The sequence below is a fragment of the Muscardinus avellanarius genome, assembly GCF_963383645.1.
Source record: "Muscardinus avellanarius genome assembly, chromosome: 17".
NCBI classification, from domain to species: Eukaryota; Metazoa; Chordata; class Mammalia; order Rodentia; family Gliridae; genus Muscardinus; species Muscardinus avellanarius.
The window spans coordinates 64,337,698-64,458,100 of NC_137803.1; the positions used below are offsets into that span (position 1 = coordinate 64,337,698).

At 49.5% G+C, this 120,403-nt stretch overlaps 1 protein-coding gene across 2 annotated transcripts; it reads left to right on the forward strand.

Moving 5' to 3' along the window:
* Window positions 1-944: 944 nt before the first annotated feature.
* Window positions 945-114,934, forward strand: SPIRE1 (spire type actin nucleation factor 1; the record flags this gene model as incomplete). 2 transcript variants are annotated; one of them, XM_080714588.1, is made up of 17 exons in its annotated part: window positions 945-1,155; window positions 19,447-19,481; window positions 56,434-56,667; window positions 60,038-60,163; window positions 72,559-72,636; window positions 74,766-74,930; window positions 79,482-79,568; window positions 80,820-80,949; window positions 88,997-89,038; window positions 94,156-94,328; window positions 102,182-102,275; window positions 104,316-104,458; window positions 111,308-111,445; window positions 112,259-112,329; window positions 112,820-112,847; window positions 112,939-113,075; window positions 114,676-114,934. In XM_080714588.1, exons 3-17 carry the CDS (start codon window positions 56,539-56,541, stop codon window positions 114,932-114,934), a joined length of 1,800 nt encoding a protein of 599 aa, XP_080570714.1. In that variant the 5' UTR covers window positions 945-1,155; window positions 19,447-19,481; window positions 56,434-56,538. The 2 variants fall into 2 exon arrangements, with proteins under 2 accessions (XP_080570714.1, XP_080570715.1); XM_080714589.1 differs by lacking the exon at window positions 88,997-89,038.
* Window positions 114,935-120,403: the final 5,469 nt, after the last annotated feature.

Genomic DNA, 120,403 nt, shown 5'->3' on the forward strand with positions numbered 1-120,403 from the left:
GGGGGGGGTATCCAACAGGCCAGAAACCTACAAGCCGGCCCGAGGCGCCCGCGCAAGGCAGGCCCCGCGTCGCGCGGTCCAGGACTGCCCACCTCTTGGCGGGCTTCCTGACGAGACGGCCAGCCGGCCGCCCGGGCTCCCTCGCTGGCGGTGCCCAGGGCGCCAGGCCTCCCCGCGCGAGCCGGGGCTCGGGGCGGGCTCTCGTCCTGGTGGGCGGGGCGGGGCGGGGCCCGCGGCGGGCGGGGCTCCCTGTCGGTGGGCGTGGCGTGCGCGGCGGGCGTGCTTTGCGGCTTGGTGGGCGGGACGCGCTCCCGGGGTGAGCCTTGCGGCGCGGTGGGCGTGCGCAAGGATTGGTGGGCGAGCTCTCGTCCTGGTGGGCGGGGCGGGGCGTGCTTCCGAGCGGCGAGCGTGCGCGCGGCTCCGCAGGCGGGGCGGGGCGGGGCTCCGCGGAGGTGGGCGTGGCTCCGCGGTGGGCGTCGCGCGGCTCGGTGGGCGGGGTTGGGCTCCTAGCGGTGGGCGTGGCTGCGCGGCGAGCGTGCGCGCGGCTCCGCAGGCGGGGGAGGCTGGGCTGGGCGGGGCTCCGCGGAGGTGGGCGTGGCTGCGCGGTGGGCGTGCGCGCGGCTCGCGGGCGGGGCGGGGTCCCGGCGGTGGGCGTGGCTGCGCGGTGGGCGTGCGTGCGGCTCGCGGGCGGGGCGGGGTCCCGGCGGTGGGCGTGGCTGCGCGGTGGGCGTGCACGGGGTCGGTGGGCGGGGCGAGCGGACGCCATCGCGTCGCGGCGGCGGCGGCGCGGGGCAGGCAGCACGGCCGCCGTCCGCCGCGCTGGGCTGGCTGCCGCTGCTGCTGCTGCTGCCGCCGCGGTCGGTCCGTGGCGGCCCGGGATGGCGCGGCGGCGGCGGCGGGCGGAGGCCGGGGCCCGGCGCTGAGGAGGCGGCATGGCGGCGGCCGGCGGCCCGCGCGAGGCGCTGAGCCTGGAGGAGATCCTGCGGCTCTACAACCAGCCCATCAACGAGGAGCAGGCGTGGGCCGTGTGCTACCAGTGCTGCGCCGCGCTGCGCGCCGCCCGCCGCCCGCCCCGCGCGCGCTCGGCCGCGCAGCTCCGCGTGTGGAGCGACGGCGCCGTCACCCTGGCGCCCGCGGCCGGCGACGAGGGCGAGGGTGAGCGCGGAGGGCGCGGAGGGCGCGGGAGGAGCGCGCCGGGAGGACGCGGGGGGTGCGGGAGGAGCACGCCGGGAGGACGCGGGAGGACCGCGCCCGGAGGACGCGGAGGATGCGGAGGACCGCGCCGGGAGGACGCGGAGGGTGCGGAGGACCGCGCCGGGAGGATGCGGGAGGACCGCGCCGGGAGGACGCGGAGGATGCGGGAGGACCGCGCCGGGAGGACGCGGAGGGTGCGGAGGACCGCGCCGGGAGGACGCGGAGGGTGCGGAGGACCGCGCCGGGAGGATGCGGGAGGACCGCCCCGCGCCGCCGGGAGACCTGCCGGCCGCCGGCTCCGGCGACAGCGGCGGGCGCTCCCTCCCCTGGCCGGCTGCTGGCCAGGGCCCGCGCTGCGAGGGACCAGGCCAGGACGGGTTCCCCAGGGCTCCTGTCAAGGACCCTTCGTCCCCGGGTCAGGGAGATGGCACCTTTAGGGACGAGTGTCCGAGCTGTAGCCTTTTACGTTGGACAGTATTCCTTCGATAAAAAATATTAGCTCGGAGGAGAATTTTGCTATTTCGAGAGAAATAGAAAAGAATGGACCTAAGTAATAATTGCTTTTAGTTCTTGGACGTTAGAAAATACCCTTTTTATGTATTAAATTTTGTTGAGCCAGGCATGGTGGCGCACGCCTGTAATCCCAGTACTTGGGAGACTGAGACAGAAGGATCGCAGGTTTGAGGGCAGCCTCAGCAATTTAGTAAGGCTCTCCACAACTTAGCGAGATCCTGTTTCAAAATAAAAAACAAAATAGGGCTGGAAATTAGTTCAGAGGTAGAATGCTCCTGGGTTCATTCCCCAGCACTGCACACACACAAAATAATTGTGGTGAAAACAGGCTTGTGAAGGAAACTGGAGATGTTCAGATACAAGAGAAATGGGTTTTAGTTACCTGTTGTCTAACGTCAGTTGCTCAGGATTAATCGCATGGTGACATAGCTAGCAGTTTACCCGTGAAATTATTAGGAAGGTTCGTAGTAGGTTTCCCCTGCCAGTGCTTACCTAATTCAGTCTTTTGAGAGGCACGTCTATTAAAAACATAGAAAAACAATCCACCCTCACTTTTAGGAAGTTGATGGAGCTGTCAAAATGCTTAAGGTGAAAGATGTAATTCAGTATTACTAGGATGACATTTAATGAAAATCCTTTTCTACATTGAAAAACATTCAACATTATGTTCTTTCAGTTCTACCAAGTAGTCATATTTCTTTGCTTTTTTTTAGTGTCAGGCAAATGTATTTTTACTTCTTTAGAGCCAGCCTTCATTTTATTAAATTTCAACCCATACCTTCCAGACTGTATATATATACGGAGTATCATGTGTTATTGTGATATGTATGTATACATTGTGTGTGTTTGTGTGTGTTTGCTGGTCTGGAGATAAACCCAGGGGCATTCAACCTCCGAGCCCTATTTTTTATTCTTTTTTTTTTTTTTTTTTTTTTTTTTTTTGCGGGTCTGGGGATGGAACCCAGGGGCATTTGACCTCCAGGCTACACCCCCTGCCCTATTTTTTATTCTTTATTTTGAAACCGGGTCTCACTGAGTTGCAGAGGGCCTCACTAAGTAGCTGAGACTGTCCGCGAACTGCGATCCTCCAGGTCTCAGCCTCCCGAATGTTATTCTTTATTTTGAAACAGGGCCTCACTAAGTTGCAGAGGGCCTCACTAAGTAGCTGAGGCTATCTGTGAACTGTGATCCTCTGGTCTCAGCCTCCTGAATGCTGGGATTATAAGTAGGCGCCACCACGCCTGGCTTATTGTGTGGTATTTATTTTTATTTTTTGGTGGTACTGGGGGTAGAACCCAGGGGCTTTCTACCTCTGGGCTATACTCCCAGACCTATTTTATATTTTATTTGGAAACAGGGTCTCACTAACTTGCTGAGAGAATCACGAAGTAGCTGAGGCTGGCTTTGAACCTGTGCGATCCTCCTGTCTCAGCTTCCGTATCGTGGGGATTACAAGTGTGCACAACCATGCCCGGCTATTGTGGGGTATTTAAAGGGGTTCTTCTTTTTTTTTTTTTTTTTTTTGTCTGTTTGGAACCAGGGATTGAACCCAAAGTGCCACACCTGCAAAGCAGGCGTTTTACCACCGAGCTCTATCCCGGCCCCACTGCGTGGTATTTAAACAAAGTCAGCCTTTTTTTTTTTTTTTTTTTTTTTTTTTTTTTTTGGTGGTACTGGGGATGGAAGCCTCCTACCTCCGGGCTACACTCCCAGACCTAGTTTATATTTTTATTTGGAAACAGGGTCTCTTAAGCCAGCGAGGCTGGCTTCGAACCTGCACATCCTCCTGCTCTGCCTCTCAAGCACGGGGATAACAAGATTGTGCCACCATGCCTGGCAACAAAGTCAGCCTTTTGATGATGCTTTTGAAAATTTTTTATTTTAAATAGTTTTTTTTAGATTATTTGATTTTTTTGTATTTAGACTTAGACTTAGTAGTCGGGAGTACTTGCATTTATAATGTGTTTGGGGGAGGTTACTGGGGATTGAGCCCAGAGTCTTCACCTCTGAGCTACACCCCCAGCTCTTTTTATTTTTTGTTTTGAAGCTGAGTCTCACTACTTTCTCAGGATCTCTCTGAGTTGCTGAGGCTGGCCTGGAACCTGCAAGCCTCCTGCCTCAGCCTCCTGAATACTGGATTTCAGGTGTGGGCCACCATACCCAGCACAGTTGTATTTATGTAGTATTGTTAAGGTGGAAGGCAAGCTATGTGTAGTGGTGCAGGCCTGTAATCCTAGTATTTGGGAGGCTGAGGCAGGAGGATTGCATGTTCTAGGCCAGCTTACTAAGACCTTATTTAAAAATAAAGAATCAAAGTTGGGTGTAGTGGCGCATGCTTGTAATGCCAGCATTTGGGAGGCTGAGACCAGAGGATCGCAGTTCACGGACAGCCTCAGCTACTTAGCAAGGCCCTTCACAACTCAGACCCTGTTTCAAACATTTTTAAAAAGACTAAAAAAATAGGCCTTGGGGTGTAGCTTGGAGGTAGCAATGCCCCTGGGTTCCACCCCCAGTACCAAAAAAAAAAAAAAAAAAAAGAAAGAAAGAAAGAAAGAAAGAAAAGTAAACAGACTGAGGGTGTGGATTGGAGGCAGTATGTCCCTGGGTTTGGTACCCAGGACCACACACGCCAAAAAATAAAAATAAATTAAAGACGGAATTCCATGATACATTTTTAAAATACTACCAAGTCATATTTTATTATTTAGCTGTTTGAAAAGAAAAAATGGTGCAAAACCTGCTTTTAGAAGCAGCATCGGAAGCTGGGCGTGGTGGGCACGCTTGTCATCCCCGCGCTTGGGAGGCTGAGACAGGAGGATCACACAGGTTCGAAGCCAGCCTCAGCTACTTAGTGAGGCTCTCAGCAACTTAGTGAGACCCTGTTTCCAAATAAAGTATAACATGGGTCTGGGAGTACAGCCCGGAGGTAGGAAGCCCCTGGGTTCCACCCCCAGCACCACCAAAAAAAAAAAAAAAGCAGCAGCATTGGTCATGATGATTTTCAGAGAGAACAAACCCTCGTTTACATAGTTTGTCCTTGACATAATACCAGAAAGAGCCCAGTTGCTAAAGCCCAGTAGACTCTCTTTGTTGCGGTTGTTGGAACCTCATTTTCTTCTTTTGGCCTGACAACTCCTGTATCCTTAGAGTGAGTGGCGTCATGTCGTCCTCGGTGTAATGTCCTAGGAGGGGACATGAGTGAACAGACTTATTTTCCAGAAAAGATGGTGGAGTTAAATTCCATCCCTTTCCTCCTCAGTTCTGCCCATGACCTCTGCTGCTAGTTGTGGAGAGAACCCAGTGTTGTTGAGAAAGCGTTGGGCATTTCAGGGCTGCCGATTGGAAATACTTAGAAAGTTTTTAGTGAGATCTTGGTTAGCCTATTATCTCTTAGGATTTAAGAGTAATTCTATATAATCAGACGTGGTAGCGCACGCTTGTAATCCCAGCATTTGGGAGGCTGAGACAGGAGGATTGCGGTTCACAGACGGCCTCGGCTACTTAGGCCCTTTGCAATTCAGTGAGACCCTGTTTCAAAATAAAAAATAAAAAAATAGGACTGGAGTGTCGCCCAGAGGTAGAATGCTCCTGGGTTCCATCCCCAGTACCGCAAAAAAGGGGAAAAAAAAAAAAAGAGTAATTGTATGGTTCTGGAAGGCCATTGTCTTTGAACATTCAGTCTTGATTCTTTTTTTTTTTTTTTGGTATACTAGAGATTGAATCCCGGGGCATTCTACCTCTGAGTCATACTCCCCAGCCCTATTTATTTTTATGTTTGTTTATTATGTATTTGTTTATTTGGGTACTGGGGATGGAACCCAGGAGCATTCTACCTTGGAACTACACCCCCAGCCCTATTTTTTATTCTTTATTTTGAAACAAGGTTTCATTAAGTTGCAGAGGGCCTCATTAAGTAGTTGAAGTTGGCTGCAAACCTGATGCTCCTTTCTCAGCCTCCTGAATGCTGGGATTACAAGTGTGCACCACCACGTCTGCTGTCCAGACCTATTTTATTTTTTATTTTGAAGCAGGATCTCACTATGATGCTGAGGCTGACTGTGAACCTGAAAACCCTCTGTCTCAGTCTCCCAAGTACTGGAATGACAAGCATGCGCCACCACATCTGGCTAATCTGGATTCTTAAAAGTGATGAGTAATTTGGTAGTGCATACTTATATAAATAAAAAATGCAATTTTTTTGTTTTACTGGGGGTTGAACCTAAGAACATTCTACCTCTGAGCTATACCCTCAGTCCTACCTTTTTTTTTTTTTTTTTTGGTGGTACTGGGAGTGGAACTCAGAGGCTTCCTACCTCTGGGCTATACTTCCAGACCTATTTTATATTTTATTTGGAAACAGGGTCTCACTAAGTTGCTGAGAGCCTCACTAAGTAGCTGAGGCTGGCTTCAAACCTGTGCGATCCTCCTGTCTCAGCCTCCTCAGTGCGGGGATTACAAGCGTGCGCCACCACGCCCGACCACTTATTTTTTTGGGATGCTAGAAAGAGTTATTAATAGCATAGCATTAGAGATTACAGTCATGCATGGTTTTATCAGCCTTCTAAGACTTTAGACAGCATCTGACAAAAATCATTCAAGTTTTGGTTTCAAAATTTATGATGTACCTTTAGCTTTAGATTTGTAAAGAACACTTAAATGATGGCCACCTCTTGGTTTTAAATAATCCTAAGGCTGGCAGTAGGTTTTCCTGGGGGAGCCTGGAAAGCCTTGCGCATACTAATAGACGTCCCTTGCGAAGCTTCTGGGTATTGGGATGTTCAGGCTTTGTTTGGGAGTTGAAAAGAGGATATGATCAGCCAGCTTCTCAGCAAGGTTCGTGCTGATTCGGTGGGGAGGATGGTCTCGGCGTACGATCCCATTCGGTGGGGAGGATGGTCTCGGCGTACGATCCCATTCGGTGGGGAGGATGGTCTCGGCGTACGATCCCATTCGGTGGGGAGGATGGTCTCGGCGTACGATCCCATTCGGTGGGGAGGATGGTCTCGGCGTACGATCCCATTCGCCTTTCAGTGGAGGCGCATATTTGTGGAGAAGGCAGAAATAGTGAACACATGTCTAGAAGCAATTTGCTTCTGTCTGCTCTCGAGTGTTCACATCATGATCGCTAAATGAAGAGAAATAGGAAGTATGAGCCCGGGGTTTTGATAGTAAAATGCCTTGTCAGTACAGGGACGCACGCAAATGAGCCCTTTTCGTACAGGTTAATTCAGTATAACCAGTATGCATTGAGTGCCTACTGTGTGCAAGTAGTTTTCTAGTTTTCATGGGTGATTTAAAAATAAATAGCTGTAGTTATTAAAGAAGGAAAAACAAAACATAAATGCAGTGGTAAATTCACTGTGAAGCTGGTACAGCTTAGACATCAAGCCCATTCTTTATCAGGCTATTTGCCCATCCTTGCAAGGGCTTTAAACCTGTGTCCAAATGTTTATTTGCAAAAGTAAGTCATAATTGTTAAGATCTCTGTCGCTCCCAACTTTAGCTTCCAACATACTTCCACTTGGGTTCTATGGGAATGGCTATAGGCATCTTAAGGAGAAATTTTGAAATAATATGTTTTGTGCAGAGATATTTAGTCCTACTCAGACATCGATACTTAAGTAAGTTAAGACTGTTAGGAAACCACTGGCTTCCTAGGAATTTTGATTAAACTTTAGAAGAGTTGGGCATTGTGGCACACACCTGCAGTTTTACTACATGGGAGGCTGAGACAGAGGATCCCAGGTTTGCAGCCAGCCTCAGCTACTTAGGCCCTCCTCAACTTAGACTCTGTTTCAAAATAAAAGCCAGGTGTGATGGCACATGCTTGTAATCCCCGCATTAGGGAGGCTGAGACAGGATCACGGTTCAGCTTCAGCTACTACTTAGTGAGGCCTTTTGCAACTCCATGAGACCATGTTTCAAAATAAAGAATAAAAAATAAGCCGGGCGTGGTGGCGCACGCTTGTAATCCCCGCGTTTGGGAGACGGAGACAGGAGGATTGCGCAGGTTCAAAGCCAGCCTCACTGGCTTAAGAGATCCTGTTTCCAAATAAAAAGTATAAAATAGGTCTGGGAGTGTAGCCTGGAAGGGTTTTCAGGAACCCCAGTACCACACACAAAAAAAAAAAAGAAGAAGAAAAATAGGGTTGGGGGTGTCGCTCAGAGGTAGAATGCCCTGGGTTCCATCCTCAGTACTGAAAAAAAAAAAAAATAGATTCAGGGGTGAAGCTTGGTGGTAGAATGCACTTGGGTTGAACCCCGAGCACCAAAAAAAAGAAGAAAAACTTTAGAAGAAAGAAATCATTGCCGGGCGTGGTGGTGCACGCTTGTAATCCCAGCATTCGGGAGGCTGAGACCGGAGGATCGCAGTTTGCGGACAGCCTCAGCTACTTCGTGAGGCCCTCTGCAACTCACCGAGACCCTGCTTCAAAATAAAGAATAAAAAAATAGGATGGGGGTATAGCTCAGAGGTTGAATGCCTCTGGGTTCCATCCTCAGACCCGCAAAAAAACAAAAAGAAGAAGAAGAAAGAAATTGATCTACAAAGGTTTTGTGTTGATAAGAGACAAGCTGCTTGTTTTATTTGTTTTTGTTTTGCGGGTCTGGGGATGGAACCCACAGGCATTCGACCTCCAAGCTACACCCCCTGCCCTATATTTTATTCTTTATTTTGAAACCGGGTCTCACTGAGTTGCAGAGGGCCTCACTAAGTAGCTGAGACTGTCTGCGAATGGCGATCCTCCGGTCTCAGCCTCCCAGATGATGGGATGACAGCGTGCGCCACCACACCCGGCTCAATGGCCTCTTTCTAAATTGCAGAACCCTCCCCAGGACACCATCTTGTTTGGTCATCCTGTCTCTGGCCTCTTCTGCTCTGTGCCAGTTCCTTCTGAGATTGACAGCCTTGGGGAGTGCTGGCCAGGTGTTCTGCCTGATGTTTTCATAACTAGACTGGAGTTTCGGGTTGGGGAAGAGTACCAGTGGAGGTGAAGCTCTTCTTAGCACATGATTGCGGCACATGGTATCCACATGACAGCAGTTGTTATGTTCACCTTGACACTTGATTAAGAAAGCGTTTGTTAGTTTCTCCACTAAGAGTGACTGTTTTTACCTTTTTGGTACTCTTGTTTATGAATGAGTTGGTAAGCCGAGCCTGCGTTCAAGAAAGGGCCAAGTAGTTAAGCCAGCTCTTGGAGGCTGGAGTCTGTCTGATTTTATTTGGAATTGGTCTGTAAGCCGGGTCTGTCCCTCCCCATTTACTTGTTTATTCAGTTGTCTACTTTTGTGCCTCTGCTCCTGCTTATTTTATACTCCGGTGTCATCCACCTTCGTTCTTTGCCGCTCAGATCACTGCAGCCGTGGCTCCTCCAGGTTGCCGCTGTACCCAGACGGTCAGCCGTCCTTCTGTGTGGTGGGCTCATCCTTGCCTCTGGCGCTACGAGATGTTTCGTGTCTCCTCTTCTCCAAGGAGCTTCAGTTCCTGTGCTTAGAGAATGGTATTTAAAAACCCAAATCTTTGCCTTGGGTGTACGTGTTGCTTCTGCGGTTCTGTTATTTTTAATATGGAAGAACCTAAGTGTTAAAGCGTTTGGTTGTTCTTGGTGTTGAAGCCGTTCCATTTGGGAAGTATCTGTCACTGGCATTTTACTTCTCTGGGCATGGTCGCCACTGTCCTGTGTCCCACACAGCCAAGTTGAACAGGGAGGTAGCAGGACAGTCTGTGCAAACTCTGTGGGAAGGAAGGTCCTTTGTTGCCATGCCAACATGGATGTACCGGAGCTGAGAGAGGGTGGCTGCCACACAGCCTGGGGTCCGGGTTCATCGCATGACTCTGTGATGGCAAGCAAGGTTCAGGGCAAACCTTGAGATCTGGCAGGTCGCTCTGGGCTGCAGGTGTGTCTGTGGCAGGCAGAACTGTCCAGATCATGCAGCCAGCCACATCTGAATGGTTCCCCGTTAGGGAATGTGTATTGTCATTAGTGTTCTGAATCGCAACAGTGAGCTGCTGAGATGCTCATAAAGTATTTTGTATAAACAAGAGAGATTAAAACAAGAGAATGAGCTGCACCTCTTGCTCTATTTTATCTTTTGAAACAGTCTCACTAAGGACCTCTCTAAGTTGCTGAGGCTGGCCTTGAACTTGTGAGTGTCCTGTCTCAGCCTGCAGGTCTGAGATTACAGGTGTGCACCATCATGCCTGGCTAGGTGGTATTGCTTTCAAGAGAATGCATATACTTTAGAACTTTTTAATTCCATTTATCTCCGAGGTTTTTGTTTTTTTGTTTTGTTTTTTGTTTTTGTGGTACTGGGGTTCTTGGAAATCCTTCTACCTCCAGGCTACACTTCCAGACTTATTTTATATTTTTTATTTGGAAACAGGGTGTCTTAAGCCAGCGAGACTGGCTTTGAACCTGCGTGATCTCCTATCTCAGCCTCCTAAGCTCAGGGATTACAAGGGTGCGCCACCACGCCCGGCTGAACTGTTGTTTATGGCAAAAACTGCAGGTGAGCATGCAAGGTGTGAGGATGGCACGCGGGCAGACCTTCGGGGTGGCAGAGCCCCACCCAGGAGTGCGAGGCCCGCTGTCTGTGGCCCGCCAGAGGAGACGGAGTTTCGGACAGCTGAAGGGTGACGGTGAGGTAGGGCGAGGCTGCATGGGGCAGAAGCATGCGTGGAAAGATTAGACGTGGAAGTCTACTAGGTAGGATGACGTCCCGCACCCCCGGAGGGTGAGCGCCTTCTCAATCCAGAGCAGCCAGGGTGTTGTGCTGCTGAGTTTGGGAGCTCTCGACAGGACGCTGCAGGCAGCCACCAGCAATGACTGGACTTGGCTTACGAGGTTAAACCAGTTGGTCTTCTCCGTGGTGGGAGCGCTCTGCGCCTGGGGCACAGGATGTGTGGGGTGAGGCGGGCTGGGCCGGCCATGGAGGCTCCGTGCCACACTGGGTTTGTGTTACAGCCTGACTAGCAGTGGAGAGCCACATAAGGAAGTCAGGCGACACCAGCAGCCTTCTGTGTTTTGGTAACTGCGCGGGCTGTGTAGAAGGTGTATCGAATTGGGGAACCGACGGCAAAGACCCCGTTGGCATTGGTACTGTCTTTGGCTCTCAGTAGCCTTCGAGTTGCTGAACCAGTTAGGGGCACTGCGGCCTTCAGACAGAGGTGGAGGGCTGAGCCGGGGCAGCAGGAATGAGAGGAAGGAGCAGGGTGCGTGTTTGGGAACTACAACAGTGTGGGCGAGAGAGGAAAGGCTCTTGGAGGACCGTCCCCTCCGCCCCCAGGCCGGCCAGGGTGGCCAGGTGACGGAGCGGCCTCCTGGCGCTCAGCTGGCCTGGAGAAGACTGACCCTGTGGAGTCGTGCTCCCAGACGGCGGCAAGTGGGCTGAGGGTGTCCCAGGGTGATGGGAGGGCGGAGCTGGCCTGCAGTGCTCCTCTTTTTAATCTGTAAGATGGAGTAATACTTATTCAGCTCTTCCTAAAAAATTGTTTTGAAAATCATATAAGGAATATCTGTGTGGGAATTTTGTCAGCTCATCTATGCTACACACACACACACCCACACACACTCCCAGACCCCATTATAGTTTTTATTTGGAAACAGGGTCTCACTTTGTTCCTGAGAGCCTCACTAAGTAGCTGAGGCTGGCTTTTTTTTTAATTTTAGTTTTATTTTATTTTTATTTTTATTTTATTTTATTTTATTTTATTTTGTGGATCTGGGGGTGGAACCCAGGAGCATTCGACCTCCGAGCTACACCCCCTGCCCTATTTTTTATTCTTTATTTTGAAACCGGGTCTCACTGAGTTGCAGAGGGCCTCACTAAGTAGCTGAGGCTGTCCGTGAACCGTGATCCTCTGGTCTCAGCCTCCCGAATGCTGGGATTACAAGCGTGCGCCACCACGCCCGGCCCGAGGCTGGCTTTGAACCTGCCCAATGCTCAGCCTCCCATGTACTGGGATTACAAGTGTGTGCCACCACACCTGGCTTACAAATCTATTTTTATTGAGCTACTGTTTACCTTTGTGATAAAATGAGTATGCCAAGATTTTTTTGTGTGTGTGGTTCTAGGGGTGGAACCCAGGGGCTTTCTACCTCCGGGCTACACTCCCAGACCTATTTTATATTTTATTTGGAAAAAGGGTCTCACTAAGTTGCTGAGAGCCTCACTAAGTAGCTGAGGCTGGCTTTGAACCTGTGTGATCCTTTCTCAGTCTCCCAAGCGCGGGGATTACAAGTGTGCCCACCACGCCCGGCTATGCCAAGATTTTTTGATTCAAGGTTGATAAAGAACTTCTAAAACAATATCAAAGTACTAGGGAGGCTGAGACAGGAGGTTTAGAGCCGCATCAAAATCTGTTTAAGCCGGGCGTGGTGGCGCGCACGCTTGTAATCCCAGCATTCGGGAGGCTGAGACCAGAGGATCGCGGTTCGCGGACAGCCTCAGCTACTTAGTGAGGCCCTCTGCAACTCAGTGAGACCCGGTTTCAAAATAAAGAATAAAAAATAGGGCAGGGGGTATAGCCCGGAGGTCAAATGCCCCTGGGTTCCATCCCCAGACCCGCAAAAAAAAAAAAAAAAAAAAAAAAAAAAAATCTGTTTAAAAAATAAAATGGAGCTGGAAGTATAGCCCAGAGATAGAGTGCCCCTGGGTTTAATCCTCTGTACCACAAAAAGAAGAAAAAAATCAAATATAGATTTGCAAGTCCATAAAATTATTCTCGATATTGAAAAAAATCTGAATTATAGGTATTCATAGTTGTCTTAGTGCTGTGCCAGATTTTTAGAATAGATCTTAATGAACTCTATAGTGTTTCTTGCAGAATATCAGAGAAAGTTAATTAGTGTTGGGTACCATTTATAGTTTTATCTATGCCTCTATTCTTGAGTTGTTTTCTTTACTACTTTCTAATTTGTTAAGCATTTATTAATTTAATGTCTTTAAATTCTTTAGGGTGTGAAGGTGTGCTTATTTGGATTAATAATAAAATAATTATAAATACATTTCCCCTAAACTTCTGGGATGAGTTTCATGTGAAACCTGTAAGCTGAGACATGGCTTAGATGAACCGTGTGGACTAATGTGACTGGTGTGTCAAGTTGAATCCTGATGGGCGTCATCAGAGCTCTTCCTTGCTGCTTCCGAATGCTGGTCTCCTCTAGTTGTTGATCATAAAGATGCCTTATCCCGTAGAGGGCTCAGTGGTGGAGTGCCTGAACACAAGGCCCTGGCTAATCCCTAGGACGGAAGGAAGGAGGGAAGGAGAGGGGGGGGGGAGGGAGAGAAGAGAGAGGAGAGGGGAGAGGAGAGAGAGAGAAAACACCAAACCTTAGTATCGTACTCCCAAGTGTAAGTGACACATGCCTGTAATCCTAGTACTTGGGAGGCTGAGGCAGAAGAATTGCAGGTTCGAGGACAGCCTCACTGGACCCTGTTTCAAAATAAAATAAAAAGGGCTGGAGTGTAGCTCAGAGGTAGAATGCCCGTGGGTTCAATTCAATTCCCTAGTATCAAAAAGAGAGGGAGAGGGGGAGGGGGAGGGGGAGGGGGGAAGGGAGGAAGGAATGGGAGAGGAGAAAGAAAGGTTATCTCGGTAGAAATGTGTACCTATGCAGTTTTGTTTCCGTTTTTATTTTTGTGTGCTGGAATTGACAGGGTTTGCATGCTGGGCAAGTGCTCCGTCACTGAGCCACCTCCCCCAGGCCGACGAGGTCATTTTTTAGAGTTTAAGTCACATATAGCCAGATCTTGAGAGAGGGCAGCTCCGAGAGGTCGCTGGATGTGCCTGGAGAGAGAGAGGGCCGGGGGCACTGAGAGGTCGCTGGCAGTGTGCTTGGCTTGATGACTTCATACCTGATGAGATGCCACGGGTGGGGGGAGGAGGTTCCCAAGGGAATAGGGATGGGTGTGTGTGTGTGTGTGTGTGTGTAACACTTGAAACCTGGACTCCCCGCCCAGATGGATCTCGAATCTTAGATGGGTGTGGCTAGTAGACCTCCTTATGAATTGGCCTGGGGGCTCCCTCCAGAGTCTCCTTGTTGCTTTTTGTGGTACTGGGGATTGAACCTGGGGATATTGTACCTCCGAGCTACACCCCATCCCTGTTTTACTTTTATTTTTTATTTTGAAACAGGATCCCACTCAGTTGCTGTGGGTCTAAGTTCCTGAAGCTGGCCTTGAACCTGTGATCCTCCTGTCTCAGCCTCCCAAGTATTGGGATTAAAGCGTGTGCCACCATGCCTTGCTCTCCTTGTTCTTGAAAGAAGTGGCGATCTCAGTGTATTTGGAGATTTCGTGAAATTTCAGTAATAGTTGAATTGCCATCGCTGGAGAAAATTGAATCCAGTTCTGTATGATATACACAAAGTACCACTGAGCCCACTACATGGCCTCCAGGCAGAGGCGTGTCCTGAGCATGGCCCAAGGCTGCCCTGTGCCCCCACGGCTGCGAGCAAGCCTGCTTGGGTCATCTTCCACAGTGGCCTCTAGCTGGTGCCAGAGGGGCCGCCCGCTCAGTGTGCTGCCAGCGTTGCGACTGCTCGGGGTAGGCGAGGTCGTATCTGAGGGGCACAGAGCAGAGTGCTCGGGCTGCGTCTCGGCCTTCTGTGCGGCGGCATTCGGGCCGTGGAGTAGGGAGAGGAAAGTAGCTCTGACCCTCGGCGTGGGAGCTGGAGTGAGGCCCGGGGCCTGGACTGGGCAGGTGGGGCCTAACTGGAGGGCAGTGCAGCTGGGGCGCGTGCTCTGGGCAGCCAGCCAGGGTGCCCAGGGTGGCAGAGCAGAGGCAGAGTGGCCCTGGTTAGAGCCAGGCATCCGCTGGAGCCTTGACAGAGGTGACTTGGGGTCCAAGCCATCAAACCTGGCCCAGGCTGGGGTCTACAGGGGCCACATTCCATCCCAAGGAAGGAAGAGAAAGCTCTGGCGGGGCCGTCCTGTCTGCGAGGGGAGATGAGTGAAGGGTCCTCCATGAGCGCTGATACAGTTAGAGGTCATGTTCCTGGAAGCCACCTGTTACAGCAGCAGTATGTTGTACAGCCAGACAGAAAGCTGTAAACTCCTCCTGGGACTGATTAAAACAGTCAGATGGCTGGGCGTCCCCCCGCTTGGGAGGTGGAGACAAGAGGATCGCGCTGGCTTAAGAGACCGTTTCCAAATAAAAAGTATAAAATAGGTCTGGGAGTATAATCCGAAGGTAGAAGGGCTTCCAGAAACCCCAGTACCACCAAACAACAACAACAACAACAACAAAAAGTCAGATGGCCTCAGAACCCCAGGAAGTGTGGTTAGATACATTGTATACATTGATTATTCTAGGGAATCCTTGTCCTTTCAAGTGGGTGTTGGTCATGTCTAAGGGACAGTAAAACCAAGTACTCCTTAGCAAAATTTGTGGTCTGTGTTCCCAGACTGCCTTGCAGCCGTCCTGTGGCTCACTGTTGGGCCCTGTTGGCCCCGTCCTCCCTGGTGGTCAGGAGAGCAGCCTGGCTGGGCTCCGCAGGCCGTGGGCCTGAGACTCCTTGTGTGTGAGATTCCCCTGGGGTACCGAGGGCTTGGCGGTGTGCTCCTGCTCAGCTCCAGCGCTCCAGCATGCTCTGCTCTATAAAGCGGGCGTGGCTCCGTCGTCATGGTGATGCTCTGGTTGAGTTTCTGAGGATGGGAGGACCTCGCAAGGTGAGTTTGGATGGCATGTATCATCAGGAATGCCTGGGAATTTGTAGGGCTGCCTTTTGTTTTAGCACATACATTTCTGGCCAAGGTGTTCAGAGTGGTTGCACGCTCAAAGCATTTCCTGACGGTGGGATCCTTGTAATAGACTGGTCAGAGCGTGTAAAGGACATTTTCAACTAGAGCTGCTGGTGGAAGGAGACTGGAAAGTAATACTAACCTCAGTCACGCTTCAAGCTGTTAGGTGGGCAAGCTGCCATGACCACCGCACACCAGGACGAAGGCAGGGAAGGAGGCGCCCTGACCCCACCGGCGACCTCATCTTCAGAAGAGCCTAACACACGTGAAGCAGCAGTACTGTTCTGTCCCTGCATCACGCGGCCCGCACAGAGGCAGGAGTCTTGGGCTCTGGTAGGTGAGTGGTGGTCTTGGCACGCAAGGCCCAGGCAGGGGTGAGGGCTGCTAGATTACATGCATCTCTGAGGCCGCACAGTCTCACTTAGAGCTGCTTTGGAAGAGAAGCCTCAAAGATTTCAGTGGCAACAGAGGTGATGTTTATCCAGTGCTTACTAGGTGACAGGCGACAGAGTCGGCAGTTGATGTTGAACGTTACGCGCATCCTCACGGCAACCTCTGATGTAGATGCTGTCATTGCCCTCCACCCTACGGAGGGGCAGGGATGTGAGCCTGAGGATTAGGCCTCTGTGCACCTAGGATTTCCCCCGAGGGCGTGGTCCCGGAGAAGGCTCTGGTCGCCCTTCTCTTGGCTGTGTGGCAGTCGGCCTGTGGATGAGCTCCTGCTTGGGCCGTCGTGTGTGCCGTTTGCCTGACTGTGGCGTTTGGGATGTGAGGGGCCGATTGTTTTGACTTTTTGATAGATCACGACTGGCTTCAACAACATAGACCATCACCTCACAGCTTGGCAGTCAGAAGTCCAAGAGTAGGTCTCATGGGCCAAAATCTGGGTGTCTGCAGGGCAGGGTTCCTCTGGAGGCCCCAGGGGGACCCAGTCCTTGCTTCTCCTAGCTTCTAAAGGCCGCGTGTCCCCGCTCCCTGTCCTGCACCATAGCCCCTCTGCCCCTGATGCCCCTGCCTTCCCATGATGCACCTTGTGATGGTCCAGGCTCGCCTCCCACCTCAACATCGCAGCTCAGCCACGGCGCGCAGTCCCTCTCTGTGTGCTGTGCCATGCACAGGCCTGGAGATGAGGCTGTGGACATCAGTGGGGCTATTACTTGTGCCGCAGACTCTTATTAATGGATTGCTAACAGGCTGATTTTCAGGTCTTACTGCTTTAGTTTTTGAGTTATAACTGATGGAATCTCCTTTCTTACCATGGTTGAGCTCTGGGTGCTTGACCATGGATATCATTATCTCTGGCACCATCGCAAAGACAGAGTGTGTCAGGAGGCTTTGAGGAAGGTGTAAAGATTTTAGTGAACAAGAATAAAATGAGCCAGGCTTGGTGGCGCACGCTTATAATCCCAGCATTCGGGAGGCTGAGACAGGAGGATCGCAGTTCACAAGACAGCCTCAGCTACTACCTAAGCCCTTTGCAACTCAGTGAGATCCTGTTTCAAAATGATGAATAAAAATAGGGCTGGCATGTAGCTCAGAGGTAGAGGTAGTGTGCTTAGGCCAGTTCCATCCCCAGTACCGCACAAAAAAAGGAATAAAAATGAATTGAATGAATTGACTATCAAAACCTTCATATGATTTGACAACCTGTTGTATTTCAAAATCTATACGTCTTTACATGTTGAGTTCCTATAGAACTTTTTTTGTGTGTGTGGTACTGGGGATGGAACCCAGGGGCATTCTACCTCTGAGCTACACCCCAGCCCTATTTTTATTCTTTATTTTGAAACAGGGTCTCACTGAGTTGCAAAGGGCCTCACTAATTGGCTGAGGCTGTCATCGAACCACGAGCCACCTGTCTCAGCCTCTCAAATCCTAGGATTACAAGTGTGCGCTACCACACCAGGCTGGAACATTTTTTTATAAGAATTTTTTTTATTATTCAAAGAGCGTTTTTTTTGTTTGTTTGTTTTTTTGTTTTGTTTTGGACATTGAACTCAGGGCACTCTAGATCTGAGCTATACCTTCAGCCTGAAAAAAAAATATATATATATATATGGCCTGCACCACCACACCCGGCCATAATTATTAAAAAAAAACTGTGACCTAGGTAATGTATGGTGGCACACACTTGTAATCCCAGCATTCGGGAGGCTGAGACCGGAGGATTAAACAGCCTCAGCTATTTAATGAGACCCTTTGCAACCTCCTGAGACTCCTTTTCAAAAAATAAAAGGCCATGGTGGGTGTGGTGTCGCATACTTGTAATCCCCATGCTTGGGAGGTGGAGACAGGAGGATCGTTCAAGTTCGAAAAAAAAGTATAAAGGGTTTCCAGGAACCCCAGTACCACCAAAAAAAAAAAAAAGTATGAAATAGGTCTGGGATTGTAGCCCGGAGGTGGAAGGGTTTTCAGGAACCCCAGTACCACCAAAAAACTAACTAAATAAATAAAAGGCCAGGTGTGGTGGCACACACTTGTAATCCCTGCACTTGAAGCCCAGCCTCTCTGGCTTAAGAGACCCTGTTTCCAAATTTAGAAAAATATGTAAAATAGATCTGGGAGTGTAACCCAGACGTAGAAGGGTTTCCAGGAACCCCAGTACCACAAATAAATAAATAGTCAGGCTTGGTGGCGCACGCTTGTAATCCCTGAGCTTGGGAGGCTGAGACAGGAGGATCGCACAGTTTGAAGCCAGCCTCAGCTACTGAGTGAGGCTCTCAGCAACTTAGTGAGACCCTGTTTCCAAATAAAGTAGGAAATAGGTCTGGGAGTATAACCCAGAGGTAGAAAAGTTCCTGGGTTCCACCCCCAGTACCACCAAAAAATAAACAAACAAATAAATGACAAAAAATAGGGCTGGGATTGTAGCTCAGAGATACAATGCTCCTGGGTTCCATTCCCAGTACCCCCCCCAAAAAAAGAAGAATCAACACGTTGCTTTTCAGAGAGATGCTACACTTACTGCCCTTTATTTTGAATTTGCTCTCCAAATTCTCTTTTAAAGAGAATTTCAACATCTGTGCACACGTTTGAGAACATTTGTCTTTATTTTCTTGGAATGGCCCTAGGGCTGGGATGTAGGTCAGTCGGAGAGTTGCCCATTCCACCACTGAGCGAGGCCGAGTGCAGTCCAGAACTGGAGGGGGCTCTGGATTTGGCCATTCCCTCGGTGTTGAGCCTCGGGAGCGTCGTCTTGGGCCCACTTGCTGTTCCTGCGGCCCTCGGGTCACGCCTCTCAGCTGGGTGTGCTGGGCGAGAGCTGTCCAGGGTGCCTTCGTGCTCTGGCCTGGCGGGGATTGGTGGCAGCCCTTGCACGTGGGAAGCTGGTGTATTTTCATGGGTGCTCACGGGTTCGCTCTGGATCACCAGGGCTGCTGGTCTTGTTATGGAAAGCGCCGTCAGTTTTATAACAAAGGTCACTGGAAAGAATCCTACTTCACAGTCCTCAGAGAGCTCTCACATCACCTGTCATTCTGCAGAGTCCTTTCAGTATTTTGAAACGTCCCTATTTTGGACGTATTTTGGAGCCCCAGAGCCAGCCAGTCTCCCAAGGAGCCCCATTCCACTGAGAAGTAGTGTGCTTAGGCCTGTTGAAGCTTATCTCAGAGCAAGACCTGGAGTCTTAGTACCTTTTATTTCCATAGATATTTCTGTAGATATGATGAAGTCATGGACATAGTAGCTTAAACATTTGTCAATATTTTTAAAAACCTAAAATTCAGCTGGGCGTGGTGGTGCACACTTGTAATCCCAGTACTTGGGAGGCTGACAGGAGGATTGCACAGGTTCGAAGGCAGCCTCAGCTACTTAATGAGGCTCTCAGTCTCTCAGTAACTTAGTAAGACCCTGTTTCCAAACAAAATATAAAATAGTTCTGGGAGTGTAGCCTGGAGATAGAAGGCCCCTGGGTTCCATCCACAGTACCACAAAAAAAAAAAAAAAAAAAAAAATCCTACAATTCTTTGAAAGTAACTTTTTGTATTTTTATTACAGGTAAATTGGGAAATTCATGTTGTACAGAAACAGAGGTAAGAGAAATATTCAAATATTTCTAGTAAAGCAGCTTTGCAGTTCTGTTTTTATTAACTTGAGTGCTGAACTCTGCTCATTCTCAGTTTCTGAGAAGGCCATGTTAAGTATATACTTCTATATTTAGGAAGACTAAACTGTGAAGAAAAATTGTTCACCTTGTTTGCATGGTCATGACGTCAGGGTGTGTTGTGAAGAATGGCTTAATCTTAGTTTTAGATTGACTTATTAAGATCCAGGTCCCTCAGTGAGTTCGGATTATTTTTTATAGCTTAAACTAGTGAGCCCTAATAAAAACGTCACTTAACTGTGTTGAACTATATTGACTTGCTGTCATATAAGAAAACATAGGGACTTGGAAACAGTTTTGGTAAGATCAGTGGTGGATTAAATGTTTGACTTTACAAGGGCGTCCATTATTTTTAACAACTTAAAGAATTCTTTTGAAAGCCGTGGTGAAGTCTAAGGTGCCTGTGATTCCTGTGCTGTTGCGGCGCTCGAGAGGCGCGGGTGCGGGTAACGCGCCTGTGAGCTTCTCTCCAGGAGCAGAGCCCCGCCCGCCCGTTAGAGTTGGGGCAGTAGATACTTGTTAATGCCTGAAGAAAGGACTTAAGAAACTCTTTGTGTGTGTGTGTGTGTGGGTCTGGGGATGGAACCCAGGGGCATTTGACTTCCAAGCTACCCCTTGCCCTATTGTTTATTCTTTATTTTGAAACAGGGTCTCACTAAGTTGCAGAGGGCCTCACTAAGTAGCTGAGGCTGTCCGCGAACTGTGATCCTCCAGTCTCAGCCTCCCAAGCACTGGGATTACAAGCGTGCGCCACCACGCCCGGTTTTTTGGCTTTTTTTTTTTTTTTAAGAAATGGATGTGCCTGCTATGGTGGCTCACACCTGTAATAATACTCGGGTTCAAGGACAGCCTCACAAACGGCGTGAGACTCTCGGCAACTTAGACCCTGTTTCAAAAGAATTTAAAAAGGTCTGGGGGTGAAGGTAGAGTGCTCCTGGGTTTAGTCCCCTGTACCATAAACAACAGCAAAAAAGAAATGACTGTATGTAATTTACCATTTTAAAGTGTTGTGTAGAGCCGGGCGTGGTGGCGCAAACTTGTGATTCCAGCATTCAGGAGGCTGAGATGAGAGGATCGCGGTTCGCGGCCAGCCTCAGCTACTTAGTGAGGCCCTCTGCAACTCAGTGAGACCCTGTTTCAAAATAAACAATAAAAAAATAGGGCAGGAGATGTAGCTTGGAGGTCACATGCCCCTAGGTTCCACCCTCCAGACCCACAAAAAATAAAAAATAAATAAAGTGTTGTGTAACCATTTCCTCAGTCACCTTCAGAACATTTTATCTTCCTTTGTTTTTTTTTCTTTTTGGTGTTCTTAGACATTGAACCCAGGGGAATTCTGTGTTGGAGCTTCAACCGCAGCCTCTTTTATTTTTTAGTTTGAAATAAGATCTCACTAAATTGCTGAGGCTGTCCTTAACCCTCCATCCTCCTGTTTTAGCCTCCCAAGTACTGGGTTTAAGGCATGTGCCCCTGTACTCAACTAGAACATTTTACCTTCTGCAAAGAGAAACCCCAAATTCACTAGCAGTCATTTCCCTATCCTCTCTATCCATTCAGTCCTAGGAAACCATGTTTGAAGGTCTAATTTACCCTTTTTTTCTTTTTCTTTCTTTCCTTTTTCTTTTCGTGTGTGTGTGTGTGTGTGTGTGTGTGTGTGTGTGTGTGGTGCTGGGGGTGGAACCCAGAGGCTTTCTACCTCCAGGCTACACTCTCAGACCTGTTTTATACTTTATTTGGAAACAGGGTCTCACTAAGTTGCTGAGAGCCTCACTAAGTATCTGAGGCTGGCTTCGAACCTGTGCGATCCTCCTGTCTCATAATTTACCCTTTTAACAGTTCTTCCAGTACTGGCAAACACATTCTTAACCACCCTCAAAATCAAGTCCCACCATCCCCATCCCTCTGTAACCAGGCTCCCCTCATCTGGGTACTGGCAGCACTGAGCGCTGGCTGGCCTTGCGGCTTCGAAGAGGACGTGGGGTCCACAGCGTGCGACTCGGGCTTTGCCCTCCGAGTGGCTGGCATCGCAGGCCAGGGACCTCGGAACGCCTGTGGACTGACCTGTCCTTGGGCCATTGGCCACGGAAGTGGTTCTGATCCAGACTAGGGCAGCTCGCACCCCATGTTCGCACGGTTTTCCTTCTGCCTTCATTTGGTTGTGTGGATTACAGTTGTTGGAGGAAAGTTGCCAAGTATTTAAGACCGCGATCTACCTGAGGCGCTCTTGGGGAGCGTTCCCAATCTCCTCACCTCCTGTCTTCTCTTCCCCACCGGTACCTGTGCAGCATGCAGAGGCCCTTTCCCTTTAACAGGAAGAAGGTTAAATGCATAACTAGAGCAAGCCTGCTGTTCCCTGGGGGGAAGCTGCATTTTAAGTGGAATAGGTTAAAGTATTATGTAAAGTTAAATTAACTTTATCTTTACTTTAATCTTATGAGAGCTGATTTCAGCGAGCTCTTGATAGAGCTGACTTTAATCTGTACCATATAGAAAACTTTAAGCTTTGCTGAGGAAACTTGAGCAGTGGAAGATTCCTGCTTCCATTTTGAAAGCAGTCCATATATGCAGAGCCTAAGTAGCTTATTTTGTGTTTCACTTCCATGCATTTATTTTGGGGGGGGGTGCAGGGGTCATTGGGGATGGAACCCAGGGGCATTCTTCCTTCAAGCTACACCCCAGACCTATTTTTTATTCTTTATTTTGAAACTGGGTCTCGCTGAGTTGCAAAGGGCCTCACTAAGTGGCCGAGGCTGTCTGCCAACTGATCCTCCGATCTCAGCCTCCTGAATGCCGGGATCACGAGCGTGCACCACCACGCCTGGCTCTACACAACACTTCAGATCGGTGAACTACATACGGTCATTTCTGTTTTGCTGGGCATTCAGCTGGTGCCCATTTGGGACAGTCAAGCTACACAACACTTTAAATCTGTGAATTGCATACAGTCATTTCTCTTTTGCTGGGCATTCGGCTGGTGCCCATTTGGGACAGTCAAGCGATGAGTGTTCTGTAACTGCCGCGGACCTGGGACCACGTCGGTTCCAGGCTGTACGGAGCCAGGGACAAGAACTTGCTAGACAGAACTCAGTGAAAATTAAATATAGTCCACGAGCCTCCAGCTCCAAGGTTAGGTGAGCACGGGGTTAGTGCTGCAGAAATGTGCAAAGAAGTCTTAATTCTAAATGATTCTAAATTACCCCGGCTGAGATAGGAGGGCCGCAGGTAGAGGCCGTCTTCAGTAACTCAGACCCTCAGCATTAGCAAGATCCTGTTTCTGTGCGTGTGTGTGTGTGTCTGTGGTACTGAGGATTCAACCCAGGGCATTCTACTTCTAAGCTATACCCTCAGCCCTTTTTATTATTTGTTTATTTGTTTGTTTGTTTGTTTGTATGGTGCTGAGAATTGAACCCAGTGACACTCTACCTCCAAACCTTACTCCCAGACTGATTTTATTTCTTATTTGGAAACAGGATCTCACTAGGTTGCTGAGAGCCTCACCAAATTGCTGAGTCTGTCCTCAAACCTGTGATCCTCCTATCCTGTTTCAGCCTTCTAAGAACCAGGATTACAAGTGTGGACCACCACGCCCAGCTTTGTTTTGTTTTGTTTTGTTTTAACAGGGCCTCACTAGGTTGCTGAGAGAAAGTCTCTCTAAGTTTCTAAGGCCGGCTTCACACTGTAATCCTCCTGTCTTGGCCGCCCTAGTTCTGGGATTAGAGTCATGCGCAACCAAGCCTGGGAAGACCCTGTTTCGATAAAACAAACGGTTGGGTCAGGTGATTGCAGTGGTGCGTGCCTGTAACTCCATCTTTGGGAGGCTGAGACAGGAGAATTGCAAGTTTGAAGCCAGCTGAGAGCCTCCCTTAGCAGCATCTTGTTTTCATATAAAAAATGAAGTAGCTCTGGGTTGTAGCTCAGAGGCAGAATGCCCCGGGATTCAATCCCTGCACCCCCAAAAAAAGATGGTCCAAGAATTGTTCTGTATAGTCCCATCTCCTGAAAATGATTTGGCAGGAGCCCGGGCGTCCTGGGCAGGAGTGAGCGCACACGCTGCAGCAGGCCCTGGGCTGGCCTCACTCCGGGCTTGGAGTTTTGACCCAAACAGGATTAAGTGACCTTTTTTGTTCATGGTTTCTGAGCAGTCTAAAATAAACTGCTAAATGCTGAGACAGGAAGATCACAGGTTTGAGGATGGCTCCGACAATTTAATGAGACTCTCGGGAACCTAGAAAGATTCTGTTTTAAAATAAAAAAATTAAGCTGGACGTGGTGGTGCACACTTGTAATCCCAGCATTCGGAAGGCTGAGACCGGAGGATTATGGTTTGTGGACAGCCTCATCTACTTAGGCCCTCCGCAACTCAGTGAGACCCTGTTTCAAAATAAAGAAAAAAAATAGGGCTGGAGGTGTATCTCGAAGGTCAAATGCCCCTGGGTTCCATCCCCAGATCTGCAAATACATACATACATACATACATACATACATACATACATACATAGGCGTGGTGGCGCACGCTTGTAATCCCGGCATTTGGGAGGCTGAGACCCGAGGATCGCGGTTCATGGACAGCCTCAGCTACTTAGTGAGGCCCTCTGCAACTCAGTGAGACCCTGTTTCAAAATAAAAAATTAAAAAAAAAATAGGGCAGGGGGTGTAGCTCGGAGGTCGAACGCCCCTGGGCTCCATCCTGAGACCCGGGGGGGAAAAAACACTTAGAAAGGGCTGGGAGTGTAGCTGAGAGGTGGAACACTCCTGGCTTCTCAGTAACACACACAGTCAGTCTTGTCTGCAGGTGTTCGTGCCCGTCCCACTTCGGCTCGGCCTTGGCGCACGTGGTTTTGGATGCTCACTGACTCTTTTAGTCGACATTGGTAGTCCTTAGTTCATCTTAAAAGCAACTGAAAGATCTGGCCTGAAAGAAAATGTGTGTTTTAATAAAACTATTTACATATGTGCACGATTTTGGCTACATGAATGAGGAGGATCACAAGTTCTAGGCCAGCCTGGGCAGCTTAGTGATAGAGTTTCAAGTTTGTTTGTTTGTTTTTCTTTTTTTGTTTGTTTGTTTGTTTGTTTGCAGTACCGGGGATGGAACCCCGGGGCATTCTATCTCTGAGCTACACCCCCAGCTCTATTTTTTATTCTTTATTTTGAGTCAGGGTCTCACTGAGTTGCAGAGGGCCTCACTAAGTAGCTGAGGCTGTCCGCGAACCGCCATCCTCCTGTCTTCCGCCTCCTGAGTGCTGGGATTACAAAGGTGCGCCACACACCCGGCTTTTCCCCTATTTCAAATTTCTTTTTTTGTTTGTTTTTGGTGGTACTGGGAATGCAACCTAGGCCTTCTACCTCTGTACTACACTCCAAGACCTATTTTTTATATATATTTTATTTGGAAACAGGATATCTTAAGCCAGCTGAGGCTGGCTTCAAACCTGCTCAGTCCTCCTGTCTCAGCCTTCCAAGCGCGGGGATTACTAGCGAGCGCCACCACACCCAGCTCCTATTTCAAATTTCTGAAAAATAAAAATAAAGAGGCCGGGAAGTGTAGCTCAGTGGTAGAGCACCCTTGGGTTCAATCCCCATTACCACACATAAGAAATAAAATATGACTTGATGCCTCTGCTATCTGCTGTTGTAGCAGAGGCACGATCTTAACTGTGAGAGTTCACACGTGGGTTACAGTGCAGGAGCTGAATGATGCTGTACACTGTCCGAAGGGGTCAGAGCTGCACTGCCTGCCGCCAGCAGCCCAGGGGAGGGGAAGGGCTACAATGTACGGCCTTTGGTGGCGTTGACCTGCACCAGTGGAAATGGCTGTGTCCTCTGAGAAAAGGTGTGTGAATTGCTGCCTCTGCTGGTCAGTGTTCTCTGAGGTTGGCAGAGGGGTGTTGGTGTGTTTCCTCGACAGTGTCCACTTAGAATCCATGTATGGTGAGATGGAGGCAGGAGCCATGTGATAGTTACAGGGAACATCTGCAGTCCATCCTCTCCTCCCACCAGATGGCGTTTATTACTGAAATGGTCATTCTGGGGAATGGTATACTTAGGTGTCTATGTCAGGTTGTGACCTGATGGGCTGGCATCGTGGTGACTCCAAAGCCTAAAAAGCACAGCCAAGAGATAAAGAAGGAGCTGAGCTGGTGCACATGCCTGGAATTCTAGTACTGGGGAGGCCGGGGCAGGAGAATTTAGGTTTGAGGACGGCCTCAGCAAGCATTGAGCTTCTCATCAACCTAGGGAGGCCCTGTTTCAAAATAAAATTTAAATAGGGCTGGGGTGTAACTTGGCAGTAGCATGTCCTGGGGTTTAATTGTCTGTCTGTCTGTCTGTCTGTCTGTCTCTCTCTCTCACACACACACACACACACACACACTGCTGAGAGGGAGCGAGAGGTAAGAGCGCCGTCCCCGGTACACAGCACAGCATGACTGACACACGGGAGCGCAGTTCGCAGAGGATATGAAGTGCGATGGCGAGGCAGGAGGAGAACCGCGGCATTCTGGAGAGCAGACGCGTAGTGGACGTCACACATCGAGTGTGTGCTGGACCCAGCGAGTCAGAGCCTTCCCAGAGAGTCATCACGGAGATGTTCAGAAGTGCTCCAGGGAGAGAAATGTGTTCAGCCTTGGTTAGAAGAAAGGAAAGTTAGAATCTCCTTAAAGGTCTCTACTGTTGTGTAGCAGAAGACTGCATACCGAGCGGACTTGGGTGTGGGGGACATTTGTAGTCCCAGTACTTGGGAGGCTGAGGCAGGAGAATCACAAGCCCAAGCCTCAGCAAGCAGTGAGGCCCTGTTTCAAAAAAAAGAATCAAAATAAGGCTGGGGGTGTAGCCCGGAGGTGAATGTCCCTGAGCTCAATCCCCAGGACTGCGCGCGCGCGCACACACACACAAAACCAAAACAAACAAATGAAGAAAATAGAATTATTTAGGTAGAAAAATAGTCCATTATAGTATAAAAAAGTTACAATGTAGTATGTACTGAATGATCTAATTGTATAAAAGAATATGCAGAGAATGTAATCTGAAGAATAAATATAAGGATTGTCCTAACAATTAACAGTGATGACCTCTGAGATCATTTTAAAAATATTCTTTTAAACTGGGCGTGGTGGTGCACACTTGTAATCCCAGCATTTGGGAGGCTGAGACCAGAGGATTGTGGTTCGCGGACAGCCTCAGCTACTTAGGCCCTCTGCAACTCAGTGAGACCCTGTTTCAAAGTAAAGAATAAAAATAGGGCAGAGGGTGTAGCTCAGAGGTCAAATGCCCCTGGGTTCCATCCCCAGACCCGCAAAAAAAAAAAAAAAAAAAAAAAAAAAAAATTCTTTTAAGCTGATGATTGTGGTGAATGCTCGCAGTCACAGTTCTTGGGAGGCTGAGACAGGGGGCTCTCGGGTGCAAGACCATCTCAACAGTTTTTATTTTTTGGTGGTACTGGGGGTGGAACCCAGGGGCTTTCTACCTCCGGGCTGTACTCCCAGACCTATTTTATATTTTATTTGGAAACAGGGTCTCACTAAGTTGCTGAGAGCCTCACTAAGTAGCTGAGGCTGGCTTCGAACCCGTGCGATCCTCCTGTCTCAGCCTCCCGAGTGCTGGGATTACAAGTGTGCGCCACCACACCCGGCTCATCCTCAACAATTTAATGAGACTCTCCGCAACCCAGTGAGACCCTGTTTCAAAATAAAAAGGGATGGGGTGTAGCTCGGAGGTAAAATGCCCCTGGGGTCAACCTTCCGTCTAAAAAAATAATAGCGCCTGTTTTCCAGGATTGTGCTGTGGTTTCACAGTACTTCCAGGGAGTGTGCTTGCGTGTGCTGTGTGTCTTTGTGCATGCACACACGTGTGAGCAGTGTTATTTGATAAACTATAGATGGAAGCATGTGTTTAGCCTGCTTATGTTAGAGGCGAGGTGAGGGAGGAGGGAGGCCGCGCTGAGCTCCTTACCTTGGGCAAGTCAAGAACTGTGGTTGACTTGGTTCCCGTAACGTTGAGTCTCTGTAGAGAGCGCCATGGTTTTCAGCTGGGAGAGAAAATAAAAATGCTGAGATGTACAGCAACTCAAAAACATGAAAGATATAAGAGGAAGTTAGTAGTTCGTTCTAGAAAGACGAGCTCTTCATGAATATGTTGAGTGAGCACAGCCCACTTACAAGGAAGGAGACCTTGTGATTGTCACAAGTTACTCACACAATTAGAAACCAGGAATTTACTCTTGTGTAAAAGAATCATGAGTCAGCCGGGCGTGGTGGGCACGCTTGTACTCCCAGCGCTTGGGAGCCTGAGACAGGAGGATCGCACAGGTTCGAAGCCAGCCTCAGCTACTTAGTGAGGCTCTCAGCAACTTAGTGAGACCCTGTTTCCAAACAAAGTATAAAATAGGTCTGGGGGTATAGCCCGGAGGTAGAAAGCCCCTGGGTTCCAGCCCCAGTACCACAAAAAAAATAAATAAATAAATAAAATACTCATGAGTCACAGTTAAACAGGTACACTAATGAATGAAGCTGTCAGATTCAGTGTTGTTCTGTTTTTGTGTTATTTTAGGTTTTTCTTTACTGTTTTGTAATACAGGATATTGAACCCAGGGACGTTCTGCCTTTGTGCCACACCCCCAGCCCTGTTTTATTTTTTATTTTGAAATGGTTTCACTAAGTTTCAGAAGACCTTGCTAAGTTGCTGACTTGTCCTTGAGCCTGTGATCCTTCCGTCTCAGCCTCCCAAGTACTGACAAATGGAGCCAGGGTGGTGGCACACATTTGTAGTCCCAGTACTTGGGAGCTGAGAGGAGAGAGTCACAAGTTCAAGGACAGCCTCAGCAAGTAGTGAGATTCCCATTTACCTAGTGCGACCCCAATTCAAAAAAAAAAAAAAAAATAGAAATAAGAATAGGGCTGCGGTGCAGGAGTGTGCCACTTTGCCTGGCTAAGATTTAGTGTTTTATTGGATTATCTCCCCGATAACTGAAATAATTTTCTAAAATTTGTTGACCTTGAGCTAAGTAAAAAGCAGATTTCCTGTCTCACCAAAGTTATCTTCTGTTGTTTGGCAGGTATGAAAATAGCGCAGCTTTTAAGTTACATGCATACTGCTAGTAAAAGGGGGCATTTGCCTCGTGAATCACAAATCTTCGGTAGGTAAAAGGATCAGGTAGCTCAGTGGCTTTGGGAAGGCCAGCAGCCCAGGAAGCGAGCTGGATGGAGAGGAGGCCGTGGAGAGGAGGCCTACTGCTGGTTGGCGCCTTGCTCTGTTCCGGCTGCCTAGTGCCACAGATAGTTTTGTACCTAGTGCGCAATCTCTAAATAGAAGAGTAAATACAAAACAGTTAACATGAAGCGTTTGGAGTGATGACGGGGCCAGAAGCCCAAGCACAGCCTTTTGGGTGTGTGCCTCAGAATTATGAATCAGAGTGAGACGAAAGCGCAGTCTTTTCACTATGACTTTGTTCTCCAGTAGCGAGCGAGGGTTTTGTATCTGGCTCTGATGCTGCTGCCTGGGTCAGGCAGGTGCCAGAAACTCCGATTGCTGGATGCCCGGCACACAGCCAGCGCAGCCTCCGTGCTTTGCGTTTATGTGTGCGTGTCTGTGTCTGTGGGTTCTTACAGAAACGTCTGTGTTCACGAAGGCCCGGGCGTGGGGCAGCCCTGAGCCCAGAGCACACCTGGCCAGCAGACCTGGGGAGTGCGGCAGGACCACTGCAGCCAGTGAGGTCTCCTACTGCTGTGTGGCAGTTCTGTCAAATGGAAGCTTAAAGCAGTTACCTAGCCGGGCAGGGTGGTACACACTGGTGATCCTAGCACCTGGGAGGCTAAGGCAGGAGGAGAACAGGTTGGAGGCCAGCCTGGGTAACTTTGTGAGACCGTGGCTCAAAATAAAAATAGGCCGGGCCTGGTGGCACATGCTTTTCATCCCAGCATTTGGGAGACTGAGACGGGAGGATCGCTGTTCAAGGACAGCCTGCCTTGGCTACTACTTAGTGAGGCCCTTTGCAACCCAGTGAGATGCTGTTTGAAAATAAAGAATAAGGCCGGGCGTGGTGGCGCACGCTTGTAATCCCTGAGCTTGGGAGGCGGAGACAGGAGGATCGCGCTGGTTCGAAGCCAGCCTCGCTGGCTTAAGAGACTCTGTTTCCACATAAAAATGTTAAAAAATAGGTCTGGGAGTGTAGCCGTGGGAGTGTAGCCCGGAGGTAGAAGGGCTTCCAGGAACCCCAGTACCACCAAAAAAAAAAAAAAAAAAAGAAAAGAAAAGAAAGAATAAGCCGGGTGTGGTGGCGCACGCTTGTAATCCCAGCATTCAGGAGGCTGAGACTGGAGGATCTCGGTTCGCGGACAGCCTCAGCTACTTAGTGAGGCCCTCTGCAACTTAGCGAGACCCTGTTTCAAAATAAAGAATAAAAAATCGGGCAGGAGGTATAGCTCAGAGGTCGAATGCCCCTGGGTTCAATCCCCAGACCTGCAAAAAACAAAAAATAACAACAAAAAACCACACACACACACACACACACACACACACACACACACACAAAACAACAACAACAAAAAAGAAAGAATAAAAATTTGGGCTGGGGGTAGAATGCTCAGAGGTAGACTGCCCCTGGGTTCCATCCCCAGTACTGCAATAAATAAATAAATAAATAAATAAATAAATAAATAAATAAAATAAAAAGGACTGGAAGTATGGTTCAGTGGAGGGCACCCTGAGTTCAGTCCCTAGTAGGGAAGAGGAAAGAAGGAAGCGCATGCTTGCTGTCTACGGGTTCCGGTTCGCAGGCATCGGGAGCCTGGGCCTGGAGCCCAGCTGTCGGCGGGGCGGGGTCTTCGGGGCTCAGCTGGGGAGCCCCACAGCCTGCTCTGGCGCGTGCTGGCCGCACTCAGCTGCCGTGGCTGTGGCTTCATTGCCTAGCCCGCACTGGCTGGGACACCCCGCTGCTAGCGGCTGCCTAGGGCTCCGGTCGTGGCAGGGAGGGCGACCAGCATCCGACTTGCCAGAGGCACATCGTGGGCCTGCCCGCGATCAGGAGGGCCAGAGACAGGAGCCTGGCTGGACCTCAGTGTGCCCACCTCATGGGTCGGAGTTCCCGGCTGCCCACGTGCCTCCAGCGGGCTTGAAGGACGCTGCACCTCCCCGGGCACCCTGCCAACCCGCGTCACCCTGGAACAGGAGACAGCCATACCCGAGGGACAAGTGCCCGGCCTGCACTCTGAACAGTGTTGTCGTGCAGTACAAAGCCGGGGGACTGTTCCAGATGAGGGAGCCCAGAGAGGCACGCAGCAGGCGTGAGGGGTGACACCGGGCCAGGAAATGGCAGAGAGTGCATTGGGGACAGTGCTGACACGAGGTGTCGACAGCTTAGCTTGTATCGCCGAGACATTTCCCGATGTGACCGTCCACGGTGGCCGCCTGGGCACGGGGCTCTCCAGGCGCCGCAGGAGACCTGGGGTGAGGCGTTGAGTCTACTCTCGAGTGTTTAGGTAGTGAGGACGTTGGGTGCGACTGTGAAGTAAGTATGTGGGAGAGAATGATCGAGTGAACGCCAGCAGCGTGTTAACTGCTGGGGAAGTTGGGTAAAAGACATGTAGGAATTTGAGACTTTTATATGTTAATAAAAAGTCCCAAAGAGCTTAAATTGACTTAAATGACAAGCAAGAGCTCTGTCCCAAAGCCACCCGCTAGGCGCTGCCCAGTAACAGGGCAGCCTGCTTTCTTGTGAGCCATTATCCTTGAAAGTTTTATTTTGATATAATTTAAAACTTATAGGAGCCAGGCATGGTGGCACACACCTGTAATCTCCAGTACTTGGGAGGCTGAGACAGAAGGATTGCAAGTTTGAGGCCAGCCTCAGCAACTTAATGAGTCCCTATTTCAAAATAAAAAGGTCTGGGGGTGTAGCTCATCATTTGGTTCAGTCCTTGGTAACACACATAATCAATCTCTCTCTCTCTCTCTCTCTCTCTCTCTCTCTCTCTCTTTCTCTCTCTCTCTCTCTCTCTCTCCCTCCCTCCCTCCCTCCCTCCCTCCCCTTTTTCCCCCTCTCTCTCCTATCCTCTCTCCAGGAAAATCTCAAGAGTCCAGAGGCATTAAAATAAATGATAAGGTGGACATGGTGGCACATACCTGGAGCCCCAGTACTTAAAAATGACTGGGGGTGTAGCTTGGGAGTAGAGCACCCCTAGGTTCTTTTTTTGTTTTTTTAAGATTTAAAGAAGTTTATTAAAAAGATAGAAATAGAGAAGACAGTTATAGCCTCATGTACCCAAGGGTAACATGAGGGGGTGGTTCGAATGAATTCACCCCACCCCTGGGTTCAATACCCAGTACTACAGACAAACACAAAACATGGAAACATACACGTAAACCTTCCTGAACTGGTAGTTTATTTGGCTTGATGAAGTTTCACTGTTCACCTTAGTGATGCGTTGGGGCGGACACAGCCTGAACGCAGGTGGTGATCATGTGCACTGTCTTCTTTACCGTCCTTAAAATACATTTTGAGAGCCGGCGTGGTGGGCGCGCTCGTCATCCCCGCGCTCGGGAGGCGGAGACAGGAGGACCGCGCAGGTTGGAAGCCAGCCGCGCTGGTGTAAGAGACCCTGTTTCCAAATAAAAGATATAAAATAGGTCTGGGAGTGTAGCCCGGAGGTAGAAGGGCTTCCAGGATCCCCAGTACCACCAAAAAAAAAAAAAAAAATGCAGTTTGAGTATTATATGCTCTCCAAAGAAGGTCTCAGGCAGAATTAAAAATACTTTTAATAAAATACCAGGAACTCTGGTAATATTCTTAAAAGAATTATTGCTAAGCCAGGCGTGGTGGCGCGCTCTTGTAATCCCAGCGCTCAGGAGGCTGAGACGGGGATTGCACAGGAAAGCCAGCCTCAGCTACTTAGGCTCTCAGCAACTTAGTGGTGAGACCCTGTTCCCAAATGAAGTCTAAAATATAGGTCTGGGAGTATAGCCCGGAGGTAGAAAAGCCCGAGGATTCCACCCCCAGTCCTACACACACACACACACACACACACACACACATGAATTATTGCTTCCAACATAATTTGATGAATATTTCTAGTTTAGTTTGGAATATATATACTTAAATAACTATACAAAGTACAAGAAAGAAATGTTAGGAATAAATGATATAGATGTTTCTAATTTTCTAACAGGCATTGAAAATTTTGAAAAGTCCAAGCTTATATGCCCCTAAGTTTGGTGACTCAGCCTAGCCTGTGGTGTAAATATCCAAAGTACGTGCGCCCTGCCACTGCCCGGCACCGCCTGCGTCTCTTGCCCCCACTTCCGCAGGCCCCCTCGCCCAGCTCTGCACGTGGGCGTCTTGCTGGGGCTCTGGCCTGCATGTTTAACCACACCACCAAGAGGATCCATGGCCACTTCAGGCAGCAAGGCTGCCCGCTCGGAAGACGGTGCAGGCCAGGCCCACTGCGCTTCTGCGCTGAGTGCAGACGCCCGCTGTACGCGGGCCTCACACATTACCACCATGCTTATCACCCTCGGTGCAGTTTCCTATTCTTGCCAAGCATTCCCTTGAAGCAGTTGAATTATCTTGGGGCCCTGAGACAAAGCCATTCATTTGGCAAACCCCTAAAGCTCCAGGCACAGGAACGCAGAGCTCTGAGCGGGGCCCAGGCAAGCTGTCTGGCCAGGGCCTGTCTGGTGGGTCTTCACGAAAGGTGGCGGCGGGCAGATGAAGATGGAGCCCATGTCCGCCACAGCCCAGGACCCCACACAGGTCGTTTGAGGCCATTATCTCGGGGCAGGCGCAGTGGGCTTAGTGTGGCTGGGTAGTCAGCGGAGTTACTTGGGTTGTTAGAGCGCAGGTAAGAGGACTGGAATTTTCCCCAAGCAGAGGGATGCAGTAAGCAAGGGGCTTGTCAGGCACCTCTCAGGCAGGACGGGAAATTGGTAAGCAGGGGGTTGAGTGTATGTGAATAAGACGTGGGAACTTCTGCCCAGCAGAGACCTGCAAATGACACATTTTTAAAAGATGGGCCACTTTCACTTGAGACTAACACTTCAAGCAGTGCCCCACCATGGCACACCTTTCTCCCCTGCTGGGCATACTCAGCCTCTGGGGCTACCCCACTGCTCCTCCAGACCTGGAAGGAGGATGGACGCCACACAGGCTCTTTGAACTCTGGCTCTCTGAACAGTTTTAAGTAAGGCTGAGTGTGTGTGCAAAGACTAGACCGAGACCCAAAGTGAGACGAGGTGTGGAGAATAGGAATCAGGTGCTTAGGTCCGTGAAGGACAGGAGGCCGTGGTCCAGAGGGCCGCCGGAGGGAGGATGGGCTGCGGCGAGGAGCAGACTGTTGGGCAGTTGTGCATTAGGTGGAGGAAGAAACCGTGGTGAGGGGTGAACGTGGCCATGCACGGCCACGACTGCGCTGTGAGGGCCCCTATCTACAGGGACTGCTTGAGGGACCGGCAAGGGATTGTTCCACGGTAAGTTATAATGTCTACTACGGGTTTTGTGAGTACTTGAAGTAAAGTTAGAAATGTGTGAGCAAAACAGTATTTTAAACTTAGATCTAAGGAGCCAGGCATGATGGTGCACGCTTGTAATCCTAGCATTTGGGAGAGGATCCTGGTTCAGGGACAGCCTCAGCTACTTAGTGAGGCTCTTTGCAACTCAGTGAGACCCTGTTTCAAAATAAAGAATAAAAAATCTGGCTGGGAGTGTAGCTTGGTGGTAGAATGCCCCTGGGTTCCATCCCCGGTACCACCAAAAAAAAAAAAAAAAAAAAAAACCTAAGGAGTTGGCATGGTGGCAGATGCTTGTAAACCTAATACTTGGGAGGCTAAGACAAGAGGATCGCAGGTTTTTGGCCAGCCTCAGCTACTTAGTGAAGTCCTTTACAACTTTAGTGAGACCTTATTTTAAAATAAAAATAAGGCTGAGAGTGTAGCTCAGAGATACAATGCCCCTGGGTTCAATCCCCAGTACCCCCCAATAGACAAGACCTAATGCCGCAGTCATTGAAATATATGGAGTTTTATGTAAGCCAAAGATTTCTCCTACTAAGATTTCACTGGATATCTGCTGTAGGCAATAATTCAAATTATAATCACTTGTGTGGCCTATACTTATTTTCTGTTTTTAAACTTTCTAGGGAAAATTTTATAAGCTTCTGTATAAGAAAGATTATAATACTCAAAGTGAGCAGATATTATATATTTGATTATTCCTATTCTTTAAAAATAAAGAAGTGGTGTGGTAAAGAAGAAAAATGTCTATGCAATGAAAAGGTAAAATAATCTGGAAGATAAAGCAGGTGTTTCAGGAGTCGATGAAGAGTTGAGATGAACTCAGGAGCATTTGTGGTTTGGGTTTATTTGCCAGATGGAACAGGACCAGACCCTTGCGTCTTCCTGGGCCTTCATTTTTATTTTCTCTCAGTAAGCGTTGGGTCCTGTAGGGCTTCCCCTCTTCTAGCTCTTTGGCGTTACTTGAAACTTGGTATTCAGTCAGCCCCGATCGCACATCTGCCCTTGACAGCCCAGAGCACTGGGAGCAGGAGCAGACCGGCTGCCGGGGCCGCTGGGCTGGCCGTTGTGCCCTCGCACAAAGGGCCCCTTGTGGAGCCAGCCAGGCACAGCCCGGCGCTGTGAGCCGCCTCTGTACAGTTGGCGTAGTGTCTCCCACCACCCAGCCCCTTTTTTTCTGGTGGCAAATAGGTCAAGGTGATGTGGGATAGATGCGGCTGGCTGGGGTACGTTCGGCGGATGTTCAAAGGCAGCTTCTAGAATGCCCGAGGTCTGTCCCTCAAGCCCACAGCACTCGTGGATGACAGCTCTGCCCCCGCCCCGTCCTGCCTTCTGCCGCCTCCTGTGTTGGCTGCAGTGTGTGAGCCCTTGGAGGGGGAGAACTGTGCCTCGTTCATAGTCACATCCACACTGAAAGGTCCGTTGCATAATCACTTAACCAGACGCAGCCGGGCGAGGTGGGCATGCTTGTAGTCCCAGTGCTTGGGAGGCTGAGACGGGAGGATCTGGGCTCACAGCCTGCCTCAGTTCCTTAGTGAGGCCCTCTGCAACTTAGTGGGACCCTGTTTCAAAATAAAGAGTAAAAATAGGAGTGGGGGGGTAGCTCAGTGGTAGAAAGCCCCTGGGTTCCACCCCCAGTATCACACACACACAAAATCGCACACAACATTCGAAATCCACCATTTGCCAGACCCTGTATGCATTAGCCATGCATATGGTTGTCTTTAATACTGCTTGGCTCGCTGGGCGTGGTGGCGCACGCTTGTCATCCCCGTGTTTGCGAGGTGGAGACAGAAGGATCGCGCAGGTTCGAAGCCAGCCGCTCGCGCTGGCTTAGGAGACCCTGTTTCTAAATAAAAATATAAAATAGGTCTGGGAGTGTAGCCCGGAGGTAGAAGGGCTTCCAGGAACCCCAGTACCACCCCCCCCCAAAAAAAAAGAAAAAAGAACTGCTTGGCTCTGTGAAAAATTCTATCTACTTTGGGTTGTTCATACTAATTTTATAATAAGGCAAGGTTTAGAAAACAGATAGAGAAATCACCTCCAACCCCATTTCCTCAAATAGCTGCTAGCACTTTGTGATCTCATCTTTTTTGTGGGAGTGCGTAATGACAATCTCACGTGATCACGGATGGCTTTGTAACCTAAGCTTTCCCCTGCCTGGCTCATGCACTAGCAGGTGAGCAATAAATACTTACTTTAGAGAGCATGTCCAGGCATCAAGTTTTCAGTATATTTCAGCATCTTTTGTGGTTGCGTAATGCATCATTGCGTGGACGTAGGCTGTGTCACTCAGCCAGCTCCCCTTTCTTGGCAGGCCCGCTGTTTGTTCATTCACAGTCCCTGTGATGGGCTGGCCCCTCTGGTTTAGAGTCACTGATAAGGTTGGGCTCTCTGGTTTCATCTCTTTTCTTCCCTCCTATTGTTTACTTTGATAATATAGGTCATCTAAAAATTGACATCCCAAATGCTCTGAAACCCCAAACTCAAAGGATTGTGACACAATTCCAGTTGGATTCAGGGGTGTTTTTGTTTGTTTTTTGTGGGTCTGAGATGGAACCCAGGGGCATTCGACCTCTGACCTCCACCCCCAGCTCTATTTTTTTTTATTATTTTTATTTTGAAACAGGGTCTCACTAAGTTGAGGAGGGCTCACTCGTAGTTGAGGCTGTTTGCAAACCGCGATCCTCTGGTCTCAGCCTCCCGAATGCAGGGATCACAAGTGCGCGTCACTACGCCTGGCGACTTTCAGGTTTTGGATTAGGACTGCCTGGCCAGAAAACCTTTGCGCATATTCCAGAACTTGAAATAACTCTGAAAGGTGGAGCGAGTCTGATCCCGAGTGTCCTGGTCCAGGCCGTGTGTACGGAGCCACTGTTAGGATGTGATGTTCTGTCCACGCAGGCAGCCGCAGGCCAGCCCTCCCCGTGACACGCCTCTCACTCTGCCCAGCTGCTGTGTGTGTCTTCAAAGCCTGAGTTAGGAGTCTCCTGGACTGTGTGCTTTGTAGGCAGCGTCTCTGCTTGCTTCTGAGGAAACAGCCTGCTGTGTTTTAACTGAACGCGGTCTTCAGTATTTCTCCCAGCAGCTGAAGTCCTTCAGAAAGGGGACCGGGCCTATCTCCTGTGTCTCCCTGTCCAGTGAGGCGCTGGCCGTGTAGGATACACTTAGTCAGTGCGTGCTTTTGTGGTACGGGGCTTCTGGAAGCCCTTCTGCCTCCGGGCTACACTCCCACACCTATTTTATATTTTTATTTGGAAACAGGGTCTCTTAAGCCAGCGAGACCCGCGCAATCCTCCTGTCTTTGCCTCCCAAGCACAGGGATTACAAGCGTGCCCACCACGCCCAGCAGTCGGTGCTTCTTTTTGAATGAATGGTGGCTTCACAGAATGTGCTGCCATTCCAGTGTGGACTCTAACAGTGTCCTATTTCTTAATATATTAGTCTTGCTTGATAGCTAAGTGATAATGTTAGTATTCTCATGCCTGTGTAGTCTTAATTTTTTTTTTTTTTTTTTTTTGGTAGTGGTACTGGGGATGGAACCCAGGGGCATTTGACCTTGACCTCTGAGCTGCACCCCCAGCTCTATTTTTTTTTTTTTAATTCTTTATCTTGAAACAGTCTCACTAAGTTGCAGAGGGCCTCACTAAGTACCCGAGGCTGGCTGCGAACCTGCGATCCTCCTGTCTTAGCCTCTCAAGTACTGGGATTACAAGTGTGCTCTATCATGCCTAGCTAGTCTTAAATTTTTAAGTAGAGAATTTGCTTTCTAAGAAAATTACAGTTTATGTGTTATGATTTAGTTTGTATTCTAAGCCTGTCTTACATAATAATTAGGCATTAGCTCTGATGAGGATTTTATAACTGGCTTAAATTGATTTAAAATCACTTTAGAGGCTTTTAATTTATTTTTGTAAGCTAGTGACTCATAATAAGCCTTTGATACACAGGAGAATGACCTACAGCAAATACTTGGGGATGGGCAACTTTAGAAAAAAAAGCACTTGGTTAGGCTCCAAGGATCGTGGAAGTGAACTTGCGTAGCACTCTGTGCAGGCCCCCAGATTAGAGTTGTTTTCCTGGATTTTGAATTTATGATTGTACAAAAGAAACACAGTCATTAGAAGCCGTGCTCCAGATTTTGAGGCTGATTTTTTTTTTTTTTGTGGGTCTGGGGGTGGAACCCAAGGGCATTTGACCTCCAAGCTACACCCCTGCCCTATTTTTTATTCTTTATTTTGAAACCGAGTCTCACTGAGTTGCAGAGGGCCTCACTAAGTAGCTGAGGCTGTCCGTGAACCGCGATCCTCCAGGTCTCAGCCTCCCAAATGCTGGGATTACAAGCGTGCGCCACCATGCCCGGCTTGATCTTTTTTTTTTTTTTGGTGGTACTGGCGTTCCTGGAAGCCCTTCTACTTCCGGGCTACACTCCCAGACCTATTTTTATTTTTTTTACTTGGAAACAGGGTCTCTTAAGCCAGCGAGGTGGCTTCGAACCTGCACAACCCTCCTGTCTCCGCCTCCCAAGCGCGGGGATTACAAGCGTGCGCCACCACGCCTGGCTGATCTTTTGAGGTGGCATTGTGTGATGGGACCCTCTCGCGATGCTGGCTAGAGCAGTACGTCCTGAGCCGGCAGCGACATGGACCCTCTGCAGCGTGCGTTGTTGCTGACTGGGATGTTGGGCAAGTTAGGTGGGTCAGGGCACTTCTGACTTGGCGATGGGTCTAGCAGGTTGTAACCCATCATGGGTCAGGGAGCCTCCATGTGTCTTGGGTGTCCACTGCCTTTCTTCTCCCAAGTGCGGCAGGCCTCCAGGGTGAGGCGCGGCTGTGCAGAGGCTCCCGAGGAGCTCGGTCAGGCGGCCGGCCCCTCCCGTGCCCAGCGTGTGTTGCCATTCCTGGCGGTGTGGAGTGCCGATCAGTGCCTTGAGGCGGATGTGGGCAGGAGCTACAGCTTTGCAAGGAGATGAGCCGGGACTCCTGGCTCGGAAGCTGTGGCGGTGCTGCAGAAGGGTCGCTGGGCTCAGGGTCTGCAGTTCCTCACTGATGGATTGTGCGGATATTGCAGAATGTGATTCTACCATGTTGATTTAATAGGTTACTAGTGTGGCACATTTCAAAAGCCCTTCCAGTGACTTCAGCTAAGGGACGCCAAGTTGCTGACAGCTTGTCATTATCTCTGAAGAAGGGGAATCCCACTGAGTCCTTCTCTTTACTGAAGTGCTGGTCCAGGACAGTGATGTCTTCTGGGCTCGTTTGAGTGCTAACCATCCTGTGCTCATGGCTGGACGCCTGGTACCTGCAGCCGGTCATCGTTACGTCCCTCACATAGACTGCTGATGGACGGGCCATTCGCCTATCAGTGAATTCAAATTCAGCACATCGCACACTTGACACACCTACAGCGGAATCCTGATTTCCCTGTACTCCATCAAGACCAAGCCTTGGAGTCACTTTAATTCTTAACACCTACCCCCTGACCTGTGGGCTGATGCTCTTGGTCCTCCTGTCGGTGTTAACTGGAAACTACCTTGGCTGCTGCGCGTCTTCCCTGCCTCCTCCCCTGGCGTCCACTCTCGGCCATGGGCAGAGGCTTCCATCCGCAGCCCTGTCTTCATCTGCCCTCCAGTCACCCTCGCTGGCTCCCCTCCTCCCTAAGACCAAGGGCAAAGTCCTTTCTGCTGCCCCCGCGCTGTGCTGCGGCCGCTCCTCAGCTCACTGCTCAGCAAGCCACGCACGCCCTCTCAGGCGGGCCTGCGCACGGCTGCTCCTCCTGCCTCTCTTCCAGATGGCCAGCCTGCCGCTGCCCTTTGCCCTCCTCCAGATGCCCCCGGGCGGCCATCCGCTGCCTACACTGCACACGTCCTTCCTCGGGGGCCCCGGCGCCCTCCGACGCACGCGTAGGGCAACTTGCTCACCTCCCCTCTTCTGGAGTGGAGGCTCCTCCCAGGCTCGCCGCGACGCCACTGACTGTGGTGCTGGGAGAGTAACTGCATCTTCAGAGCCTCTTCACCTGCCAGGTCAAGAGGGCGAGAGGATACTAGATGGCAGTATGCTGTTCAGAGTTGCTACCTTGACTGACATTCCTGCCGTGAGTCTGTATTAAGGCCAAGGAAATCATGGCCCACGTGTGACCACCTCGCAAGCTCGGTACAGGGCCAGGAGCACATGGGAGGAGCCTGGCTCGGGAAAGGGCGCTGGGCCTGTGGCCCTACCCGAGCGAGCGCTGAGCCTCGGCCCCTCCTCTCTGTCTCTCTCTCCACTCTCTGTCTCTGTTTCTGTCTCTGTTCTCTGTCTCTCTGTCTCTCTCTGTCTCTGTCTCTTCTGCTCCTCACAGCTCCAGGGCTTGCGGTGGCCATGTCCTCCTCTCCACTCCAGGCTGGGGGTGGGGTGGGGAGGGTATGAAACACACACCACTGTGTTTTCCATTTGAATAGTGTTTATGGCCCAATACTGGGATATATTATAACTTCTTATGGGAAAAATAATGCCTAGTTTGCAGACTTTACTGAAAGAAAAGTGGAACATGGCTTACTCAGTAGTTAGAGGGCCTCTAGGATGACTTTCCAGTTACATACAGGAGAGCTACAGGAAGGAGGTGGAATTAAAGTGCTCCTGGATTCAGCTCCTCCTGAGTATACTTAGGATGTATCCAACCCTCTAAGAATGACAAGCTTTTTTTCTTCAGCAACAAGTTTGCCTCATGAAGACAAGTTGTACATGAACAAAAGATGGGCATGTTTGTGTTCAGGATTGTTGCATTCAGCTACTCTGTAGCCGGAGGTAACTTGATTCTGACCTGGATCCTGCTCCCTCTCTGATGCAGAAGGATCGGGGAGGTGATGGCTGCCACTCGGGGAAAGCCAGAAGGAGCTGGCAGCCGGGTGCCACAGCTGCCGGTGCCCTGCCTCTTCTTGGCCCAGGCTTGCTTGTTTGTCTTTTCAGTTCGGCACTGAAGCTTTATTGAGAGGTGTCAAACAGGAAAAGCATGTGGAATGGGCGAGTTGTACCTGAGAGCACAGGAGGCTGCGGGGCATACTTTACAGTCCTGTCAGTTCCTGCGCCCTAGGGGAAGGTCGCAGGAAGAGTAGCGCCACCTGTCCTGGACCCCGGCAGGCTGCCTGCGGCCCTCAGCTGGGGTGGCGTCCAAGGTCAGGAGCGCCTCCGGTGGCTCTCCTCCAGCTCAGCTCCCTGTGGCTGTGTGGAGCCCAGCCGTGCAGTGGGCAAGCGAGGAAGCAGGCCTGGGCCTGGGTTCAGGTCTGTTCCTACCTGCTCTAATGAGCTCAATCTCAGTCTCTATCTCTAGAGCCAAGGAGGGAGGACACAGTATGCATGATACTCATTCAGTAGCACTCAAGTATGATAATGCACAAAAATAGCAGAACACTGCCAGCTGTTATGAAAATCCAAGCTGTGTTTCTTTCACTTGATCTCTTTTTACATATGTGAGTTAACATGTAAATGACTGCCCATGATCTTCACCGGTGCTGACACTTGATCTCTTTTTACATATGTGAGTTAACATGTAAATGACTGCCCATGATCTTCACCGGTGCTGACACGACTGGTCACCTCGGGCCAGTGGGAGGGTGTTTGTGTCTTGAAACAGCAGCTTTTGTAATGAAGCCTAAATACATCTAAAGTGGTAAATGAAGTTTAAGGTTAAGCAGGGATAAAACTGCAATTGAAAGCTTAAGCTGGGCGTGGTGGTGCGTGCCTGTGATCCCAGTGCCTGAAAGGCTGACAGGAGGCTCGCAGGTTTGAAGATAGTCTCAGCAAGTAGTGAGACTCTCACCTACCTAGCAAGACCCTGTTTCAAAATAAGAAGAAAATCAGGCTGGGGGCGTAGCTCAGAGTGCCTCTGGGTTCATCCCTCCGCAACACTCTCACACACTCACACACACACACAACACACTCACACACAAAAGCTTACTGATAGAACTCAAATTGTAGGTTTCCAGAGTTTTGAGTCAATGTGCCTGAAAGAATGATTAGTAGGTCATCACTAGGAAAGGAGTAAAAGACGCGGAGCCGTGAAGCGGCGGGAGCAGCCCGTGGAGGTTTTTAAGTGAAACAAGAGAGTGCTTGTGAGGTGGAAAGTGGAGCCAGTGATTTTCCAGCTCAGAGCCACAGCCTCTGGTGGCAGGATCAGGATTTAACCACTGGCTTTGAAAGAAGCAGGATTTAGTTTAGGAAGCATAAACCCCAGCAGGTGCACGGGCACACGCCCCGACACTGGTGCTTGGGAGGCTGAGACAGGAGGCCTTTGCGTTGAGCTGGGCTCTCCCTAGCCCAACCCGGCAGCTGACGACTCCAGTACGTTGGTGAGGGCAGCAGGTCTCCAGAGGGTGCCCCGTGGTCCCTGCCTCCCCGTGGTCCCTGCCTCCCTGTGATCCCCGGCCTCCCCGTGTCCCTGGCCTTCCCGTGGTCCCCCAGCCTCCATGTGGTCCCCGGCCCTCCCCATGGTCCCTGCCTCCCCGTGATCCCCGGCCTCCCCGTGTTCCTGGCCTTCCCGTGGTCCCCCAGCCTCCCTGTGGTCCCCGGCCCTCCCCATGGTCCCTGCCTCCCTGTGATCCCTGCCTCCCCGTGTTCCTGGCCTCCCTGTGGTCCCCGGCCCTCCCCGTGGTCCCTGCCTCCCTGTGATCCCCTGGCCTCCCCGTGTTCCTGGCCTTCCTGTGGTCCCCGGCCCTCCCCATGGTCTCTGCCTCCCTCTGGTCACTGGCCTCCCTGTGGTCCCCTAGCCTCCGGCCTCCCTGAGGTGTTTTTTTTTTTTTTTTTTTTTTTTTTGGTACTGGGGGTGGAACCCAGGGGCTTTCTACCTCCGGGCTACACTCCCAGACCCATTTTTATACTTTATTTGGAAACAGGGTCTCACTAAGTTGCTGAGAGCCTCACTCTGGCTGAGGCTGGCTTCAGACCTGCGCGATCCTCCTGTCTCAGCCTCCCAAGTGCTGGGATTACAAGCGTGCGCCATCATACCCGGCCTTTTGTGGTTCTGATGAGTCCGAGGGAGGGAGGGCCTGTGTGCGGCTTGCGGAGCTCTCCGGGCTCACCAGCGTGCTCACGGCCATCCGATCAAACCTGGCCCCTTACCTTTGCTTTGGCTGGCTTTCAGCACTGTTACTTGTGTAGAATTTATTTAGCGTTTGGAACCACATTAGAACTCTGCAGGTCATGTCTTACTATAGACCAGGCAGCTGAAAGCAGGGTAAGCTTTGCGGCTTTTTGTTTTTTTCTTGAGAGTCGCAAAGCCTACTAAATGGAGAATTGGAATCCAGTACTCTGTCCACTTCGTCCATCTGTCCAGTGCTGCTTGTGCATACCCACTCCTCAGCCGCACAGCGTTAGGTGCTGCCTGCTCAGTCCTGGCTCTGCTGGCCGTGTGACCTTGAGCGTGTCCTTTCCTAATCAGAAGGAAGCGGGGCGAGAGCCATGTCCCTTGAAGGCAGGGCTCCTGATGTCGTCCCATGGAGCTTGGCGTACTTGCTGCATGCAGTGCCTGCTCAGTAAATGTTTACCGTCCCTGTAACACAGTTTTAGGCAATAATACTTTTGTGTGTGTGTGTGTGGAATTGGGGGTGGAACCCAGGGGCTTTTCTACCTCAGGGCTACACTCCCAGAGCTATTTTATAATTTATTTGGAAACTGGGTCTCACTAAGTTGCTGAGATCCTCACTAGTAGGTGAGGCTGGCTTCGAACCCGTGCGATCCTCCTGTCTCAGCCTCCCAAGCGCGGGGATTACAAGTATGTGCCACCACGCCCGGCTGCCAATAATACTTTAAGGGCCTAGAGTCATGAATTGTTTTTGTGTGTGTAGGTTTGTGGTACTGGAGTTGGAACCCAGGGAGATTTACCTTTGAGCTATACCCTAGCCCTATTTTACTCTTTTATTTTGAAACAGAATCTTACTAAATTGTAGAGGATGTCTGCAGACCTGTGATCCTCCTGTCTCTGCCTCTCAAATACTAGGATTACAAGTATGTACCAACACCCCCATCTCTGAAATAATTTTTGTGTGTGTGTGGTACTGAGGGTGGAACCCAGAGACTTCCTACCTCCAGGCTACACTCCCAGACCTATTTTCTATTTTATTTGGAAACAGGGTTTCACTAAGTTGCTGAGAGCCTCATGAAGTAGCTGAGGCTGGCTTCGAACCTGTGTGATCTTCCTGTCTTAGCCTCCTGCACGTGGGGATTACAAGCGTGTGCCACCACACCCGGCTCTGAAATAATTTTAAAGAGAGAGTTAAGATACAGTCTTTCTCAACATATCTACCTTGTAATTTTCCTGCCTGGACTCAGAAGGTAAACAGAGAGCAGTGATTATCAAATTTGTTCAGGAACCAGCCATGGTAACACACCTATAATCCCAGTAGTTGGGAGACTGAGACAAGAGAATTGTAGGTTAGAGGTCAGCCTCAGCAACTTATTGAGACCTTATTTCAAAATAAAAATAAAATAGAGCTGGGTGTGTAACTCAGAGGTACAATGCCCCTGGGTTTAATTCCTAGTATATACATACAAAAAAAAAATGATTCAGGGGACGGCGCTGCCATACTTGTTTTAGAATATACTGTAAACTGTCGTCTAAACTAGAAAGAGTGACAGTACTGACTCTCCGTGATACAAATCGCTGACAAGGTCCACATCGTAAAGGCGCTGCGGAGGTGACCCGGCCGCTCTAAGTCAGTTTTACTCTCAGGTCGCGGTTGTCACCGACCAGCGAAAGTGCAGCAGACGCCCAGCCGGCAGGAGACCTCGGCGGCTGGAGTCACCCCACCAGGGTGAGGGCACCACTGGGTGGAGAGCCCTGTTGCCTCAGAATAGCGCGTGGGCCTGTCGGCCGGGTTGCTCGTGGAGATAGATATACCAGGTGAGACTCGTGATAGCAAAACACCTGCCCTGTCACATTTGAAGTTAAAATTTGTGAAAGTAATATAGAAACAAACTCACACAGTGTAGAAACAAATGCTTGCCCAGTTCTTCCAATCTCACTGGCCAGCAGTAACTGCTAAAAATTCAATATTTTTCTAGAAAAATTTTTGGACATTTTATTTATTTATTTAGTGATACTGGGGGTGGAACCCAGGGGTTTTCTACCTCTGGGCTATACTCCCAGACCTATTTATTTGGAAACAGGGTCTAAGTTGCTGAGAGCCTAAGTAGCTGAGGCTGGCTTCGAACCTGTGCGATCCTCCTGGCTCAGCCTCCCAAGCGCTGGAATTACAAGCGTGCGCCACCGCACCTGGCAATGGACATTTTAAATTACTTTATTTATTTTGCTGTACTGGGGATGGAACCCAGGGGCATTCTACCTCTGAGCTCCACCCCCCTGCCCTGTTTTTTCTTTATTCAGCTCGCTTCCTGGGCTGCTGGCCTTCCCAAAGCCACTGAGCTACCTGATCCTTTTACCTACCGAAGATTTGTGACTCACGAGGCAAATGCCCCCTTTTACTAGCAGTATGCATGTAACTTAAAAGCTGCGCTATTTTCATACCTGCCGAACAACAGAAGATAACTTTGGTGAGACAGGAAATCTGCTTTTTACTTAGCTCAAGGTCAACAAATTTTAGAAAATTATTTCAGTTATCGGGGAGATAATCCAATAAAACACTAAATCTTAGCCAGGCAAAGTGGCACACTCCTGCACCGCAGCCCTATTCTTATTTCTATTTTTTTTTTTTTTTGAATTGGGGTCGCACTAGGTAAATGGGAATCTCACTACTTGCTGAGGCTGCCCTTGAACTTGTGACTCTCTCCTCTCAGCTCCCAAGTACTGGGACTACAAATGTGTGCCACCACCCTGGCTCCATTTGTCAGTACTTGGGAGGCTGAGACGGAAGGATCACAGGCTCAAGGACAAGTCAGCAACTTAGCAAGGTCTTCTGAAACTTAGTGAAACCATTTCAAAATAAAAAATAAAACAGGGCTGGGGGTGTGGCACAAAGGCAGAACGTCCCTGGGTTCAATATCCTGTATTACAAAACAGTAAAGAAAAACCTAAAACAACAACACAAAAACAGAACAACACTGAATCTGACAGCTTCATTCATTAGTGTACCTGTTTAACTGTGACTCGTGAGTATTTTATTTTATTTTTTTTTTTTTTGTGGTACTGGGGCTGGAACCCAGGGGCTTTCTACCTCCGGGCTATACCCCCAGACCTATTTTATACTTTGTTTGGAAACAGGGTCTCACTAAATTGCTGAGAGCCTCACTAAGTAGCCGAGGCTGGCTTCGAACCTGTGTGATCCTACTGTCTCTGCCTCCCAAGCGCGGGGATTACAAGCGTGCCCACCACGCCCGGCTGTCCCCATATTTTCTGATGGGCTTCAAATCTGCAGTCCTGCTGTCTTAGCCTCCCAAGTACTGGGATTGCAGGCATGAGCCTGGCAAGCCTTAGTTTTTTAGTTTAACTTTTGCTCTTTAAAATAAAATAATGCTTATTCTGTTAAGGGTTAAAATCCTCACACTCCAGTGTTGTGTGTGAGCAGGTGCATGTCTCTTCCATTGGCTGGTTCATCATAGCATTCAATCTTCATCTTTTTTTTAATCAGTTTTGGGGAAGATGTTTTGGGTTTTCCTCTTATGGCTGGGGACACGTCATTTTTGCCTGGTAAATTATTATTATTATTATTATTTTTTGGTGGTACTGGGGTTCCTGGAAGCCCTTCTACCTCCGGTCTACACTCCTAGACCTATTTTACATTTTTATTTGGAAACAGGGTCTCCTAAGCCAGCGCGCGCGGCTGGCTTCGAACCTGCGCGGTCCTCCTGTCTCTGCCTCCCAAGCGCGGGGATGACAGGCGTGCCCACCACGCCCGGCTAGCCTTGTAAATTAAATAGTATTAGTTTTAGCCAAAACTTTTGGTGTATTTTGAGATGATGTTTGGTGCTTATAAGTTTATAATCTTTTTTTCAGATGTTCCTTTTAGCCTTTCAAAATACTGTTTTCCTTAAATTCATTTTCCTTTTTGGGTAGCAAGCTGAGCTTTCTTTCCATTTGTATTTTCCATCTTTTTCTTTAAGCCTTTCTGGGCTTTGTTTTGGTGTCTTGTAGGAGATGGTATGTTGCTAGGCTCTCTCTCTCTTCCTACCATCTGATCTCAGAGCCTGTCTTTAATAGGCATGTTTCCTTTATTGCGATTTCTGATGTGTTTAGTTTTTACCATATTGTGCATTTTTCATGTTTTTCTTGGATCTCCTTTGCCTTGCCTTCCTAGAAAATCATTTTCAGCAATCCTGGGCTGGCATTCCCGCATGGAAACATTCCCCTGGAATGGTGAGGCTGCGTCCGCCGTGAGAAGCTGTGCTCCAGCTTGCCGGGGCCTCTGTGTGCTGTCGTTGAGTCTGACCCTGCCGCTGTGTGGTGAGGGAGGTCCGTCAGTGTCACCACTGCACCCTCAGGTCCAGGCACAGTGCCTGTGGGCACTGCAGTAACATTGCAGCGGGGAGGTGCTCGTGTGCATTTCAGTGAGTGAGTAGGTAGATGAAGGAATCGCCATCATTCAGGTAATCTAGACAGCTTAGGAAATACCGACACCTGGCCTCCATTCTTAGATGTTGACTTGATAGGTCTGATATGGAGTCTGGATTCATGTTGGTACACAAACAAAAATTTTCCTCCAATGATTTATCAAATAGATTTGGAAGAATCTGGTGTTTCATGGACTTTTCTCTCTTGAGACACATTTGTGACTTTTTGCATTGAGCACGGTGGTCTGTTTGTCTTCTTAATGCATGACTGCAGCGTCCCCAAAGCAGAGGAACACACCACAAGTTTAGCTTTTGGCCGTTATTGTTCAGTGCTGGAGGTTGAACCCAGGGGCGTCTGCCTCCAGGTTACATCCTCAGCCCTATTTTTATTTTATTTTGAAATAGGGTTTCACTAAATGTGGAGGGCCCCCCTAAGTTGCTGAGGCTGGCTGTGAACCTGTGATCCTCCTATCTCAGCCTCCCAAGTACTCACAGGGCGCACTACCACGCCTGCTGCTGTGGTTTTTAAGATGGTGGATAATTGGTCATCACCATTTGGGTAGCACCAAAGCAACCATGTTAATTTTTTTTCTCTTATTCTTTTTTTGCGGGTCTGGGGATGGAACCCAGGGGCATTCTACCTCCAAGCTACAATCCTTGCTCTGTTTTTTATTCTTTATTTTGAAACAGGGCCTCACTATGTAGCTGAGGCTGTGTGTGAACCATGATCCTCTGGTTTCAGCCTCTCGAATGCTGGGATTACAAGCATGAGCCACCATACCCGGCTTTTTCTCTTATTCTTTAAGCTTTTTTATATCTTTTTTTTTTTTTTTTTTTCAGTACTGGGGATTGAACCCAGGGGCATCTACCTCTGAGTTACACCCTCAGCCCTAGTTTTTTTTTTATCCTTTATTTACATACATTTATTTATTTGCCTGTTTGTTTGTTTGTTTGTTTATTTTTGCTGTCCTGGGGCTGGAACTCAGGAACATTCTACTTCTAAGCGACACCCTCAGCCTTCTTTTTATTTCTTTATTGGAACCAGGCTCTCAGTGAGTTGCAAAGGGCATAAGTAGCTGAGACTGTCCACGAACCACAATCCTCCTGTCTCAGCCTCCGAAACACTGGGATTATAAGCACGTGCCACCACGCCCGGCTCCTTTATTTTGAAATAGGGTCTTGCTGAGTTGTGGAGAGCCTCACTCAGTAGTTGAGGCTGGCCGGGAACCTCACCCTTCCCTTTTGGCCTCCTAAGTACTGAGATCACAAGCAGCCACCACGCCCAGCTCTCCATCTGTTCATCGCTGTGTCTGAGACGTTTTGCTGGACACACTCGGGCAAACAACAAAAAGTTGTCAGCAGTATTAGTCACTGGGAGTAGCCAGAGAGGATTGGAGCATGGGCTGAAGGTCTGGACAAGAGATCTTAAGCTTTTTTCCTTTTCCTAAAATACTGATTCTCTTAGTTGACCTTTATGGTGATTTTATAGGTTTTGAAATTGACTTACATGCAAAGAACTTAATTTTTACTTTGGTCCGCTCTGATGTTTTATTTGAGTTGAGTCATCTATGGAGTTAGCGCGCTGCAGGCCTTCAAGGACTAAGTAAGCACGACCCGTTCACAGTGGCAGACAGTTGTCAGTGAAACCTGTGGCGGAAGAAGTCGCCGGTCGAGCTCTTCGTCTGTGGTCTGAAACGAGGCGCTGAGCGTATCAGGTGTTCTCCCAGAGTGAACTTGTTTTGTAATACACTTGAGGAAAAATATTAGTGGCAATGATATTTTCACATTGATTATTTTAGTAAAAATAATGTGACTTTGCTTCTTGAATGTACATCTTTTCATCACTCTTACATTGGCTAACCTTCCAGTGCCTTGGCTCTCCTGTTTCCACATGGAAATTAGACTTTGCGTAGTGGAGCTCTAGTTAGTGGTTACTACTCACGTGCTTTAGGCAACTTAGATGAAGGTCACTTCAGTTCAGAGTACTGTAGCGATAATGTGTTGAATAAGTGGTCTCAGGACTTTCTGCGGAATAACTCGGGGTCACGCGTTTAAATGCCGACTGCTCTGCGCTCCGTGCTACAGGCCGCGCTCGGTGTTTTCCTGGGCATGCCCAGTCCCACCCGTGGGCTCTCAGGTCCTTTTACTTCTCAGTTGGCCTGGAAGCTCGGGCGGATGTGCTTGCCTTGGCTCAGCAGGTGTGCTCGCGAACCTGCCGCGTGTGTGCAGGGCTTCGAGCTGGGAACAGGAGGCGGGCGGGGTGTGTGCGGCCTCCGTGGGTAGAGGGCCGTCTGGAAGTAAGCGAGGTAAGTCTGCTCTCAGAAGAAGTTCCACTTTCCTTGCCTTCTACAGGTCTGCTGGTAGAGAATCACGTCACATGGGGCTGGTGGCGCAGCCTGTGAGGCTGAGACGGGAGGATCACGGGTCGCAGCTACCCTTGCCAACTCAGCGAGGCCTTCAGCAACTTAGCGAGACCCTGTTTCTAACTAATATACTCTATGTGTGTGTGTCTGTCTATATGTTTATAGACACGCACACATAACATAATGAAGTCAGGTCCATTCATTTCCTACAAATGGAAATTTGTGGTTTTTCTTTATTGCTGAGTAGAACTCCATTGTGAGTCTTCCCAGTCTTGTAATTCATTAGTCTGTTGATGGAGACCTAGGTTGATTCCGTACTGGCTGTTGGGAATTGTGCTGCCATGAACGTGGGCATGCGTGAATCACCGATGGTGTTCTGACTTGAGTCCCTTTGGAGAGACACCCAGGAGTGGCGGGTGTAGTGGGTCCATTCCCACTCTCCGAGGAATCTCCACACTGGTCTCCATAGCGACTTCACTCGTTGGCAGTTACCGATACTGTACAGACTTCCTATTTCCCACATCTTCGCCAGCATCCCTTGTGGTCTGAATTTTTGATGATGGCCCTTCTAGTGGGGGCTAGATGGGAATCTTAGTGTAGTTTTTATTTGCATCTCCCTGATTGCTGATGATGTTGAAGATCTTTTAATATATTTATTGGCCGCTTGTATTTCTTTTGTGAAGTGTTTAGTTCAGTTGCTTATTACTTGATTTACTTGTTTTTTTAGTGTGAGGTCTTTTAAGTTTCTTGTGTATTCTAATTATTAGTCCTCTATCAGAGGGGTAGCTGGCAGAGACCTTCCATTCTGCAGGCGGTCTCTTCATTGTCTAGGCTCTCTTTAGACTCTTTTATTTAATTTGGCTTTTCAAATCATTTTATTAACCCCACCATACAAAAGACTTCACGCCCCTGTCTCTGCCACCCACCTTGGTTTGAGAGTAGTGGTGAGGCCTGGAGAGCGAGTGGGCTCTCTGTAGACTCCTGGGGGTTCCTTTGCTGAGCAGAAGCTGTCATTGAATGCAGCCATTTTCTGGGGAGTCTTTTTGAGACTGGAGATTGAGCCCAGAGCACCACACCTGCAAAGCAAGTGCTCTGCCACTGAGTCGCTCCCTGGCCCCTGAATGCACCCATTTATCAGTTCTTGTTTTAGTCCTGAGCTTTGGGGTCTTGAGGGAGTTTACCAGTGCCTGTTGGAGTGTCGGTCCTGTGCCTTCCTCTAGTAACTTCAGAGTCTCTGATCTCATTCTGGGTATTTTGGTCCATCCTAAATTGGTGCTTTTGCAGGATGAGAGGTTGGGGCTTAATTCCACTTTTCTATAAATGGATAACCAGTTTTCCCAACACTGTTGAAAAGGCTGTCTTTTCTCCATTGTATGTTTTTGGCACCTTTGTCAAAAATCAACTGGCTCTAAGTGTGTGGCTTTGTTTCTGTATCTTTTGTTCCATTGGTGTACATGCCTGTTTTGTGACAATACCATGCTGTTTTTATTATGATATCTCAGTATAATTTGTTTTGGTGGTACTGGGGGTGGAACCCAGAGGCTTTCTACCTCCGAATTTTTTTTTTTTTTTTTTTTTTTTTTGAAACAGGGTCTCACTGCGTTGCTGAGAGCCTCACTGAGTAGCTGAGGCTGGCTTCGAACCTGCGCGATCCTCCTGTCTCAGCCTCCCAAGCGCGGGGATGACAAGCGTGCCACCACGCCCGGCTATAGATTGATTTTGTATCCTCTACGTTGCTGACTTTATCAGATCTAGAAGTCTTCTGGTTGAGGTTGTTGGCTTTTCTAAGTATGAGATCCTGTCATCTGCAAACAGATAGTTCCGGTTCTTTTTCTGTTTTATTCCCTTGATTGCCTTTTCTTGCATTATTGGTCTGGCTCAATATGGAAAAGGAGTGGTGAGGCCGGCATGGTGGCACCCGCTTGTGTGTAATCCCAGCATTCGGGAGGCTGAAGCAGGAGGAACGTGGTTCGCGGACAGCCTCATCTACTCAGCGAGGCCCTTCACAACTCAGACCCTGTTTCAAAAAAACGCCGGGCATGGTGGCGCACGCTTGTAATCCCAACATTTGGGAGGCTGAGACCGGAGGATCGCAGTTCGTGGACAGCCTCAGCTAATTAGTGCGGCCCTCTGCAACTCAGTGAGACCCAGTTTCAAATTAAAAGAATAAAAATTAGGGCAGGGGGTGTAGCTCGGAGGTTGAATACCCCTGGGTTCTGTCCCCAGACCTGCCCCCCAAGAAAAAAATTTAAAAAAGAGGCCAGGCGTGGTGGTGCACGCTTATAATCCCCGCGCTTGGGAGGCGGAGACAGGAGGATCACACAGTTTTGAAGCCAGCCTCCCTGTCTTAAGAGACCCTGTTTCCAAATAAAAATATAAAATAGGTCTGGGAGTATAGCCCGGAGGTAGAAGGGTTTCCAGGAACTCCAGTACCACCCCCAAAAAATAGGCTGGGGTGTAGCTTGGAGGTAGAATGCCCCTGGGTTCCACCCTCAGTACCAAAATAAATAAATAAATAAATAACAGAAAAGAAAAGAAAAATTAGACAAGTTGAGGGTATGGATAGGAGGCAGTATGTCCCTAGGATTGGTCCCCAGGACCACACACACCAGCACTCGGGAGGCCGAGACGGGAGGATCGCGGTTCGTGGCCAGCCTCAGTTGCTTAGGGAGGCCCTTTGCAACTCGGTGAGACCTTGCTTCAAAATAAAGAACAAAAAATAGGGCTGGGGGTGTAGCTTGGAGGTGGAATGCCCCTGGGTTCCATCCCCAGTACAGCAAAAAAGTAAACAAAATGCTAGTGATGTGTATTCAAAACCGGGGTGCAAGGCTGATTTTACAAATGAATACATGTACCTTATTACATAAATAGAATTAAGGACAAAAACCACACGATCATCTCGATAGATGCTGAAAAAGCTTGACAAATCCAATACCCAGTCATGTTAAAAACACTGCAGAATGCCGGCCGCGCTTGGGGGGTGAAGACAGGAGGATCGCGGAGGTTCTAAGCCAGCCTCGCTGGCTTAAGATACCCTTTTTCCAAATAAAAATATAAAAAAATGAGTGTCTGGGAGTGTAGCCGGGAGATAGAAGGGCTTCCAGAAAATTGGAACAGAAGGAACTTACTACAACATCATAAAAGCAATATACAATAAACCCAAAGGCAACATCATATTGAATGGGGAAAAACGACAGAATTTCCTTTAAAATCAGGAACAAGACAAGAATGACTACTATCACTACTCCTTTCCCTTTTTATCTTTTTTTTTTTTTTTTTTGCGGGTCTGGGGATGGAATCCAGGGGCATTCTTCCTCTGAGCAACACCCTCAGTCCTAATTTATATTCTTTATTTTGCAACAGGGACTCACTGAGTTGCAGAGGCCTCACTAAGCAGCTGAGGCTGTCTGTGAACCGTGCTCCTCTGGTCTCAGCCTCCCGCGTGCTGGGATGATAGCGTGCCCGCCACGCCCGGCCCAGTTTGGGTTTTCTGTATCCTCATGGTTAATTTAGATGGTTTGTATGTGCCTAGAAATCTGTGGATTTCATCTGTGTTTTTCAGTTTATTGGACTGTAAAATTTTTTTTTTACAGGGGATGGAACCCAGGGGCATTCTGCCTCCAAGTTACACTCCCAGCCCTATTTTTTATTCCTTTTTAAATTATTTATTTATTTATTTATTTATTTTGGTGGTACTGGGTATGGAACCCAGAGGCTTTATATCACCGGGCTATACTCCCAGACATATACATATACATATATATATATATATATTTTTTTTTTTTGCTACATTCCCAGACCTATTTTATATTTGGAAACAGGGTCTCTTAAGCCAGCAAGGAGGCTGGCTTCAAACCTGCGCGATCCTCCTGTCTCTGCCTCCCAAGCGTGGGGATTACAAGCGTGCGCCACCACGCCCGGTTTTATTTTATATTTTTATTTGGAAACAGGGTCTCACTAAGTAGCTGAAGCTGGCTTCCAACCTGTGTGATCCTCCTGTCTCAGCCTCCTAAGAACTGGGGTTACAAGCATGTGCCAGGCTTCTTATTCTTTTTTTTTTTTTTTTGGTGGTACTGGGATTCCTGGAAACCCTTCTACCTCTGAGCTACACTCCCAGACCTATTTTTATACTTTTGTTAAATTTGGAAACAGGGTCTCTTAAGCCAGCTTGCTTCGAACTTGCAAGATCCTCCTGTCTCTGCCTCCCAAGCAGGGGAGGGAGGATTACAAGCCTGCTCCACCATGGCCCAGCTTTATTCTTTATTTTGAAACAAGTTTTCACTGAATAGCAAAGGGCCTCACTAAGTAGCTGAGGCTGCCCGCAAACCACAATCCTCTTGTCTCAGCCTCCCAAATGCTGGGATTACAAGCGTGCACCACCTCACCCAGCTCCAGACTATAAATTTTTACAGTAGTTTGATGATCTTCTGGATTTCCCCAGTGTCTGGTGATGCCTTCTTTTTTATTTCCTATTTTAGTAATTTTAATGGATTCTCTCTTTTGGTTAGATTGGGTAAGAATTTATCAGTCTTGTTTATCTTCAATTTTTTTTGTTTTGTTGATTTTTCTGTTTTTATTTTTGTCTTATTTTATATATTATATTTATATCAGCCAGGTGTGGTGGTGCACACTTGTAATCCCAGCATTCAGGAGGCTGAGACTAGAGTATCACGGTATGAGGACAGCCTCGGCTACTTAGTGAGGCCCTTTGCAACTCAGTGAGACCCTGTTTCAAAATAAAGAATAAAAAAATAGAGCTGGGAGTACAGCTCAGAGGTAGAATGCCCCTGGGTTCCATCCCCAGTACTGCAAAAACATTTATATGTTTATTATTATATTACATTCACAATTATATTTGTATTATATATTTTATTCTATTTATATATTAGTTTTTTATATTTTTATTGATTTTTGCTATTTCATTGATTTCTGTTCTGATTTTAATTATTTCCTGCCTTCTCTTGGCTTTAGGATTAGTCTCTTCTGGTTTTTCAAGTGCTTTGAGGTGTGCCATTAGCTTGTTTATTTAGTGACTTTCTGTTTTTTCTTATATGGTACTCAATTCTATAAAATTTCTTATGTGGTACTCAATTTTATAAAATTTCCTTTTAAAACCACCTTCTAGTCAGGCATAGTGGTGCATGCCTGTAATCTCAGATCTTAGAAGACTGATACAGGAGGATCACAGGTTCGAGGACAGCCTTAGCAAGTTAGTATGGTTCTCTGCAACTTAGACTATGGTTCAAAATTAAAAATAGGGCTGAGGGTGTGGCTCAAGGGTCTAATGAGCCAGGTTCTAGCCCCAGTAACAGGGTGGGGTGGAGTGATTGGGGACCGCCTTCAGAGTTTTCCATAGATTTTTGTATGTTGCGTATTTTCACTTAATTCCAGGATTTAAAAAAATTTCTCGCCGAGCATGGTGGCGCACACTTGTAATCCCCGCGCTTGGGAGGCGGAGACAGGAGGATCGCACAGGTTCAAAGCCAGCCGTGCTGGCTTAAGAGACCCTGTTTCCAAAAATAAAATAGGTCTGGGAGTGTAGCCCGGAGTTAGAAGGGCTTCCAGGAACCCCGCTACCACCAAAAAAAAAAAAAATTCTCCCCTATGATTCATCTTTATTCACATGTTATTGATCTACATATAATATTTATGAAAGTCTTTTGGCTATTCCAGTTGTTGATATCTTTGTTCATTCTAATCTGATTTGAAAAAATTCAAGGGATTATATTACATTTTTAAAATTTGCTGGTACTTGCGTTGTGGCCAAAAATATGCTCTCTTTTGGCAAAGCTACCATGAGCAGCTGAGCAGATATGTATTCAGGTGTTGTTAAATTGAGTATTGTGTATATATCTGTTAAGTCCATTTCATTTCTAGTGTTCTTTGATCTTAAGAGTCTTTACTGAGTTTTGGAGGGGTTGGAAGATCAGTTTAGTGGTGTGAGAGGTGGGGTAAAGTCTCCCAATATTGTGTTGGGGTCTAGCTGAATCTTAATGTTCCAAAGAATTTGTTTTATAAAAGTGGGAATGCCCACATTTAGGACATAAATTATTGCTATCCTTATATCTTCTTGTTGGATTATTCCTTTTATCAGTAAGAAAAGAACCCCTTTGTCTCTTCTGATCAATTTTGGTTTACAGTTGGTTTTGAAAGCCAGGCGTGGTGGTGCGCGCTTGTCATCCCGGTATTTGGGAGGCAGAGACAGGAGGATCGCAGGTTTGAAGCCAGCTTCAGCAGCTTAGTGATGTTCTCAGCAACTTAGTGAGACCCTGTTCCCCAAAAAAATATAAAATAGGTCTGGAGTTGTAACTTGGAGGTAGAGGGACTTTGGGTTGCATCCTCAGTACAATAAGTAAATAAATTAATAATAAATAAATATAAATAAAAGATAAAGTTGGCTTTGGTGATAAGAGAATTGCTACCCCTGCTTGTTTTCAGTCCCGTTTGCATGGAGTATCTTTCTCCATCCTTTTACCATTAGCTTATGAATAGTCCCGTAAGACTGCTAAGTCACCCGTCAATCACCTCTTACTGTTCCTAGGTTATCGAATCTTTGGGAATTATTATTTATAAAGCACTGGACTATGGCTTGAAGGAGAACGAAGAAAGGGAACTGAGCCCCCCGCTGGAGCAGCTCATCGATCGCATGGCCAACACGGTGGAAGCCGAGGGCAGCAACGACGAGGGCTACGAGGCTGCGGACGAGGGCCTGGACGACGACGAAGAGGACAGGAAGAGAGTGCCGGCCGTCCGGTCCTATCGGGACGTCATGAAGGTGAGCCCAGGGCACTGTGTCGGCGCTGGTTTCTCTGTGTTGTTGCTGTTTTCACTTTGCACCGTGGGGCAGCGGTTCTGCTTTTGGTAGTGATTTCATTGGGCCGACGTGGCCTTTTTGTTGGAGTCATAGCTCTCGGCCACTCCGGGTGCGTCGTGGGCCGCGTGCCCGGGCGTGCCTTCGCCCCGTGCGCATCCGCCTGTGGGATGGAAACTGGCGCCACCTGTGTGCACGAGGCTCCGCCAGCACCTCAGCTGCTGCCGTCCTTTGTTCTCTTGACCCACACAGGAGGATTAACCGTAGTGGGACAAATGAAGTGGCTTGGATGGAGGCTTCTCTTTGAATTTTCTTTATACTTGAAAACCACAACTTCGACAGTGCTAAAGTTACAGAGATTAAAGTTAATACCGATCTGACAAATTAGCCCTATAGTATTCTCCTTTGGTTCATTCTTTAAGTATGTTTTCTTTCTTTGTGGAGATTTTAATGTGTACATATGAGAAGATGTTTTACTTGTATAGGCTATTAATATTGTGTGTGTGTGCTCGTGATTGAAGCCAGAGGCATTCTACCTGTGAGCTGCACTCCCAGCCCAGTTTTATTTCACATTTGGAAACAGGGTTTTGCTAGGTCGATGAGAGTCTCACTACTTGCCAGTTACCATCCCACACACACTTGTTACCCCAGCATTCGGGAGGCTGAGACTGGAGGATCGGGGTTCCCAGACAGCCTCTGCTACTTAGTGAGGCCCCCCGCAACTTAGTGGGACCCTTTTTCAAAATAAAGAATAAAAAATAAGGCAGGAGGTGTAGCTAGGAAGTTAAATGCCCCTTGGTGCCATCTCCAAACCCCCCCCCCAAAAGTCATGTTTTATAGATCAGAGGAAATCTATAAATTTACCAATTACATTCTTAGCTCTGCGTGTGTGTGTATGTGCGCGCGCGTGTGTGTGTTTTTTACTGGGAATTGAACTCAAAAGCATCCTACCTCTGAGAAGTACTCCAGCCCTATTTATTTTTTGTTTTGAAACAGGGTCTCACTAGGTTACTGAGAATCTTGCTACATTGCTGAGGCTGTCTTTGCGCCTGTGGTCCTCCTGTCTCAGTTCCTCCCAAGTACTGGAATTACAGGTATACTCTACTGTGATTGGCTTATTCTTAGCAAGTTCAAAGTTATCATAATCTCACTTTTTTTTCTTGGTTTCCATGCTGATCAAATCTAGCCCATAAAAATTTCTACATTTGTTCTGAATGTTTCTTTTAACTGACAGGAAAAAAGATTGCTAAGACATTTGAGAAGTAAACTGAAATTTTTAAATATAACAAAACCTATTAATAATGATTATAGAGAGATCCATAAGCTTATGGTTTGGTTAGTGGGTTAAAAACCTAAATTAGTAAGTTGACTTACTGACTTCGTTGGAAGAGAAAAAGTTAACTGAAGAAATATTACTACTTTCTTACTGTTGGAACCAGGAAGGCAAATGATATAGAATATTTAGGATCTCGGAGACAATTTGTTTTCAATTCCTAGTGAACAAGACTTATTTAATGTGTCACAAATAGATGCAGTCCTTACCTTATGACTTTTAATTACAATGCAGATGAACAGTGTACCCACTGATCATCAAAGCGAGTTACAGGAACAGTCAGTGTCAGAGCTGGGACTCTGCTTCCCTAACTGGGGCTGAGCTCCCGGCGGGGTGGTGTGCGTACGCAACTCCACGACTTGAGGTGAGGCAGGAGATTGCAGGGAATTGCAGGTTCAAAGCCAGCCTTAGCAACTTAGTGAGACTGTTTGAAAATAAAAATAAAATAGGGCAAGGGGTATAATTTGGAGGTAGAACACCTCTGGGTTCAGAGTACGATACCCCCAAAATGCAACTTCTAAAATATTTTCCTTTCAACTTTAGTGCTTCTTGAGGAACATACTTAAGCAGTGACCTTCCAGAAGTATTAAGAAAGCTGGGCGTGGCGGTGCACGCCTGCAGTCCAGTACTTGGGAGGCGGAGACAGAATCGCAGGTTTGGCCAGCATCAGTAACTTAGCAAGGCTTTTGGTAACTTAGACCCCACTTCAAAATAAAAATCAAATAGGGCTGGGGATGTAGCTCTTCAACTTAGTAAGAACCTGTCTCAAACAAAATAAATAAAGCAGGGGCTCAGGATGTAGCTCAGGGGACGAGCTCCTCTGGGTTCAATCCCCAATAATGAAAGAAGAAGAAATAAAAAAGAGGTGAACTGGGCTCTAAAGACAGGGAAGAGCAGGTAGAAGAGACAGGTTAAGTGACTAATGGCAGTGTCGCTGAATATACTTGATTCCATGGATTGCACTTAGAAACCATATGAATATTTTACCCGATAGAAAATACATCCCCCAGATCCAAATAAAAGTGAACATAGCTCCTCACCTTGGGAGCAGAGCCGTTTAGCGAGAGCCAGCACCGAGCAGCTGTAGAGACGGCCATAGCTGCTGAGTGGCACGCTTGCTTTGTCTGGCTGCCCTGCTGGCTCCGTGTCTCGGCTCTGGAGGGCTCTGGTGAGTGTTTGGGATCTTGTAAGTGTAGGGTCGTGCCTTCCACAGAGCCTCTCAACTTTTCTTTTCCTATTTGTTTCCCTCTTCTCCCCTTGTCTTACTGCTTTGGCTAGAGTTTCAAGTACTCTGTTGAGCAGGTGTGGTGCTCGTGGTCATCCTTGTTTTGTTCCTGATATTAAAGGGAATTATTTCTGCTTTTCTCTTCAGCATAATGCTGGCTTGAGTTTATCACAAAAGGTTTTATAATGTTGAAGTAGGTCCCTTCTGTCCCTAATTTCTTCAGGGGTGTGTGTGTGTGTGTGTGTGTGTGTGTGTGTGTGCGCGCGCGCGCGTGCGCATGCTCGTGTATCTGTTTTATTGGGGATTAAACCCAGAGGCGTTCTAACTTGGAGCTACACCCCCAGCCCAATTTTATTTCTTATTTGGACACAGAGTCTCGCTGGGTTGATGAGCATCTCGGTACTTGCTGAGGCTGTCCCCGAACCTGTTATCCTCCTGTCTCAGCTTCCCGAGTACAGGGCTTATAGCGTGTACCACCAAGCTCGGCCTCTTCAGCATTTTTATCCCTTTTTTTGGGGGGCGGTGCTGGGGGTGGAACCCAGAGGCATTCTGCTTTGGAGCTACACCCCAGCCCTGTTTTTTATTCTTTATTTTTTGGAACGGTCTCGCTGAGTTGCGGAGGGCCTCACTAAGTAGCCGAGGCTCTCCGAGAACCGCGATCCTCTGGTCTCAGCCTCCCGAGTGCCGGCTGGCGTTTTCATCATTTTATCGCGAAGGGTGTGGGTTTGTCGGGTGCCTTCTGTCTGTTGAGATGTCTCGTTTTTTGTCCTCTGTAGCTCTGTGCTGCGCACCTCCCCGCCGCGTCAGAGGCTCCGAACCACTATCAGGCCGTGTGCCGCGCACTCTTTGCAGAAACCATGGAGCTCTATACGTTCCTGGCAAAGATTAAGAGCGCGAAAGAGGTGGGTACTGTCGCTGCAGTATGTCCTGACACGGGAAAGCCAGCCCTGAATCTCCAGCGTGGCACCTAGGGTGACTTCCTGACTGCCGCCCATGCCTTGTTTTAACATGTGCGTTACCACCCTCCTGAGGGCGCCGGCAGTCGTTTAGGGATGAAGTGAATTAGGCACAATTACCTCTGTTTTCTCAAATAGGAACAGTGTGAATCATATTATAAAACAAAGATTTTCATTGGGTGTGGTGACACATGCTTATAATCCCAATACTCAGGAGGCTGAAACAAGAGGACCGCAGGTTTAAGGCCAGCCTCAGCTCCTTAGTGAGGCCCACTGCAGCACCCTGTTTCAAAAAATAAAATAGGGCTGGGGTGTAGCTCAGAGGTAGAATGCCCCTGGGTCCTAGTACCAAAAAGGAAAAAAAAAGATTTTCATAATCCTTCCAAATGAGAGGCGTGCGTTTGGCGTGCTCAGTTCCCGTGGTGCTCGCGTTTCCCTTCCTGACACTCGGCTGCCTTTCTGAAGCTTGTCAGCGCCTCTCCAGGAAGGCGAGGGACTCACTTTTGATTGTCTGTTGTGTAGTAGATTGAGTAAGGCCGTGGGCTGATATTTAGAGAACCCCAAGTCTTCTTGTAGGTATTTATTTAGTTAGTATGTATCAGCACCTGTGAGTTTTAAAAGCTGGAATGCCAGAGAAGGCTTGCCCGGCCTGGTAGGAGTGAGCAGCCTCGGCGGCAGTCAGGAAGTCACCCTAGGTGCCACACGTGCACGGGTAGAGCCCAGCGTCCTCGCCCCTCGCCACACACTGCTGACGCTCTGCCCTCGGTGATGGGCCAGCGAAAAGCTCTGCCTCGGATTTTCCTAATTTTATAAAATTGGGCCCAAGAAGGAAGTCATCAGCGGGGTAGAAGAGGGCAGCATCTGTGGCGGCTCCCGAGGGCGGAGCAGAGCGCGCACGTGGGCGCGGGCGTACCCCAGCCGCGGGGGAGCTCAGCAGAGGCCCCGCCACCCGCCCTGCCTGCACGCCAGGCCGCTTCTGGCCTTCCCGCCTGTGGGGTTAGCGCAGACAGTCCAGTGTCACCCCCACCCCGGCCTCCTCAGAAACCATTACGAGCTTAAGGAAGCTCAGGATTCGTACCTCTCTACTCCTGCCGGCTTTAAAACTTTCATTTGGCTCTTGATATAGACTTTGCAGATAGGCAAGCATATTCTCAAGAAGAGGCTTGAACATGATCAGGCTTATTGACTTTGCGTATATGTGTATATCTGTGGTCCTGGAGACTGAACCCAGAGGCATTCTACCTGAGATATCCCCCAGCCCTTCTTTACTTTTTGTTTTGAAGCAGGGTCTCCCTAGATTGCCGAGAGTCTCACCACGTTGCTGAGGCTGGTGTCTATCCTACCGCCCTCCTGTCTCAGCCTCCTAAGTCCTGGGGTTACAGGTGTGCACTGCTACACCTGGCTTCAACGTGTATTTCAATGAAAATCTCAAGAGTACAATAGGCAGGCAGGGCGCGGCCTGCACGCACCCGGGTCCCTGGGGCAGGCCAGCACGTGGCCCCAGGGACCTGGAGCCGGAGCTTTGACGGATGACAGCAGGGAGAGAAGCAGAGCCGCCAAGCCGAGGGGCCGCCGTCCTGGGAGGCGCCTGGCAGGCGGGGGCCTGGGGAGGCTGGAGATGGCCACTGGCGCTGCACGAACTCGCCCGGGCCGGGCACCAAGTGTGTGCCCTCAGTACACCGACCCACGCTGCCGCCTTTCCTTCACCCGTTTAGCATCTGTGGCTCTACGCTGAGGCACGGGGCTCCCAGCAGCTCGCGGCCCTCCTGATAGCAAGGCCGACACAGGCATGAACCTGCGCCCAGGGAAGGCTTCTCTCAGCAGTCACGGCTGATGAGGTCCTCCATTACAAGGCTCTGTCTTCAGTCTGGAAGTGCAGCTCCTCACCAGGAGCAGTGGTGCACGCCTGTAATCCCAGTACATGGGAGGCTGAGACGGGAGGATCACTGTTTCAAAATAAGAATAAAAAACATTGTTTGCCGGGCGTGGTGGCGCACGCTTGTAATCCCCGCGCTTGGGAGGCTGAGACAGGAGGATCGCACGGGTTCGAAGCCAGCCTCAGCTACTTAGTGAGGCTTTCCGCAACTTAGTGAGACCTTGTTTCCAAATAAAATATAAAAAAGATCTGGGAGTATAGCCCGGAGGTAGAAAGCTTCTTCTGGGTTCCACCCCCAGTACCACCAAAAAGAAAAACATTGGGCTGGCGTTGGCGCTCAGAGGCAGAATGCCCCTGGGTTCGATCCCCAGCATACAAAAGAAAAGAAAAGGAGCTCCTCTGTTTTTGCTTTGAGCCGCACACCTATAATCCCAGTACTTGGGATGCTGAGGCAGGAGGATTGCAGGTTTGCAACCAGCCTTAGTGAGACTTTTATCAACCTAGTAAGACCCTGTTTCAGTATAAAAATAAAATAAGTCTAGGGGTGTGGCTCAGGTGGAATGCCCCTGCCTTCGATCCCCAGTAACACACAGACTCACGCACGCACGCGCACATGCGCACACGCACGCACAACAGAGAGCAGGGGATTACCCCACCCTGCCCCTGGACTGGGCCCTGAAACAGCATTAGCTTTCAAAACGCACAGGTGCTGATACCTGCTGTGCCCGGTGTCTAGAAGGGGGTTACTTCAAATGCTGATGACACTTGCTTCATCTGGGTAAGCTTGAAATCTTAGAATTTTCCTAATGATCTATAAGTTACACAATGCTGTTAAAGAGTAGGTTACATCCAGCGCTTTTCCTGTAAATCCTTTATTATTATTTGTTTTGTTTATTTTTATTCTTGTGCTAAGGATTGAACTCAGGGTCATTCTACCTCTAAGTCACACCTCTCAGCACTTCTTTTTTTTTTTTTTACCTCTCAGCACTTCTAATGTTTTTGTTTTGAAACAGAGTCTCATTAGGTTGCTGAGAGGCTTGCTGTGTTGCTAAGTCTGTCCTCGAACCTGTGATCCTCCTTTTATAACCTCCACAGCACTAGAATTAGAGGTGTATGCATACCCACTATATCCAACCTACGGTTCTCAGCCCCCCCGCCCCTGGGCTGTGAGTCCAAGGGACGAACCTGGGCCCTTGAGCATAGTGGGCAGGCATTCCCCACTGAACTACATCTTTAGCCCTTTAGGTTTTCTTTTTAAAATGCATGCATTTTTCTGGGCGTGGTGGGCACGCTTGTCATCCCTGCACTTGGGAGGCGGAGACAGGAGGATCGCGCAGGTTCGAAGCCAGCCTCACTGGCTTAAGAGACCCTGTTTCCAAATAAAATATAAAAATAGATCTGGAAGTGTAGCCCAGAGGTAGAAGGGTTTCCAGGAACCCCAGTACCACCAAAAAAAAGTAAATAAAGTAATAAATGCATGCATTTTACACTGGGCGTGGTGGCGAGGTGTAGCTCGGAGGTAGAATGCCCCTGGGTTCTATCCCCAGTACCACAAAAAATAATAATAATAACAATAAAATGCATGCATTATTTGACCATAGACCAATTTCTCATTCCATTTTACTTGAAAATTAGAAATATACAGCATTTCGCCGGGCGTGGTGGGCACGCTTGTAATCCCCGCGCTTGGGAGGCTGAGACAGGAGGACTGCACGGGTTCGAAGCCAGCCTCGGCTACTGAGTGAGGCTCCCAGCAACTTAGTGAGACCCTGTTTCCAAATCAAGTATAAAATAGGTCTGGGAGTGTAGCCCGGAGGTAGAAAGCCCCTGGGTTCCACCCCCAGTACCACCAAAAAAAAAAAAAAAAGAAATAGACAGCATTTCGAAATCCTCCTCAGGGCTCTTCTGCTCTGTTTCCAGGTGATCGGACATTCACTTTGAGTGGACAGCTTTATAAAACTGATGGGATTTCAACCGGCGTGGTGGGCGCGCTTGTAATCCCAGCACTCGGGAGGCTGAGACCATAGGATCGTGGTTTGCGGACAGCCTCAGCTCCTTAGTGAGGTCCTTTGCAACTCAGTGAGACCCGGTTTCAAAATAAAGAATTAAAAATAGGGCTGAGGTAAGCCGAGCATGGGGCGCACGCTTGTAATCCAAGTACTTGGGAGGCTGAGGCAGGAGGATCGCGCAGGTTAGAAGCCAGCCTCAGCTACTTACTGAGACTCTGTTTCCTAATAAAACATATACAAAAAAAAAAAAAAATAGGTCTGGGAATATAGCCTGGAGGTAGAAAGCCCCTGGGTTCCATCCCCAGTACCAAAAAAAAAAAAATAGGGCTGGGGTGTAGCTTGGAGGTAGAAGGCCCCTGGGTTCCATCCCCAGCACTGCACACACACAGTACTGCACACACACAGTAGCAGTATTCTAATGTTTTGATTTTTCCAAATGTGTAAAGGATTCTCTCCTATTTGTGCCTTTGTTTCAAAACATCACATTCTTGCTTTAATAAAATCATAGGGTGGGAGGATGAATTCTAGAAGCCAAATTAAAGCAATTTTATCATTAGCTGCAAATTTTTCACCAGATACCAACATTACAGGGTAAGGAGATAAATTAGAAATAAACATGGCTCATTATGAATTTTTCAAATGATTATATGAAGCCAGATGCAGTGGCTAGCACGGGAGGATCACAGGCTTGAGACCAGCCTTGGCAACTTAGCTAGACCAGTTTTCAAAATAAAAGATAAAATAGGGCTAGTGCGTAACTCAGAAGTAAAACATTCCAGGATTCAATCCTCAGTACCATAAAAAAAATTATATGAGTAAGTTTTATGCTGTATACCCACAATAACTACTGAGAAACTTTATTAAGTGATTTACATAATTATTTCAATTAGTCCTATGCAAGAAATAATTTCATGATGAATCTTTGAGCTCAGTTTATCTTTTTTTTTTTATGGTACTGGGGTGGAACCCAGGGACTTTTCTGCTGCCGGGCTATACTCCCAGACCTACTTTTTATATTTCATTTGGAAACAGGGTCTCACTAAGTTGCCGAGAGCCTCACTAAGTAGCTGAGGCTGGCTTTGAACCTGTGTGATCCTCCTGTCTCAGCCTCCCAAACACTGAGATTACAAGTGTGCGCCGCCACACCCGGCTCAGTTTATCTTAAATAAGATTATTTATAAGATATCTTTGTGAAATGGAATAGTACATATATGTATATAAAGTATATTCTGTTACTAGGAGAGCATTTTTTGGAATTAACTAGATTCATGAATCAGTTTTGGTCTGTGCTTTAAGTCATATAACCACATTTTATCATCAGCAGATTGGTTCGGAAAAAAGCAGATGTAAGTATTTCCCATCTCATCATCTCTTATCAGACCAGCAGGCAAATCCAGCCGGGTCCCAGTGCGCACGTCTGCGTGTGGCGTGGTCGACGTGGAACTCTTCTGCCTGCCAGACCTAGAGGGCTGCAGCCACGCCTGTCTTGCACACGTGCCGAGTGTAGTGTAGTGAGCACTCTCACGCCCTGGCCTGTCTCCCGCGTGCCTAGCACCTCCAGCAGTACAGAGTGTGGTTTTTAAGCTCCCTGGAAACTTCTTGCTAGACCTGAGCGGGCTTGATTCCCTCCAGGGGGGTGCGCCACGCCTTGTGCCCGTTCCGACAGTGCCCTGCACCTGCGGCTCCTGGCGGGTTGCGGCTCTGTAGTGGACCTCGGTGGCATGCGGGATGCTCCCCTCGCCAGCTGCTGCCCTCTAGCTCTGCCCACTCTGTCCTTGTTCAGATGGGTCAGGAGAGTTTACCTAGACGATGTGGGCATGCTGATCCGCGTGCCCATGCACAGAGAGCCAGAGAGTGTTAAGTGGTTAACAGTAGAAACGGTGATTTCTAAAATGAAGGGGATTTAATTTTTAAAGTGGCTTGTGTACATGAACTGATGTTGAAACCACACAAATGAATTAAAATTATTTTCTGAGCATGTGACACCCTTGTGATTCAGAATAGGTTTTGTTTGTTTTAAGACGCCAGGAGCCAGAAAATGTTGGCACTGAGCAGTTATTGGTAGCTTGAGAACGTCATGTCGGAAGAGAGAGAGTTCATTGCTGTGCGGGTGCTCCCAATTAGAGCTCACCAGACTCCCAGCTCGGCTGGCATCTGTTATTACATTTGTGCAAGCAAAAAAAAAACAAAAAAAACTCATTAGCCAAGCTAGAGTCGCCAGAAGCTTGTCTGGAGCAGGGAGCTGTGTAACTTACTAGGTAACTCATGTGTTTGCCCTGCTAAGTAGAAGAGCCAGGGTTTCTAGTAACATTTGACCAAGCAGTTACAGGTTCCAGCTGCGGAGGCAGGTCTTGATTTCACGAAGAGGCCCAAATGAAATAGAACAAGTATTACATAATTAGTCAATATTAACAAAATAGTCAAATGTTTTCTGATGGAAAATGGTGTTTTTTTGTTTTGTTTTGATTTTTTTCCAGTACTGACTGGGGACTGAACCCAGGGGCATTCTACCTCTGAGCTACACCTCTAGCCCTATTTTATTCTTTATTTTGAGACAGGGTCTCACTGAGTTGCAGAGGGCCTCACACTGGCCGTGAACCTGTAATCCTCCTGTCTCAGACTCCCAAGTACTGGGATTACAAACGTGCGTCACCACGCCCAGTGGGAAAAAGATTTTTACAATCCAATCCACATATTCATTGGCTCATAACATCTGCTATCTACTAAACGATTTGAGGGGGGCTGCATGCAGATTTCTTCTGTATTATTTTATGTGAAATAACAAATCCAGGAGGTAGTTGTTTTATCTACACTTTACAGATGAGAAAATCAGTTGAGAATTAAAGCCATTAAATAATACACCAGAATTACTCAGCTGGGAAGTATCTGAAGCACCGTGTTTCTATTGTTCGCAAGAAAAAACAAAAAACAGGACCAAGCTGGGCGTGGTGGCGCCCGCTTGTAATCCCAGCACTCGGGAGGCTGAGACAGGAGGATAGGGGTTCGCGGACAGCCTCAGCTACTTAGTGAGGCTCTCTGCAACTCAGTGAGACTCTGTTTCAAAATAAAGAATAAAAAATAGGGCTGAGGGTGTTGCTCGGAGGTAGAATGTCCCTGGGTTCCACCCCAGTACTACAAAAAAAAGGAGGAGGAGGAAAGGAAGGAAAGAAGGAAAAGGAAAGGAAGAAAAAAGAAATACAACCATTCACTTAAACTTTCGCCACTATTATCAAGAGCAGGTGTTTTTTCCTAGCAGCAGGGGTTGGGGATGTGGGCCCAGCACAGTAAAGGTAGAGCTGCACTGATTAGGCAGTGGAGGCAGAGTGAGAGCAGAGGTGGATGGAGCAGCGAGGCGTGGCATGGTGGGCAGGGCCGCACTGGGACTGAGCACACCGGCTGCTGCTTCTCACATTCCTCTGTCGCCAGAGCTGGGTGCATAGAGAAGAGGAGACGGAGGCCAGAGTAAGACACCGCAGGACTCTAGCCATCGCTGAGGCCCAGAGAGCAAAGCTCCGAGTCTGACCCCAAATGGCAGCATCGTTCAGATTGTTATGTCCCAACCAGACAGGCCTTGATGGGACCAGTCACAGGCAGGGGGCCAGTACCGGCTCGGCCCAGACTTCATTTATGCTTCCTGAGCTGGGTTTCCTGTTAGCCTCCGTGGCCGGGCCTGGGTGGCTCCGTCTTGCTGGGCTTAGCTGCCTTGCCTGGTAGGCATGCTGCTGGGAGAGGCCCTGCTCTGTTCGCCCCAGAGGGGGCCTGCAAAGAAAGCCTATGCTCCTGTCTTGTCCCTAGGCTTTTAGCCGAGGGTTGTCTTCAAGGACATCGCCGGGCTCCTCCCTCAACTCCACACAGGCCCACAAGACACGGAGTCATGACTTCCATTTATTGGCATATGGCTCTTTCAGTGGAAGGTTAGGGAGGGTTCATTGGTTCACACTAGTGAGCAGCCTGAGGGCACAGCCTATATAAGATGGGCCCCAGGACAGGGTCTCCTGGGGCGTGGGATGCTGAGGCTGTGAACTTGAGATCCTCCCATTTCAGCGTCCCAAGAACGGGGATTACAATCCCGTGCCACCATGCCCAGCTTTAAAGGTAACTTTTATTAAAGAGCCATTGAAGCTGGGGGTGGTGGCACACACTTGTGATCCCAGCATTTGGGAGGCTGAGACAGGAGGATCGTGGTTTTCGGACAGCCTCAGTGAGGCCCTTTGCAACTCAGTGAGACCTTGTTTCAAAATAAAGAATAAAAAATCAGAGCCGGGCGCGGTGGTGCACGCTTGTCATTCTAGCGCTTGAGGGTCTGAGACAGGAGGATCGCAGAGGTTTGAAGCCAGCCTCAGCTACTTGGTGAGGCTCTCAGCAACTTAGTGAGACCCTGTTTCCAAATAAAGTATAAAAATAGGTCTGGGAGTATAGCCCGGAGGTAAAAAAAAAAATAAAAAATAAAAACCTGGGTTTCACCCACAGTACCACAAAAAAATAAAAAATCAGGCTGGGGGTGTAGCTCAGAGGTAGAATGCCCTGGGTTCCACCTCCAGTACCATAAACAAACAAACAATAAAGAGCTATTGAAGAGATTTAAGCATTTAAACATTTTTAGTTGAAAGTGGTGTGTGTGTGTGTGTGTGTGTGTGTGTGTGTGTGTGTGTGTGTGTGTTACTGGGAATGGAACCCAGGGGCATTCTACCTCTGAGCTAGACCCTCAGCCCTGTTTTATTTATTATTTTTTTATTTTTTGGTGGTACTGGGGATGGAACCCATCTACCTCCAGGCTACACTCCCAGACTTTTTTTTTTTTTTATCTTTTTTATTTGGAAACAGGGTCTCTTAAACCAGCGAGACTGGCTTCGAACTTGTGCGATCCTCCTGTCTTTGCCTCCCAAGCGCAGAGATTACAAGCGTGCGCCACCACGCCTGGCTTTATTTTTAATTTTTAAACAGGGTCTCGCTAAGTTGTGGAGGGCCTTGCTGCATTGCTGAGGCTGGCCTCAAATGTGTGCTCCTCCTGTCTCAGGCTTCCAAGTACTGGGATTACAGGCTGGAAGTGTCTTAATTTGCTTACTGAGCATATGTTAACTAAATAGCAACCAGGTGCAGGACACCATTCTGGAGATTTGACAGTGAGACAAAGTACATTAAAGTTGCTTCTCTCTGGGGAAGATAGACAGTCAGCATAACTAAGTAAACCCTACAGGTGGCTCAAAGGCAGGATGTGCTTCAGAAGAGGATGCAGACTGGAGGATCGCTAGTGGCCAGGGCCAGGGCTTGGGATTTGGTCAGGGGAGCCGCCATGGAGAAGGTGGTTTGAGCGAGCGCCTGGAGGAGGCAGTGGCTGGCTCTTTGGTTGGCAGCACTCCAGGAGGAGGGCAGCAGCGCCCATCCTCAGCCCATAGGGGGTGCTGTTGCAGGCCAGAGGCCGCCCCCTTAGATCCAGTCTCCTTCACTGCTTCAACTGCAAGAGGCTAGAGGGAAGGCTCTTTTAAGTCAGCAAAATAATAAACACTTCAAGTTACTTTTTTTGTTTTTTGTTTGTTTGTTTTGTTTTTGTGGTACTGGAGTTCCTGGAAGCCCTTCTACCTCCGGGCTACACTCCCAGACCTATTTTATATTTTTTTATTTGGAAACAGGGTGTCAAGCCAGAGTGGCTGGCTTCAAACCTGGTGATCCTTCTGTCTCCGCCTCCCAAGCGCGGGGATGACAATTTACAAGCACGCGCCACCACACATGCTAGTTACTTACTCCTTTCGATGCAGCCTGGCTGGTAACACCAGAGGAACAAAGTCACCACGTCTCTCCCTCCTGAGTTACGGTTTGTTTGCTTAGCAGATGCAAGGAACTGTTCCGGGCCCCTTCTCTGTGCTAAGCAGTGTGAGTCAGGGACAGGCAGCTCAGAGAGGGCGCTGCAGACCAGGCGGGCCAAGGAGCGGGGTCTCACGTCACCTCCCAGGGGTCTGCTCTGTTCAGACAGCAGTGAAGCACACTCCTAAATACCCAGAAGTACTTTTTTTCTCTAGGGAGAGAAAAAAAATGCATTATTTATACCATGTTTTCTTTCTGTTTTTGGAACTGGGTATTGAACCCGTGGACATTCTACCTCTGAACTATACCCCAAGCCATGTTTTTTAATTCTTTATTTTGAAACGGGTGTCACTAAGTTGCAAAGGACCTCACTGAGTAGCTGAGGCTGGCAGCTAACCCGCACCCTCTGCCTCAGCCTCCCCAGTACCAGGACTACAGGCCTGCGCCACGCCCGGCCTGGCCATGTTCAATCAGTCAGAGGAATTTTCCTGCAGTAACATGGCTTTACATCATTGAATACAGAGAAGCAGGTGGTGGCGTCCTGGTTCTGCAGATAGCTGAGATGAGGAAGCTAAAAATAAGTGGCTGAGAAGATTTTGATTTGCATTCCCATCTGAAGCTGGCGGGTTCTCGCGGCCTTTAAGCTTGGTCTGAGCACAGGCAGGCACACGCTCAGCAGGAAGCAAAGCGTCTTAGGTTGAATCGCTGTGCGTAGGAATGATGGACCGTAACTTTATAATTAATATACGACTGTTTAGAGTGCATGTGTTGGTGGGCGTGGTGGTGCGCGCTTGTCATCCCAGCATTCGGGAGGCTGACACCGGAGGATTGTGGTTTGTGGACAGCCTCGGCTACTTAGTGAGGCCTTTGCAACTCAGTGAGATGCTGTTTCAAAATAAAAGATAAAAAATACAGCTGGGGCCGGGCGTGGTGGGCATGCTTGTAATCCCAGCACTTGGGAGGCGGAGACAGGAGGATCGCACAGGTTCAAAGCCAGCCTCAGCTACTCAGTGCGGCTCTCAGCAACTCAGACCCTGTTTCCAAGTCGAGTGCATATGTCGAATTGAGGCAGCTCAACTGGAATTTATTCATTAAGTTATTTGATAAATTTGTATCGAGTCAAAAAGTGCCAAGCTTCTGTTAGCTTCTGAAGATGGAATTCCGCCTTAGGAAGTCTAGAGTGGAGGTAGAGAACAGCGCCAGCGCTGTGTCAGGAAGGCCGGGGAGGGTGGGACGGATGGCTCCTCTGAAGAACTGTGGCTTTTGAGGGAAGAGGGGAAGCGAGACAGTGGAGCAGTCGGGGTGAGGACGGAGCGCCAGGCGGAGGCCGCTTCAGAGTCCACTCACAAGAGGGCGCGAGGCGTCGGGTGGGTGAAGCAGCGTCCATGGGTTTGAGGAATCCAGCGGCGTGGTCGTGTGCCCCTGTAATTCCAATACTTGGGAGTCTGAGACAGAAGGATCGCAGATCGGAGGCCAGCCCTCAGTAACTTAGGCCCTGTTTCCAAATAAAAGTAAAATTGGGATGAGGATGTAGCTCCCAGGTAGAAAGCCCCTGGGTTCCATCCCCAGTAAAACACACACACAATGATGAATGGAATATGGGGTTGAAAGAGAAGGAACTCTTACTACAGCTTAGATGCTGTGAATTAACATTGTTTAACCACAGCCGGAAAAGACACTGGCGTGAGCTGTCTCCATCCACCCCTCAGTAAGACTATGTCCATTGTAATTGACTTAGAACTTACAGAGGACGCTGGAATTCTACTCAGCCGTAAACAAGGACAAAATTGTGTCATTTACACGTAGGAAAATGGGTGGAGCTAGAGACTGTTGTGCTAGGTGAGATCAGCCAGGCTCAGGTCGAGTCTTCGGTTCTCCCAGGAAGTAGATAGGAAACCCGAGGAACTCAGGTAATATGGAGGGCCCTGCAAAGTGGAGGAGAAGGTCGGGGACGGGAGTTAGGGAGGGCGGTCAAGAGGGCTGGGAAGGGTGCGCTGGGCCAGCTTGATGCAGTGCGAAGGCACCGGGGTAGGAGGGAGAGCTGGGCGTAGAGGCCGCGGCCAGGAGCTGCGTGCATGGCGCTGCGCCTCACTCACGCACACTCAAAAGGCGGTTTTTACAAGCTGCACAGATGAGCAGGCCCACTCCACCACCTTTCGTGGGAGCCTCGTGAGGTGGCCACCCGTAGTGCTCTCTGGAGGAAACTGTGGGAGGTGGCTACCCGCAGTGCTCCCTGGAGGAGCCTCGTGGGAGGTGGCCACCCGCAGTGCTCCCTGGAGGGACCTTGTGGGAGGTGGCCACCCGCAGTGCTCCCTGGAGGGGCCTCGTGGGAGGTGGCCACCCGTAGTGCTCCCTGGAGGGGCCTCGTGGGAGGTGGCCACCCGCAGTGCTCCCTGGAGGAGCCTCGTGGGAGGTGGCTACCCACAATGCTCCCTGGAGGAACCTCGTGAGAGGTGGCCACCCGCAGTGCTCCCTGGAGGAGCCTCGTGGGAGGTGGCCACCCGCAGTGCTCCCTGGAGGAGCCTCGTGGGAGGTGGCCACCCGCAGTGCTCCCTGGAGGAGCCTCGTGGGAGGTGGCCACCCGTAGTGCTCCCTGGAGGGAGGACAGCTTAGTGAAGTGCCCACACCTGTGTCCTCTGTGTTCTAACTGGTAGAATCTTAAGAAGATTCAAGAAATGGAGAAGACGGATGAGTCCAGCGCAGACCTAGAGGAGCTGAAGAACACTGACTGGGTGAGGCGCGCGACGCACTTTGGGTCGCTCAGGGTCTGCAGCTCGTGTGAGTTGGAACCCTGTAAATCTGAATTCAGCCTTAGGTACGAGCAAACACCTATTCCAATGCCTAGAAGGTTTCTTACTACAACCACCCTCGATGTCTCGGAATTTGGGTGTCTTAAAACAAAACATTTTAAATTATACTAATACCTTAACATACTTTTATATCAAAGTAAAAACTCTCTTCAAGATTAGGAGTGAAATTATGGTGTGCTACACTCATCTATCTTATGGACAGTTACTGGATCGGGTCCTGGGGCTCAGCAGCTAAGTGAGACCTGTTTAAAAATAAAAAAGACCAGGTTGTAGCTTGGAGATAGAATATTCCTGGATTCAACCCTTAGTACCTAACAACAACCAAAAATGAGGCTCAAAATAAGTTGTCTATATTGGCTTAAAAGCTAGTGTTGTCATTTTAGAGTAATACCAATCATCGGCCAGGCATCATGTGCACACCTACAATCCCAGTACTTGGGAGGTGGACACAGGAGGACTGCAGGTTTGTGGCCAACCTCAGCAACTAGTGAGGCCTTCTGCAACTTTGAGACCCTGTTTCAAACTAAAATAGGGTTGGGGATGTAGCTCAGAGGTAGAAGGCCCTGGACTCAGACCCCAGTGCCCCCCACACAGAAGAATAATAGCGATGCCCATTTCCCTCTACATACGGTACTGCTCTGGTAGCATTGCTCAAGGTGCATTTCATTTTGGCCAATAAAATCCTTTTATATGTCCTCCTAGTCATTGAAGCCGGACAGTTAACTCTAGGTATTCAAAAGTTAGCAGCTAGAATATTGGAACTAAAAGTTTCTTAAGAAAAGTCAGCGTCACACCGGGCTGAGTAGCAGTGTTCTATCTGCTAAAGTAGGGAATGAGACCTGAGGTTATATGGCAAGGGAGTAAAATGGCCGGAGGAGAATATGTGAGCACGGTGTGGTGCACGTGTGAGCCGGCCACCGAGGAGACCGAGGCCACAGACTGAAGGCCGTCCCGGCAACTTAGTAAGATCCTTGTCTCTAGGACAAATAGTAAGTCAGCGCTTGCCTGGCATGTGTGAGGCTCTGGGTTTCCTCCCTAGCTGAGGAAGGAAGAAGAGAAGGGAGATTCTTAACATATTTCAGATTAAGTGCTTTTATGTAAGTCTCTGTCTCAGAGATCGGGAAGCTGAGAAAAAGCAACTGAAAAATCTATGAATAAAACTGTGATTAAATAACGTTTATAAGGGTAACCGTGGCATAAAACTTGATATTTTTAGCATATTCTAGTTACAGAGCAGTTATCAACTGTTTTCTCAGCAAGTCGCAAGTACCTTTTTTTTTTTAATTGGTGGGGAAACTAGGGCTCAGAAAAGTAAAGTCTCATTTGTACGTCAAGTAACCGCCCGGTGGAGTGGTGACCGCTCCACCACGGTACTGCTACGGAACGCTGAGCGTGCCGCGGAAGGACCGCGCAGCTCCTGGCAGCACTCCCGGGGCCTCCTTGCCCTGGCCAAGGCCAGTCCTGCTGGCGGTTTTCATGGCAAAGGGAAACATGCAGGCCGAGCACGCCTCTGGCCTCATCACAGCCCCCATTGCTCCAGAGGCCACGCCAGTCATAAGGCCGAAGCTGCAGTCAGGATGTGGGAAGCGTGCCCTCTGTGGGCATAGTCCAAGGCAGGGGCCGGGCTTGTCCACCACAGCAGCGGCGGGCTGCGTGCCAGCTGCCTCGCTACCCATCTTGTAGTATCCTAAGACACAGTTTTGTTTTGTTTTTTTGCAGTACTGAGGATGGAACCCAGGGGCATTTGACCTTTGAGCTACACTCCCAGCCCGATTTTTATTCTTTATTTTGCAAGAGGGTCTCACTGAGTTGCAAGGGCCTCACTAAGTAGCTGAGGCTGTCCACGAACTGCGATCCTCCGGTCTCAGCCTCCCGAATGCTGGGGTGACGAGCGTGCCCACCACGCCCGGCTCTAAGGCACAGTTTTTTAAGTCGGCACGCTCAGTGTTTTATAATCCGAGCTCTCCCTCTATTCTGTATGCTTCCAGCCACTCAGAGGAAATAGGCAAATGTGTTTGGTTATTGGTGTCTCCCACTCTTGGTTCTTTCAGGCACGCTTCTGGGTACAGGTGATGAGGGACTTGCGCAATGGCGTCAAACTGAAGAAGGTCCAGGAGCGGCAGTACAACCCGCTGCCCATCGAGTACCAGCTCACCCCGTACGAGATGCTCATGGACGACATCCGGTGCAGAAGGTACACCTTGCGGAGAGTGATGGTGAGTGCCAGGGAGGGCACGGCGCCTGGGCAGGGGTGCTGCGTGCTGAAAACGGTGCGCCTGCTCCCGCCCGTGCAGGATCACGGGCTCCTGGACAGCTCAGCACGTAGGGAGACTCATCAACCCAGCGAGGCCGTTTCAGAGTAAAAACTGGACAAATGGGGCTGGGTGTAGCTCAGAGGTAGAAGGCCCCAGAAGGGGGCTCAGGCGCGGGGCTGCGTGGCTACCGGCTTGCCCCATCCTGGCTGGCTGTGCTCCAGGGACCTGGTGGGTGTCAGCCGGGGTCCAGGCACCTGTGCCAGCCCCGGGGAGGCTACTGATAGGACAGAGGACTACGCATCCCAGTATTTTCTTCCTGTGGTAAACAAATGGAAGGCTTTTAACATAAGACCCTGATGTTTTTCTCCAATGTAGTTTCTTTTTTGATATTTAGTTTTAAGGAAGATAAAATTTATGTAGCACAAAATTACTCACCTTAAAATATACAGGGGCGTTTAGTATATTCACAAGATTACATTGTCTCCACCTCTGTCTAGTTCTGAAATAATCTTATCCTCCCGAAAGGAAACCCTGTATCCTGGACTTCCGCCCCCCATGATGGCAGCCAAGGTCTGCTTTCTGTTTGCGTGGTCCCATCTGTTCTGGATATGTTGTGTCAAGTGGAGTCATAGGCTCCGGTCGTCTGCCTGTCTTCTTCCGCGTTGCATAGCGTTTTAACGTTCCTCACGTGCCAGCCTGCACAGTAGGTGCTTCCCCTCATGGCTGAATCGCGTCCCAGTGCGGACATGGCGTGTTCTCCCCGTCATCACTCCAGAGACAGCTGGGCTCTTCCTACCTTTGCTCCATATGGATGGCGCCGCTGTGGACAGGTGTGAAGCGATGCTGGAGTACCCGCTTCCCGTCCTCTGGGTGTGTGCCCTGGAGTGGGGCGTCTGTGCGGGTGATTCTTTGGCTTACTGAGCGGCTCCCAGAGCTCACCGCTTGGCATCCCCAGCAGGCTGCCAGGAGCCAGGGTCTCCACGCCCACGCTGGCTTTGTCAGCCACGGCGCCTCTTGTGCCCCGGTGCTCGTGATGCCGTGTGTTTCTGTGCGCTTGTGGCCAGCGGCGTACTTCTCTGCAGGAATGTCTGCCCAGGTCCTGCACTGTCTAACTGGGTGCTTTGCATTTTCCCACGGTTGCTAAGACTTCTTCGTACATTCTAGACCCTGGACCCTCAGCAGATAGGGAGCACGCTCCTGCTCCATCCTCTCCCTGCGGGCTCTCGATAGTGCCCTCTGATGCTCAAGGGGGTTCCTTGGGCGGAGGTTGGTTGCTCTATTTTTCTTCTGTTGCCTGATGCTTGGCTCATGGATAAAAACCCATTGCCGCATCCCGGCCATGCAGGTTTGCGTCGTGTTCTCCTGTGAGACGGTTGGTGCTGGCCCTCTGGGTAGGCTTGGCCTCTCTGGGTCAGCGTGGGGGGCAGGGCGGATGGCCTTGGACCAGCTGCCCAGGGCCACGCTCGGGAGTCGCTCTCTCCCGTTGGATGCACGCAGCAGCTGCACAGAGAACATGCATGGATTTGTCTAGACTCTGGTTTCTGCTTTTTTAATCCACATGTCTATCCTTATGCAGTTCTCCACTGTTTTGATTACTGTAGTTTTGTTGCAATTTTTTGAAATAGAAAAATGAGTCATTGACTTTTCAGGATTCCTTAAATGCATTTTTCTATTTTTTTTTTCTTTCTTTTGTTTTTCAGTACTGAGGATGGAACCCAGAGGCAATCTACCTCTGAGCTACAGCCCCAGCCCTATTTTTTTATTCTTTATTTTGAAACAGGGTCTCACTGAGTTGCAGAGGGCCTCACTAAGTGGCTGAGGCTGTGTGTATGTATCTCATCTCGTCTATGAGGAGACATGCCTTTGCCTCTTCCTTCTCTCTCTGGATGCCCTTTACTGTTCTGGCGAGACCCTCTAGCACCGTGGTGAGCAGAAGCGGCCAAATAGGACCCACCTCTTGTTCCTGATCGTAGAGGAGTCGTCAGTCTTGTGCCATTGAGTGTGATGTTGTGTATGTGGGGTTTTTTTTGTTGTTGTTGTTGTTTTTTTTTTTTGGTGGTACTGGGGATGAAACCCAGGGGCCTTCTACCTCCGGGCTACACTCCCAGACCTATTTTATATTTTATTTGGAAACAGGGTTTCTTAAACCAGCTGAGGCTGGCTTTGAACTGCGCAATCCTCCTGTCTCAGCCTCCCAAGCGCTAGGATTACAAGCGTGCGCCACCACGCCTGGTTTTGTGTATGTGGTTTTTTGTTTTGTTTTGTTTTGTTTTGTTGTGGTACTGGAGTTCCTGGAAGCCCTTCTACCTCCAGGCTACACTCCCAGACCTATTTTATATTTTTGAAAGAGGGTCTTTTAGGCCACCATGGCTGGCTTCGAACCTGCGCAATCCTCCTGTCTCCGCCTCCCAAGCGCGGGGATTACAAGCGTGCGCCACCATGCCCGGCTGTGTATGTGTTTTTAAGTGACTTTTATTATGCTGAGGAAACTCTTGTCCAATCCATGTTTATTGGGTTTTTTTAATCACAAAAAGGGTATTAGATTTTGTTGAACCCTTTTTCTGCATCAATTAAAACAATTATGTAAGTTCTTTTGCTTTATTCTATTTATGTAAAATATTACCTTGAGTGATTTTTGTGTTTCTTTTCTTTTTTTGTTTTTCTTTTTTTTTTTTTTTTTTGCTTGTACTTGGGGTGGAACCCAGGGGCTTTCTACCTCCGGGCTACACTCCCAGACCTGTTTTATACTTGATTTGGAAACAAGGTCTCACTAAGTTCCTGAGAGCCTCACTAAGTAGCCAAGGCTGGCTTGGCTTAGAACCTGTGTGATCCTCCTGTCTCAGACTCCCAAGTGCTGGAATTGCAAGTGTGCGCCACCACGCCCTGCTGATTTTTGTGTTTCTATCCATCCTGATAGTCAGGAATAAATCCCATGTGATCACGATGAAGACTCCTATTAATATGCTGCTGGAGTTAGCTTACTAGTGTTTTATTGATCGGTGTGTGTGTGTGTGTGTGTGTGTGTGTGTGTGTGTGTGTGTTACTGGGGCTGGAATCCCAGGGGTGTTCTGCTTGTGAGCTATACCCCCCAGTCCTATCAGTTATTTATTTGTATTTGTTTATTTATTTATTTGGAAACAGGGCCTCACTGAGTAGCTGAGGCTGGTTGTGAATGCGTGACCCTCCTGTCCCAGCTCCCAGGTACTGGGTGACAAGCATGGGCCATCAGGCTCGCCTGTGGCTGGAGGCTGAGTGGCGGTCCGGCTCCTCGCCTGTGCTCCCTCTGCATGCTTCCTCCCACCCCTCCCTCCTCCCTCCCCGTTGGTGGCTGGTGTCTTTCTCGGAACTGCTCCACTTGGCCTGCGGTGTCTGCTGTGCCGATGGCGCCGTGGTGCTCTCGCGAGCCCTGTGCGGCGTCCGTTCTCGTTCCTGGGTGTGTGTTGCACCCTCTTTCTCTTGGTCGGTCTTGGCCGTCTTTGGTCATGTTCACAATCTCTCAGTGAAACAACTTTTGGTCTTGTTGAATCTGTCCCTTGCTTTTCTGTTCTCTTTTCATTCATCTCTTCTGTAATCTTTATTGTTCTCTATTTCATAAGCCATAGTCTTGTTCATTTGGGGTATTAAGGTATAAAGTCAGGGTTTTTGTTGTTGTTTTGGTTGTACTGGGGATTGAATCTAGGGGCATTCTACCTCTGAGCTACACCCCATTCCTGTTTTTATTCTGTGATTTTGAGACAGGGTCTCACTGAGTACTGAGAGCCTTGCTAAGTTGTTGCAGCGGGCAGTGAGCCTGGTCCTCCTGTCTCAGCCTCCCAAGCCCTGGGAAGGCAGGTGCGCGCCACGCGCCTGCTGTGAAGTCGGGCGTGCTGAGGCCGTGTAGGTTAGGCGTCGACTCTGAGCCTCCCGGGGTGCTCCTCTGCATCCCATAAGTTTTTATTTGTTTTATTTTCACTCACCTCAAAGTATTTTATTGTATTTTTATGATACTGGAGATTGAACCAGACCGTCTAACTCTGGGCTACACCACCTAGACCAATTTTATTTTTTAATTTGAAACAGGGTCTCATTACATTGCCAGGAATCTAAGTTGCTCACGGCCGTTCTAGAACTTGCGCTCCTCCTGTCTCAGCCTCCCAAGGATTGAGATAGAGGTGTGCACACCACACCTGGCTTTAACCTCAATTTTTCACGAGGGTGGAAAGAAGAGGGGAAAGACTTTAAACTATAGAAAGCTTCATAACCAGTCATAAGTTCAAACACTTCTCGATGGGAGGAATATATCTCACTTACAATTTCTCAAAATAATGGCGCTAAAGTGAACTTGTGTTCTCTAGTCTGGTATTTTTGTGCTGAATCACACAGCCACTTATTCTTCACTGATCTTCAGTGTTGTCCTTGGTAGAGCCAGATTACTCTTCATTAATTTTGTGACAAATTTTGGGTAATACCTATATTCCAAAAATTATAATGAATCCTGTGGTCGCTGAATCTTGTACTTTCTGTCTCCCTTAGGTGAATGGTGACATTCCTCCTCGGTTAAAGAAGAGCGCACACGAGATCATCCTGGACTTCATCAGATCCAGGCCGCCTTTAAACCCGGTACGTGACGTGTGACACTCCTCATGTTGGAGCGAGACCACACACTGTCCTCCAGGGGGTCAGCTCTGGCACGCAGCTTTTCTAGCGGTCGGATTCTCCGCTGCGCTCTTTATTCTAAGAATGATGAAGCCCAACTGTAAGTGACCTTCTGAAGTCACAGGAAATTCTAAGGTTGTTTGGTCCAGGGCTGTGTCGGGATGCTTTTCTCGAGACAGCGTGCGTCCTGTGAAGGTGCTGCCTGCGGTGCCGCTGAGGCTGAGGTGAACAGCCGGCAGAGGCTCGGGTGGGCGTGCTGCTGCCCCCTTGCCGGGCACTGCGTCGCCCAGCCCGTGCGGCACGCCCTTCTGCCTGCTCTCAACTGTAAAGGCTCTCCTCGCGACCAGCGGGCTGTGCGCTCCGGTGCTTGCTCCTTTCCCAGAGCCTGCCAAACCTCTGTGCGCAGACCGACGAGGGAGAGAAGGTGTATCCCAGCTTTGGCCACCTCAGGCTAACTAGTGGTCCTTTTTAGACATTTTTTTCAAAGAAGGGAAAGAGGCTGCTAGGAGAGGATTTTAGGAAAGCAGGTCTTGGGAGAGCAGAGGGCGAAAGCCAGTCAGGCCTGCGTGTGACCTGAGCTCCACAGTCCAGCCACATGGCGCCTCAGCCATGGAGTGAAGACGGGAACAAAGGTCTGTGAAGGTCGTGCTGAATGACTCAAAGTGTTGGTTTCAAGACCAGCAACAGGCACGGTGGAGCCGACCCATGAGCGCCCGCTGCTGTGCAGCATCCAAAACCTAATTATAGAGCCGGGCGTGGCGGGCACGCGTGGAATGCCCGACTGGGGAGCGGAGACAGGAGGATGGCGCAGGTTCGAAGCCAGCCTCAGCTACTGAGTGAGGCTCTCAGCAACGCAGTGAGACCCTGTTTCCAAATAAGTATAAAAGAAGTCTGGGAGTGTAGCCCGGAGGTAGAAAAGCCCCTGGGTTCCACCCCCAGTACCACAAAAAAATAATTATTATTATAACTTAGCACGGTTGACTCTTGGGGCCAGGTGAATGCGTCTGACCCAGTCACTGAAACACGTACCCTCCTGATTGTGCTAGAAAGCTTGATATTTAACATTAAAATTTGGTTCTTAATGTTAAAATGTCTTGACCTGAGCAGCCTTCCAGTCAGTGAAGTGGAGCTCCTCACGCTGTGCTGCGTGATGGGCTCGAACAAACTGTTCCGGAGCCAGTCTCAGATCTCTAACCGCTGGCTCTGCTTTTCAAGGCCTCAGCCAGGAAACTGAAACCAACCCCGCCACGGCCACGGAGCCTTCATGAACGAATATTAGAGGAAATCAAAGCAGAGAGAAAGCTGCGGCCCGTCTCGCCGGAGGCGATCCGACGGAGCAGGCTGGGTGAGTGTGCTGCAGCACGCCTGGCCTCGCCCATGGGGCAGGCTGGCAAGGTGGCCGTGGCTCCTCACCCCCGCTGTCACGTGCACACACCCTCACACGTATTGGAGGTTTATGTTTTAAATCCTTAAGCCAGGCATGGTGGTGCACACTTGTAATCCCAGTATTCGGGAGGCTGAGATAGGAGGATCATGGTTTGAGGACAGCCTCAGCTACTTAGTGAGGCCCTCTGCAACTCAGTGACACCCTGTTGCAAAATAAATAATGAAAAATCAGGCTGAGGCTGCAGCTCCGAGGTAGAATGCCCCTGGGTTTCATTCCCAGTATGACAAAAAAAAAAGGAAAAAAAATTCTTCGAAAGTTCTCCCCTGTCTGATGTTGACTGCACAAGAGCATCGTGGCATCATGGCGAGAGCTCTCTGGGGTCTGCGTGAGGCTTGAGGAGAGCTTCTCTGAGCATCATTCTCTTCATCAACAGAAAGGGCATAGAAATTCTTTTTACTCACATTCTAGTTTTTGTGTAAGAAATAGGATTGGAAGCTGATGTGGTGGCACAGTCCTGTAATCCCAGTACTTGGGAAGCTGAGACGGCAGAATCGCAGGTTTGAAGCTATTCAGTAGCGATCGAGTCCACAATTCACAATAAAAACTTTTTAAAAGGGCTGGGAGTGTCAGAGGGAGAACACCCCTGGGTTCAGTAACACACACACACACACACACACACACACACACACACACACACACAGAATTAAATAGGATTTTCATAAAAATTCTTTAAATTATAACACATGTACAAGGATTAGGCATATTTTAGAACTATAGGTGATAGGTATATATAACGTTTTACGTTATATTTCTATCATCTTAATTATGGGTGTTAGGTGATGAAAGTGTCTGCTATTACCTGATAGCACTTATTCCTGAACTTTTGTGTGTGTGCTTCTGGGGCTTGAACCCACAGAAATTATACCTCTGAGTGACATCCCTAGCCCTTTTATTTTTTGTACTAGGATTGAACCCAGGAGCATACTACCTACAAGTTACACTTCCAGACCTTTTAATTATTTTTTATTTTGATACAGGATCTCACCAAGTTGCTGAGATTGGCCTCAAACCTACAAGCCTCCTGTCTCAGCCTCCCAAGTACTAGGATAATAGGCATGCCCCACCATGCTTGGCTTATTTTTTATTTTGAAGCAGGGTCACACTTAATTTCTGAGGGCCTTGCTAAGTTGCTGAGGCTGGCCTCAAACCTGTGATCCTCCTGTCTTAGCTTGAAAGAATAATATTCCTTATTTGTAATAATAAATACTTTTGATGTGTACTTTAAGCACATATTGGTTTGGGTTTGTAGTAGTATTATTAGAAGTTTCTAAGATTTTTGTTTGTACAGCTCTCCTCTAGTTTGTAAGATTGAAGATGCCACAGAATTTGGAGCGCTCGCTTTAGGAAGCGGACCCTGAGGCGCCTAGCAGGCCGCAGCCCGCCGCCAAGCTGCTCCTCCCTCCCGGCCCAGACGCTTCTTGGTCCCTCCGTCTCTGTTGTGGGCTCTCTCCTCTCTGGGCCACCACTCTGTCCCCCACGGTTTTGTTTCAGCTGCGAGTCTACAGCACAGGCCTCTGAGAGTTCAGATCCCCTGAGCTGTCTGCTGGGTAGGGCTTCTCACGCACGCAAGCCGGACAAGCAGCTCGTGCATAGGCGGCCCTGCCACACTCGCAGGCCTTCCTCTCCTGTGCCCCCAAGAGCCCCGTCCTCAGCCCAGTCTTTGCTTTGCCTCCCGTGGGTCCTGCCTCCCACGGTCTGACCCAGGCTGCTGTCCTCCCGTGTCAGCTATCGGCGCTGACCGCGCCCGGCTTCCAGTGCCGCTCCTCGCCACCCGGGGCTCTGAGACTCGGGCCGTCTGAGTGTGACCGCGTCCCCAGGACGGGCTGGGCTGGCTGTGTGAGGGGTTCACAGATAGTCATTACAAGTGCCTGCTGTTACAGAGCCAGGCTGAGTGACGCCGATCAGTCCACCCCTCCCTAGGCTTTTTGTGGTGAGGTTTTCTGGGTGGCTGTTTATGCACTGTGGGACTGAACCACGGGCCTTGAGCATGCTGGCCACACACTATCCCTGAGCTACCTTGCCAGCCCTCTGTGTGTGGGGAGGGGACACTGGGGATTGGACCTGGGGCATTCTACCTCCAAGCTACATGTCCAGCACTATTTTTATTTTTATTTTGCAACAGGGTCTTGCCAGGTTAAGAGGCTCACTACTTGCTAAGGCTGTCCTCAAACCTGCCATCCTCCTGTCCACCTTATTTAATCCCAAGCACTGGGATTACAAGTACGTACCACCACACCCAGCTTTTAGACGGTCTTTGTATGTGTCCCAGGCTGACCGCAAACTTTTAGTCCTCCTGTCTCAGCCTCCCAAGCACCTGAGAGCGTACCTTAGTACAGGGGTGTGCCACTGGGCCTAACTCCCTCTCTAGTTTTTATGGCAGCAAGTTTGTCTCTTAAAAATGTGTAGGCCAGTCGGGCATGGTGACACACACTTGTAATCCCAGTACTTAGGAGGCTGAGACAGGAGGATTGCAGGTTCATGGCCAGCCTCAACTACTTAGTGAGGCTCTCTGCAACTTAGTGCAACCCAGTCTCCAAAGTAAAGAATAAAAAATATGGTTAGGGGGTGTAGCTCAGAGGTAGATGCCCCGGGTTCAATCCCCAGTGCCACACACATACCAAACAAAGTTTAGGCCAGGGGCAGTGGCGCACACCTGTAGTCTGACCTGCTCCTGAGGCTGAGCAGGGACGATCGCTTGACCCAGGAGTTTCAGATTGGCTTGGGCAGCAGAGGGAGACCCTCACTCAAAAAACAAATACAGTAGGAAGAAGGAAAAAACTGTTGGGAGCATGCTAAATGACAGATCTAGACAAGCATCGTAGAATCATGAGTCACAAACCGTGCGAGCCAGGGCTCCTTTCTTAGAGCATCCTGACAAGGGCCTGAGGAACACGTGTGTCCCTGGGATGTAGGCTGTGCGTAGGTTGGGAGCACAGCCTCCTGCCAGGACAGGGGCCTCATCTGTACAAGACCTTGGTCCAAACCTCAGCACTGCAAAAATAAAACCAAGCCCTGTGTAGTTTACAAAGTACATGTCTATGGAGATTTTCCCAGAGAGAGTCCATAGACTGCCTTAGGTTCCTAAAGGGTTTCTAACCTCAGAAGAGTAAAAGCCTAGCCGGGTGTGGTGGTGCACCCCTATAGTCCCAGTACTTGGGAGGCTGAGACAGGAAGATCACACGTTTAAGGACAGCCTCAGCAAGTAGTGAGATTCTCATCAACCTGGCAAGACCCTGTTTCAAAGTAAAAAATAAAATAGAGCTGGGGGACGCTAGGCGTGGTGGCGCACGCTTGTAATCTCCATGCTTGGGAGGCGGGGACAGGAGGATCGTGCTGGTTCGAAGCCAGCCTCGCTGGCTTAAGAGACCCTGTTTCCAAATAAAAATATAAAATAGGTCTGGGAGTGTAGCCTGGATGTAGAAGGGTTTCCAGGAACCCCAGTACCACCAAAAAAAAAAAAAAAAAAATAGAGCTGGGGGTGTGTCTCAGACACAGAATGACCTGGGTTCAACTCCCAGTACCACACGCACAAACAAATACACACAAAGAGTAAGAACCACTGGGAAAATAAGGAAATGATCCTATAGAAGGATAGTTTAAAACTACATTTTATTTATTTATTCATTTATTTATTTATCTAAGTGGTACTGGGGATGGAACCCAGGGGCATTCTACCTCCAAGCTACATTCCCAGCCTTTATTTATTTATTTATTTATTTATTTATTTATTTATTTTTATTTTGGTGGTACCGGGGTTCCTGGAAGCCTTTCTACCTCCAGACTACACTCCCAGACCTATTTTTTACTTTTTTATATTTGGAAACAGGGTCTCTTAAGCCAGCACGGCTGGCTTCGGACCTGCGCGATCCTCCTGTCTCTGCCTCCCAAGTGCGGGGATTACAAGCGTGCGCCACCACGCCCGGCCCTATTTTTTATTCTTTACTTTGAAACAGGGTCTCACTGAGTTGCAGAGGGCCTCACTAAGTAGCTGAGGCTGTCCTTGAATCCTCCTGTCAGCCTCCCAAATGCTGGGATTCTACATTTATCTTAGAACTACCATTCGATCTAGCTTTACCAGTCCTTGGTATTTATCTGAAAGGATTAAAGCCAGCATACTTTGGAGATGTGCATACAGTAGCCAAGTTATGGTGTCTATTAGCATATGAATGGGTGAAGAAAGTGTGTTTTATACACAGTGGAGTTTGACTCGGTCCGAAAAATTGAAACGTTATTTGCTGGAAAATGAGTGGACCTGGAGAGCATTGTGTTAAGTGAAATACGCCAGGCTCTGAAAGACAAGCGTTGTGAGTCATCTCTGCAGAAGCTGTGGGGAAGAGAGGACACCATGACAGTAGAGTGGTAGACTGGGGACCGCCGGCGTGGAGAGGCAGGGCGGAGTGCCATTGGTGACCCTGCACAGGAGCTGGCCACAACAGGCCAAAAAAGCTACTGCATGCATGCGTGCACACAGTGTTTCGCTGCTCTTATTATCATGTTTAATTATGATGCACTGATAAAAGTATTTGAGGAGTCATAAAAAAGTGAAGTTTAAGAAGGAAAGTTACCACATTTGGTGAAAGAATATGGGAAGAATAGAAAGATTTCAACAAAACTGAAAAGTAAAGCCGGGCGTGGTGGACATGCTTGTAATCCCAGTCTTGGGCGGCTGAGACAGGAGGATCTGGGTTCGTGGCCAGCCTCAGCTACTTAGGCCCTCTGCAACTTAGTGAGACCCAGTTTCAAAATAAAGAGTAAGAAATCGGGCTGGGGTTGTGTTATACCATAAGCATTGAACAAAGAAATGGAGACCATCACTCAGTAAAGGCCAGAAGGTTTTAATTCCACTTGGGGCTGCCCCTCCCAGCTAGGCAGAATGCCACAGTAGCCCTGTTAGCTCACAGACCCCCTATATAGAGTGAGCCCAGGTACAGGCACAAGAATTTGTGGAGTAATGTAATCCTAGCACTTGGCCGACTAGGACAAGAGGAACACAGGTTCAAAGCCAGTCTCAGCAACTTAGCAACCCCTCCCCCTGCAACTTACTGAGACCCTGTTTCAAAGTATAAATAAAATAGGGCTGGAGGTGTAGCTCAGAGGTAGAATGCCCTTGGGTTCCTAGTGCCACCAAAAGAGAGTCATTTGGCCAGGTGAGATGACACATGGCACACACCTATAATCTCAGTACACAGGAGACTGAGATGGGAAGATGGAAGGTTCACAGCAGCCTCGGGAACTTAGCAAGACACTGGTTCCAATGTCAAGAGGGCTGGCGGTATGCTTCAGAAGTGCGTGCCCTGGGTTCAGTCCCCCCAAAAAAGTAATTTGTTTCAGCATTGTAAGCCTTAGTAGAAGTACCAGTAGACCATAGGAAGGAACAAGACGACTTGGCTTGTACGGTTTAGAGTGATGTTTGACATCTAATGCCTATTTTTTCCAAGTCTTTTTTTTAACCTTTCTTAGTAATCACCGTGCCAGCAACTGAGGATTCAGATACGAGTAATGTATATGGACATAGCAGCAATCAGAATGGCTCTAGGCGAGGCAGCGTCCAGGGGTTACAAAACAGAAAAGCAATTCTTTTTTTGGGGGGAGGTACTGAGGATTGAACTCAGGCATTCTATCTCTGAGCTACACCCCAGCCTTTTTTTTAATTCTTTATTTTGAAACAGGGTCTCGCTGCATTGCAGAGGGCCTCACTGAGTAGCTGAGGCTGGCTGTGAACCTACGATCCTCCAGTCTCAGCCTCCCGAGTGCTGGGATTCCAAGCGCATGCCACTGCGCCCGGCTGAAGCAGTCATTTTGAGCAGTCACGGGGACAGTCCCCCACTGTACCTAAGTGTCATTGCAAGCCTTGCTGTTGCTTTTTTTTCCTAACTGTGGTAAGAACACTTTAAGATGAAACTATTTGAGGCAATTGTGTTCTATTCCTGCCTTGTTGAGTGTTATCCTAAAAGGCTCTTGGGTTCTGCCCGACACCCTGCCCTTCTGACGCGGTCGTGTGTGTCCCGTCGGCGGCGCACCACGCTGAGTCCATGTGGAGCTCTCGGGGCGTCCAGAGGTAGGCGCGGGGCGTGGCCTCGCGTGCTGTTGGGTTTGGCGCGTCGCTGTTTTACTGAGGGCTTTTCGTCTATTCATCAGGGGCATTAGGCTCTGGTTCTCTGTTTTGCTTTATCTTCAGAGCTGTCCTCCCTCTTCAGTGTTCTGGAAGAGTTTGAAGAAGACTGGCATTAGTTCTAGTGTTTGTAGGGTTCCGGCAAGGCCATTCAGTCTGGGGCTTTTCTGTATCGGGAGCCTTTCCACTACAAACTGTCTCCTGTTGCAAGCCCTTACCACACACAGATCTTCAGTTTCCCTCTTTTTTTTTTTTCTTTTTCCTTTTTTTTTTTTTCTTCTTTTTTCTCTTTTGTGGTCCTAGGGATGGAAGCCAGAGGCACTCTACCTCTGGGCTACACCCCAGAGCTATTCTAGTTCTGATTTGGGAACAGGCTCTCACTAGGCTGCAGAGTGCTTCACTAAGTAGCCGAGGCTGCTTGCAAACCTGCGATCCTCCTGTCTCAGCCTCCCAAGAACTAGGATCACAAGTGTGTGCCACCACACCAGGCACAGTTTCATCTTTAAAAATTATGTTTAGGTGCTGGTAACTACAGGGCAGGGAGCCCGACTCCAGAATAGCTAAGCGGCCGTTCCATGGCGAGTGCTCCCTGCTTGACCCCTAACAGCTGGTGTTGGCAACCAGAACTCCAGAACTGAGCTCTTAGAGGTCTACAAGAGGCTCTCTGAGCGCCTTACTGCCAGATGTTAAGTCCAGCTCACTCCAGCCTCAGTTGGAGAGTAAGGGGTTTAGGTTCATTTTTCTTTGCATCTGTATTAGTTGTGTGTGTGTGTGTGTGTGTGTGTGTGTGTGTGTGTGTGTGCGCGTGCGCGCTACTGGGGTTCCTGGAAACCCTTTTACCTCCTCCCAGACCTATTTTTATACTTTTATGTATTTTTATTTGGAAATAGGGTCTCTTAAGCCAGCGCGGCTGGCTTCGAACCTACACGATCCTCCTGTCTCTGCCTCCCAGGCGTGGGGATTACAGGCGTGCACCACCACGCCCGGCTTCTTTATTAGTTTTTTAACTAACATTGTGCTTTGGGGAATTTGGTTAGGTTAAGGTTCCCAGAATTAACTTGAAAACAAATTTTCCCAAGTATTTTTATAAATTTTCTCTCCATACAATTGCAAGTAGAAATGCAGTGCGACATGGAGAAGTGCTGGGCATGGTGGCGCACTCCTGAGCCCGGTCCTCCGGAGGCGCGGGCGGAGGGCGGCAGGTTCAGGACCCTCTTCGCAGGTGCAGCACCTGAGGCTCAGGCAAGCTCGCGCACGCCTGAGGGCTGACACTTGTTCTTTATAAAATGCCTTGCCTTTATTCAAGAAGCAGATACTCATCTTGACATGTTATTGAAGGACACATTTATTCTAAAATTTTTAACGTTCTGTATATTCCGTAAAATAATGGGGTTTTTGTTTGTTGTGATACTGGGGCTTGAACCTAGGGGTATTCTATCTCTGAGTGACAGCCCCAGCCCTAATTTATCTTTTTATTTTGAAATAGGGTCTAGGTTGCTGGGGCTGGCCTTGAACCTGTGATCCTCCTGTCTCAGCCTCCCAAGTTCTGAGATTAAAGTATACATCACCGTGCCTGGCTTAAAAATCATAGTTTAAAACATGCTTACTTTGGTTGACTTGACATTTGAACGAAAAGCCATGTTCTGGAGTCCTTTCAAGCGCGGGTCTGTGTGCCGTGCCGCGGTGGCCATGGTCTGAAGGTCTCCCTGCTGTCTCCTGGCTTGAGTCTGGGGACCTGAGACAGCTGGGGAAGGCCGCCCTCCTCCCTCCTGTCCTCCGTGCGCTCAGCGGCTGAGTTACCTTCCTTTTCATTGTTTGTTCTCTTTCTTTCAGCAATGCGGCCACTTAGCATGTCTCACAGTTTTGACTTGTCAGGTAAAAAAAAAAAAAGCTTTTCTCACCGGGTCTTGTGGTTTCTGTAAAGCACATTTCATTCACTTGCTTGTTCTAACATGTCTAAAAAGAAAATTGAAAAGCTTTCTTCTAAGCTGTGGTCAGTAAAGTAAAACATTCTGAGTATTTGAAACAATATACTTAAAATCACTGAAACTGTACAACTGTAATAACCCTATGGAGGAGCCAGTGGTTATGGAATATCTTAGCTTTCTGCATGGTCGCTGTCACTGCTCAGACCTTTGACTTAAGAGAATAGAAAAAACTTTAAAGAAACAAAGTGACGATCCATTTTATTCCTAAAGCATTCAGTTAGGCAAGGAGCTAACAGCAGCTACCTCAGGGTAGGAGTCCCAGTGCCTCTGCTTGGGGATGGAGCCCTCAGGGTAGGAGGCCGTGTGCCTCTGCTTGGGGATGGAGCCCTCAGGGTAGGAGGCCGTGTGCCTCTGCTTGGGGATGGAGCCCTCAGGGTAGGAGTCCAAGTGCCTCTGCTTGGGGATGGAGCCCTCAGGGTAGGAGTCCGAGTGCCTCTGCTTGGGGATGGAGCCCTCAGGGTAGGAGTCCGAGTGCCTCTGCTTGGGGATGGAGCCCTCAGGGTAGGAGTCCGAGTGCCTCTGCTTGGGGATGGAGCCCTCAGGGTAGGAGTCCGAGTGCCTCTGCTTGGGGATGGAGCCCTCAGGGTAGGAGTCCGAGTGCCTCTGCTTGGGGATGGAGCCCTAGCACAGGGGGCGTGGCTCAGCGCTCAGACACTTGCCTTGTGTGCGAGGCCCTGCTTCAGTCCCCGCACTCCACACACGCACAGAGCACAAGCGCAGCTGGGCGCGGTGGTGCACACTTGTAATCCCAGTGCTTGGGCAGCTGAGACAGCAGGATCACAGGTTCATGGCCAGCCTCAGCTACTTAGCAAGGCTCTCAGCAACTTAATGAGACTCTCTTTCAAAATAAAGAGTAAACTGTGGCTGGGGGTATAGCTTGGAAGTAGAATGCCCCTGGGTGCCATCATCAGAAACACACACACGCACACAGGCACAGTGCGTGGACATGGCTTTAGTCATGATGCGGACCAGGCAGAGGTATGTGCCGCACCTTTGACCCCTCTGTGTGACCGGCAGCAAGTAATAGTGGAATGAATACCTATCGATAACTAAATCTGATCTCTTAAATCAGCCCTTTCCAAATTATGTACGAACAAACTTCCAAAGCCAGCTTAATTTCAATAATTTCTAGATTTCAGTAAGATATTTCCAACCTTAGTTTCCAACTGTTCCATTTCTGTTTATTTGTGGGTCTCAGGCATGCCTCTAACATTTGACAGTCTTCTTGACTGGCCACTGAAGAGCTTTTTCTATTCTCTTTTATCCATTCGGCAGTTTTTACTTATTTTATCAACTATTTGCATATTGACCATGTAAAAAGTTTAGTCTGGAAAATCAACTCCGAAATGTTTTGGACATTGTGCGTCACTGCTGACCTCTAAAGGCGGGCCGCGGCACCCCGGCCCTGCCTCCTGCAAGCGTGCTGATGGGCGAGGTTCCCAGGCGGACTGTGCGGGAGTGGTGTGGCCGCCGGGCACTCGGCTGCTGGGGACAGCACGCACACATGCGTACCTGGCACACGTGTGTTTTGTGTCCTGTGATGGCTTCGTGCTGGGAAGAAAGCTCTTGCTGCTTACAGCCCTGCATCAGAGGCAGCAGAGAATGTGGCCTGCTTCCCTGTGTGCTGTGCTGTGCCTGGGCCATTTCCAAGTGTTTCATTCTCGATTTCTTTTGCTGCCTTTATGTTTTCCATTCTTAATTTAAATGCTCCAAATTAGTAGCCGGGCGTGGTGGGCACATTTATAATCCCAGCATTCAGGAGACTGAGACCCGAGCATCACGGTTCACGGACAGCCTCAGCTACTTAATGAGGCCCTCTGCAGCTCAGTGAGACCTGGCTTCAAAATAAAGAATAAAAAATAGGGTGGGGGTGTAACTCGGGGTTGAATGCCCCTGGGTTCCATCCCCAGACCCGCAAAAAAAACCAAAAATGCCCCAAGATATAAACAGGAAAGACTTATCCATTCCTCTAGCTTAAAGCTTGGAGCGCATTTTCCTAGTTGGGAAATGAGCAAACGAGAATAACATTTGAAATCACAGTCTAGATAAATGAGTTTGAACTGTGTAGAATGAAACAGAGCAAAGTTCATTCTGCTGCTGAAGGGTATCTTAGAAATGTATTTTCTTGGTGACAATCCTAACAGTCCAGTCAACATCAATTGAGGTAAGTATAATCTGTTCTTCTTATGCAAATATTAAATGCGTCACCTATATCCTGGCCACATTCCTGCAACTAAATAAGGCAGCAGACACACATGTACTATATAAAATATACAATACTGTGAGTGTACATTTCAGATTCTCAACCTAAGGTATGTAATTTCTAAAGCCATATGTAAATATTTCTCATTTAAACATTTTATTTACATACTGATATCACCCATTTTTCTTAAGAAATGCCATCTTATATAGAAGAAATACAAATTTTAATTCAAGTTTTGTTCTTATTTAATACGTTAACAAGATGTATTTATTTAAACAGAAAAATATAAATAATCAAAATCCTTAAAAATATGTTCAAGTGGGACATGGTGGCTCACACTGTGGTCCCAGTGCTTGGGAAGCTAAGGCAGGAGGATCGAGGTCCGTGGCCAGCCTCAGCTACTTAGTGAGACCCTGTTTCAAAATAAAGACGACAAAAGAAGGCTGAGGGTATAGCTTGGAGGTAGAATGCTCCTGGGTTCCATCCTCATCGCCCTCAAGAAAGAAGAAATTATATTCAACTAAGTCTTTTATAAAGAGGTAGTGTGAGCTGGGTGTGGTGGCATATGCCCGTAATCCCAGTACTTAGGCTGAGACAGGAGGATTGAAGGTTCGAAGCCAGTGTCAGCAACCTAATAAGCTCTCAGCAACCTAGCAAGTCCTTGTTTCCAAATAAGAAATAGAAACCCTGCCTGGGGGTGTAGCTGGGAGGTAGAATGTCCTGGGTTCCATCCCCAGTACCACAAAAATAAGTAGATATGCCTTATAAGACGAAATCGCACAGTCTCTCCCTGACCCTCGCTGGCTAACTGGTGCGTGTAACTGCACAGCAGCAGGGCTCTCTGGGGCATGCTTCTTCATATTTTAAGACACAGTCGGGTCAGCTTTTCTCCCCGGTATTTCTCTTGCCCTCCCGTAAAACCTGTTAGGTGACCTGTTTGATGAATTCCTCTTTTCTCGGATCTTGAAGTTAGCACAGGTGTTGGTTCAGGTTCATTCAGTGAGCTGGACGACAGCTTCGGCCTCGCAGCACGTCTGCACAGGAAGTTAGCGTGCTGCTGGACGGTTCCTAGGTCCTCCGTGTGGAGAAGGAAAGGAACCGGGGTGCGCGGCACTTAGTGCTCCCTGGAGGTCCACGTGATGTCATCTTATACTCTGGGGCAGCCTCAAGTGCCCCAGAACTGACTGAATGATTGATTGATTGATTGATTGAGGTACTGGGAATGGAACAGCAGACACACATTTTACTATGCAGTGGTACCAGAATGGAGCCCGTTATCACAATAAGTAAATAATAAATAACAGAGGCCGAGCAGGCCCTTCCCCTCGGGCCTCCACGCACCGCTTCTCCTCCGACTGTCAGCTAAGCCCTGCCCTGACCGCTGCTTTTTGCTTCTAAATGCTTTAATCTCGTAGGTACCTGTTAAATTTAGGCACTGTTTAAGTCTTCGTTTGAAATGCTGAAAAGTTCGGCGTGCACAGGAGGACTCCGGGCTAGGCGTCCAGCTAGAGGCTGGGCACCGCAGCTGAGGGGCTGGCTCAGGCCCGCCGTGCTTCCCCTCCCTCCTGCTGCAGGCGCTGACATCGCCGCGTGTGCCGCGTGTACGTCGAGCTGCTAGCCCGCTTGGTCCTCACCGTAAGCTCCTGTCTGTTCACACCCTTATTTTGCAGTTGGAAACAGGCTAGAGAGTGTGCTCAGAATCAGACCGCTGCCAGCGGAGCAGGACTCTGGGCTCTCTCCTGTGCTGTAGGGCCTTCCCGTCCAAGCTTGAGCCTGCAGTGGGTTTGGTTTGGAGGTTTTGTGTTTTAATACTGGGGATGGAAGCCCTGGTGCTCTGCCACTGAACTACATCCCTAGTTTCCGCCTCCAGGGTATTAAGACTGTAAATATTGGCCATTGCACCTGAGGGTTTGGTGTGGTATTAGGGATTAAACCCAGACAGAGCCTTCTACCTCTGAGCTACACACCCAGCCCTATTTTATTTTTTATTTTGAAACGGAGCCTCACTAAATTGTAGAGGGCCTCGCTAAGGTACTGTGAGCCTGGGGTCTTCCTGTCTCAGCCTCCCCAGGACTTAGATCACAAGCAAGCATCATCACTCCCAGTGTGAGCCCCCAAGAATGTAATCTGGTGTAGCAGAGGGAATGTATCCCTGAATTTTGTGTTTATACTTCATATAAAATATGCTTAATGAATATAATGTCAGTTACTAGCTTTTTGGTTGTTAAGCCAAGGCATTTTCAGTTCTTACAGCCACATAGCTGGGTGCAGTGGGACACACCTGTAATCCCAGTTCCTGGGAGGCTGAGACAGAGGATCACAGGTTTGGGCCAGCCTCAGCAGCTTAGCGAGACCCTGTTTCCAAGTTTCAAAAAGAACTGGAGGTATAGCTTAGAGGTGAACACCCCTGAGTTAATCCCCAGAAACGGAAAGAAAAGAGCAGCTCTTCGCACAGTGCCGGGAGAGCTCCGTGCGCGCCCGCCACGCCACGGCTCCTTGGAGCTGTGGGTGCAGCTGGCTTCTCGGCATCGCTTTCTTCAGCGGGGCGGTAAAAGGAAGTTAGGGTCTGCAGGATCTCCCAGTCTGAATTCTAAACTGCAAGTGTGACTATAAAGCTACCCAAAGTGTCCTTGCATCGAGTGTGACAGTATTTGAGAGCGTTCCATGTGCATAGGCACAGCCACTGCCTCACACCTGTTGTGTCTGCGTGACAGCAGGTGCCTCCCGCCCTGTGCGTGCTCCCAACTCCCAGCACCTTTCTTGGCTGAAGAAAAGGTAAGCTTTTGCCTTTCTTTTACCAGATGTAACTACCCCGGAATCTCCAAAGAAGGCTGGGGAAGCATCTGTGGTGAATGGAAGTTTAACAGCACAGACAAAAGAAAGCGGGGCGCACGCCGCCCAGCAGGTGCCTGTGTCGCGGAAGAAGCTTCTCAAGGCCCCGACCCTGGCTGAGCTGGAAAGCTCCGACTCCGAGGTGAGCCCCACCGCTCACAGTGCCCGCCCGGGCCGCGCGCCGCAGCCTCTGCTGGTGCTTGGCTACTGCCTGTGTTGCGGTCAGTAGGGCTGGGGCTAAAGTTGGTCAGCAGGAAGCCAGACAAGAAGTCACTTACTGTTAGCAGTATAGACCAGTATTACTGGGTATAGTTTAAAGTTTGAACATACTAAAATCTAGAATTACAAGTAGGATTAAAATATAATATGGACATCTATAGCCTAGAATTATAAGGAGGGTTAAAATAAGTCAACAGTTTTTGAACTCATATCTTTCTCTTTGTTTGGGGAAGGAAGAAATAAACAAGAAAAATATCTCCAGCCAGGTGTGGTGTCACACACCTGTATGTAATCCCAGTACTTGAGAGGATGAGACAGGAGGATCACAGGTTCGAGAACAGCCTCAGCACCTTTGTAAGACCCTCAACAACTTAGCAGATCCCTATTTCAAAATAAAAAATAAAATAGGGCTGGGAGTGTGGCTCAGAGATAAAATGTCCCTGGGTTCAACCCCCAGTACCAAAAAAAAGAGGAGGAGGAAAATATCTTCCTCTAAATACACATGCAGCAATTAGGATTGTTCTTTCTGTAATGTTCAAAGACCAGCCTCAAAAAAAAGAAAAGAAAAAAGCCTCAGGCAGCGTTTCCCAGACTTCTTCCTCCACTTTGTGGTGTTGGAGAGGAAAAGGCTCCCATTCTCCCCAAGTCAGTGACAGCCGGGCTGAGGCTTCCCAGCCTCTGCCTGAGGGGTCTTTCCTACTCATCTCCACTGACTGTTCCTCCAGATCAGCTTGTGTGAAATGGGGGAACCCGCCACACACCCATGCACACTCAGACACACGCACAGGCCAGCGGCACGCCCTCCCCCACCCCGCTCCAGCTGCTGGCCCAGCCTCCCGGGCATCCCACTTAGACTCGGGTTTCAGGACCGCATAGAGGGCAGTCCCCTCGCAGAGTCCTGTCGGGCGGTACGTCCTCAGCCTCCGGAGCTTGCTGTCCTACCGCGAGCCTGTGTTAACTCCCCTGGTCCTCTTCACCGCCTCCTGCAGCAGGACTGTGCGCTGGCCGTGGTTAGACAGACTTGCGGCCTCGAGAGCAGACGCAGGGCCACCCCAAGTCCAGCCGTGCTTCCCCATAATCAGTGAGGACCCAGCCAAGCTGGGCTGTGGGAGGCGGTGTAGAGCTGGGCCTCGGCACGCAGCCTGGGTGAATCGCAAGGCAGTAGGAGCCTCAGCCTGGAACACAGGAGGTGATCTTAGGCCAGGCCCGGAAACAAGCACGCTTCCCTGCCGCTTCAGTTTAAGCTGACCTTAAAAATAAGCCAGTAAAAAACTGACCCTACTAGTGCAGGGAAGACTAGTCAGAAGAATTATGTTTGGGAATGCTTTATATTCCTTTTTGGAAAAACAAATTTAAACTTTAAGGAGTGAAGCTCTTCATGCTTTACCATTTTAAAAACACGATAAGCAGAAGCCTAAGTTTCAAGTACACTTCTGTCGATGAAGTGTAGCTTTAAGGAATAGTGGCAGATTACTTGTGTTCATCCTAAAGCCGTCTTTCAACACGAGCTGCTTTCGGCTTATCCGTCACCTGGTCAGAGCAGACTCAGAAGCGTGTCTGCTGCTGTGAAGCCGATGACGGACTGACGTGCGTATAGCCTGGAAGCACCTGGACACTCAGGCAGGTCCCACGCGGTGCGAGCCAGCGAGACAGCGGTCCTCGTGGGACCTGCGCCCGGTCCCACCCGAGTGTGTGGCCAAAACGGGCGCCTCCTCTTACAGGGTCTTGTCCAGTGGATTTCGACTAGTGAAGGGCATAGAAATACGGGCGTTTAAGCTAAGGAAAGGAGACAGACAAAGCTGCCCCACATACACAAGGGCGCCCCGGGAGAGTGAGCCCGAAGCCCTTGGCAGGTGGGCTGTAAACCTTGCCAAGGTTCCTGCTCTGCTCTTTCATGGCTGTCAGAAACCATGCCTTACAGTTTCAACCCTTAAACTGAGTTATCTGTGGGCTGGTGGGCCGAGAGCTCCTGGTGCCCACAGGCCTCTCGCCCGCCTCACAGAAGGTGAGGTAGAGGCGGCCTTTTTAACCCTCCCTGTTTCCTGGTCCTCTGCCCTGCCTCATGGCCCCCTCTGACCAGGTGACTGACCTGTAGGGAAATGGGGCGAGGACGCCAACCGCCTCCCCCCGGGTGCTGCGGTTGGGGCCTCGAGGCGGGCCGTCTGGAGGACCTGGGAAGGAGCAGTTCTTCTCCAGGAGCTGGGAGGCTGCAGGAGTCTGCTCGTGTTGGCTCAGAGTCCTTTGTGGTGGTTCACTGACGCATTGTACAGCATGCCGTGATCCAGACGTCTGCCATCGTCACTTGCTATCACCCTTTACCCTGGGCATTGCTTGCTGGCATTTCAGGGTGGAGGCCAGTAGCCATGCCATTGGCCAGAGATCATGAGTCAGTATACTTAACATTGGGGAAAGCCATTGTGGCACAAAGCCTGGAAAAGAAAAAGACAACATGGTTTTTTTTTTGTTTTTTTTTTTTTGGTGGTACTGGGGTTCCTGGAAGCCCTTCTACCTCCGGGCTACGCTCCCAGACCTATTTTATATTTTTGAAACAGGGTCTCTTACGCCAGCGCGGCTGGCTTCGAACCTGCGCGATCCTCCTGTCTCCGCCTCCCAAGCACGGGGATTACAAGCGTGCCCACCGCGCCCGGCCCCAACATGTTGTTTTTAACTTAGCTTACACAGCTGTTTTGTCTTCAGGATTTTGAACAGAACTCAGGTCTTTCAGGAGTTTGCAGAGATAGGAACCTCCACTCTGTGGTGTCTGGTGGCGCCGACCCTGGAAAACCTCGAGAACGCCAGTTTAACTGCACAGCGTCTGGGAAGGGCTTGACTGGAGGGATGGGGCACTGGTGCCATTCCTTACTTTTTTCTGTGAGTCTAGAGGTAGAAGTATTATTATAAGTTGTTTTTGGTGTGTGTGTGTGTGTGTGTGTGTGTGTGTGTGTTTTACTGGGGATGGAACCCAGGGGCATTCTACCTCCAAACTACACCCCCAGCCCTATTTTTTGTTTTTTATTTTGAAAGAGGGTCTCACTGAGTTGCAAAGGGCGTAAGTAGATGAGGCTGTCCACAAACCCACGATCCTCCTGTCTTAGCCTCCCAAATGCTGGGATTACAAGCATGCACTGCCACACCTAGCTTATAAGTGGTTTTTTTTATTGTTTTTGTTTTTTGTTTTTGGGGGTTCCTGGAAACCCTTCTACCTCCCGGCTACACTCCCAGACCTATTTTTATACTTTTATATTTGGAAACAGGGTCTCTTAAGCCAGTGTGGCTGGCTTCGAACCTGCGCGATCTTCTTGTCTCTGCCTCCCAAGCGCGGGGATTACAAGTGTGCACCACCACGCCCGGCTTTTATAAGTGGCTTTAACAACACTTCTTTTTTGTTACCCCTGAAATAGCACATTAGCTTTTTTTTTTTTTTTTTTTTTTCCGAGTCTGAGGATGGAACCCAGGGGCATTCTACCTCCAAACTACACCCCCTACCCTATTTTTTTTATTCTTTATTTTGGAACCGGGTCTGACTGAGTTGCAGAGGGCCTCACTAAGTAGATGAGGCTGTCCACGAACCGCAGTCCTCCCAAATGCTGGGATAGCACATTAGGTTTTGATTATACTATTCTGCTGGGTGTTCAAGACCAAGCAGGTAGCCTTATGTTGGGCAAAAATAAATTTTCATAACATTATTTTTTTAATTTTTGTAGTACTGGGAATGGAACCCAGGGGCATTCTACCTCCGAGCTACAACTCCAGCCCTAATTGTTATTCTTTATTTTGAAACAGGGTCTCACTGAGTTGCAAAGAGCCTCACTAAGTAGCTGAGGCTGTCTTCAAACCACGATCCTCCTGTCTCAGCCTCCCAAATGCTGGATTACAAGCCTGTGCCACCACGCCCACGCCTGGCTCTTAACCTTATTTTCACTGTTAAGTTCAGTTAAGGGTCCTCGAGATCACCCTTGACCTGGTGAGGCTTGACCTCTATCAGTTGGGCCTTCTGCCAGGCGTGAAGGACATCGTCTGCTCCGATGACCTTCATTTTGCAGAATGTGTGCTGGTGCTCCCTGTTTCAAAAGGCCAGGTGATTTGCCAGTTTAGGCCTTTCGTGAGGTCCTTTCTGGGTCCTGTTGGACATTAAAGGGCTAGGGCCAACATATGACCTGGTTTTTCTTGGCTCTTTAATTTTCTGAATGTTCTTTAAAGTCTCAGTTGCTGAGCACCAGAAGGTCAGTTTTAGCAGTCTTCATCAGCTGTCTTGCAAGTGACAACTATTATCCCCAAACACTGGTTGAGTATTGTATTTTTGTTAAGCGTTAACAATGAACAGTTAAACAATTTTATAAGAAAAACACAACAGAATTTTAGGGAGCAAAACAAATCTTATTTGTATCTTTGCATAAAGAAGATGGTTATAATACATTTAGGAACATAAATATAAACCTGGAAAGGACATCAGTGTATTGTTTTGTTTAGATGCCATTAGCTTAGTAAAGTGCTTTCTTACATTTTGCATTTTAGAAGTCCTGTACAAGCCGGGCGTGGTGGGCACGCTTGTAATCCCAGCATTCGGGAGGCTGAGACCTGGAGGATCACGGTTCGTGGACAGCCTCATCTACTTAGTGAGGCCCTCTGCAACTCAGTGAGACCCGGTTTCAAAATAAAGAATAAAAACAAAAAGGGGAGGGAGTGTAGCTCAGAGGTAGAATGCCCTGGGTTCCATCCCCAGACCCGCAAAAAAAAAAAAAGTCCTGTACAGCCAGGCACGGTGGCGCACGCTTGTAATCCCAGGATTTGGGAGGCTGAGACCAGAGGATCACAGTTTGCGGACAGCCTCAGCTACTTAGTGATGCCCTTTGCAACTCAGTGAGATCCTGTTTCAAAATAAAGAATAGGGCAGAGGGTGTAGTTTGGAGGTAGAAAGGTAGAATGCCCCTGGGTTCCATTTCTAGCACTGCAAAAAAAAAAAAAAGTCCTATACATTTTGAGAGCACAAATATCTAAAATATTATTGTCAGTATACAGTAGGAAACACAGGAAATTATCTTTGTGTGTGTGTGTGTGGTACTGGGGTGGAACCTAGAGACTCCCTACCTACCTCGCGCTGTATTCCCAGACCTATTTTATATTTCATTTGGAAACAGTTGCTGAGAGCCTAAGTAGCTGGCCTTGAACCTGTGCGATCCTCCTGTCTCAGCCTCCCAGGCACGGGGATTACAAGCGTGCGCCGCCACGCCCGGCGAGGAAATTATCTTAGTAAAATGTAGAATTTTGCTCTTTAGACTTGTTTTTGTAAAATTTTACCCAAAGCAGATCAGTATCTTAAGAAAACCAAATTGTTTCAAACAGAATCAGTACATTTAACGTGTCTTTTAGAAAACCCTGTAATAATTGATTTTAATTCTAACCAGCTTAATCACATACAAAATTTTTTACATGAATTTTACTCTTTACAAATTATTTGCAACTTCCTCAAACTTTCCGCAACTTACTTAACAATTTTATTTTTGATATTTCTTTCCCCCTAAGATCTTGCTGTACAAAATCCTTTTCCACCTAAAAGGATGTCCCTTTTTTAGCTTTATTGTAGTATCCCCTCAGCCTCTAGAGACCTTTGCTTCCCGTCTTTGGGCCTGGTGGCGTGCATGGTGACATCAGGCCGAGGGCTTTCCATTCGCTGTGTGGCGGCGAGAGCCGTTCTTGTCTCACACACCTGCGCGCTCTTCCTGGGCGGCTCGCGGCTCCGCCTCTGGCGAGTGGTGGCTCTGCTGGCTTTGCTGGTCAGTTCCAGCCAAGGCTGCACCATGAGCGAAGACCGTGTTACGACGCAGGGCTAGCGGCCAGAGGAAGGGAAGTCTCAGAGAAGCTGGCCTTGCGCCTTCCTTCCTTCCTCCCCCCAGTTCTGTCAACCCACTTCCCTGGAGCTCCTTCCAAGCAAGGGGCGAGCGTGCGTGCGTGCGTGCGTGTGTGTGTGTGTGTGACTGGGGACTGAACTCAGGGGCATTGTACCTCCAAGATACACCCCCAGCCTTAATTTTTTTTTTTTTTTTTTTTTTTTTTTTTTTTTTTTTGCAGGTCTGGGGATGGAACCCAGGGGCATTCAACCTCTGAGCTGCATCCCCTGCCCCTTTTTATTTTACTCTTTATTTTGAAACAGGGTCTCACTGAGTTGCAGAGGGCCTCACTAAGTAGCCTGAGGTTTTCCGTAAACCACGATCCTCCAGTCTCAGCCTTCCAAATGCTGGGATTACAAGTGTGTGCCACCACACCCAGCTCTATTTTATTTTTATTTTGAAATAGGGTCTCACTATTGTTGTTGAGAACACTACTTGCTGAGGCCGCCCTTGAACCTGCAATCCTCCTGTATCAGCCTCCCAGTACTGGAATCACAAGTATTGGGAATCAGCCCTGACCGTTCTTCAGGCACAGAACATTTTCGAGCACCAGACTTACCCAGAAGTACCACATCAGTTAGGTAGGAATGACGTCTAAGTCATTCCAGTTCTAGAAGGAAGTGTCCCCAGAAGGGACAGCACTCAGCGGAGGAGCCTCCAGGCCTCGCCCCTGCTCCAGCCCTCGGCAGGGGCATCAGTGACCACAGACTAGCCCGTCCAGTGCTCCCTCCCAGTGCGCACACACCAGCCCCAGCAGAGCTTTGATTTCATTTTTTATACCTTTTGACCATCACGATACCAATGTCATGGTAAACTCTAGATATATGATCTTGTTTAATATTGTTTTGCATAGAGACGTATGTGTGTGTGTGTGTGTGTGAGAGAGAGAGAGAGAGACAGACAGACAAACAGTCAGACAGAGACAGACTGAGGATTGAACAGCGCACACTACTCAGCCCAGGCATGCGGAGGTCACTATTAAAGCTTCTCCGTTAGTACTCCGCTTTGGGCCTTTCTGTTCTTTTTTTTCTTTGTCTAGATACTTTGAACAGTAGCTTGTTTGAAACTAACGACTCAGCATTAGGTTTTAGTAAGGCCAGTTTTTGGTGACAAGTGCCTTGCAAAATTGCCGAGGCTGGCCAAGAGCCTGCTGTGCCAAGTACTGGGATTACAAGCATGTGCCCCACACCAGACTGGTAAATTCTTAGTCACTCTAGCTAAGGTCAGAGGGAGTCCTCACTGTCTCATATCATCAGAGATGAACATATTTACCTAGTTTTCTTTTTCTTATATTTAATAGTGCTCTGTAGATCTTATAGTGGAATTTAGTTATCTTCTACTTAATATTGTATCTTCTCTCACAAAGTAAAAAGTTAGTATTTCATGAATAAGTCTGCACTTCACTTAGGGTTCATCTAAATTAAGGTCTATCTCCTCACTGGTAATAGTGGTTGAATTTATCTGGCACCGTGTCGCCGTTCTTCTAGATTTTAGAGATTTAGCAACTGCTCTCCATCGCTCGTTCAGCAAATATCTACTCACGACTTAATAAGCGACGGGTTGGACTTGGGTAGACGCCCGCCCAGGTGGGGTTCGCAGCCTGTCACTCTCGTGAACGTGCCGGATATCCCCTCGTGATGATACTGGCCCCTGGTGCGAGCCGGCTCCTGCACCCAGTGTTCTGAATGCATTGTCCTTCCAGGAACACTAGGGGAGTGGCACTGTACCCTCTCTCCAGGAGCAGAACAGGAGAGGCACGCCTTCTCTTCACGCCAAGGGAGAGTGCGGGACCTCCCTGGTCTTCCCACGGAACCTCTGAATGACAGGGCCCTGTGCTCGTATAACTCAGGAGGCCGCGGGAGACTGACTGGGCGCTCTCCTTCCTCAGGAGGACACGCCGCGCAGGTCAACCAGCAGCAGCAGCAGCCTGTCGCCCGCCCTCCCCGAGGACCCGGTGCTGGAGGCCGTGTGCACGCGGAAGAGTGAGTATCCGCGGGCACAAATGCCGCGGGACACACTTGACCTGGACAGGGCCTGAGCGCCCTGATTCACGGAGCGGGAAGCCTGACCTGGCTCCGACCCGAGCAGAGCCGCACACTTGCGTTCACAGAGACTGCGCGCGGGTAACCCCAGGCCAGTCAGCAGTGGGTCTGTGGGTGTTTTAGATTAATTGCCCTAAATAAATAACCACGCTGTTCTCCCCTCAGGCCCTCGCCCTCTGCCCGCCATGCCCGCACACTGCGCAGGGACTGAGCGCGCCGCAGCCCTCCAAACAACAGATTCTAACACAGATATCTCAACTAAATTCAGGCTAATAAAGGCTTCTAGTAATCATTTTCATTTATAAGATCATTATGAAGGATCAAAACAGGTGTTTTAGCCCGGCGTGGCGGCGCACGCTTGTAATCCTTGCGCTTGGGAGGCTGAGACAGGAGGATCGCACAGGTTCAAAGCCAGCCTCAGCTACTTAGTGAGGCTCAGCAACTTAGTGAGACCCTGTTTCCAAATAAAATATAAAATAGGTCTGGGAGTACAGCCCGGAGGTAGAAAGCCTCTAGGTTCCACCCCAGTACCACACGCACAAAAAACAACAACTGAGGTGTTTTTTGTTGTTGTTTTGCGGTACCAGGGATGGAACCGATGGGCATTCCACCTCCAAGCTGCACCCCAGCCCTATTTTTATTCTTTTATTTTGAAACAGGGTCTCACTAAGTTGCAAAGGGCCTCACTAAGTAGTAGCTGAGGCTGTCCACGAACCTGCAATCCTCCTGTCTCAGCCTCCAAATGCTGGGATTACAAGTGTGTGCCACCACGCCTGGCTTAAAACTGAGTTATATATTAAGATAATCTGACAACATTGACTTGATTTCTCTACACCACAGAATTTAGTGGTTAAAATTCTTTTCAATTACTTAAACAGATTATATAAAAAAATAATAGGAGCTATCTTTGGTGATTGCCTGTCATGGGTTTTGTGTCAGGGCCTAGTCTAGTCACAGGATGGAGCTCTGAGTCCTCTGACATAGGACTTGGGCCCCTGCCCCGTGGCCTCTCTCGGGGGGCCCCCCCACCCCATGGCCTCTCTCTGTGCCACCCCCCGTGGCCTGTCTCGGTGGCCCCTCCCCGCCCCGTGGCCTCTCTCGGTGGCCCCACCCCGTGGCCTCTCTTGGTCCCCACCCTGCCCCATGGCCTCTCTCAGTGCCACCCCGCCCCGTGGCCTCTCTCGGTGGCCATCTTGGTGGATGCCCAGCTAACTCTGCTCACTCTCCCCTGCTTCGCCCACTGCACTGAATCAGCCTTATTTTGCAAATTGAGTAGGCAGAAGTGCTAAGGAAAATTTATTTTTAATATGATCATATCACTTTTTATCTTCTTTTTGGCTATTTAAATATAGCTTAACTTAAGCCTAAAAACAAAATATCTTAGTAGACATGTAGAAAGAAGACTTTTCAGACTTTATAAAATTGGATCTGACAGGAATGACATGAGGATGTTCAGATGGACAAGAGTGAGGCGGTACGCACTGCTGTGTTGTTATTTATTTTTGCGGGTCTGGGGGTGGAGCCCAGGGGCGTTCTACCTCTGAGCTGCACCCCCTGCCCTATTTTCTATTCTTTATTTTGAAACAGGGTCTCACTGAGTTGCAGAGGGCCTCACTAAGTAGCTGGGGCTGACCAAGAACCACGATCCTCCCGTCTCAGCCTCCTGAGTGCTGGGATCACAAGCGTGCGCCACCACATCCGGCTTTATTTTTTACTTTTTATTTTTGAAACAGGGTCTAACTAAGTTGCGGAGAGCCTCACGAAGTTGCTGACATTTCTGAGGCTGGCTGAGAACCCAGATCCTCCTGTCTCAGCCTCCCAAGTACTGGGAGGACAAGTGTATGCCACCATGCCCTGCTCTGATGCCTCATCTTTGAAAGCAGTGTTTGTCATAAGTGACAAAGGGTTTTCTTTTAGAAAATTCAAAAATCTAAGAGTTTTCTTTTATATGAGAGTTCATTTGTTTGATTAAATCTTTAGAGCCTCCAAAATTCCTGCCCATATCGTCAACACCCCAGCCAGAGAGACGACAGCCTCCACAGAGAAGACATTCCATTGAAAAGGAGACGCCCACCAACGTGAGGCAGTTCCTGCCACCCTCCAGGCAGAGCTCACGTTCTCTTGTAAGTACAGCTGCCTGGGCCCGGCCTTGGCTCTCCCCACTCTAGGAAGAGGAAATGCTCCTGAGCATTCAGATGCCTGGGCTCATGTGTTCTAATCTAAAGGGAACAGGCTCTAGCCTGACCAGTCTGTTCATTTTGAGTACTGTTTTCAGAAGAGATACCAATGAATTGGTATTAATAATATGCTTTGTTCCTTTTAAAGAATATTAACTCATTTAAGAAGTTAGACATCGATGGGAAAGCTTCTGTTGGAACAGAGCTGGAGCAGGAGGAAGCACCTGGGTCCATGAGTAGCCTGCCCATCATTTTCTAGGACATTTGTGATAGTGGCCCAGAGCTGTTACTTAGACTGGTTAGCAAATTTTGCTTTTACAGAGACTTTTGAGTTTTTCGTATTTTTGGTTTTGTTTTGTTTTAAATACTGGGGATGAAACACAGGGCCTCATGCATGCTAGGCGAGCTCTGTACCACTGGGTTTTGTCCTCAGTCCTTTTTCTTTCCAGACTGAGTCTTCCTGTATTGCCTAGCTGGCCTTGAACTTGGGGTCCTCCTGCTTCAGCCTTCCCAGTAGCTGGGATTACAGGGTTCTTGAAGAGGCTCCTCCTGTGTTGGGGCCGCGGGATGCTCACAGGCCCTGCAGGAAGAGTTGAGGGCCGCCAGCCCTGGACGTCTGCAGAGACTGCTGTGGCCCCACTTGTAGGATGCGTGGCCTCAGTCAGTGTCTTACTCACACCTAATCATCTAATCTCTTTCAATTGCTCATGAATAAGAATTACTAGAATTGGCTTACATTTACTTTCTTAGGCCATGATGAATCATCAGGGTTTCAAGTGAAGCAACAAAGATGTCCTCCCTCAAAGCAGGGGGTAGTGCCGTTACCGTGAAGACAGCTTGGAGGGCTGGCATGTGATCAGTCATCTCCTTTTCAACATAATACAACTGAGGAATTAATGAAGCTAGGGCCTGGTGGCGCGGCTTGTAATCCCAGTACTTGGGAGCTGAGACAAGAGGGTCACAGGTTTGCAGCCAGCCTCAGCTACTTAGGCTTTCTGCAATTTAGTGAGACCCTGTTTCAAAATAACAAATGAAATAGGACTTTGAAGCTCAGAGGTAGAAGGACCCTGGGTTCCATCCCTAGTACCACAAAAAAAAGAAAAAAAAAATTAATGAAGCTGGGCACAGTGTTGGGTATCTGTAATCCCAGTACTTAGGAGGCTGGGACAAGGGAACTGCTGGTTCCAGGCCAGCCTCAGAAATGTTGCAAGATCCTTAGCAATTTAACAAGACCTTATTTCAATATAACAAGTGCTGGGAAGCTGGGCGTGGTGGCACATGCCCATAGTCCCAGTGTTCTGGAGGCTGAGACAGGAGGATTGCAGATTCAAGGACAGCTTCAGCAAGTAATGAGACTCTCCTCGACCTAGTGAGAGCCTGTTTCAAAATAAAAATAGGGCTAGGGGTATATCTCAGAGGTAGAATGCCCCTGGATTTAATCACCCGTATGGAAAAGAAAAAAAGAAAAGAACAAATGAAAGCCGAGCGTGGTGGTGCATGCCTGTAATCCTAGCACTTGGGAGGCCGAGACAGGAGGATCGCAGGTTCGTGGACAGCATCAGCTACTACTTAGGCCCTTTGCAACTCAGTGAGACCCTGTTTCACAATAACAATAAGGCTGAGAGTGTAGCCTCAGCTACTTAGTGAGGCCCTTCGCAACTCACTGAGACCCTGTTTCAAAATAAAGAATAAAAAATAGGGCTGGGGGTGTAGCTCATCCTGGGCCATCCATAAAATTATACTTTTGGTGTAACGCCTTCTGGCTTAATAAGTTGGGGTGTTTTTTTTGTTTTGTTTTTTGGAGGTTTTTGTTTTGTTTTGTTGGTGGTACTAGGGTTGGAACCCAGAGGCTTTCTACCTCCAGGCTATACTCCCAGACGTGTTTTATACTTTATTTGGAAACAGGGTCTCACTAAGCTGCTGAGAGCCTCACTAAGTAGCTGAGGCTGGCTTCGAACCTGTGCGATCCTCCTGTCTCCACCTCTCAAGTGCGAGGATTTCAAATGTGTGCCACCACGCCCGGCTTGGGGTTTTTTTTTTTAAGGGTTTGTTTTTGTTTTGGTTTGGTTTGGTTTGGTTTTTGTTTTGTGTTTTTGGTACTAGAGATTAAGCTGAGGGACATTGTACCTCTGAACTACATCTCCAGCCCTATCTTATTTTTTATTTTGAAATGGGGTCTTGCTAAGCTGAGGCCAGCCTTGGCCCTGGAAACCTCCTGTTTCAGCCTCCCGAGTACTGCAGTGTGGTAATTAATTTTAAGAGTCAGCTGCCTTCTAGAAAGCAAGGCATCATTTGTGCTGTAGCACCTTCCCTGAAGCCGCAGGACTGTTTGGGTGTTATGTCCCTGTCTGTAACGTGGCACATGACTGGGGTGGTCGCCATCCAGGTGAGAGGTGAGTTGTCTCTGGCCCTTCCCAGGACGGGAGCCAGGCGGCCATGGGGCTCAGGAGCAGCGGCCTTCCTGCGTCCTCGGAGCTTCTCCAAGCAGGCGACTCGTCCCTGCCTCGGCTGTGGGAGCTCAGACGCTCTGGCTGGCCTCCCGGCTCCGCCCTGCTTCCTACACGTGGCCGTGGCCTCGGCGTGGAGCACGGCCACCGCCGTGTGGCTTCGTCTCGTTTTGTTGCTCTCATGACTTGTCCGTGCTATTGTGGGTTCCGTGTTGTGTCGCCTTCTCCCCCGCCATTTTCTTTTGCCTTCTGTTCAGGTTCCTAGGATAAGCAGTGTGTGGCCCAGGACGCCTTTCCGACCATTGTTCTCTACCATACAAACAGCTTCTCTGCTCGGCTCACACCCTTTTGAAGCAGCCATGTTTGGGGTAGCAGGGGCTATGTACTATCTGTGTGAGAGAGCTTTTACCAGCAGGTGGAGATCCTCAAAGGTTGGCCTCTTTCTGCTGGCTCTGGGATTCCCTCACTCTGTCTCTCCTCGACGGTGGCCCCTGCGCCGCCGCGCTCTGTAAGAATTAACAGCTGAGGCGGGCACCTGCTTCTGACGATTGATCGCAGTCTGGTATAGGACACGTAGACCACCCCGTGCCCGCCCTGAGGGGATGGCTGAAAGGCCACGAGCTCCAACGCAGCATAGACAGGGAACCGGGAGGCCCAGCAGCGGCACTGGCCACACTGCCTCCATGGCGGGAGGGCCACGCAGCCTCCCGCCACCAGCTCGGCGGGTGGATTCCGTCTGCTCGTTTCTCGCACACCGCAACCTGCACTCCAAGGGCCACCACCCCAGAGAGGGGCTGCCTGTCCCCAGCACGTTATAAACCGCATTGTGACGGTCTGGGTGGCACTTCTCTGCAGAGAGAGGGTTTTTCTTTTTACCATGCGGTTATTTAAAATATCTTACATAATTCTGCATTTTTTTTTTTATCTTTTTTGAGATTTACACACAGAAGAATGTATTTTACTGGTACACAAACCTTCCCATTTTCAGGAGCTGCAGCAGGCTCCGGGATTCCCTCACTCTCTCTCTCCTCAATGGTAGCACCTGCTCTTGTGCCCCAGGGTAGCAGGTGCTGCTGGAGAGCTGGTGCCCGGCTACGGGCACATGCCCTTGCCTGGCAGCCGCAGCTACGTCCTGAGCTGACTGTCATTACTCATCCTGGGGCAGAAAGCACATTCCAGATATTCACGAGAGATGGCACGTTCCTCCTCGGTCCTTTTGCCAGTGTCGGTCTGTCCAGTGGACCGGACACGTCAGCTGCTGGGTGGCTTCTTCCTGTCCCACCAGAGCCCCAACATGCTCCCCTCCAAGTCCACATGCTGTTCCAGGCCAGAGTTGAACTCGAGAAGAAAGAAGAGAAATTAAACGTAACCGTTGCTATCTTTATTTAAATTTGCCTCCTTTTTGTTTATTAAAACTTGAAAGCCAACAGTTGGTTTTGACTTTTCAGGGTCTGTGCATGAATTTTGTATTAGTCCAGGCAGGCAGGACCCTGTGCAAAGATGCCTGTTCCTGTTGCGCTCTGTAGCCCAGTAGCCACAGTTGGACATTTGCTTTCCAGTTTCTTTGCTGCCCAACCCTTTCCCTTTTTTGTAGTAAAACAGAACCAGAATACCCAGTAAAGCTCAGTTTCAGTGACATGCACACTAGTGAACACTGCAGGCATGCGAGCCTCATGGCACGTGGCGGTCTTCATAATAAGCACTGGTAAAGGCGTGCCTCCCCTCTCTGAGCTCCGAGTCGCTGCCAGCACGGAGCCAGAGCGGTGGGGCGGGCAGGAGGAGCCTCCCCCTCGCCCACAGAGCGCTGTCCCACCTTGCAACACTCGGAGCTCTTCACACTGGGGTATCAGTAGCTCAACAAAATCTGTTAAAGCTTAATTTGGCTCTGGGAGTATTGAATTAACATTTTTGTCAATTGAGGAAAAAATGAAACTACTCTAGTAACTATTTATCGTTTTATTTCATGCTGCTTTGAAGTCTTGTTGCCCTTATGAAAGCTCCAGAATCAAAACATTAGCATTTGACCTGATAGAAATTATTTTACTAAAGAGTAGTCCTCTTGAGATTTTTTTAAAAATAAGAAAACAAAGGAACAAAAGTCTAATTCTTACGTGTGCTGAGAACTGCTGGAGTTGCGGCTGGTTCAGAGCGGGAAGCTGGAGCGGGCTGCAGCACAGCCTGAAGAGCCGCCGGGACAGTCGCGCTCTGCAGTGGCTGGAGAGGGATGCAGAACCGCATGGCCCGCCCTGGCCTCGGCTCTGCTCCTGACACGCTCAGCAGAGCTGCTTCTCCAGCTGTGTATTAGATGCGCACGTTGCGGTGGCGGGCCAGCAGCTTCGTCATAAAGTTAGCGAGAGTGCCGCTGTCATGGGCGCGGTGGCGCACGCCTCTGACGCCAGCACTTGGGAGGCTGAGGCAGGAGGATCGTGTTCTAAACCAGCTCAGCAGCATAGCAAGACTCCAGCAACCTGGCAAGACCCTGTTTCCAAAACTAAGGGCTGCGGGGACTGTGGTGTAGCTTAGAGGTACAGTGCCCCCGGGTTCAACCCCAGCGCCACCAAAAAAGGCAGGGGGAACTTCTGAAATATGTTAAAAGCAGAAGAAAGTTCCAGGGGTGTGCTGGCCGGCTCTGCCTCTGCATAACTCTCTGCCTACAGAGGCAGCTCCACGCCCCGGACATCGCAACCCCTTCCCGGTAGCCTAGCAGACCATGCTGGGATGCCAGCAAAGCCCGTTGTCTTTGAAGAAAGGGAACTGAGTGGTGGATGGGTTTTCTTTTCTTTTTTCGTAGTGAGGACTAGAATGCCCCAGGGGCATTCTCCCTCCGGGCTACACCCCCAACCCTTTGCCTTGTTTATTTTTCATTTTGAAACAGGACCTGGTTAGGTTGCTGAGGGCCTTGCTATGTTACAAGGCTGGCCTGGGGCCTGTCATCCTCCTGTCTCAGTCCAGTTACTGGGATCACAGGCGTGCACCACCACACCAGCTCGGATGATTTTTTAAAAATGAGTGTTTGGGGCATCTTGGAGCAGACAACATGATCTTTCCGAACAAACCTTGTCCTCCAAATGCTAACAAGCTCCTCATCTTAAAAATTCAGGTGCAGGATTTTTTCCAAAGCATTTTAAGCAAATTTAATCTTCCTTAAATTAGCTGAACAAAGATCATTTTGTATTGAGTTTTAGTGAGAAGCAGTCATTATTCAAACTTCTTTCTCTAGTAAATGCTAATGTTTGTCGAGTTTGCAACCTAGACTGATTTTTGTTTTCCTCTGATTGAAAGACAGAACTGAATGTTCAGACTTCCCGAGCTGACTGCGCTCGCGGTCATGTGCTTTCCCGTTTGGCTTGTGCGGCTCCGGCATGCCTGCGAGCTTCCCCGAGTGTGGGGTGAATTTGAATGTGTTGTCCTGAGAACACTGAGTTTCAGTGTCGCTGCAGCACAGTGGCCCCTTGAAGCCCGGCAGGCCCAGCGAGCGCACAAGGCCGTTCTGTCTTTCTCTTAGACCCTCCAATCAAGAGCGGGCCGGACGGAGAGCAGATGGGTGGGATGCTCTCATTCAGAGGGGCCAGTTACATCAGCACCTCCCGCAGCTGCTGTAGGGCGCTATTAACACAAGACGGCCGACATAAATATTTATTACGAAATCCTCCCGAGTTCCCCCATCCGGCCAGTGCTGACTGGGCAGCCAGCAGTTGTTGAAGCAGGGGCGGCGCTCGAGAGAGGTGGGCGCCTGGGGAGGCGGCTCTGGCTGTGCGCTGCTCCCGCGGTGGCTGGTTCCAGTCCCTCTCATACCGTTAGGACTTTCTAAACCATGCTGATGTAACTGGTCACTAAGTAACGCTTGTCAGTATAAAATACTAACCACCTTCTGGCTATTCTGGGTGCCACAGACCAGTTTTAAAAACAGGACTAATGTTGAAGGCTGGCTGTTTATCTATTAGTGTCTAGTGTGCAAATAGCACAACACTAATATCCTTGCATAATCATAGAAGAAAACTGATGTAAGAATCGCTCAGAACAACATTTTTTCAAGATTTCGAGCCTAGAAACATGGCTTTGCTCCATGGAACAGAGTCGGTGGAGGCGGAAGACCTGCTACGCCAGCGACTCCAGCAACTGGGCATTCAGTAGGTGCAGCACTTAGCGTGGTCCTGTTTTCTGCCATCTGGTTCCTGGTGCACTTGAAAATCACGTGGTCCCCAGAGGGAGCCAGCTCTGCCTCCGTGATCATGGGAAACCTCCTTGCTTTTCTGAAATTACTAACCAGGGTTTTGATCTGAAGGGAAATTGTACAATTCCAGAACGGGGTGAGAGTTTCCCATTCGTGTGGCGTTTTGGGTTTCAGGAGGAGTTCTGCTACCCGGTGGAGTGCCTCGCTCTCACCGTGGAGGAGGTGATGCACATCCGGCAGGTCCTGGTAAAAGCAGAGCTGGAGAAGTACCAGCAGTACAAGGACGTCTACACCGCCCTGAAGAAGGGAAAGGTAGCGCTGTTGGCAGCGGTTACACCAGGAGGGTGGAGGATGGCCAGTCCTGGGCACAGTCTCCCGGCCTGCACAGGACAGGACACTGGGGGTTAGGAATGGAGACCATGCTCTAGCAGAGATCCTTTTTCTGCCTTGCTTGGTTTTTTTTTGGTTTTTTTTTTTTCTTTTTTTGGTGGTACTAGGGATGGAATCCAGAGGCCTTCTACCTCCGGGCTATACTCCCAGACCTGTTTCATATTTTATTTGGAAACAGGGTCTCACTAAGTTGCTGAGAGCCTCACTACATAGCTGAGGCTGGCTTCGAACCTGCACGATCCTCCTGTCTCCGCCTCCCAAGCGCAGGGATTGCAAGCGTGCCCGCCACGCCCAGCCTCCTTGTTTGTATTTTTATTTCTCCCTTTGAAGTCAAAATCTGTGGAAGGTTTTAAAACCACCATAAAAAAAATGGTCTCTCTTTATAGAGGTATGTCTGCATTTAGTCACTTCACTTTTAAAGTATCTTTAAAGGAAATATGTCTTAAGAAACAGGGAGGGTTTTCCAGAACTTCAAGATTGCTCCTGTGGTGGCGAGGTGTTCAGATGCCATGGCCTCTGTCACCTCTGAAGTAGAATTATAATGAGCTGCAAAGCAAGAGTGTAAGTATGAGAGCCAGGCACAGGCAGGGCCTCTGAATTCTCCTCCTGTCCATGAGACTTGCCGCGTGTCCGCGCCAGCGCCAGCATGGGGCGCACCAGCGGGAGCGGAGGGAGGCGGGAGGGCGGCCGTTGGCCTCTTCTCTTCCCTTCTCTTTCTGACTGTGTGTTTTTTAGCTCTGCTTCTGTTGCCGAACCCGGAGGTTTTCCTTCTTCACCTGGTCTTACACCTGTCAGTTCTGTAAAAGGTAAGGTGTTTGTAGTTGGTGAAAGATAGATGTGACATTTGGAAATACCGATCATCTTTATCGTTCACCACTTTGATGTACTACTAGAAATGACCCGCTCTGTCATGTTACCCCGTGCCGTCCTGGAGCTGAGGCATGTCGATTTCTTCAAGGGTGGGCCAAACAGTTACTTGGCATTGAGTCTGGAAACTGTTATTTCTAATACATCAAGTGTGAGCAGGAAAGCAGTTATGGTTGCTGTGTGATCCGTAGACAGCACGTGAGAAAATCCCAGGCAGATGAGTCAGTAAGAGCTGAGCTTCCCAGACCCTCTTTTGCGGTCCCGGGTTGTCGCCACTTGTTACATTCTGGTAGAAGGGCAAGAGAGCCTTTGCAAGGTACCGTGGGACCTCAGCCAGCATCGCACAGCACAGCCTCGGTAGCCCCAGCTCCTCTAAACGTACCGCCGCGTCCCCTGCCACACCAAGTGATGCTCTGATTCTCTACACAGGCCCGTGTGCTCACAGTGCTGCAAAAAGGTAAGCTCAGCTTGGTTACGTTAGAACTTGGTTCACTGCCAAGCGCCCCTTTACCAGCACCGCTCACTCTTGGTTTTGTCTGGGGTCGTAGATGCGGCTGCCCTCCAAGCCATACTCCACTCTACCCATCCTCTCCCTGGGACCTTCTGCCTTGCAAAGAGGGGAAAATCCTATGAGGTCAGAAAAGCCTTCCACCAGCCACCACCGGTCACTCCGGGGCATTGCCAGGTGAGCCAGGGGCCTGGTCTGCAGCACGGCCTCATCCTCTTGAAAGGAAGAAGGCTCTGCCTTCAGGACGGGGTAGAGGGTCTCTAGGGGAGTCTGCTGGTGACTTGTATGTATGGGAAGGGGCGTGGGTGCTGGGGGTGTTCCATATAATGTTGAAATTGAGTTGGGGGTTGCAAGGGAGGCAAAATCCAGCAAAGGAGCATGAGACCAGGCACCTTGAAATTATTTGCACCTTTGGGCAAGGTCTGCCCCCAGTATTGTGGGGGAGGGGCTGTCGTTCAGCAGAGGCCTTGCCAGAGAGAGGACGTGAGTGTATTAAGTAGTCGAGGTCTTGGGGGTCCCACCTCCGCTTCTGGCTTTTGGGGCTCCACCTCCTGTCTTAGCTGCAGGGTCCCATGAGGGGAGGGGGAAGGGACCCCACCTCTCATCCTGCCTCCCGAGCCATACCCCCAGCCCTTTAAAATAGTTTATTTGGAAACAAGGTGTCCCTGGGTTGTGGAGAGTCTGCTCAGTTGCTGAGGCTAGCCTCAAGCCTTTGATACTCCTGTCTCAGCCTCCCAAGTACCAGGATGACAGGCACATGCCACCTCGCCAGCCTGACTCATTGGTCTGAATATCGTTTTAGACTTGCACATAAATCACCCAGACTCCCCCAGAGGTAACGTTTGAGGCATACTTTCATCATAGTTTCTATTTTTTTCTACTTTTGAAAAACCAAAAATATCCAACAGTCTGCAGTCACTCTGGCTTACTTTACAGTTGTACAGTTTAGAATACAGAAGACAACCCTTGACTCTGGATCCCTCTGACCGGTGCAGGGAAGGCTGGGGCCGCCCCTTAGGAAGGTTGGCTTGGTCACACAGCCCACGACACACCTGCCCCGCCATGACGACCTTGACACGGGGCGGTCACCTCTGCAGCCCCAGGCAGCAGGCTGCTGTCCTTTCCACCCTGGCTCCGAGCCTGCCTTTCTTCCTTGATGCATCCCGTGCGGGCCAGTTAAAATGGTGACTGCATGGATGGTCCCTGTTGCCCAGATGTTACGGATGGTGGTTGGTCCAGTGGGCTCAGCTCTCTGGAGTCCAGGGAGCCGGTCGCCCAGGCGCAGAGCTTTGTCGGGAAAGACTGGAGGCCCAGAGGCCTGATGAAGGCGCACCGGCCGTAGGGTTAAAGTCAGCTGCTGTAGCTTCTGACCACGTACATGCCAGCGCTCGCAGATGGGCCCTGGGAACCCTCCACGCCCTTCAGGGCATCGGTAGGATGTTAGCGCATGCACACTTACCCCACTTTGGGGTTCAGTCTCAGTCTAGATATGGAGATAATCGGGCAATACCCTGAACACTTTATTTTCCAGAAATACAGAAGAGATGAGGGTTTTCTGCTATCCTCTAAGGAAAAATGTTTCCTGTTTTTTTTGTTGTTGTTGTTTATAAAAAAATATTTTTCCACTCGGTCTCCAGTTAGAAATTCTTCTTTGGAGGAAGCCGACGTGGTTGGGTCACTCGCCCATGGCGTTGGCGGCAAGCTCTGCTTTACACGCGCCCTAGGGCTGCAGGGACGGCGAGGAAGGTCCTGGCTGGTTTGGTTTGATCTTTCGCAGGTTCTCCTCCAAGTCCAAGTCCGTGGACAAGCCGGACGAAGAGCTGCAGCTCCCCCAGGAGCTGACGGAGGACTGGAGCACGATGGAGGTCTGCGTGGACTGCAAGAAATTCATCTCGGAGATTATCAGCTCCAGCCGGCGCAGCCTGGTGCTGGCCAACAAGCGAGCGCGCTTGAAGAGGAAGACGCAGTCCTTCTACGCGGCCTCCCCCGGCGCCCCCGAGTACTGCCCCTCCGAGAGGACCATCCACGAGGTCTGAGCGCGCCCGCCCGCCGCTCTCCGCCTCAGCAGCTGGTGGCCGTTCGCCCGGAGGGAGGCCAGCAGTCTGAGCCGGGTTTGTGTGTGGATGAGGAAGCCAGGAACTTCTTCTTAGCTCGACTCCTTAGCGCTCCTCGGGTAACCTCCTGACTGAGGCAGCGCTGCACCCGCGAGAAGTCCGGTGACCAGGGTGTTGCTGTGAGCACAGTTCCAAGCAGTAAGTCATATTGGCATTTCCACATGACAGTGTTCCTAGCTCGTGTCCACAGCGGCCCAGAGCTGCCACGTGCTGGGCCGGAGGCAGCCAGGCTCTTCTCCCACAGCACAAAACCCAGAAGGGCCCTCTGGGCACGTCCAGCCAACTTCTAAATTACTGTTGCTCGAGGTGCAGTTAGAGAAGGGACCACCTGCCCCGGAGCGGGCCACAGCAGCAGCCGTGTGCCGCGTGGTGAGCCGTGCCCCCGTCCGCCGTGCCGAGCCTGACAGGCCTTCCCCTCACGGCCGGATCGAGGTCACTAGCAGTTCTGAAAGGGGATCTAAGAATCAGAGTCCCGTGGGAGCGCTGTCAAGCAGCTGAGTGTGTTTCAGTTAACGTGGACGGGTGGCGGCCGAGGCGCGGCCTAGCCCCAGCCACGCGCTCGGGCTGGACAGCACAGCCACAGTCGGCACAAGAGGCCTCGAGCAGAAACGTACCTTTGTAAATGAATTTTAAAAGAAAAAACACCCCGCAGTTTTAAAATTGCAAGAAATTTAACCCACTGACAGGCAAAACCTGGGACGTTTGCGCTGGTTTTCCACGTAAACTGTGCGCGGTTGGGGTGGGCTTCTGATGAGGTAGGCTGGCCGTGCCACTGTGGGCCTGGATGTCCTCAGCTCCCGCAGGCCACACCACGCCACCCGCTGTGGTTCCGGTATGCCTCGCGAAGACCGGCCCGTCCAGGCGCTGCCGGCCTTGGGGAGGTGCGCCCCTGCAGTTGAGGGTTTTGCGGCTCTGGCCATCCAGAGCCGTTGAACGCAGCGCCGTAGGCCACCTCGTGGACGAAGGTGTAGCGCCAGCTCCGTGTTACATTAACAGTCATACCTCAGAACTGTTCCGGTCGTAGTTCTTAATGGATTGAAGTTATAATTTAATAGATGGCTTTCAGTTACTTAAACTTACGGAATAAATTTCACCATTTGACTAACGTCGTGACGCATGTTACTAGTTCGTCTGTGCTGCGTGTGAGAGCGGACCACCAGGGAGCCTGCTGAACGTGCACTTCAAGTATTCGAAAGACTCCTGTTTGGGAGCCTCACAATCACACTGGGGAAGCCTCACTTGTGTTTTGAGACACTGTCTGAACTTCACACTGCAGGCACTCAGGTGGGACCCGCCCCGCGGCCCCCAGAGAGGCCGTGGGACGGGCCTGGCATCTGCCCGGGTGTAGACACGTGCACCTGGGACGTGTGTTTTCTCAGTGATGACTAAGTACTGTTTGCATTCCAACCCAAGAAACAAATCCCCAAAGAGAGCACTGGGCTCCGGTCTGCAGAGCAGTTGTGGGGGACCCCATGTTTCCCTCCGTCCTCCAGCGCAGGCCACAGCAGGGTGACCTGCGCTTCGTGGCCACCTCTCGGCTCTGCGCGGAGACGGCCCAGTGTGCTCAGGACCGTAGACAGGACCCTCGTCGTGACCCCTCCCTGCATCTGCACTGCCCGACTGGGCACCACGTCTGATTTGGGCTTAGACTCCTCGGGCCACCCACGGGAGCTGGTGGAACGCCCTTGAGTCCTGAGCCAGGGACTTTTGGCCAGCTCCCTGCCTGCCTTCCCATGACCTCCCGTGCGGGCCTGTGTCCCGGCAGCCCAGCCCCCGGCAGCAAGGCGCGGGGTCTAGAGCTGTGCCCACCAGCGCAGCCGCCTCCAGGCCCAGGCCAGGCGCCCCGTGCAAGGCCCACAGGCACCGCCTCAGAAGCCCACAGGCATGCTTGTAAATACTGTGATATACTGTTAATATTTAAGGCATTCAGTGGACGATGGGAATCAAGTGAGAGTCAGGCAGTTGCTGTGTACACTGACTTAACAATCTTACTGGACTCCAGAAAGTTATGTAGGAGTTTTTCAAATGATCTTATATTGAAGAGATATGCGATTAGCATCGTGAGCTAATACCGTGAATTTTTAAGACTTTTATTTTTCTAACTATTAATAAACATAGAACTGGTTTTTAGGCGGTGTGCGGGAAATGTGAAAGTTTTAAATTATGTTGCTATTTGCTAAAGAAAAACAGCAGATTTTGTACCTGCAAAACTACTGAACGCCATGGAGAAAGGGATGCCGCTGCCTGTGCGACTTGGGGCGCCGCACGGGCGGCCACCGCAGGGATGCTGTCCAGGAGATGATTCTATTTTAAAATTTATGTAGGGAAAATAAAATGGCTTCTCACACCTCCTGTGTTGACTCCCTGCTGTGAAACGGCACCGCCTTCCAGAAGCTGCTGGGCTGCTGGGCGCAAGGAAGGAAGGGCGCCCGCAGCGCCGCAGGTCACAGGAGGAGACCCAGAATGGCGTGGCCAAGCAGTGTGATGGCTTTGTTGACCTCAAGAAGGTAGGAAACTAGAATAGACCGTGTAACATTGTATTACCTAAGGCCGCAGATTATTTTTCCTATTCTTTTTTTTTTTTTTTGCAGTACTGGGATTGAACCCAGGAGCATTTTACCTCCATGGTACACCCCCAGACCTATTTTTTTATTTGGAACAGGTCTCACTAGGTCAAGGAGAGTCTCACTGCTTGCTGAGGTTGTCCTCAAACCTGCAATCCTCCTGTCTCAGCCTCCCAGGTACTGGGATTACAGGTGTGTGCCACCAGATCTGGCTTAAATAATGCTTTTGTGTGTGTGTGGGGGGGGTCCTGGGGGTGGCACCCAGGGGCTTTCTACCTCCGGGCTATACTCCCAGACCTATTTTCTACTTTATTTGGAAACGGTCTCACTGAGTTGCTGAGAGCCTCCCTAAGCTGAGGCTGGCCTTAAGCCTGCAGTTCTCTTACCTCAGCCTCCCCAGCGCTGGGATCACAGGCTGTACCACGCCCGCGGCCTCGCATCTTGTAGAAGCTCCTTTTACGATGCTTCTCTGCAGTGCATGTGAACGTCTGCATGCGTGTGTGCCTCCTGTTCACGTGGTCAGTGATTCTAAGTCCAAGACGGAGCCTTGACTGTGCTCCTAGACCCCAGGGTACAGAAGGCGCAAATGCCCTAAGTGGGACGCGCCTTGGGCAACTCTGCCGGGTGATACCTTTTTCCTCCCTGGCTCCAGTAGAGAAAAAGATTTATACTTGTAAATCAGTAGTTTACAGTTTCATAAAGAGGGGTGTGTGTGTGTGTGTGTGTGTGTGTGTGTGTGTGTGTGTGTGTGTGTGTTACTGGGGATTGATTGAACCCAGGGTCATTCTATCTCTGAACTACACCCCCAATCCATTTTTTTCTTTTTTGAAACAGTGTCTAAGTGGATGAGGCTAACTTCAAACCTGCTCTCTTCCTGTTTCTGCCTCCCAAGTACTGGGTTTACAGGTGCGCACCACCATTAGTACTTGGGAGGCTAAGAAAGGAGGATCACAGATTTGAGGCCAAGCACAGTAAGACCCTGATTCAAAACAAAGTGGGCCGCTGGGTGTGGCGGTGCCTGCCTGTAATTCCAGCTCTTGGGAGGATGAGACAGGAGGGTCACAGGTTTGAGACCAGCCCTTGGCAACTTGGCCAGATCCTGTTTCCAAATTAAAAATAAAATAAGGTTGGGGGAGCCTGGCATGGTGGCGCACACTTGTAATCCCGAGACCAGAGGATGGGGGTTCCTGGACAGCCTCAGCTACATAGTGAGGCCCTTTACAACTCAGTGAGACCCTGTTTGAAATTTTAAAAGGACTAAGCCGGGCGTGGTGGCGCACATTTGTAATCCCAGCACTTGGGAGGCTGAGAACAGGAGGATGGCACAGGTTCAGAACCAGCCTCAGCCACTTAGTGAGGCTCTCAGCAGCTTGGTGAGCCTCTGTGTCCAAATATTCCAAATAAAATATAAAATAGGCCTGGGAGTGTAGCCAGGGGTAGAAAAGCCCCTGGGTTCCATCCCCAGTAAGTCACACACACACACACACACACACACACACACACACACACACACACACACAGAGAGACAAAATTTAAAAAGGACTAAAAAATAGGGCTGAAGGTGTAGTTTGGAGGTACAGTGTCCCTCGGTTCCATCCCTAGTGCCGCAAAAAATAAAATAAAATAAAGTTGGGGGCTATAGCTCGGAGGTAGAATGCCTCAGGGTTCAATCCCCAGTAAACCCCACCCACCAAAAAAGGAAAGAAAACATCCACCCAGGGAAAGGCTTGTGTATGTAGCTGCAGGATGCCACGTGCGCAGGCTGCAGCGTGCACACACTGTTTTCTGACACAAAGTGTGGGGGGGATTGTATCTGAACTTAGGGGCATTCTGCCTCTGAGCTACTCCCCCAACCTTATTTTTTTATTTTGAAGCAGGTTCTGAATAAGTTGCCGAGGGCCTCAGAAATTGCTAAAGCCAGCTTCAAACTCGGGGTCTGCCTGTTCCAGCCTCCCAAGTCCTGGGACAACAGGCGTGCGGCGCCCCTCCTGGCTTTTGAATACATTTTACTATGCAAGACATCGTACATCCCAGCAGGCGTGGTGGTGCACGTGCCTGACACCCTAGGACTTGGAGGCCGAGACAGGAGGGTTAACAAGTTCAAGGCCAACCTCCACAATACCCTGTCTCAAAACTAGAAAGGACTGGAGTGGGCCAGACTAGTGGTGCATGGCACAATCCCAGGACTGGGAGGCTGAGGCAGGAGGGTCACAGGTTTGCAGCCAGCCTCAGAGGCAGAACGCCCCAGGGCTCGGTGTCCAGTACAACAAAGAGAAAAGGCCGGGTCCTCTCGGCGGCAGCAGGAGCTCGCCCGCGGCTTCGGACACACACCTGGGTGTTGAACACACACACGTCGGGTTTCTTTGGCACGAAGAAGGACTGGACAATGGGGCCTGCCCTAGGTTGCGCCTGGGTCACCGTGAGCTAACGGAGGGTCTCCGGGCACGCCGGCCCCGCCACTGAGTCCCTTCGACCCTGTGGCCACCTGCCTGGGCGTGCCTTTGCTTCAGTCCCTCCGAAGAGGAGAGCGGAGAACTCGAACCCAGCCTCCCGGAGAGGAGATGCCGGGTGCCCGAGGCTCCTGCTGTTGGAATGGGCCCCGCAGACACACCTGGCGCTCAGGGAAGTGGCGAGGGACTGCTGCGGCCGCACCTGCGAGGAGTCCCCGTGGAAGGGCAGAAGGCAGGAAACAGCCTTCGGAGTGCAGGAACTGGCCTCAGGCAGTCCAGCAGGAAGAGGAGCCCAAGAACAGCCCGGAGAGGAAGCCTGGGCCACGGGCTCAGGGTCTTGGAGCGGCTGCCCTGGACACCCACTGGTCGCGCACTCC